This window comes from Lupinus angustifolius, chromosome LG08, assembly GCF_001865875.1.
Source record: "Lupinus angustifolius cultivar Tanjil chromosome LG08, LupAngTanjil_v1.0, whole genome shotgun sequence".
NCBI lineage: Eukaryota > Viridiplantae > Streptophyta > Magnoliopsida > Fabales > Fabaceae > Lupinus > Lupinus angustifolius.
The window spans coordinates 7,869,406-7,985,509 of NC_032016.1; the positions used below are offsets into that span (position 1 = coordinate 7,869,406).

General features: G+C 33.2%; 17 protein-coding genes, 1 long non-coding RNA gene and 1 other non-coding gene across 32 annotated transcripts in view; 9 read left to right on the forward strand and 10 right to left on the reverse strand.

Annotated features, from left to right (window-relative positions):
* Positions 1 to 2,431, forward strand: part of LOC109354462 (extensin-2-like) — a 5,709-nt gene extending 3,278 nt beyond the window's left edge. Inside the window, exons 2-4 of one of the 4 annotated variants that reach the window (XM_019596975.1) lie at positions 233 to 1,745; positions 1,794 to 1,935; positions 2,024 to 2,431. In XM_019596975.1, the coding sequence (XP_019452520.1) occupies positions 233 to 1,745; positions 1,794 to 1,899 (1,619 nt within the window). In that variant the 3' untranslated portion in view covers positions 1,900 to 1,935; positions 2,024 to 2,431. Of the gene's footprint in view, positions 1 to 232; positions 1,936 to 2,023 lie in introns of all 4 variants that reach the window. The other 3 variants (XM_019596974.1, XM_019596976.1, XM_019596973.1) reach the window with 3 other exon arrangements.
* LOC109354464 (clathrin interactor EPSIN 3-like) lies at positions 5,711 to 12,716 on the forward strand. 5 transcript variants are annotated; one of them, XM_019596980.1, is made up of 15 exons: positions 5,711 to 5,953; positions 6,653 to 6,748; positions 6,880 to 6,931; positions 7,139 to 7,218; positions 7,298 to 7,376; positions 7,656 to 7,739; positions 7,835 to 7,980; positions 8,238 to 8,561; positions 9,212 to 9,253; positions 9,354 to 9,446; positions 9,517 to 9,719; positions 10,086 to 10,268; positions 10,595 to 11,518; positions 11,561 to 11,860; positions 11,965 to 12,716. In XM_019596980.1, the coding sequence occupies exons 2-15, from the start codon at positions 6,714 to 6,716 to the stop codon at positions 12,330 to 12,332; spliced, it is 2,913 nt and encodes a 970-aa protein (XP_019452525.1). In that variant the 5' UTR covers positions 5,711 to 5,953; positions 6,653 to 6,713; the 3' UTR covers positions 12,333 to 12,716. The 5 variants fall into 5 exon arrangements, with proteins under 5 accessions (XP_019452525.1, XP_019452526.1, XP_019452524.1 ...); XM_019596981.1 differs by having other exon boundaries at positions 9,517 to 9,568; positions 9,620 to 9,719; positions 10,595 to 11,860; XM_019596979.1 differs by having other exon boundaries at positions 8,238 to 8,335; positions 8,372 to 8,561; positions 10,595 to 11,860.
* On the forward strand, positions 14,464 to 18,296 carry LOC109354466 (zinc finger CCCH domain-containing protein 14-like). Its single transcript, XM_019596982.1, has 3 exons — positions 14,464 to 14,677; positions 15,183 to 15,243; positions 17,378 to 18,296. The coding sequence occupies exons 1-3, from the start codon at positions 14,602 to 14,604 to the stop codon at positions 18,144 to 18,146; spliced, it is 906 nt and encodes a 301-aa protein (XP_019452527.1). The 5' UTR covers positions 14,464 to 14,601; the 3' UTR covers positions 18,147 to 18,296.
* Positions 22,461 to 23,505, forward strand: LOC109353869 (AP2/ERF and B3 domain-containing transcription factor At1g51120-like). Its single transcript, XM_019596229.1, has 2 exons — positions 22,461 to 22,481; positions 22,528 to 23,505. Exons 1-2 carry the CDS (start codon positions 22,461 to 22,463, stop codon positions 23,488 to 23,490), a joined length of 984 nt encoding a protein of 327 aa, XP_019451774.1. The 3' UTR covers positions 23,491 to 23,505.
* Positions 23,858 to 28,253, reverse strand: LOC109353297 (protein EMSY-LIKE 3-like). Of its 3 annotated transcripts, none has more exons than XM_019595518.1 (10): positions 28,094 to 28,253; positions 26,857 to 27,062; positions 26,655 to 26,764; positions 26,316 to 26,556; positions 25,983 to 26,168; positions 25,835 to 25,903; positions 24,768 to 25,019; positions 24,580 to 24,648; positions 24,417 to 24,480; positions 23,858 to 24,159 (listed from the first exon to the last, which is right to left on the reverse strand). In XM_019595518.1, exons 1-10 carry the CDS (start codon positions 28,119 to 28,121, stop codon positions 24,011 to 24,013), a joined length of 1,374 nt encoding a protein of 457 aa, XP_019451063.1. In that variant the 5' UTR covers positions 28,122 to 28,253; the 3' UTR covers positions 23,858 to 24,010. The 3 variants fall into 3 exon arrangements, with proteins under 3 accessions (XP_019451063.1, XP_019451062.1, XP_019451064.1); XM_019595517.1 differs by having other exon boundaries at positions 25,983 to 26,177; XM_019595519.1 differs by lacking the exon at positions 28,094 to 28,253 and adding an exon at positions 27,251 to 27,966 and having other exon boundaries at positions 25,983 to 26,177.
* On the forward strand, positions 32,931 to 37,080 carry LOC109354467 (UPF0061 protein azo1574-like). Its single transcript, XM_019596983.1, has 8 exons — positions 32,931 to 33,335; positions 33,507 to 33,616; positions 34,525 to 34,581; positions 34,665 to 34,964; positions 35,485 to 35,732; positions 35,885 to 36,191; positions 36,283 to 36,556; positions 36,777 to 37,080. Exons 1-8 carry the CDS (start codon positions 33,030 to 33,032, stop codon positions 37,029 to 37,031), a joined length of 1,857 nt encoding a protein of 618 aa, XP_019452528.1. The 5' UTR covers positions 32,931 to 33,029; the 3' UTR covers positions 37,032 to 37,080.
* LOC109353870 lies at positions 37,405 to 40,078 on the reverse strand. Its single transcript, XM_019596230.1, has 2 exons — positions 39,615 to 40,078; positions 37,405 to 38,242 (listed from the first exon to the last, which is right to left on the reverse strand). Exons 1-2 carry the CDS (start codon positions 40,076 to 40,078, stop codon positions 38,008 to 38,010), a joined length of 699 nt encoding a protein of 232 aa, XP_019451775.1. The 3' UTR covers positions 37,405 to 38,007.
* LOC109354468 (CMP-sialic acid transporter 2-like) lies at positions 42,368 to 49,940 on the reverse strand. Its single transcript, XM_019596984.1, has 16 exons — positions 49,675 to 49,940; positions 49,267 to 49,474; positions 48,749 to 48,865; positions 47,926 to 47,982; positions 46,957 to 47,034; positions 46,317 to 46,361; positions 45,920 to 45,979; positions 45,606 to 45,728; positions 45,381 to 45,458; positions 44,868 to 44,937; positions 43,970 to 44,077; positions 43,695 to 43,828; positions 43,495 to 43,571; positions 43,142 to 43,187; positions 42,988 to 43,049; positions 42,368 to 42,662 (listed from the first exon to the last, which is right to left on the reverse strand). The coding sequence occupies exons 2-15, from the start codon at positions 49,432 to 49,434 to the stop codon at positions 42,999 to 43,001; spliced, it is 1,212 nt and encodes a 403-aa protein (XP_019452529.1). The 5' UTR covers positions 49,435 to 49,474; positions 49,675 to 49,940; the 3' UTR covers positions 42,368 to 42,662; positions 42,988 to 42,998.
* Positions 52,099 to 57,131, reverse strand: LOC109354469 (gem-associated protein 2-like). 2 transcript variants are annotated; one of them, XM_019596986.1, is made up of 4 exons: positions 56,884 to 57,131; positions 54,041 to 54,295; positions 53,198 to 53,375; positions 52,099 to 52,862 (listed from the first exon to the last, which is right to left on the reverse strand). In XM_019596986.1, exons 1-4 carry the CDS (start codon positions 57,114 to 57,116, stop codon positions 52,326 to 52,328), a joined length of 1,203 nt encoding a protein of 400 aa, XP_019452531.1. In that variant the 5' UTR covers positions 57,117 to 57,131; the 3' UTR covers positions 52,099 to 52,325. The 2 variants fall into 2 exon arrangements, with proteins under 2 accessions (XP_019452531.1, XP_019452532.1); XM_019596987.1 differs by having other exon boundaries at positions 54,041 to 54,287; positions 56,882 to 57,131.
* TRNAA-UGC lies at positions 57,247 to 57,319 on the forward strand. The gene has a single exon. It is a non-coding gene; the product is annotated as a tRNA-Ala (tRNA).
* LOC109354470 (PTI1-like tyrosine-protein kinase 1) lies at positions 58,148 to 63,991 on the reverse strand. 3 transcript variants are annotated; one of them, XM_019596990.1, is made up of 9 exons: positions 63,888 to 63,991; positions 61,796 to 61,976; positions 61,206 to 61,459; positions 60,964 to 61,090; positions 60,616 to 60,889; positions 58,973 to 59,105; positions 58,784 to 58,870; positions 58,577 to 58,643; positions 58,148 to 58,501 (listed from the first exon to the last, which is right to left on the reverse strand). In XM_019596990.1, exons 2-9 carry the CDS (start codon positions 61,887 to 61,889, stop codon positions 58,401 to 58,403), a joined length of 1,137 nt encoding a protein of 378 aa, XP_019452535.1. In that variant the 5' UTR covers positions 61,890 to 61,976; positions 63,888 to 63,991; the 3' UTR covers positions 58,148 to 58,400. The 3 variants fall into 3 exon arrangements, with proteins under 3 accessions (XP_019452535.1, XP_019452533.1, XP_019452534.1); XM_019596988.1 differs by lacking the exon at positions 63,888 to 63,991 and adding an exon at positions 63,620 to 63,754; XM_019596989.1 differs by lacking the exon at positions 63,888 to 63,991 and adding an exon at positions 63,620 to 63,752 and having other exon boundaries at positions 58,160 to 58,643.
* LOC109354471 (transmembrane protein 120 homolog) lies at positions 65,829 to 70,561 on the reverse strand. The gene is made up of 10 exons (XM_019596991.1): positions 70,242 to 70,561; positions 70,090 to 70,168; positions 69,679 to 69,773; positions 69,046 to 69,150; positions 68,884 to 68,963; positions 67,334 to 67,424; positions 67,128 to 67,235; positions 66,806 to 66,892; positions 66,548 to 66,616; positions 65,829 to 66,244 (listed from the first exon to the last, which is right to left on the reverse strand). The coding sequence occupies exons 1-10, from the start codon at positions 70,455 to 70,457 to the stop codon at positions 66,113 to 66,115; spliced, it is 1,062 nt and encodes a 353-aa protein (XP_019452536.1). The 5' UTR covers positions 70,458 to 70,561; the 3' UTR covers positions 65,829 to 66,112.
* LOC109354526 lies at positions 78,833 to 81,716 on the forward strand. The gene is made up of 2 exons (XM_019597106.1): positions 78,833 to 80,545; positions 81,564 to 81,716. The coding sequence occupies exon 1, from the start codon at positions 79,024 to 79,026 to the stop codon at positions 80,521 to 80,523; it is 1,500 nt and encodes a 499-aa protein (XP_019452651.1). The 5' UTR covers positions 78,833 to 79,023; the 3' UTR covers positions 80,524 to 80,545; positions 81,564 to 81,716.
* LOC109354527 lies at positions 81,807 to 81,968 on the reverse strand. The gene is made up of 2 exons (XR_002108559.1): positions 81,927 to 81,968; positions 81,807 to 81,891 (listed from the first exon to the last, which is right to left on the reverse strand). It is a non-coding gene; the product is annotated as an uncharacterized LOC109354527 (long non-coding RNA).
* LOC109354474 (TBC1 domain family member 9B-like) lies at positions 82,747 to 90,572 on the reverse strand. The gene is made up of 18 exons (XM_019596996.1): positions 90,313 to 90,572; positions 89,745 to 89,814; positions 88,817 to 89,431; positions 88,538 to 88,723; positions 88,293 to 88,406; positions 87,863 to 87,921; positions 87,599 to 87,665; positions 87,464 to 87,515; positions 87,264 to 87,356; positions 87,050 to 87,133; positions 86,551 to 86,935; positions 85,632 to 85,691; positions 84,975 to 85,044; positions 84,246 to 84,326; positions 84,063 to 84,164; positions 83,498 to 83,622; positions 83,157 to 83,247; positions 82,747 to 83,052 (listed from the first exon to the last, which is right to left on the reverse strand). Exons 1-18 carry the CDS (start codon positions 90,351 to 90,353, stop codon positions 82,924 to 82,926), a joined length of 2,424 nt encoding a protein of 807 aa, XP_019452541.1. The 5' UTR covers positions 90,354 to 90,572; the 3' UTR covers positions 82,747 to 82,923.
* On the forward strand, positions 92,089 to 94,965 carry LOC109354885 (CDP-diacylglycerol--glycerol-3-phosphate 3-phosphatidyltransferase 2-like). 2 transcript variants are annotated; one of them, XM_019597680.1, is made up of 8 exons: positions 92,089 to 92,502; positions 92,646 to 92,743; positions 92,847 to 92,897; positions 93,122 to 93,235; positions 93,916 to 93,972; positions 94,059 to 94,144; positions 94,361 to 94,505; positions 94,724 to 94,965. In XM_019597680.1, exons 1-7 carry the CDS (start codon positions 92,157 to 92,159, stop codon positions 94,479 to 94,481), a joined length of 873 nt encoding a protein of 290 aa, XP_019453225.1. In that variant the 5' UTR covers positions 92,089 to 92,156; the 3' UTR covers positions 94,482 to 94,505; positions 94,724 to 94,965. The 2 variants fall into 2 exon arrangements, with proteins under 2 accessions (XP_019453225.1, XP_019453223.1); XM_019597678.1 differs by lacking the exon at positions 94,724 to 94,965 and having other exon boundaries at positions 94,361 to 94,606.
* On the reverse strand, positions 95,167 to 98,412 carry LOC109354884 (protein IN2-1 homolog B-like). The gene is made up of 10 exons (XM_019597677.1): positions 98,109 to 98,412; positions 97,970 to 98,041; positions 97,670 to 97,730; positions 97,076 to 97,162; positions 96,859 to 96,957; positions 96,682 to 96,778; positions 96,518 to 96,594; positions 96,302 to 96,409; positions 95,527 to 95,607; positions 95,167 to 95,425 (listed from the first exon to the last, which is right to left on the reverse strand). Exons 1-10 carry the CDS (start codon positions 98,315 to 98,317, stop codon positions 95,414 to 95,416), a joined length of 903 nt encoding a protein of 300 aa, XP_019453222.1. The 5' UTR covers positions 98,318 to 98,412; the 3' UTR covers positions 95,167 to 95,413.
* LOC109353324 (protein TONNEAU 1b-like) lies at positions 99,909 to 102,542 on the reverse strand. The gene is made up of 8 exons (XM_019595550.1): positions 102,373 to 102,542; positions 102,131 to 102,263; positions 101,605 to 101,693; positions 101,378 to 101,497; positions 100,601 to 100,734; positions 100,469 to 100,494; positions 100,233 to 100,389; positions 99,909 to 100,109 (listed from the first exon to the last, which is right to left on the reverse strand). Exons 1-8 carry the CDS (start codon positions 102,457 to 102,459, stop codon positions 100,058 to 100,060), a joined length of 798 nt encoding a protein of 265 aa, XP_019451095.1. The 5' UTR covers positions 102,460 to 102,542; the 3' UTR covers positions 99,909 to 100,057.
* On the forward strand, positions 105,146 to 109,262 carry LOC109354475 (leukotriene A-4 hydrolase homolog). Its single transcript, XM_019596997.1, has 5 exons — positions 105,146 to 105,872; positions 106,258 to 106,578; positions 107,320 to 107,553; positions 107,822 to 108,148; positions 108,824 to 109,262. Exons 1-5 carry the CDS (start codon positions 105,207 to 105,209, stop codon positions 109,118 to 109,120), a joined length of 1,845 nt encoding a protein of 614 aa, XP_019452542.1. The 5' UTR covers positions 105,146 to 105,206; the 3' UTR covers positions 109,121 to 109,262.

Sequence of the window (116,104 nt, forward strand, 5' to 3'; positions counted from 1 at the left end):
TATATATATATATATATTAATTCGGTTAGAACTACCTACAGTAATTAATAAGGCAAACAATCAATATGACAAGGATAGTTTAACGGGCTATTCTTCTAATAAAGCTGGCTAATATAATTATCATATGATACTCAGCTTTTATAGTAGTAATTAGTATTTAGTAATGCTGCCCAATATAACATAAATTGTCAATGTATGATTTATGAATTGCAATTATCTTTATATGGAGCAGGTGCTGTTGTGGAGGTGAAATGCAAAGCTGGAAGGAACATTATTAAGGCTTATGGTGAAACCAAGAGCAATGGAAAGTACAGCATTACAGTTAAGGACTTCAACTACGTTAAATATGGACCATTGGTATGCAAGGCCAAGCTTTATGCACCACCTAAGGGATCACCCTTCACCGTACCCACTAAGCTGAACGAGGGAACCGATTTGAATGTGAAATCTAAGGACAAGTATGAAGTTGTGCTCAAAGCTAAGCCATTTGCTTATGCTTCAAAGAAGCATTTTGAAGAATGTGAAAAACCAAAACCTTCACCAACTCCTTATTACTACAAATCACCTCCTCCTCCATCACCAGTTTACATATACAAATCCCCACCTCCACCATCACCAACTTATTCTCCTCCATACTATTATAAGTCTCCTCCTCCACCATCACCCGTGGTTAAGCCTCCATATTATTACACATCCCCACCTCCACCATCACCTTCTCCTCCACCTCCTTACTACTACAAGAGTCCCCCTCCACCCTCACATGTGGTTAAGCCTCCATACTACTACAACTCTCCACCTCCACCATCACCTTCTCCTCCACCTCCATACTACTACAAAAGTCCTCCTCCACCATCACCCTCTCCTCCACCGTACTATTACAAATCTCCTCCACCACCATCACCTGTAGTTAAGCCTCCATACTATTACAAATCTCCACCTCCACCATCACCTTCTCCTCCACCTCCTTACTATTACAAGAGTCCCCCTCCACCATCATCCTCTCCTCCTCCTCCATACTATTATAAATCTCCCCCACCACCGTCACCTGTGGTTAAGCCTCCATACTATTACAAATCACCACCTCCACCATCCCCTTCTCCACCACATCCTTACTACTACAAGAGTCCCCCTCCACCATCACCCTCTCCTCCTCCTCCATACTATTATAAATCTCCCCCACCACCGTCACCTGTGGTTAAGCCTCCATACTATTACAAATCACCACCTCCACCATCCCCTTCTCCACCACCTCCTTACTACTACAAGAGTCCCCCTCCACCATCACCCTCTCCTCCTCCTCCATACTATTATAAATCTCCCCCACCACCGTCACCTGTGGTTAAGCCTCCATACTATTACAAATCACCACCTCCACCATCCCCTTCTCCACCACCTCCTTACTATTACAAGAGTCCCCCACCACCATCACCTGTGGTTAAACCTCCATACTACTACAAATCTCCCCCACCACCATCACCATCTCCACCACCTCCCTACTATTACAAATCACCCCCACCACCATCCCCATCACCTCCACCTCCTTACTATTACAAATCTCCCCCACCTCCATCTCCATCTCCACCACCTCCTTATCACTATCAAAGTCCTCCTCCCCCATCTCCCGTTTCTCATCCTCCCTACTACTACAAATCCCCTCCACCACCAACGGCATCTCCTCCACCTCCGTACCACTATGTGAGTCCTCCCCCACCTTCACCATCTCCTCCACCACCATACCATTATACATCACCACCTCCTCCCTCTCCATCTCCTCCTCCACCATACCAGTACACATCACCACCTCCTCCATCCCCATCTCCCTCTCCCGCATACATTTACAAATCACCTCCCCCACCAGCTTACATATATGCCTCTCCACCACCACCTGTACACAAGTAACCTTGGAACGCCTAAGCTACAATAGTGATCAATCATGTAAGTTACTCATCTTTACCATGAAAAAAAATATATTATCATTAGATTTGTATGATTTTTAGTAATGAAAATTCTTATTTGTATCTAGGTTATAGTTTTCGTCAAGTAATAAAGGCAGGCTCCATTTGGAGCAAAGTGAGACATCTAACTTCCAGTCCATGTTCTTTGAATAACAGTCTGAAAGTATCATCTCTGAACTACAATCTTTATGAATCAGACGAGACTGCTTCTATTTCTTCGGTGGCCATCTTAGGAATCCTGATCTTATTGCAGTCAAGTGATGGACATAAAAAAACAAGGAAGCGAGATGCCAAGGGAAAGTGAAAAGTACAATCCACTTGTAGTGATTTCTTTAATTTATTTCTTGGTAGGTTAATATGTCTGTGTATGATTGTTTTTCTATTTATTGTGGAATTTTTGTATTGTGCCCTGTTGCTGTGTTTGCAATGAGAGTATTAATAATAAATAAGTACATTCAATTTCTGCTCCCTAACTAGTTCACGTTTCTTTACTAAAACAAGTATACATGTGATATTACTAAAACAATTTCAAATAGCTCAAATAAAGCATTAAAAGGCTTCCCAAAAATACAAATAAGAGAGAATGACTAAGTCTTCGATCATTGGCCTTGGAAGAATGACTGGCCGAGCCTACGTTTTTGTTGCTTTCTGTATTGTCTAAAATCTAAATCCTAAACCAGATCTACGTTTCATTCCAATCATATCAGTAATCCAATAAGGTTTGCCATTTCAAATTCCTACACTGGTGAATTAATTTTCTCTGCCAATTATGTTCGGAATTTTCAGCACAAATGTTTTGGTGATAAACTAACAAAAATGATATGATAAACAACAAAAGGGAAAAACTTTGACGATAACTTACTTAGAAGAAATAGCAAATAAGGTCTCTTTCTTTGGATTCCTAAAAAGCTTTTATTAGTTGCTTCTGTCTTCTCCTATGAGGGAATGACAAAGTCTTTGGTCATTGGCCTTGGAAGCATTATTGGTTGAGCGTTTGGTGCCTATTTTGGTTTTCGGTGTTGACTAAAAATCCTTAACCAGTTCTATTTTTTACTCCTATCAAATTGAAAACTCTTGGCATATGTTTTGGTTGAGTATGGTAAGAGCCAGCTACATTATAGACTAATCCAATAAGGTTTAACATTTCACTTTGCTACATTGATAAATTATATTTCTCCATCAAGTGTGTTTGGAATTGTCAGCACAAAATTTTCAGTAAATTGTCTTGTCACTGCATATCATATTAGACATGCTTCTCCTGTAAATTGTCATGTTACTACATGGCCGAGATGTTTTAGGATTTAAACAAATATTCATAACAGAAATGGTGAAATTGATTAAAACGAAAACCAGATTAATAATATTGGTAGACTAACCTTCACAATTTCCTCCAACTAAAAATCCGCCAAAGCCTCTTTCTCTGTCACTCATCACTTTGCTAGCTCTGAAAATCAAGGTCATAAAAAACAAGTCATAAATCATATTAAAACAATAAAATGCATAGCGCAGGGATATGAGATTTAATTGCCTTGTTAGCAACATTCACCATCATATCATATTAGAGTTTGTGTCAAGCTTTTTGATGTTCAATATATCATCTACCATTTAAATGTATTACTTATATTTAAGAATTAATTATATGATTAACACATGAAAAGGTAGGTGGATCATACACTTACGCTATAAAAGCACGGGCTACATAGATATTAAACTCATCATATTATTGCCACTAAGAGTAGTTAACTGAATGAGAAAAAAATGTATACATTAACGTGTAAAAGTTTTATATATTGACGGTACATCACTTACCATTCATTTTCAACCATCATCCACTATTCAAGAAAAAAGTAAGATCAATGATATGTGTATAAATCTACAACAACGCATAAAATCTAATCTTAAAAGGGAAAAAAACACATGTTCACAATAACATGTTATAATTGAAGAAATCATCATATACACATAGAGAGCGTAGCCTAATATGAAAGCAATGCAATTGAATCGGGATATAACGATTCACTCGCTCATTCCTAACATATAATCTCTAAAAAAAACTCCTCTCTATGTGCAGATTCAATAATCAAAGCGAAAGAGGCATAAAATCGTGCTAAATGAAAAATCGATGACTGAAACCGAATTCATACTCGAGAAAAGGTTGTTACCAAAAACGCCTCATTCCATCGCGCTTACGATACTCCATTCACGTAGATGGAGTGAGATTGAGACGGAAATGGAGTCAGAAGTCGAGAGAGATTGAACCCGCGAAACACAATCCATGTTCCAAGTTCCAACCAAACTTAGCTAACAATTTTCGTTTGATTATTTGCATTATGCAATTTTCAAAAAATATATGAAGGGGATGATTGTGGAACTTATAAATACAAATAATAATAAATTAATAATATCATTTTTTGGAAGTCACTTAAAAAATAAAATTAAAATTGGAAGTAGAAAATTAAAATTTATATTTTATAAATAAATTTAAAAATAATATTTTCTTTTGTTTAATAAACTAATGAGAAATAGTCGGTTAGTGTCATTGTTGAAGTGAATAGAATGAATTTGATTAGTGTGCATATATATTATTTATTATTTATATATTATTATTTTTACTTTATAGTGACCAATTATTACAATGATATGATTAGTGGGAATATATTATTTATTAATACATATATTATTTTCTCTAAAATAATATGGTGATATTTTTAGTTGGTCTTTCATGGAAAATTTAAGAAATCTAAACTTAGTTTGGAGAGGCAACTTATGATAGTATGATGAATTTAAGTTATGGGGTAAAAATTGTATACACTAAATAATAATGTGAAAGTTTTTTATATAATTATTGTATTATTTACAATTTATTTTGAATTATTATTGACTTTTAAAAATAATAATACAAAATGAGAATGACATACTTAATTTTCTAGTAAAAAACTGAAATATTCTTTTAATCCCAACACCATTGACTCTAGAGTAATGGATAACAAAATTATACCAAGATTTAAACACAGAAGAATGATTAACCAAGGAAGAACACAATTTTTTATTTATCCGAATGAAATCATGACATCCCAAAAAAGACTACCAAGTAGGGTCCAGATTCATTTCTAAAAAAGAAAAGTTTAAAACAAACAATGAACAATTTTTTATCTCTTGAAATATTTGATGCATCATAAAACATACAATAAAGCATGGTTATTCTAATGGATACATGAGATGATTTTTTTAACCCATAATATTTCGGTGCTTTATTTACACAATGTGTCAAAACAATGGTAAACCAAGTATTACAGGACAATGCTATCAATTCCAATCTTCAAAAAGTAATTGCAGTTCCTGTGTCTTATTCAAATATTTGTCACTTTCTTTCAATGAGTCTATGCAAGTGAATTATTCAACCTTGGTGATCTTTTACCGAGTCGACTTTTGAAAAATATCTGGTTCTAATGTACAAATCTAATTGTAGTTGACTCATCATTAATAATAATAAAACCATATATTAATAAAGAAAAATGCCAATGTTAAAGCTAATTCTCTTAATAAATAAAAGGGAGCCATATCATATAGTAACCATTTATCTCATCTTCAACCATCTAGATTTTCTATATATACTTTAAAAGTATCATCTTTAATAAAAGGACCATCTAAACTTAACAAAAGTTTTATAATAAAAACATCCCATATAAAATAAAAATATTAAATATTAGTTATTTAGGCTAAACTTTTCAAAAATGTGATTAAAATAAGAAAAAGCTATTGGCCCTTCAAATTATTTTGGTACTTTAACTCCATGCATGTATGTAAGTTGCACTGTCTTTTTCTTTGTTGTTTTTTTCTTCCAACTTTTAACTCTGAACTTTTTTGCAGATAGATGCAGGAGAAAATAAGAGTCTCTTATTTTTATATTATTTTTCTGAATAATTAAGATATTGATCTCTTTTCATTCACCTTCTATTCTCTATTTCCTTGCACCTTCAGTTTCTTATTTGGATCAGGTTTGATATTATTTGCACATACCCAGATCTGGCTTTGCTTCAATTTCTTAACTTTTTATCTCAATTCTTAATATTTCATGTCAAACTTTTTCTGGGTTTGGTTTCTCATATCATTTTTTGGGTTAGCAAAATTTTATGTTCCTTGGTTGGTCAACATTATTTATAATCATTTATTTGAATTATTAGCTTTGGATTTAGATTTAGCTATGATGCCCCTCTTAGTTTTTATTTGTTCTTTCCAATTCAACCTTGCTTGAATGAGTTATTGATGTCATGATTTTTTTGTCTATGATTTCCAATTCACTTTTTTATGCCTTTCAATTTGTTCTTGTAGAATCTCTTATTGTTTGAACTTTGATTGCTATGACAGTGGTGTCTGGCTTATTTGTATATTCGGATTTATCTTTAGAAATTCATCCCTTCTCTGTTATTTCAAGCATTCAGTTGTGGTTTTTTTGTGTTGCGCCGAAGAAGAAGTGAAGGCATAAAATTTTGCTTACTACTTCTTCAATGAAAAAAACCATATTTCTAATTAATTGGTTTTTCGTAACTATAAACTTATATCAGCACAAAGAAAGAACTTGCTTGAAAAAATCGTTTAGTATTCAAGTAACCGCTACGTTGTTATTGAGAAAGTCTACGCGTTTCTTGAACCAGCACATGATAAAAAATTGAAGTGGTTGCTATTGGTATTTGTAGTTTGTACGTAGCAGTTCAGTTTGTGGTGCGGGCACGTTGTTTCTACTGAAAACCAGCTACAATGAAGAAGGCCCTTGGCCAAACTGTTAGGGAACTGTAAGTTTAACTGTTTATTATCGTGTGGTTGAATATGTCATGGCTATAACTTCTATTTTAGGTGTTCATTACTATCTCAGAATCCTACCCTATTTCGTAAATGCTTTAATCTCTCCATTGTATTCCCGCAGTAAAAGAGGAGTAAATAAGAAAGTGTTGAAAGTTCCTGGGATAGAACAGAAGGTAAATATGTTATTTGAATATTCGCTGTAAAACTGCGATTGCACAACTCATAGCGTGATAATTGGTGTGAGGATTTGTCTGTAGTATGAATTTAATTTTCTATCATACTTGCCTGTGAAATTGCTTGTCGACTATCATGAAATTTACATGGTATAATCTTATTGTGCGATTTTTAATCAGATCAATTGTTTGTCTCCCCTCCTGTAGGTTCTTGATGCTACCAGCAATGAAGCATGGGGTCCTCATGGATTACTTCTTGCAGATATTGCTCGGGCATCCAGAAACTAGTAAGTTTTGAACACTTCATTTTCTGGTTGATATTGTATGTTTTCTTAAGAAGTGCCTCATTTTTTAGCTCCCTTGCAGTCATGAATACCAAATGATCATGGCAGTAATCTGGAAGCGGATTAATGACACTGGCAAGAATTGGCGCCATGTCTACAAGGTTTTCCTAAAGCCATTTTATGTTTTAGTTGCTGTTATTCCTAAGTTCTGTTAATCTTATTTCCTTTTTTTACTGCCATATTCCTCTTTAGTCCCCTTCAGCACTTCAATGCGCTCAATAGATGAAGTAAACCATTTATGAAATTTGTCATAATACACCGTTAAAATCATGATGGGTTCTTGCCATTTGAGAATGCTTCTACATCATTTGCATCTACTGCTGATCATACTCATAGAATTGAATAGTGGTTTTGTTTATATATTGGCTGTTCATTAACAGGCTTTGACGGTACTAGAGTATTTGGTGGGCCATGGGTCAGAGCGAGTCATAGAGGAGATTAAAGAACATGCCTATCAAATATCGGTAATTTCCATTTTGTCATACAGGTCTCTAGTACTGTTGAAATGATCTAAAAGTTAGAATGCAACTTTATAATATTGCAAATTCTATGTGAGCAGACATTGTCCAATTTTCAATATGTGGATTCCAGTGGAAGAGACCAGGGAAACAATGTCAGGAAGAAATCGCAGAGTCTTGTTATCCTTGTGAATGATAAAGAAAGAATCATAGAGGTTAGGCAGAAGGCTGCTGCTAACAGGGACAAGTAATTCTCATCTGAATAACCGTGTTTTTTTTAATATTTGAACTTTGTTACTTACCCCCTTATTTAGGAAGCATTGGGCACTGTTAAGTACATATTTTCTCTCTCCCGAGTCCTATGATATTCATAATCAGTGTTTGAATTTCTTGTGTTTCTAGACTATATACCTAACATAACAGTGTAGAATGCTACATATGTAAGTGTGCATGCTAGTTTCTCAATTTGGAGGAGATATGTAATTGCCCTATATGATTCACCAGGTTCCGCAACAACTCAGCAGGTGGAATGCCCAGACCTGGTGATAGATTTGATGATGATCGATACGGAAGCAGAGAAGAAGATAGAAGTGGTTCTGGTTATGGCAGAGAAAGAGAATGGGGCTCTAGAGATGGTGATCAGTATAGTCGTGAGGGAGACCGTTATGGCAGAGATTATGAAGAACGCTCTAGCAGAGATGGCTACAGGGATGATGAGTACAGCGGAAGAAATCAAAGTGTTGATGATTACCAATATGGCTCAAGAGGCAGAAGTTCTGATGGTGATCATGATCGTGGTTATGATGATGATGTTCAACGTTCATCTCGGTATAAGTTTATATCCGAATAAGACAATTTTTGATAAATTATTTTTTCTCATAACCTGAAGTAGCTTAACAATGAAATTATAAATAGTAATTTAGTTTTGGATTATAGCTTTCTTGTTACTGTATGCATTTTATGTTAGTGCTTCAACCTGCTGGCTTTTGTAGGTTTTTCAATCTTCACCAGTTAACTTTGGGTAGCTTCATTTTGAAGGGGAAATAAAAGCCTATATCTTTAACCATTCAAAACCAGTCTTGTTTAATCTGTATATGATGGAATAAATTGTACGATTGTTAATGTTCTCATGTCATTACTTTGCCCTTGCTTAAATTGTTCGTGTTGACTCTAAAATATAGAGGTCCAATGTGAGTTGGGTCTGTGAGCCAACCTATCTCACCATGGGTTCGAGCCAGTTTGGATTGATTTTTTTTCCAGGGCGGCATCTAGCCGACTCACTTGCCTGATGTAAAGGACACGGGTATTCTTGTTTGAGGCCATTCTGTGGCGTTACTGATTAATGAAGTTCACTTGAGGATATGATACCATATTTTTTAATTTGCCATCTCATTATCATTAAAACATGTGATTTACATGATCTTATGGTTGTTATGTACCTTATTCATGCTACTATCTATTGCTATGAAATGTGTCAGAGGTAGCAGTGCTAAAGCTGAAGACCGTTCGCTGGAAGGAAGGTAAACTATCCATTTAGATGCTCTGTCTCTCACTCGCTTGCTATCATATCATGTGCTTCCAATCATTATTTAGATTGACCTTATGCTATACAATAAACAGGCTAGAACAGAAACTTCAAGAGCAAAATGTGGACGCTCCTCCTAGTTATGAAGAAGTTGTTGGTGAATCTCGAAGCCCTATACACAATGAGAGGTATGAACTTTATGATGTGGACATCACTATTCAGAAAAGGAATCTGATACTAATATTATATTGATCTCAGGGATGGAGAAACTTCAGCAGCATCTGCTCCAAAAGGCTCTTCTCCTGTAAGTGATAATACACATCAACCGCGTGCTCCTACAGGATCTTCTCCTCATATGAAGGATGATCCAACCAAAGCAACAGCTGCTGCCACAACCACTACATCTGAAAACCAGAAAGTTGAGGCTTTTGATGAATTTGATCCCCGTGGTCCTCCATCAGGTGTGAAAAGTTCTTTACAGAATGCAGTTATGTTGATCCTCGATATGCATGCAACAGTTCCTGATTGTTTCTTGTTTTGAGAGAGTTGGAATATTCTTTTATATTTGCTATTATGAACATATTATATTCTTATTCAGCATATAGTCGATACCAGACATAACCCTTAATCTGACTCTGGTTTGATGAATATCAATGACATGACACTAATTGAGATTTTGATTAAGTTTTAAACGGTATCCTTTTGGGGTTTTAGTTTATTATTATTGATGATCTCAAAGAGCTGATATCAATGCTTTAATGCTATTTTCTTTGCAATTAACATTTGTTAGGCTAATATGCTGACAATATCTTGATGTTTCTTCTTAGCTGCCCCAGCCACTGCTAATAATGCTGAAATAGACTTATTCGGCTCCCTATCAGAGCCATTTGCTTTAAATTCGTTGGCTTTAGTGCCTTCTTCACAAGCAACAACAACACCTGAAGGCAATGTAAACCTGGACTCAACAGCTTCCTTTGCAGCAGCACCATCCACATCCAACAATTTCAATAAGGTAGGAATTTGTTTGATTGTTTCTACCTTCTAGTGTAACAAATTATTTGAGTCCACACACACACACAGTAATATTAAGAATGGATTTGTTTGATACTTGGATTGCTTTTCATTTTTACCTTGTTTCCTTGTCCTGTAATTTCTGATTTTGCATGTTTAACTGTAAAACAAGTAGGTGGATCAGTTCTTGCTAAGAAATGTAAGCATAATCATTACCGTCACTTTTGTTTGTGGACCACAACGAATATGTGGAATTCTGAAAATTGGGAAGTGCTGTGTTTCTCTTTTTGTTCATGCTTGCTGAAATAATGTTAATTTGTTTTTTGGCAGTCTTTCGAAGATCCATTTGGTGACACACCATTTAAGGCCAGTCCTTCCGCCGAAACTGCTCCATCTCAACCCCAGACACATCAGAGTCTTGAACCATCCCAGTCAAGTGGTCCTAATGTAGAAGCAGTCTCTAACTTTGGATTTGGAGAGTCATTTTCTATTGTACCATACTCTACATCTGGTGCCAATGGCACCCAGCCTTTCTCAACAAACTCGGTGTTTTTACCTCAAGATTTTTCTACTCCACCACAGGAAACTGATATTCTTGCAGACATTCTCCCTCTTGCACCATTACCTTCACAGCAGAGTTCAGCTCCTCCTGATTCACACTCTTCACCTTCCTTTTCAGATCCATTTGGGCAAACGGCATCACATTCTTCTTTTGTACAGTCTGGCCAACTTACACAGCAAGGTTTCTCAGCCCCAGCCAGTCAACCTGCACCACACGCCTTTTCAGTTCCCAGCAGCCAATATGCTCAGCAGGTCTTTTCAGCTCCTAGTGGCCAACCGGTACAACCATCTTTTTTGTCTCCCACCGGTCAACATGCACAGCAACCCTTTTCAGCTCATGCCGGTCAACCTGGACAGCAATCCTTTTCAGCTCATGCCGGTCAACCTGGACAGCAATCCTTTTCAGCTCATGCCGGTCAACCTGGACAGCAATCCTTTTCAGCACCTCCAAGTGGCCAACCAGTGCAACCACCTTTTGTATCTCCCACCAGCCGACATGTACAGCAACCCTTTTCAGCTCATGGTGGTCAACCTGGACTGCAACCCTTCTCAGCTCATGCCGGTCAACCTGGACAGCTGCCATTTTCAGCTCATGCTGGTCAACCTGGACAGCAGCCCTTTTCAGCTTATGCTGGTCAGCCTGCACAGTCAAGTGGACATATGTATGGTGGATTCCACTCTCGGGCTGGATCTCTGACTCCAGGAGCTTCAGGCATGTTTCTGCCACAAGGATCTACGTCTATTTCTTCACACACGGCTCCCCGAGCTCCAACGGGGCATCCGTCACAGAATGCAAACTATTTTCCACAGCAAGGAGGATTTACTGGTCATGGTACTTCCCCTTTGGCTTCCCAGTCTGCAACTGGTCAAGCATCACAAGGGAATGCACCTCCCTCTACCCATCAACTATCACCATTTGGTGGATCAAGTTCTATGGTTTCTCAATCTTCCAATAACAAGTTTGAGACAAAATCAACAGTTTGGAATGATACACTAAGCAGGGGACTAGTTAATTTGAATATATCTGGCGGTGGGTGCTTATACCTTCTCAAACCCACCCTACTGTTTTTAACATTTCAGTTTCCATAGCGAAGCTTTAGTTAGATTGTTGATCTTATATTTCCATATGTGCAGCTAAAATAAACCCATTAGCAGATATTGGAATTGATTTTGATGCCATCAATAGGAAGGAAAAGAGGATGGAGAAGCCGACCACGACAGCTGTAACATCAACTGTAACCATGGGTAAAGCCATGGGATCTGGCTCAGGTATAGGCCGGGCTGGTGCTGGTGCTCTCAGACCTTCACCAAACCCAATGGGTATGCAAAGCTATGGAGGTATGAATGTACCAATGGGTATGGGGCAAGGACTCCAGATGCAACCACCTCGTGGGCCCAACATTAACCTACCAGGTAATTATAATAACTCCATGATGGGAACAGGACCAGGTGGTTATCCTCAACAACAGCAGCCTTATGGTGGTGGCGGCGGCCACCGATGAGATTGATCCTTATACGTAGATAGCAATTTGAAGCGTATCAGATTGTGCATTGTACTTAGATAGCAAGGTAAGTTGAGTTATATGAGTGATGGCATGTGCTACCACTCCAAGTAAATACACGAATTTTCGACCTGCTAGTGTGATGTATGCTTATTCTTGTGTTTCATAAATAATTTCCATTTTTAGGTCACGTTTCTATAGGTGCTTTGTGGCATAAGTGAGTGTGGTGCACCAGTGACTGCATAGAATAACCATGGATTGGGTTATTGCCTTTTTAGTGTATTTTTCATCTATATTTTCAACACCAACCAGGGATGTAATTTGATTTATTCCTTTTCCATTGTGTTTTTCTTTTCATCTATCAATGTTTAGGAGTTTTATGTAGTTGATTTCCTGCTTAAGATATGTGATAAGTAGGTACATAATATCACTCGAATACAAGTCATCAATCTTACCGACGCTCGTACCCATATCCATGCTACGAAGGAAGATTGATTTATTTCAAAACTCGTCAAATAAAAGAGTCCCTCAAATTTCTAACTACAACTATTTTCAATCTTCAAATAATAGGGCATGAACAAAAACACCATCTACATGAATTGGAGGAAATCAAATTAAAAGGTGTGCTGGTTTTTTAGCCTTGGAGAAGCTGTGAAAAAAGTAGAATTTGGAGTAACATATGCATTTTTTGAGGAGGATTCTTCCTCCTGATTACTTCACTTCTTCTATGCACCTATACTCTAGGCCCACTTTCTTAAGCTACCTAAGTTTTTGAGCTTCTAGCCCCAATTCCTTTACTATTAATTTGTGAGTTGGTTTCTCTTGTCATCTTTAGTTAAAGCAAGTGGTTGCTCTTAACGGAATAAGAACATTCGTATTCTGTTTTTCACTGTGTCATTCTTATTTTCTAATTTTTGTTTTTAAATAAGAACAAGTTTTGGTTGTTTTTAGCCGATGGAAGGTGACGAGAGAGGTAAATGTTGCAGGGAAAAAGTAAATGTCGTAGGACCCAAATAAGAATAAGAATAATGTTTATTATTATGAGAAAAAAAATATATGTTGTTCTTATTTTATAGGGAGTTGTAATAAATTATAAAATAATATATGAGCCCAAATAAGAATGAAATTGTTGTTCTCCATTGTAAATGCTATTAGAAGGGTAATATCAAATAAGATCAGCTAACACTCTTGCTCTACTTAAGCATGCAAAGGAAGCATCGTTCGGCCCTTGGAACATGTAGATAAGTCTATTCAAAAGCAGTTTTATAACCCTTTTGGGCCATGTTATATATATTATATTTTAGTATTCTCTTTTTCCAAGCTTTTCAATTTTTTTTTTTAAAGTTTTTCGTAAAAATAAATTATAAAAAATGAGACAAATGTCTAGAAAGTCAATTTAGGATGTGGGCTAGTCAACTAAATATCGAAACCAATAAAAAATAATTTTAAGTTGGATATCTTGGATAAAATATTAGATAAGTGTTGGACTAGATTTTTGGTCTCAAATTGATATAATTTTCTTAATACATGGTGGGGTAAGATTTGAATAATGTCATCATGTTTGAAGTTGGATTTTAGAATATTTTTTATATAACTAAGAGTATCTTTTATCCTATATAAGGAATAAAATTAATCTATTTCAAGTTACATGAATGCCTATTCTAATAAGAGTCACTCCCATGAATTGATCTTTTAACTTATTTATGATAGTGAATTTAACGAATGTAGCGTAAGAGGTTGTGGGTTTGAGTCCCAAAATGGGAGTTATAAGGTGGTTATGGTGAAGGAGATCGAAGGTAAAGTATCATCCACGACAAAATACTAACGTGCTAACAACTAATATACTCACAATTTGCTGATTTTAAAAATGGACACATTCATAAATTAACTCCTTGTTACTTTTTTGGTAGTTAGATTTTAGTTTTTTGTGGGGAACGAGTAAGTGAGAAAATTTAACAAGAGGTAGATATAAAATTGAGTGAATTTTTGTTTAACAAGTACATATTTTTTGATTTTCCACATATATTTTAACTACCAGAGGTAATCTTGTCCGAGTCGGAAATAATAAAACAGGAAAAAAGAAAAAAAGATGTGAATTGAGAGTGGCATGAATATACACATGTGTCACCACCTCACATTCCAATTCCAATCTATTACCATATATCATAGGATACGCGTACAAACCTTATTCTCTTTGCAAAATTGTAAGTAACCCTAGATTAGGGTTTGTTCATCCCCTTTCATTCTCAATTTCGCCGTCACCGTAACTATGGATCGAAAGAGGGGAATACATGCTCCTTCTTCTGCTTTCAATGCTAATGGCTCCGCCAAGAAACCTCGCCAAGGTTCATCTTTTCTTCAATTTCTTTTAAAGTTTTTTTCCTCTGTTTTCTGCTATGATATTTGCTTTTGTACTATTTATACTCATATTAACTCTTATAATTAATGGCCGAGCCACAAGGTTAACGAGATCTTGTTTAAAACGCTAAAATCACACATCAAACTCTTTCGATTTTTCCCCTTCTCTTTTATCAATATTTCACATCTTTATCACGATGATGTGTATTTGGTTTAGATACGAAAACAATTTAAATCTTAATGTCAAAATTTCCAGATTTAAAATTTCAGTGTTTTTCCACTCAAATATAGGTGTAGAAAACAACTTATGTGTCGTGAAACATATTCCTCCTCTTAAGAGTATCGATTTGGAGGAATGTGAACCAAACACACTCTTAATTGAAATACCGCTTAAACAGTAAGAAGAAATGGTTATTGGATGCTATTTAAGTTGAAGCATAAAAAGTCAATGGAATTTTAACTAAGCGGACTTAAATTAATGTTCTGTAACAGAAATGGAGTCCTTTACAACTGGTATAGGAAGCAAATCGAAGCCATGCACAAAGTTTTTCAGGTTCAAATCTTTAACTTGTCTAAAATTAAATCCAAATGCAATTCAGTATATGTATAAATTTTCGAATGTTCCAGTAAAATTTTGGTACACAATCTATGCAACCACAATCCCTATGATTTCACTAATGAATTATTGGGTAGTTAAAGCTGTGATACAGGTTCTACTTCTAATCATGATAACAAGACTATGAACAGAATTTGTTGATTCTCAAGATCACTTTGCTTAAGTGCTTTTTGGGCTATATATAAATTGAAAGCAGTTCTACGGAACACAAAACTTGACCTGCATATAATGGTTGTATACAATTTTTGCAACTAAAGAAGTCTGGTGCAGATCACTGAAATGGATAGAGCTGTACATGGCCTATCTATACAACAAAAAATAACTGGATTGATGCTTGGAAGCATACATTACATACTTCATTATGGGTTTTGGTTTCAAATCTTTAAATTATTTGACGTTCAAAACATATCCATGATATAATGATGATAATTTGATGCCTGTGACTGTACTACTTATCTCTTATGTGTTGCTAATATGTTTGTTATTTTATATTGTGAGTATTTTTTGTTCCTTTACTTGAGGATTGCTATTTACTGCTAAATGTCTTCAGTTGAGGATAAACTCTAGCTTGGAGAGTAACATGACATCTATTAAAAGAGATCAAACACCAAAGAAAACTACAAGTGAAATACAAAGCATTAATCTTAGGAAGAGTATACTGAAAATAATCAACTATCTGTATGAGAAATCGAATTTTTTGTGTGTAACTAATTATTGCTGATTGAAAGCATGTTGCACAGATTTGTGTAACCTTTTGGATTGTTTTTCTTACATGTATATTTCTATGATCCTTCTATTGACTTTTAGAAATTTATTTTGTTAAAAAGATGGTAGGATCTTGGGAGCTTCGTTCAGATCATATGATTTGATTGTTGGGTCATCTTGATTGGTTCCAACTAGTTAGTAGAATATAGAGTTTGACATCCTTCCCCTGCTTGTCAAAAGAATTTAAAACTGAGCAAACCTTTGCTATGTTCATGCTGACACTTATGTTGATCATTTGCAAAATTTTCACCCTTCTATGTATGTATGACCTCTGATTGATGAAGGCTGCTTACTATATATTTTTAGTTTAACCATGGAAGTACTTCTTTATCCATACATATTCTGTTTTTTATTTTCTTTAATGTTGTCACTTTTTTATTACTTTGTTTGTGTTTGTATACTTGTACACTATGTGAATGCTTGTTTATGTTACGTCTCTTGCTACCGGAGGTCCTAGATGCTATGAAAATTCTGAATACTCCATTGCCTTTCTTTCTAAGTTAGAAAAAGAAGACATATTAAAACTCTAGAAATAAGGAACATGACTATGACTTGGGAAAATGGGATAAGAAGATACTTGTGCTATATGGATTCTCTGTATATTATATTTTGTTAATGTGTATCTTTAATGTTCACTTATTTAATAGTTAAGCTGTGGGAATCAGGAACTGTAGTGTTAACATTTGTAGGCTGTCATGTTTTCTTTTAGTTTTTTGAAAAACCATATGGTTTCTATATTATTTGATTAGAGGTTGCTTGGTGCATCTTGTGAATTCGATGTTCCATGCTAGAATCTGTTGCATATGATCATCACTGTAGTTGCTGGTTAATGCTATTAAGGGACTTACATCATTGCTTTTTCTGGGTTTTAAAATTTGGTTCATAAATAGTTCTTTTAGATTTACTTCTATGGTCGTGACAGGCTTTGATATTTGTCATGCCCCTTGTTGTACTTGGAGTCACTTGTATTTATCCATTTAATCTATGTTGTATCTACCTGATTATCATGCAACCATGCTGTATTCTTTCACTTTGTAATAAGGATGCTTTAAACTTTCAAGACTGTTATCTTATTTGTGATGCATTATCTGGGTGTGGCTTTCTTTCCTTCTATATTATGCTATGCTAAATTTAATGCAACCATGCAGTACTTATTTATTTATTTTGGAGGGCCGGAGGGGGTTCAAGTTTCCGTTCATACTTGAAAAACTAGACTGTCATTTTACTGAGGTCCATTATAATTTTGCTAATGTTATTAGATGTTCATATGTTAGTTTGATGTCATCTGTTTTCATATATTATGCAGTACCTCTGGCTGTCCATTTGGTGAGGGATGTCATTTCCTGCATTATGTTCCCGGTGGCTTCAAAGCTGTCTCTCAGGTGATGAACGTTGGTAGCAGTCCTGCTATTCAACAAGGTGGCAGAAATCAAACGGCTCCACCTTCCTTCCCCGATGGGTCTTCTCCTCCAGCTGTTAAAAACCGGTTGTGCAGCAAGTATAATTCTGCTGGAGGTTGCAAATTTGGTGACAAATGTCACTTTGCCCATGGTGAGTGGGAGCTTGGCAAACCTACAGCCCCATCATATGAAGATCCTCGTGGCTTTGGACAAATGCAAAGCAATAGGATTGGTGGCCGATCTGATCCCCCACATCCATCTCATGGAGCTGCCGCCGGCTTTGGAGCATCGGCCACTGCTAAGATTAGTATCAATGCATCTCTAGCTGGAGCTGTCATTGGAAAAAATGGTGTCAACTCTAAGCAAATTTGCCGCATAACTGGAGCAAAACTTTCTATTAGGGACCATGACTCAGATCCTAACCTTAGGAACATTGAGCTTGAAGGCAGTTTCGATCAGATCAAACAAGCCAGTGGCATGGTTCATGAACTTATTCTAAATGTCAGTTCTAGTGCCGCTGGACCTCCAATGAAAAACTTCACTTCACAGAGTCATTCCCCTGCAAACAACTTCAAGACTAAGATGTGTGAAAACTTTGCTAAGGGAAATTGCACATTTGGGGACAGGTGCCACTTTGCACATGGACCAAATGAATTACGTAAGTCTGGAATATGATGCATGTTTCTTCATTCTTGTTCCTTTTAACATTTGAGGACAAACAATTATAATTTAGCTTGATTTTAGTGAGGATTGAATTGTGCAGGATTTTCTAGTTTTTTGAAATTTGTCACATGGTAACTAATGGTAATTCTTACCTTAGCTTCTAAAATTCAAGCGCCCCTTTCAAAGGTGCAGTCTGCAATGTTACAATAGTCATTTTAATTTTTTTTGGTACTACCAAGGGTATCATGTGACCTTTTTGGGTAATGAATTAATCTATTTCAGGGTGTGTGGCTGACCCTCGCAATAAGTATCGCTCACAAGAAACGAATTATTGATGTTGATAATTCTAGGGATCTAGTTGTGAACATTTATGGTGAACATTTATTGGATGTTTCTTCATAAAACAACTTATTCAATAGGTAATTAAAAAATAAAGATAAGAAGAAAGATATGTATATATATCTTTTACTTATATGATATAAATTCAAAAAAAAATTGTTATAAAATATTTTTTATTTATTTTGTTCAGTAGAACACATTACTTCACACATGATATTAATAACTTATAACATTAAATATGCATAGATTCTAATATGTCTATCAAAGTTCCAACCATTGCATCCTTCATTTAATATTTCGTGGGCTTCTTTCATGCCACAACTTGTATTAATTTGTGATGTTGGTAATGATGTGATAGCACGTAATAACAATAGCTTGCCGAGAAGTCTTAATTAGTGGAGACAAACAAACAATGCATAAGATCTTAAATTAATGCATGTGGTTACTAAACATAATGTGATCTCTCTTGGCTTTCTGGACTTCTGAAATAGCGAAATAATATTCTCACATCAATTTTTTTTAACTAATTTCATATTGATAATAAGCATACAAATAATAAATTATGGACCAAATATATTATTCTATGTGGGCAGAATGATTTATATTCTAATTAGTTAAGAGCTTTTAATATTTTTCTCAGAGATGTGTTTTATAGGACATAACGTATGCCTCCCACTTAGAATTTAATGGGATAATAAATCAGATAAGCAGATAATAGGAATTTGTTAAATGGATGGTACACAATGAGTGAACCATTGTATTGCAACCTAAATATTGGCCAAACAAAATATATGGAGCTGAAGGTTGTGAATGCTATTTGGGTATTAAGCTTAGTTTTGTGACCTGTTGCTAGTGGATTTACAATGAATAACGATCATCTCCATTAATGAAGAGGTAAGTAGTTGTTTTTACACATATTTGTAATAGTAAAAATGTGATTTCATAGTAAGTAAATGGATAAAAATATTATTACATGTTGTATTTTTGTGTGTTATTATGTAACAGTTATCTCTCTATGGAGAAGATCACCCATTTACAATAGTGCAGTATTAGGCTGTTGGGACCCTATCTTATTTATTAGGCTATGTTTTTCTTAATGTGATGTAATGTTATAGATGAAAATGACATACACATACAAAGTCAAGGACAAAAGTGACACTTTAGTCTTTATAAACCCCACATATACATATGGAAATGGAATGATTTAACTATAGTATAAATAGATAATTTACTAGGTATTCATAAATCATTGCAGTGGACTATATGATTAGAGATATTTTGTTATTCAACACACTTAAATTGGCGAACAAATTAAAACCTCACATTTTACCAGACTAAGAACATAAAAAATGTGATAAATATGGTTGTAGCTTATATGAATAATAAAATCCAGAGTTTTTAATATGACACATTACACATGTAAGGGTGCTGATCAATCTACCTTTTAGAAAATCTGTATAAAATAAGAGAACTTGTATGGCTACTGTTTCAGAAGATAGAATTTATCATCTTAGAACAAGTGCAACATTTTCAGATTAGTGGATCCCACAATATAGCTGCATGGCATTTATATAAGATTAATCCATTAATCTAAAATCAACTACAAAGATACCTCTTGTACCATGCATCTATTAATTTCTCTAGAGTGAACAGTGTAAGAGGTGATGTAACATTTTGATGTGCAAATAACATCACTCCTACCTTAGTTTCTGCTATATTGGGTGAGTTGAGAGAGAATGAAGTCACCATTCTTGGTTCCATTTGCAGCATGCAAGTGAACTACTAAGCCAGCCAAGCAAAAAAGCTGATTAACAAAAAAGTGATTATTCCATAAAAATGAGTAGCATGCACATAAAATAGGATGGTGTAGGAAAGATATACATAGGGAACAACAACTTATAAAGAACTAAGAAAGGTGGTACAGAAGAAAAAGCACTTACAAGTTAAAATGCAAAGAATATTATGTATGAAGATGAAGAAAAGGGTTGATGAAAGTTGAATTATAGCATGCAATATATAAGGGAACATTGGGGAGAAAGGCATAAGGGATGTCACTTTCTAATTAAGGTTTATTATTGATATGGCTTGGCCAAAAGATAAATGTTACATCCATGTCTCTCATACTTATTTATCATATAATTAGAGTATAAAAAATGTTTTGGACTCGACTCATTTATAGTAAAATGGTGATTATTGTGAAATTGTCATGTAATATGTAAGTAAGGGGTTTGAATATTTATCAACTAAATCTATGATTGGGGAGAATGAGTTGGTGTTATCCTTAAGGGACTAAGCGAAAATCTATATAAATGAATTTTTTTATTTTAAAATCTTAAAATAATAGATTTATAAATCCATCTACTTTTATGTTTTTGGTATTAACAAGAGTATTTCATCATCTATGAGCACAAAACTAATTTATTTTAGAGTTATGACTGTCTCTTTCAACAAATCTTGAGATCATCCTGAGATCTAGAGATGAATTCATGCCTGTCACTTGGGATTTCTCTTTCCACTTGACAATAAATGTTTTTGGTACTATCAAAAGTATCTTATAAGTAAAGAACTAATCTCTTTTGGAGTTCTTGATTGTCCCTTCCAATAAATGTCGTTGACAATAAAAATCGTAAAAACTCATGAGTGGGGTGGAGACTTGGGAGTTGGGATTTCTCTTTCAACTTGACAATGAATTTGATATCTTCTGGTCCTTTTCAAATTTCAATTTTCTTCAAATATTTGATAGCCACACTTCAATCTCACTATTGTAAGTGTAGTAAATAATTTCCTATTTCATCAATTATGCATTAGAACTTTCATTCACCTTATTATTCACAACCATGAAGTTATGTCTAATCACATGTATGAAGACATGTATTTTCTTAATGAATATCTATCTAGCTTTACAATCAAATATGTTGTTTACTTATATAAACATAGGAGATTCTGTTTAATAATGTTGTTTTTTTGAATAATGTAAGCAAAAACATGCACTCAATACCCAACTTTAACTAGTACCTATCTAGGATATATATTTTTTGAAAAATGATATATTTTCCTACTAGATGCACATATTCACGAGAGAGTAACATATATCAAAAAATGATATTTTATTTATTAATGATTGATTTACAAGTAATATATATATATATAATTTTTTCGTAGGTAGAAGAATTTATAGGAAAATATATCATTACTCATAATTTTTTTACAATTTCGTAAAGTCATTTCCACATACAAATAATGCAAACTTTAAAGTTGACATCTCTTTCTTGGATTAATACACAAACCCTTTGCTGAAAAAATCTAAGAAAAATAATTATACAAGTCATATTCATATATAGATACTATCAATTTGGTTGTCACAAAAATAGTGAGACTCGAGGGATATTATGTCAATCAACAATAATTACGATTGTTTAAGTGAAAAGACTTTAAAAGTTGGTTTTAATTTTTATGTCAATCAACAATAACTAAGTTGGTTCTAACAAATATTTAATGCAGTAAAAAGCATTAGAATTATAATTCTAGGAGAATGAATCTCAACAAATTTAAATGACACATTTTCAATCACAATGTGCAAAACAACATTGTGAGCTAAATAGATTAATTAGTTTGGAGAAAAATAGATTATTTGACATTTGTTATGCTAAATTAAGCCAAAGCCACTTCAGATTTGTTTTCTTCATAACATAATAGAAACCATTTGAACTTAACTATGTTGTTAGTTGTTAGTTGTTACTACTACCAAATTTAGTTAGTAAAATTATTACCATTTTCTACAACAGATTATCATAATTGCAGGGTTAATTTCAATCATAAATCAATAACCAAAGTAAACAACAATGTATCTATCTTATTCTCTATCCTTCTCCATCCATATACTGAATTTTTCAATTTGAAAGGTAGCAAAAAACATAGAAAAGTTCTGAAAAAGAGTTATATGTTCATATGTATATGATTTAAGCATGATTTCAAACTCTAGGATAAATGGCAGCTATGAAACTTCAGGTTCTAATGCTATCAATCTTGCATTTGATGCGCCGAAACGCGTAAGGCACGAAGAGAAGAGAATGCAGGGTTTCTAAAGTTCAAAGGTGTTGTGCCTCAGCAAAATGGGCATTGGGGTGCACAAATATATGCAAATCACCACAGAATCTGGCTAGGGACATTCAAGTCAGAAAGAGAGGCTGCAATGGCTTATGATAGCGCGACGATTAAGCTTCGAAGCGGAGAAAGCCACAGAAACTTTCCATGGAATGATCAATCAGTTCTAGAGCCTCAGTTTCAAAGTCCTTATAGCACAGAAGCAGTGCTTACCATGATAAAAGATGGAACCTACCCATCAAAATTTGCTACTTTTCTTAGGACCCAAACACAAGTTGATGAAGAATTTGGTGTTGTTAGTAACAAAAGTAAACATATAAGAATGAAGGGTCATGAGGAAAACTTGTCCTGCACCTTACTTTTTCAAAAAGAATTGACACCAAGTGATGTAGGGAAACTCAATAGGCTTGTGATACCAAAAATACATGCAGTTACATATTTCCCTAATGTTTTTGGCATTGCAGAAGCTAAGAATAATGAAATGGATGTTGATATTGAGGTTGTCTTTTATGACAAGCTCATGAGATCATGGAACTTTAGATATTGTTATTGGAATAGCAGCCAAAGTTATGTGTTCACAAGAGGGTGGAACAGGTTTGTGAAGGATAAGAAATTAAGGGCTAAAGACATCATTGCTTTTTATGTGTGTGAACCTATAAACTTGAGAAGAGGGGAAGAAAGTTTTTCATTGATAGATGTAATATATTATAATGAAGATCATGAGAAAAAGCAATGTTTTGAAGAGAAGGAAGATGCAAAAAAAGCTTTAGGGAACATGTTAAGTTCAAGTGATGAAGTAGAAGAAAAAGATGAAGGACAAGAGACCAAGGATATAAAGGATTTTGATGCACTGCATTCACCAAATAATAGTGCACAGAAAGGTTTGAGGCTCTTTGGTGTTTGTATCAGCTGAAAAAATAGTTTATTATTCAATGGTATATAAATCTTTACACCGTCAGTGCATAGATATTACACCCATGAACAAATTTCTTTGACACATGATAGACCATGCTTACATTTTCCTTAACTTTTATAATTATAAAAGCTGTGGCTAATAAACTATCTTGAATCTTAATTCAGTTTTCATTTGATCCATGGCATCATTGTAAAGGAAAAATTAACTCATTATTGAATGCTTATAGTTTGTGTTATATTATTTGACTTGTTGATCATGTATATTAGACTGTTATTTGTGTAGTATAGTATACCCCTTTCTAATTTCTAAATGTAAAAAATTGCAAGCATTTGTGCTGATTGAATGATATAATATTGTACATAGGTTTAAAAACATAAATAACCATGTCTTGCATGCTTAATTTACAAGTTAATATCTCATGTTCCACAAAATTGGACCAAGGCCTAGCAGCTACACTACTTATTTATAAAATAGCAATAGAAAACATAGCTATCACAATGGTTCAAACTCACTAAGGTCATGAATGTTGATATGAAGGAGCAAAACTCTTTCTTGGTAAATTTGAACCTTCAAGTACTCTAACACCACCCACATAATCATTCTGCCATTTCTTCCTGCCGATTTCTTGATCCATTGATTGCCCTTGTGAAAAGGGAGGATCTCCATCTGGTTTAAAGGAAGAGAGTTGAAGGAACAAAGTAAAATATGTTATCGAATATGTTTTCCGGTTACTAGATAGACAGTGAGATACTATTGTATTTCATCATCATATGCTTGAATACTATAGGGAGAATATTAAATAAGAAAACTTGACTCTGGTTGTTGCTGGTTTACTTGCAATGTCAGAAAATTAAGATACAAGATAATGTGGTGAAATTTCATTTAATTCCACATGAACAAATTTCTAGCAACTTAGTTATTACCACTTTCACCATCTGAAACATCACCAAGCTTGGCAATTGCATCGACAAGGGCCTGTTCGTGTTCCTGCATTTCAAAGGGAGCGGAAGCTCATCATGATTGTAGAAAATAAAACGAAAAGTAAATAGTGCAGATGGGAATTCAGAGAAAATGGTTGATCCTCACTTTCAGCACTTTCTTTGCTTTCTCCATTTCCACGGGATCGGGATGACTGGCGCTAAAAACCCGTTCAACCTGATTTGGTTCCATTTCATTAGATTATATCAAGTAACCAAATATGTGTATCCTTTAGAGAAGTAGCCAAATCTAACAGTAATAGAAATATTATAAAATTCTGTTGCATATGCTCATACCTTCTGGATAAGGGTATCTGTGTGGAGTATCTCTATATAACCTGTAGGCTTCTTCCGGCTCCCATTCTGCGGCAAAATGAAATCTTTCTTAGGCTGAGACTTTGTAATTCCCCGACCCCTTCCAGCATCTGTAACTGCACCACCACTGGACATGGACTTCTTCATCCCTCTACCTGAACCAGACCGACCACCTTTATGGGGTATTCTAGGATCCAGATCTTCACCTTCCCAACGAATATCTTCTGGCGATATCTACAATGACAAACAAATAGTTACTAACTGAGATTTTGCCATTGAGCGAGTGATAGTTAGTGAGAAGAACACGTACTCTTAGTTGACTCGTACAAGCAAATTGATAGAGAAAAATGAAAAGAAAAGCAAAGAGACACGAAGCCGACAGATCGGAAAACACTTCAATAGGATAAGAAAATTGATATACAATTTGCACTAAAAAAGAACAAACATCTGTGATAAATAACTGACAGGAGAAACCGGGATATTGGTATTCCAGCATTGCAAGAAGTGATGTAATTTTGCAAGGTAGTGTATTTTCTTGACTTTAGTGCATGATTAAAATTAAGACACCGTCTAACTGACGGTAACCAATAAATGTGAAGAACAGGCTTATTAACGTTTTGATATTACTATGTTACTGCAATGTAGCCTGATCTATACTTTAGGACGAATTATCCTATATATGATTGAAGTTTATTTGTTTGCATCAATTATAGATACTTATACAAGGGAAATCACCCACAGTGATGGCCCAAACCAGCCAAGGATATTGACTATATGGCAATACCTTCATCTACAAAAACAAACTACATTTAAGACAGACATATAATGTTTATCTTATTAAATTTACAAGATCTCTCATGTCCATTTCAAGGGTTGAGATTCAACATATAAGACATAGACATCATGTTATAAGTTAGGGATGTGAAAAAATAAAGCTCCGGATATATTTGTCAGGCAGAAAATAATCCTTACAAAAAAGAGTCACGCTAAAACTAGATGGCACATAATTACCATTTACCACAGACCGAAGAATATTGCAAGAATTTTACCTCTTTAAGATTGACCCACTCCCATGTTTCATCTACTGAATTCATATCATAGACCAAAGCATGTCGTCCCTGCCAAATATTTAATTAGATTAACTAAGGCCCATGTTTTATGAAGTTTCTTGTAGTTGACAATAACAGTATAACACACCTCAGCAGGATTATAATCAGTAATAACAGCTTCATAGAAGTGATTGTCATCAGGCCACCTTGTCCAAACTTTTTTTCCAATCAACAGATCATACGAGGAAGGAGCAGGTCCATTTGTTGCAATGGCACCCGAAGAACCCCCTCGATTAGCAACCTGGCTTCTGCTAGCGACTCCTGCGGAAGGTAACTGTATGGACTTCATTGAGGATGCACTAGTCAATGTCTTTTTTTTTATATATATGTTATTTAAGAATGGAAAACAATGAACAGTTGAACACAGAGGAATCAGTATCTAGCATTCATTTTCATGATCTTTCAATACTGAAACACTTACTGGTTTTGGCTTCTTGGTCTTTGCTCCGGATGGGAGCCCATTCCTCAACGCGGAAGATGTTGGTTGCATAGGTGGATGAACTACTGGCGATGGTGCACCCAAGGATAATGAAGCCGCAGATTGTGATGTTTTTTGTTTCTTATGAGACGCTGAAATGATCGGGCTGGGTACGTGGTCATGAACTGTTTGAGCATTATTTACGGTGCCAGGATGGACTCCTCCACCCGCCTTTCTCCACTCCCTAACAATACATTTGGTTACACCCAAATAAAAAATAAACCATTTTTCTCAATAGTACACACAAACTGCTGAACAGAAAATGACAAGACATAATATGACCTTATCCTGCGGATTTTGTCTTCAGAATTTACTCTGGATAGAAGTTCTCTGTGTTCTTCATCCGATACTCTCAGCTCACTCCTTAGCTCTGTAATTAAACTTTGTTTTTCCTGAAGTACGTAGGCACAAAATAAAACTCAATTGTTGATCCTATCCAACATATTTTATCGAAATTGGAACCAATGGATCAAGACAACGGTACCCAAGTAATTGCATCAGACTGAGCTTTAAACGCCCTCAACATAGAGGTGTATGCTTCTTTCTCAAGGCTGTGGATCTGGGTTTCCATCTCATTCTGCATTGTAGGAAGTGCACCAGAGCCTACAACTGCTGATCTTCCATTTCCAGCAATACAATCCGGTCGTTGAAATCGATTTTTATGGGAAGGAGGAAGATCATCATCTGTTCCTGCATGTGTTTCAGATAATGGAAATTAATATGTGTGCATGACACCTTACACTTTTCTAATAAGCAATCACTCAAAGAAAAAACAAAAAAGAAAAGGAAAAAAGGAGAGTGGAGAAATTAAAAGATGATTGAGCCATGTTAGTAGAAAAGTAAGAAACAAAAGAATAAAAAGAACAAAAAGCATGTACTATCTATGTTTTGTTTCAAGTCCTGTCCTATTGTGTCCAAAAGCAGATCATATTAGATAATGAACCCTTGCTTTAAAATCAGATTGACTATAATAGAATTTATGTCCTAGAAAGTAATAAGATAAATACTATATCAGCATCAATCAGGTTCATTCTAAGATTTAGGACACATTCACACATCATATGTGACACTATACTTCAAATCTTTTAAGTCAAGACTCAACTATAATCAGTGTGTAACAACAAGAAGAAAAAACAGGATTATCAAAAAGGAAGGGTAGAAATAGAATGAAGTTTTTCAAGTCAGTTGTATAGTACCTGCATTACACTGTAAACAAAACTAAAAGAACACATTTTTTATCAAGCAAAACAACATAGGTTAAGAACCAGTCAAGAGTCAACAACATATATTCAAAACAATTCCTAATTAGACATTAACTTATCAACTTGATAAAAAAGACCATGATCATAATCCTAATCCCCAAAATTAAACAAACCCATTCTAGCAATTATCTATTCAAACACAATGCAAAATAACAATTTCCGGAGAGAGAGAAAAAAATTAAACTTTTAACAAAACAGCAGCAGCCAAAAACAGTTTCTTCAGGAATAAAGTTGCAAAAGTGCTATTCTAGTTCAATGTCACTATATAGAGTGACCCTAGTTCAATTAATGTAAAAGTATAAACTATAAAGTATACCCAATTAGAGTAAAAACCCAATTCACTATGACCAAATCACAAACCACAGAGGCAATGCTCATATAGACATAGAACAACACAACATAGAAAATAAAATAGACAATAAAAGGAAGAAGAAAAAACAAATTTTTGGAATGACCCACCACTGGTATCAGAGTGATCAAAATCCATTGAGGTCCCCAAGCGTCAAAATCACAAAATCAAAGTATCAATTTGTTCAAGTCCACGAACTCTTCACCGCATTTAGGGATGGGAACAATTGGAGCCTAATTTGGACCCAGAGGCTGAAGGAATATTTTTTCAAAATATGTGTTTGACGTTGGTAGTTTGTTATTTCTGATTTATTTTGAAATATTGTTGACATTCCTTTTAAGATTGTGACTAAGTTGTTGTTAATTATACTAGATATACAGAAAAGATATGTAATTTTATTGCTAAACTCTAATTAAGATTTTGATAAAAGTGTTCTTCTAGTAATATAATGTTATTCTAAATTTTCAAAATGACCCAAAAGGTGAAGGGTTATCTAAGCCACAATTGAAAGAGATTTATTTCTTATCCAAAAGATTGAAGGAATATTTTTTTTCAAAATATGTGATTGATGTTAGTAGTTTGTTATATCTGATTTATCTTTAAATATTGTTGACATTTTTTTTAAAATTGTGATTAAGTTGTTAATTATACTAGATATACGGAAAACACATCTAATCTTATTGGTAAACTCTAATTAGGATTGTGATTAAAGTGTTGCTATAGTAGTATAATGTTATTCTAAATTTTCAAGATAACCCAAAAGGTGGAGGGTTATGTAAGCCACATCTCTAAGATATTAGTTTCTTATCAAAAGATTGAAGGAATATTTTTTCAAAATATGTGCTTGATGTTAATAGTTTGTTATTTCTGATTTATCTTGAAATATTGTTGCTATTTTTTTTAAGATTGTGATTAAGTTGTTGTTAATTATACTAGATATACAGAAAAGATATGTAATTTTATTGCTAAACTCTAATTAAGATTTTGATTAAAGTGTTCTTCTAGTAATATAATGTTATTCTAGATTTTCAAAATGACCCAAAAGGTGAAGGGTTACATAAGCCACAATTGAAAGAGATTTTTTTCTTATCCAAAAGGTTGAAGGAATATTCTTTTCAAAATATGTGCTTGACATTAGTAGTTTGTTATATCTGATTTATCTTGAAATATTGTTAACATTTTTTTTAAGATTGTGATTAAGTTGTTGTTAATTATACTAGATATATGGAAAACACATCTAATCTTATTGGTAAACTCTAATTAAAATTTTGATTAAAGTGTTGATCTAGTAGTATAATGTTATTCTAAATTTTCAAGATGACCCAAAAGGTGAAGGGTTATGTAAGTCACGTCTGAAAGAGATTATTTTCTTATCCAAAAGGCTAAAGGAAATTTTTTTTCAACATATATGTTTGATGTTAGTAGTTTATTATTTTTTATTTATCTTGAAATATTGTTGACATTTTTTTTAAGATTGTGATTAATTTGTTGTTAATAATACTAGATATATGGAAAACACATCTAATTTTATTGGTAAACTATAATTAAGACTGTGGTTAAAGTGTTGATCTAATAGTATAATGTTATTCTAAATTTTCAAGATGACCCAAAAGGTGAAGGGTTATGTAAGTCACATCTGAAAGAGATTATTTTCTTATCTAAAAGCTGAAGGAATATTTTTTTTTCAAAATATGTGCTTGATGTTAGTAGTTTGTTATTTCTAATTTATCTTGAAATATTGTTGACATTTTTTTTAAGATTGTGATTAAGTTGTTGTTAATTATACTGGATATACGGAAAACACATCTAATCTTATTGGTAAACTCTAATTAAGATTGTGATTAAAGTATTGATCTAGTAGTATAATGTTATTCTAAATTTTCAAGATGACCCAAAAGGTAAAGGGTTATGTAAGCCACATTTAAAAGATATTATTTTCTTATCCAAAAGGCTGAAGGAATATTTTTCAATATATGTGCTTGATGTCAGTAGTTTGTTATTTTTTATTTATCTTGAAATATTGTTGACATTTTTTTAAGATTGTGATTAAGTTGTTAATTATACTAGATATACGAAAAAACACATCTAATGTTATTGGTAAACTCTAATTAAGATTGTGATTAAAATATTGATCCAGTGGTATAACTATTCTAAATTTTTAAGATGACCCAAAATGTGAAGGGTTATGTAAGCCACATTTGAAAGAGAGTAGTTTCTTATCCAAAAGGCTGAAGGAATATTTTTTCAAAACATGTAGTTGATGTTAATAGTTTGTTATATCTGATTTATCTTGAAATATTGTTGACATTTTTTTTTAAGATTGTGATTAAGTTATTGTTAATTATACTAGATATACGGAAAACACATATAATCTTATTGGTAAACTCTAATTAAGATTGTGATTAAAGTGTTGATCTAGTAGTATAATGTTATTTTAAATTTTTAAGATGACCCAAAAGGTGAAGAGTTATGTAAGTCACGTCTGAAAGAGATTATTTTCTCATCCAAAAGGCTAGGAATATTTTTTTCAACATATGTGTTTGATGTTAGTAGTTTGTTATTTTTGTTTTATCTTGAAATATTGTTGACATTTTTTTAAGATTGTGATTAATTTGTTGTTAATTATACTAGATATACGGAAAACACATCTAATTTTATTGGTAAACTCTAATTAAGATTGTGGTTAAAGTGTTGATCTAGTAGTGTAATGTTATTCTAAATTTTCAAGATGACCCAAAAGGTGAAGGGTTATGTAAGCCACGTTTAAATGATATTATTTTCTTATCCAAAAGGCTGAAGGAATATTTTTTCAATATATGTGCTTGATGTCAGTGGTTTGTTATTTTTTATTTATCTTGAAATATTGTTGACATTTTTTTTTAAGATTGTGATTAAGTTGTTGTTAATTATACTAGATATACGAAAAACACATCTAATGTTATTGGTAAACTCTAATTAAGATTGTGATTAAAATATTGATATAGTGATATAATGTTATTCTAAATTTTTAAGATGACCCAAAAGGTGAAGGGATATGTAAGCCACATCTGAAAGAGATTAGTTTTTTATTCAAAAGGTTGAAGGAATATTTTTTCAAAATACGTGCTTGATGTTAATAGTTTGTTATTTCTGATTTATCTTGAAATATTGTTATCATGTTTTTTAAGATTGTGATTAAGTTAATTATACTAGATATACGGAAAATACATCTAATCTTATTGGTAAACCTTAATTAAGATTGTGATTAAAGTGTCGATCTAGTGATATAATGTTATTCTAAATTTTCAAGAGGGCCCAAAAGGTAAAGGGTTATGTAAGTCACATCTGAAAGATATTAGTTTCTTATTTAAAAGGTAGATAAAATACTTTGAGTAGTATCAAAAAAAACTCTAACCATATTTTAAGAGTTATTCAATATGGATATGATGTTTTTTTTGTTATCATTATCAATATCATATTGATACTCTCCTTAATAATCACTTTGAAATATCATGCACTAATTAACAATGTATATTGTTTGGAGTGTTACATAGATATGGAATATGAGTATATTAAAAATAATTGTGAACTACTCATTATGTTTCCTATAATCTTCTCTATTATTTCATGTAATCAAATGGGGGTAATGTAATAAAAATTTATAAAACATAACTTAAATTATAGATTCAATACAATTAGTTTTACTTAACAAAAAAATATTATTACTCCAACATTATGACAAAAAAATTGTTTAGTAAAAAAAATTTAATCATTTTAAAATTTGCGAGTACAAATATCTCATTGATTGAACTGGACCCGTTCAACAACAAATTTTAAAAATTATGGCTCCAACTACTTGTGAGTTCAAAAATACAAAATTTGACACAACCCAATGTAAGTATTATCAGCAAGCACTAGTGATTTCGAGTACTCATTATAATCTTTATGCCTAAACCAATTTTGATCATTAATATATGATACAATTTAATTGTTTTGATCGGTATTTTCCCATCTTAACCAATTTAATTGGTTGTCCAATATAATTGGCATACTATATTAATATACGATTGATTTATCGATTAAAGTGATTGAAACAATATTCTTTATCATGTTGTACCTCAATGTTAAATGTTACTATAAGTAAACTCTAGACACAAAGATTACTAGTTATAGACACAAAAGTTAATCATCGATGGGTTAATGATTCATGTTATACTACTTTCTAAGTAAAGATTTCAATTGATTCTATATGGGAAGAACTAATTTAACCATATTATAAATGTGCTAAACTTGAATAAATTACATAATTTTACTACCCAAAAACATACAAAGTTTATTATTCATTATCTAAAATGTCAGGCCCGTGAAAACATTTAGGAAAATGTACATTGTGTCATAATCAAATGGGCAAGATTTGAAATGTTTGAACCAAATGCATTTTTGTCTGGATTATTTTAGTTTTCCATTGTTAATTGTAATTCTATATTTTTATTACTTTTTTTGGGTGTAAAGTGTAAACCATTCAATTGGACACCAGAAGAACTAGGTGATAAAGTTCTTCAATTTTTTAATTAAGATATTACTCCATCTTATTACCAATATATTTAGGATTTAATATGTGTACATTAACGGTGTAAGTGATTTTTACACCGTCAGTAAATTTCCACCATTCATTTGTTTGCTAGTATTGACTTTCAAGCAAAAGTATTATAAATCAATTGTAGATGATGTGCTGAAAATGTAAAAACCTTTACACTATCAGTACATAGATTTTAAACTCATATATTTATAACTCATTCATATAGTCACTAGAATTACTGACCAAAAATTAATTTAATTATATAAAGTCTTTATTAAATTTGATTTCTATGAATGACATTTCTTAAAAGTAAAACAATACTTATTAAAAGAGACAATGTATATAACTCGTAGATATATTATTATTCATAAGGGAGTGTTATTATCTTCCAAGGATATGGGGTATGAATATTATTGATACGTGTAGAATAGTGGGGGAGGTTCAACATAACTCCCAACCCAAACCGAAACAGAGAGAAAGAGAAAAAAATGGTAAGGCTGACGCCGAGCCTCAGCCTCGGTCACACTCATTTCTCTCCCATAACCGTCTCTTCCTTCTTCTTCTCATCTCTCCGTACGAAATTCCATTTCTACCCTCCGATTCATCACAGAGCCATGTCCATGGATTCTCAAAGCTTCTCTTCTTCCATTGACTCCGTAACTCAGCACCTTCAGAATCACACTCTTCAAACTCATAGTCATGCTTCTCGCTCGAAGCTTGAAGATCTCAATTGGGACAATTCCTTCGTTAGAACTTTGCCAGCTGATCCTAGAACCGATTCATTGCCGAGACAGGTCTCTCACTAGTTATTGCTTTGGATCTTGTAATTTTTTTGTTGAATTTGAGTTTGTCATGTGTTTTTCAGAGTGTGGTGGTGAATGGAAATGAAATTAGGGTTTGGATTTGTTGTTTTGATAGTTTGAGGATGCGAAATTAAATTTCTATTGTAATTTCCATCATTTCAGGTGTTGCATGCTTGTTATACCAAAGTATCTCCATCAGTTGAAGTAGATAATCCTCAACTTGTAGCGTGGTCGGAATCCGTTGCTGACTTGTTTGATTTGGATCATAAAGAGTGAGTGTGTTATTTGTCATGTTCAATGATGGATGTACATTAGTGTTAACATAAGTGGTTTCTATTTTCCAAATGCTTATAGTTCATTGGTTCTTAGCAACAATTGCATACCATATTTGGTCTAAAATTCTGTTGCAAACAAAATTAATTCAATGAGTATATTTCTAAGTTTATATATTGTTGCATGGAGTGAAAATAGATACACTATAATTTCTTCATAGAAGTGTGGCTAAGAATATTGAAAATTGAAGTACTAACTACAAAATTGGAATTTGAGTGTGATGAACTAATATATGAGAGGGGTTGGGACTTAAGGGGGATATCTGATAATTAGAATTGGAGTGGGATGGCCTTGGCAACTATGGACTACTAGGTAGAAATTCTGGAAGACAAGCGAAATGCGTGGAATAATATCCCCGAGTGAAAAATATGTGGTGCGTCTCATTTTACACACAACTGACCCATTTATGGGCATATTAGTAAATAGCAAGCAACTTTGTTCTGTATCACTTCATCTCTCTCACTTTCCCTCATATTGATAAAGTGTATCAGTTTCTCTCTAGTTAAAAGGGAAACTCATTGATGAGTTTTTAGGTTGATCTTGAAAATCTCAAATCTATTTGAAATGATGCCTGGAATCTAAAATTACATGAAATCTTTGTGCTCTTTGGTGATGTAGGGGCCATATTGCTAGGGCTTAACTGCTATTTTCTGATAGTCATGTGCATTATTAGAACAGCTATTTTTTTATGATTTTTAGTACTTGTGTTTAAACTTTTAAGTTTATACTTCGGATGACCTGATCAGTAATTTTTGTTTCCATCTCTCTGTTAACATAAAACCTCACGCGCAGGTCTGTGTCTGGCAAGGTTCACTTCATTACTAACCATTTTTGCGTTGAGTTTCAGATTTGAAAGGCCAGATTTTCCCCTTATCTTCTCAGGTGCATCACCTCCGGTTGGAGCGTAAGTGTTGTACATATATGTCAACAGATTTTTAGGCTGGTTAATAATGCTAAATTAGACATGATTGAGATTCTGCTATACAGGTTGCCATATGCTCAGTGCTATGGTGGACATCAATTTGGCACGTGGGCTGGGCAGCTAGGTGATGGTAGGGCAATTACGCTAGGGGAGATACTGAATTCAAAGTCTGAAAGGTGGGAACTGCAACTTAAAGGTGCAGGGAAGACTCCTTATAGTCGGTTTGCTGATGGCCTTGCTGTGCTACGAAGCAGCATCAGGGAGTTCCTTTGTAGTGAAGCAATGCACCACCTGGGAATACCAACAACCCGTGCCCTTTGTCTTGTGACCACTGGGAAGCTGGTTTATCGTGACATGTTCTATGAGTATGATAAATGAACTTTCAATATTGATAAATTTTACTCAAGACATCTCAGTTTACACTAGCATTAATCCCTCTTGCATTTTGTGGTTGGCTTAAAATTCCAGTTTCTTCAGAATAAGATGATGATCAAGTTTTTATTATAAAAACTGAGGTTCAAAGAACGAGTGATAAAGTCGATCCTTTTTCTCCTATATACCATGTACTATATGAAGAAAATTTTCTGTCTCAGCATTTTCAGTATCAGTCTTTCTTGAAATTCAGGTGCCATATTCTACACATTGTAATAGTTGAATTTTTGGCTTTGTTAATCAAAAAAAGAGGAAAAAACTTACGTCTGTATTTTAATTTTGTATGATGAAATCTGGATGGGTTTAGATTTTAGAAAAATTGTATTCTGCATATGTAAAAATTTAATAATATGAATATGATGTTATAGTGTCGTTCGATCCATGTAGCTGACCTCACCTAGTGGGATTAAGGCTTGGTTGTTGTTGTTCTTGATGTTAATATCACACATGCAGTGGCAATGCAAAGGAAGAACCTGGTGCAATTGTTTGCAGAGTTGCTCAATCTTTTCTGCGCTTTGGATCATACCAAATACATGCCTCCAGAGGTGATGAGGATCTAGGTATTGTTCGTAGTTTGGCTGACTATGCTATTAGGCACCACTTTCCTCAAATTGAGAGCATTAGTAAGAGTGAAAGCTTATCTTTCAGCACCAGTGATGAAGATCATTCTGTTGTAGATCTTACTTCAAACAAGTACGCAGGTAAAAATACTTTCCTTGGGAGAATTTATGGTGCTAGCATTTTTTTGTAATCTTTATTTTAAGGATTGATATTTGGTTGCTTATTCTGAGTTTTTATAATAACAAATAAGTTAAAACTGTAACTACTGTTTTTTTCGCAATGGTATTCTCAGCATGGGCAGTGGAGGTTGCTGAGCGTACTGCTTCTTTGATTGCTAGATGGCAGGGGGTTGGTTTCACTCATGGTGTCATGAATACTGATAACATGAGCATTTTGGGTCTTACCATTGATTATGGTCCATTTGGCTTTCTGGATGCTTTCGATCCTCATTTTACCCCAAATACTACAGATCTTCCAGGTAGAAGATACTGTTTTTCGAACCAGCCTGACATTGGTTTATGGAATCTTGCCCAGTTCGTGACAACTCTATTAGCTGCTCAGTTAATAAACGAAAAAGAGGCTAATTATGTTTTGGAAAGGTAGTAGTAACACTTCTGATATCTTTACCTTAGAGAATAAATAGGTCTGAATTGCTTTTAAATGTATCACTTTATGGTTGGTTTGTTTCAGATATGGAATGAGATTTATGGATGATTATCAAGCTATAATGACCAAAAAGCTTGGGCTCCCAAAGTATAATAAGCAGCTCATCAGCAAACTACTTAGTAATATGGCTGTTGATAAAGTTGATTACACAAACTTCTTTCGTACACTTTCAAATGTCAAAGCAGACACAAGCATTCCAGATGATGAGTTGTTGGTTCCACTGAAGTCAGTACTGTTAGATATGGGTGAGGAGCGTAGGGAAGCATGGACCAGTTGGTTGAAAGCCTATATCCATGAGGTGAATTTGTTGTTTTGCTTTTGACTTTCTTTAATTAAGGCACTTGTAGAATAGAGCGTTATGGTGTCGATGGTCATGATTTATAATAGAGCGTTATGGTTCGTTCGATTCATATTTTTGACCCCAACTAGTGGGACTAAGGTTTGGTTGTTGGAAAATTAACTTGGCAGAGATGTCTTGTGCTTCTGTAATCTCACATCATTGCTTTGGTGCTATGCAGCTCTCCACCAGTGACATTTCTGACGATCAGAGGAAGACCTCAATGAATTTGGTGAATCCAAAATATGTTCTCAGGAACTATCTCTGCCAAACTGCAATTGATGCTGCAGAAATAGGCGATTTTGGAGAAGTCCGTAGGTTGCTCAAATTAGTGGAGCATCCTTTTGACGAGCAGCCAGGAATGGAAAATTACGCTCGCTTGCCCCCAGCTTGGGCATACAGACCAGGTGTATGCATGCTTTCTTGTTCTTCCTGAGTTGCCTGCTTAGGTACTCAATATACCAGAAATAGCAGAAAAGGATTTTAAAAAAATTACAAGACACAGAAACTAGGAATAAAAAAGAGTATAGCGTATGTTTTATTGTATATGGTAGTCATGTATTTGTTTGTACTAGTAATGGGTTATTGTAGCTGCTGCGCAGTTTAATAACATGGCTTTCTTTTATATTATTTGTAATACCATACATTGTCCCCAGTGATATTTAACATGAAAATGAAGTGTGGTACACTTTCAACTTTGCTAGTGGTAGAAAGGTCTCTTTGTAGGTTTCAGCAAGTCTAAGGATATTTTGCCCCGATTTAAGTTCATGTGGGTGTAAGTTTAATGCATGTGAATGTTGCATGATATAGTGATCATCTAAATAAACTTTACCCTGGGATATTTAAACTTATATTTGCCTACAATGTTTGAAAACTTGTGTCATTATTTCAGGACTTTATTTAACCATGATATTGAGTGAGCAATTGTTTGAACTTTAAAGACAAAAAAATAAACAGTAGATAGATATAAGATGAATTTGAAAACTTTTTTAAGAGGAAAACATTATATTGGTCATCTAAAAATGATCTTAGGTATTTGAATGTCTAAATGTTCAACCTTTAGTCTTTAAAAAGATTCACATGATTATCAAATAAGTAGGTTGATAAATTTGGTGGCTATATTAGCTTTAGGCCTACAATTTCAACTCTATTTGGTGGCTATATTAGGCTATTCTGAAATGTTAATTCAGTGGGGATTATCGTTAACCTATTAATAACTTCAACGCCAAAGGAAGAGAATGAAAAACTATCTGAAATTAATGAACTGAGTTGATAATGCCTCTTTTATTATAAGAAAAAATTATTTGATCTCCTATATTTGTCCCAAAATGGACTTGTATATCATTGATTATCTTTGCATCATGATCAACTTCCATAATGCTCAGCTATCATTTTCTTGCTTTGCTACAATCTCACTTTTTCCTTCTGCTTAGTTCCTTTCTTCTTTTCATTTGAATATGACGAATATATTCAGTCACTATAATATGAAGTTTAGGGACCATTTTACTTGTGGATGAAACATTCATTCTTGTTTTCTTCAATGTGCTAGAAATATGCTTCTGAGCCTTTTGAAAGTGTGCACTGCAGAGAGATGGAACACTGGATCTCAATATAGGTTTCCCACATCTTATTGGTCCAGATTCTGCACTGAAAACAAAAAAACCATATCAGAACATGTGTTTAAATTAATAAATTGATTGAAGAATCTATATAAAGCAAGGAAGATCAGGAATAAAATTTATTTAATAATATATAAAACTAAAAGAATGCAGAAAGAAAAAGATTCCAACTGAAAATATTCTATGATTAAATACGAAGTGATGTTTACGAGTTGGTTTTTGAAGAAGAAAAAATGATTGACTTTACCCAATTTACTTGGAAGAGGCCAAAGATGTAACCAGTTTCTTTGTGAAAATCAGCATGCAATAATATAACACTAGAACTTGTAAAATGTGCACATTAATAAGAGTCTTCTCTGCCTGTTTCTCTCTCCAAAAATTTCCCATCAGAAACTTGAATTTTACAGAAAGACAGTGATGATAAGAATTGAAAACTGAATGCCTTTCCCTGCCCTCACTTCTGTCCCACAAAGAGGAGAATAAAAAAAGACTAAGGAGGAAGAAAATAATTTTGAGAACAAAAACAAAAGCACAATTTTTATGGTCTTTTGATTATCCAAAAAAAATTCTGTTTGCTCATTTGTAAAGTAAATTTGTATCTTACTCTTAATTTATTTGATTAATTATATAAATAGAATCATTAAATGATTAATGACGGATATTCGGGAGGAACAAGATGTAATGAATGCGTTCTAGGCGAATATAAATATTATACTAATTAAACAAATGTCTTATTCTAGTATATTTTGACACATCTATCAAACATTACTTACCCGAAATAATACATGACGCTTAACATAGCTATGATTAGGTTTAGATGCAATTAAATGATTAATGACGGATATTCGGGAGGAACAAAATGTAATGAATGCATTCTAAGCGGATATAAATATTATACTAATTAAACAAATGTTTTATCCTAGTATGTTTTGACACATCTATCAAATATTACTTACCCGAAATAATACATGACACTTAATATAGCCATGATTAGGTTTAGATGCAATCATAGAACAACATAATATCCAATGCAACCAGGTGGAAACATAAATCAGTATTTTGTAAATCAAGCCCCAAAGGCAACATCATTAACTGGTAGGGAAACATTTAATTTGATTACAAATTAATGTATTACAAAAATATACACAACATTCTAAATTATGATGTGGCAATTCTCGCTACAACATTAATAGTCTTCACAACAACATCACAATTACAATTACATCGATCATATTTAAATGCACCCCACGAATTATAACATGAAACCATGAATATATACATGTTGGTATCAAGTATCAACAAACATTTGACATAGCAAGATGCAATAAAAGTACAATATCTACATAAAAGAAAGAAATAAAAAAGGTAGAATCAGAATTAGAATTAGAATTAGAGAATACCATTTGATAACATAATTGCAAGGCTTGTAAAGTTTCTGGTTAGGATCAGAGAGAATATGCAAATAACAAAAACTTGTCAAAGGCATAGCCTTTGAATCACACCCAACAAAATCACATAAAGGACTCTCATTCTGACCCAATTCACTACTTTTGTTCTTGTTTTCAGAAACATCATTATCCTCCTTATAAGGGGTAACACCATATTCCAAGAGATAATCTCTGTAATGGGTCTTAATTTTCTCCAAAAGAGCCCAATAAAGGTCTCTGTAACACTTGGAAAGTAGTTTGAGGTTATCATAACGACGCTTCAGAAGCTCAGAGTGGCTAAGATGGGATAATGAAAGTGCTGGTGATACTGAACTTTGTTTCATGGAAATGGGTTTTGAGTAATCATCATTCATAACTTCTATGGAGGTAGAAGATGAAGAAGGATTAAGGTTATTCAAAGTAGAAGAATAAATCATTGCATTTGCAGAGCGCCGCTGAGATTGAAAAAACCAATCTTTCTTTTGTAGCTGTGTGTTACATATGAATATAATATACCTAGTGTCTTGTTTTTTTTGGACCACATTGGACATTCCAAACAAAACTTGTCAAAAATTTAATAATTAAGTATTTCTTGATCAATTATAATAAATGATAGATACATTAATATAATTTGTGACACAAAAAAATGTTTTGGAAAGTATATTTTTAAATTTATACCCTAACTTTTTTGGAAAGTATATTGCTGATGTAAAAAAATACATTACAACAACATATATGTAAGTAAAAAAATACATTACAACAATATATATGTAAGGATAACATTTTGGACAGATAGATAATGTAAACAAGAATATTCCCTTAAACATATTGTTCAACTTTGATGCTTTTGTTTTGAGATTTTGATAATAAAATTGTAATAATGCAACTGAATCTGAAACGTAACACTGCTACTATATAAAAAGTAGTTATGAAATACTATAATCATGTAATTACCTTTCTGCATGTATATGATGTTTCAAGATTGAAATTGGAGACTCCAGAGTTTCTGGTTTATAATAACAATAATCTCCTTTCATGCGTATTTTTTTCATGGGGCGGAAGAGTTTAAAATCTTTGTACTCAGTGTATAGATATTAAATCCTCTCATTGATAAATAAATAATGAGGATTTATAAGTGGATACATGATTTCCAAAAACTGTAATACTTTATTCAGTTTCCATAACCAAAAAATAAAATAAGTTATGTGTGTGCATGGATTGGATCAACCTGCAAATTTACCAGTTTCTGACTTGTCTCTGATTTGGGTTAGTGGGCTGGCTTATATTATTTTAATTTTAGATTAAAAAAGAAAAAAATGTATATAATAATAGTGTAAGATATTTTTATACTAGTTGTGCATCATTAATCATTTATATTTAATTATCATTTACTATTAAATAAAAAAAATAAAAAATGAATAGTAAATAATATATTAACTGTATATAAATCTCTCTACACAGTCAGTATATAAATATTACACTCCTAAAAAAAATCAATCTGCACAGAATAATTGAGTGCCATCCGCAGGTAGCCCTTAAAACATAGGTATGTTGGGATCTATAGTTTTTTTGTCCCTTCCAAATTTCTGAGGGTATCAACCTTCTAAATTAGTTTTTACGCTAACCCATGCACTATATAAGTTTTATTTTAAAAATATATGTTTAATGAAGTAGATAACAATAATTTCAATTAGCATGAGACAACAATGAATAACTTTTGATATTTTTTTGAGGTTGGAAATTTGTTGAAGTCAATAGATGAAAATATTCTCTCAAAATAAACTTTAGTGATCTAGTCAAGTCTAAAAACATTCCACATGCAAGTAACCAAATCCACAAAATCACAAAAGTGTTTTTGTTTTAGCTTTTATCCAAAGAATAAGAAAAAAATGTAAATTACGAGGCACTTTTAGAAAATAATAATAAAATGGTTCTTTTAGAAGGCTATTGCATCATGCAATTGGTAAAGCAAATAACAATCCCACTTATGTTGAATTTTCTAAAACAGTTTTTGTTTCGGTATTAGCATCTTAACTTGAAAAAATATCCTCACCACCACCTAGCAAGGTTTGAACAGTGTAAACATACACAACCTTCTCCCTAAAGGGAAAAGCTGTTTCTAGGATCCACTTCATCATTTATTAAATATAAATCTATTTCTTTAATAATGTAGTAAAATACATTTTGTTGCCTAGCCAATTAATTGTAACAAGTAATCTTATTTATCCATATATATCGAGAAAAAAGTATACACTAACAAAGAAGAATTTTTATATTATTACTGTATCATTTTATTATTGACTGTTAAATTTAAGTAATACAAATGAATAATGAATAATATAATGACTATGTTTAAAATTTATACTGACAAATTTGAAATACAAGTTACCCACCTAATGTTCAATTTAATGGACTTCGGGTAAAAGTTTACAATCATCATTACCACCACAACATGATAAAAGAAGTGAAACTAAATTGGATTAGCTTAGGACAGTTTATAGTTTACCGACAATTTGAAATTACCATTTTTTGTTTCTCATACTTCCAGGGAATAAAATAAAATGAATTAACAAGAGTTGATACAACAAGATCGAGTGCTTAATATGCATACAGATATAATGTACCATTTCGTTTGTTCCTTACTAGTAATCTCATAATTAAAATGAAATACCTAAGTCATGTAATAAATGCAAATAATAACACAATGGAGATATAACGGGTTGAAGTAAATACAACAGAGAACAAAAATAATAATAATGGGGAAAAGGAGAAACCAAATGTCAAAACAAAGAATTAATGTAACACAAGCAAATCCACATTGATATGCCATTTACTATTGTCTATCAAAATTTTCAGTAGCTGAAAATCCTGGCTTTCTCAACAGCTCCTGTAGTCCATGCCCCTTTTGTATATAGATAAATATAAATCCCTTTTGTAGAAAGCTAGCTATCCCAGAAATGCAGAAATAACATTTTATGTTTGTTGTGACCTTAAAACGTGTGCAATATTCTTTGAAAATTCCTGCAATTATATGAACAAGATTGATTCACTAGATACTAATGGGACTGTTCAAAGCACTAAAAAACGGGGGATAAAACAGTTCTAAACCTAAAGAAAGTGGGATATTTTGAATTGACAGAAGTTAAAATTGTATTTCTTTTTGCACTAAATACAAAGGCATCAGCTTAGGCCAAAAATATTATGAAGTGTAAAGTATAAACAGATCCAGGACAGAAGCAAAAATCATCCAACAGATCAAGAAATTATGTTATCCTTAGAATTAAAAGGATGATTAATTAGGATTATGAAGAGGCCAAGAACAATAAAAAACGGAAGGGAAACGTACTGTAGGTCAATCTATTTGGGAAGAAGTGGCAGTCTCTCATCAAGCCCTATATGATGAGTAGCCTGGAAAAATGCATGTAAACAACAAAACAGTAATTAGTCCAATGTATATAAAAAGCTCTCAATAATAAATCAAGGTGATGGCAAATCGGCACCTCTTCATTTGCTCCAGCCGCCATGTTTATAAAGGAGTCCTTTGACCTGGAATGAACATAAGGCACTCATCATTGCAAAGGAAGAAGGAAATGATTTTTCTTATAAATATTTTCGGGTTACGTGGCCATCTAAAAATAAGAAATATCTAATGAACCTTTTCAGAAACTGTAAATTATGGAAAAGGGACTCTTTTTCCGTCCTTTTTAGAATAAGCAGGTAGTTGGTAAGCCTTTCATATAGTAATTCAATAAAATATACAATGGAAAGCAAAAAGAGAAAGCTTATAAAGTATAAACTGTAAGGATTTCTGGAGCCCAAAACTAATCATATCAGTAAATAGATTAGCAAGTACCTTTGTTTGTCATGAATATCATGCATTTCCAGCACACCATTCTGCTCATCTTTGACTTTTGAAAGTGGTGAAAAGAACTGAAGAGAGAATGAGCACGGTGATGTAAAAAGAAAATGTCATTGGCTGAATTTGTTTATAAAATTAGCGATTTATTTCTAATATTCTTAATTACCAATCAGAATCTTCAAAATTCAATTTACCTGGTGCATTGAGATGAATACAATAGAAATGCCTAAAACGAAGTTCATTGTTAAAGTATGTCCAAACATTACAGCAGATGCTATGCCCGTAAAGATTGTTGCAACTGTTGATGAGTACTTTTTCAAAATTGTATCTGCAACACATTACATGGGTTATTGAGAGAAGGTAAGCGACATCAGACCACATTAGGGCAATTTAAAATAATTATACTAGACCTGTATTTTTTTTAAAAATAAATTCAACAAAAGAATAAAAACACATCTGAATTATTAACCTGCATATTTGAAGAAGAAAGAGGATAAAATTCCTTGGGCAGCATTGTTAGCTATCAATAGCATAGTGGCTCTTGAATGACCTTCAAGGATATCAAAACTACTAGGACCTGGAACATTTATGGCAGCATCACAGAAATCAGTCAACAGTTTGAGCATCAGAAAAAGCAACACAGTATAAGCCACACAAGGTTTAAACAAGTTTTATTATAAATAGATGCCACAAGTATATACTATTGATTGAATCAACTAACAGAGTTAAACCATAATTTATTAAACTATTTAACAATGTAGGAAACTGTTTATATGAAGCGCTTTACGCATCATGGCAAATTGTATTAAAATGACTACTTGTTGCCACATTTACAATTACACCCAATGATGTATGAAGAAACACATGAAAAACACATCCCAATAAGTACAGTCTGTTCACTGCTTGCCAATTCCATCCTATGTGCTCTAATTTAAAATATGAATTTGTTGATATTAACAATATTTAGTTCTTGACTTTGTTAATCTAAAATCCAGAGGGTGAGCCTTAGTATAATGATAAGGCTGATAATTTGGTGGTCACAGGTTGCAATCAACCAGAAATAACTGCTCCACTCAGCAAGCTAAATTTGTGGCATCTAAGTGTCTAACAATCTTCAGGCAGACTCGTCCTGTTTTTTTAGTTTGGGAAAAGAATGCCATGTGTCATGCATGACTAAACCACTATAATTATCATATTGATCGATTCGAAAGAGATCACCATTGAAATTCACTGTTTCAGCTTGTGGTGATGGGTGGGTGGGGGCAGTCTCTTGTTTTATGAAAATTTTCTTTGGATTTGTTTTTAAATGCTTCACACCATATTTGAAATGCCAACGATTATATAGAAATTAGAGATTCATTTCTCACCTTTGATGATAACAGTCACAAGTATTCCAAGAAAATTGAATATAGCTCCATACCCATATAAGAATAAGTTCTGTAAATCAAGAGATAGAGAATCAATATCTAGATGAATTAAAACTAAATTAGTGAAAGATTGTAAGTATTCTGGCACCACTAAACTTGAAAATATTTATTAATTTCATTTTTCTTCTTTGTTGTATTCCAAGATGCTGACATGATTCTTCAATCTACTTCCGACAGTTACAACCAACAACAACCAAGTCTTAGTCTCACTAAGTGGGGTCGACAATTGAGCAATACATAGTAATAAAATCAGATAATAATTCAATTTGTTGGTTAAAAAAAATGAAAAGAAGAACTCAAACTAATTTTTTTTGCATACTGTCAAGTTAGAGAATGAAAAGATAATCCATGTTCCACGCAGAGACAACTTTGAAGTCAAAACATCGTTTTCTTTTTTGACTTAATAAAACTGCATTCCAATTATGAAAAAAAATCCAGTGCTCCCTACATCACCTGGAGATAAATGCTTGTATCATATTGGCTCTTCAAGGCATACTCATTATAAACAGAAGCCAATGATGGAACAGTGACCTGCAAAATAACTCCTAGGTCAAAAATTTGACAAAGAAAGGAATCTCAATAAATAAGTATAGAATAGCCAAAATTACTATGAAATGAACTAATTGCACAATAATATTCAATATATGGTCAAAAGAGCAAATGGCAAACATCACTTACGAAGATCGTAGTATAGATATATGCAGCCATTGTGACCGGAAGGCCCAAAGCTGTAGTTCCTTCAGGTAAAGATCGTAGTTGATTAACACTTATACCAATGAGCAACAAACCAAGAGCTTCCCACTGTAGCAAAATAATAAATCAAACATCCAATTAAATAAGTAGGCGCAATTGGGATTTACATAAGGATTATGGCTTACTAAAGTTCAATAGTAAATTATTGCATGCTAAAGTTCAATAATAAAAATCCAAATAATGGCCACAGAGAGCCCCTTCCCTATGCCTACAGGCAAGTAAGAGCTTAATGCACTAACCTGAATAATAGAAAACCGACGCTTCATAATCACCTTTAATAAAACTGCTATTACTAAAACCTGCAACATGCACAATCAAGAGTCAACAACTACATCTAATTCAGCTTAAGCGAACTATGAAGAAAATGATATTTCAAATTGTTTCAGAGAATATTCTTCAGGAAAAAAGAATAAAAAGGAGGGAAGAAAAGAAGAGAATTTCTAGAAATAAAGTGAAAAGAAAAATCCAGTCTTGAACAGTTAACGGGAACTATTAAAGTTTAATATGGCCACAAGTAACAGGAGGTTTGTTTGAGAGGCATCAGCAGCCATCACAAGAGAAATACCATATACAGTGCATAGGCAAACAATTATTTGGCTGGTAATATACTATATAACACAGTGAATGAGAAATTACCTTCAAGTTGCTTAACATCTTCACAGTAGCAGGATTAAAATAAAGCTGCATGGAATGTGATATCAACTAGTAAGTTACGTCAGATCCCATGATTTCTTCAAATTTGTAAAATGTGACTGAACAATCATAGGTAAGTTATATGAAGTCACTTGATTCATTTCTCTCCTTTTCCATTTAAAAAATTAAAATTATTTTAGACTTTGAATGAGATAGCAAACATGAGATACAAACAAGTGCACAACTTAAGCAATGGTCACTCACTATGGCATAGACTAGTAAAGACATAAGACACATCATGTGAAATGCATGACCGACACAAGAATTCAAAGCTGATTATAATATAAGCACTACTGAAATTACAGGAATTAGATGCAAAAGGAGGAAAAGAGGGAAGACCTCCTGAATAATACTTTATCCAAGTAGATGATATATGCATGCCATGATACAAAGCACTAACACCTATATATAATAATAATCAAGATCAAATACTAGAGTAGTAGTACTAGCAGAGGCTCATCACAAAAAGACAATTAACATAACAAGACTCTAAAAGAAGTAATTAACATAACAAGCATTAATGACTAGCATTCTAGCCTGGATCCTTTTATATATGCATTTTTTATCGGCTAACTCTACATACCTGCATGATAAACTTCAGATAGTTGTTTATAGCATACAAAAATGCTGGAATGGCAAGAAGGACATTGTTGCGAGCTGCCTGCAAAGGATAAAATTACCCCATAAAAGATAAATATAAGGAGAAGATGTGAAGGAACATAAGAAGAAAGTGTTCTCCCATGTTCCAAACTTCCATATTCACTGAGATGTTAATTAAAGAGCACAACTGATCACACCAATATGCAAAATGTGGTATCTAAGATGAAAAGTATCAACACTGCGCTGTACATATGCAGTCTAAAGTAAATACCATAGCTGCAGATTCTTTTATTAACTTAACATAAAATGTACTTATTCAACTTGAACTGAGTAATCCAGATCAAACCCAAGAAGCAAAGAACCCAGCAAAAGACAGACATTGATGGAAATTGAGGAATATCATATATCCTATGAAACATGGATACGGATACGTGTGTCGGATATGATACGTATTCGATATGTCGACACACATTTTTTCTAAAATATAGGATACGATACGTTCAGGGATACGCGTATAAAATAATAAAAAACACATAAAATATGATAAAATTATAAGTATAAATCAAAATATTCATAGTAAAAAATATAATGGAAATTGAAAATCATTGCCCTCCATAACAAATCTAACTTATCTTATTTTATTGAAAACGAATCTTTATATCCTATATTTTACTGAAAACGAATCTATGTATCCTATATTTTATTGAAAACGAATCTGATACGTATCTTGATATTTATTTATTTTATTTTATTTTTTAATTTTTGGATACTCTACGGATACGTATCCTTCGCGAATCCGAGCGTATCCGTGTCGGACACCGACACGTGAGGGTGTTTGACGAATCCGTGCTTCGGAGGATATGTGAAGAACTAAGTGATATTGCAAATAATATAGAGTCTTCACAAATCTGTCCCTTTATACAAAACCAATATTTAAAAATCACAGTAGTACCTGCATAAACGTAGAAATTGAGAGAAGGGGCTTCTCCCCAACTTTTTGATTCCTAGCCTGCACAATCAACCAAACCTTACTAAGATTGATAGTAAGAGCACACAAATAGCTTAAAGATCAAAAGATCTTGATGTACTACTTTAGATATTGGAGTTAGTTGTAACATTCTATAAACTTCAGGAGATCAGCATTCTTCAGGATTATCATGTATAATAGGCTGCTAAGGTCAAGCATATCCTAAGCATGAGATCTTGGGTTCCATCCATAGAATCATGTCTATAAAAAAACGCTATTTGGGAGGGGTTCCTGCTTCGGCGCCTGACCGTACCCTGGAAGATTAGTCTCTCACCCATCCAGTGGGTGGATAGACTAGGAAGATGACAAAATAAAAAAATTGATACACCTGTTTTCTACCATTAATAATCGTATAAAACTCAAATCGTAGACTATCAGATTTTGATTATGTCGCTGTTTACTTGCAAAGATAAATGGCAGCCCCATGCCATTCACTATAGACCAACTCTGACCTATTATGGAGTATCCACTAAAGTAACTCAGGAAATGATAATTCCAAACCAAAAAAATCTCTTTTATAACTTCTAATGTCACTGACATCCACACAAAAATAAGGTAATGTCCGGCTATAATAAGAAAGATGCAACATCAAGCAAGATTGCATTTTGCTAATGATTTGCTTCAATATATGTGCTGAATTGTTGATTCTGCGCTCATAATCCACTTCTCACTTAACACATGCTTTAATTATAAGTAATTGAAAAGACAGTATATATTTGAATAAAGATAAAGAAAAGGTGATATGTACCTGGATTAAAAGCATAACCATAGCAAAGAAAACCTTTGTGATCTCTGTCAAAAAGTTAACACTAATTGGGCTAAACTTGAATTTTCCATCAACCTTGGACATATAGACAAGAATAGGCTGCAAAATTCAAGGGAACGATATATGTCAGCCAGTAACAAGCACAAAACTTTAGCGTGAAATAACAATGTTAACAACAATGAACTCTAAAATCCTACATTAGACTACTACAATCTACACTAGCTCATCTCCAAATATAAAAGTTTAAATATGCAAGTCAAAGAAATGACAAATGGAAACGAAGTAATTGCTTCACTGTTTTACTTTATAGAAACAAACATGCTATGTCATAATCATCATTAAATCCCTTTTTTTAATCCAAAGAAAAGTATACTATGTTCCATCTTCTAACACGTCTACCAAACGCTACCTAGTTACTCTTCGTAAATCGAAATGCCAATTTGTTTCAGCTGAATCCTCTATTACATTAGTATTTGAAGTAAGAGAGGGTACATATTCACCTGAAAACCAACTAGAATACAGTCACCTACAACCAAGAAGACGTTAAGTGCACGTTGCTTGGATGATATCCTATTTTTGTGGCGATCATAAGCCCTTGATATAGATTTGGTTGTTGGCGAAACCAATTTTGAATGACAAACACTGCATTCTACCATTCCGTCCTTCATCTATATGTCCCTCCCACACTATTACCAACTCGATCTGCAACTGAATAACCAAAAAACACGTTAATAACTTCTATAGATCTCGCTCTTTAGGAACACACAATCAAGATTTAATAATTCCAAAGCGAAATAGAGATCCAATGAAATACGAAGATGCGGAGCTGAGATCTTAAAAAAAATCACCGACAAAATACGTAAATTCGTGAAGAATCAGAATTCGGAATTGAAGAAACGATTAGTAACCTAAATCGAGTCGTCACAGAGCATTTACGAATAAACTTGATTTGATCTGCAGTTAGAGTAACAGAATTGAAAGTGATTCAAATGTGAGTGTGATTTTGAAATCGAAAACGATTTGAATTTCACTCTCTCTGCTTCTTCTTCTTCTTCTTACATGAATTGAAATTTGGAGAAAATTTGAATTAGAATTATGAGATATGCGAAGAATATGCAGAGCGAGAAATGTGAGAGAAAGTGGGAAATGCGAATTGTATTGTAGATTGAAGAAAAAAATGAGAGTTACATTTATGCATTTATTTGATTGCTTTCATTATACACAAAATAAAAGCTTCGTGACGTGTTGGGTACGGGACGATGTGACAGACCAATCAGATATCAGGGTTGTGAGGAAACTAGGTGGAGTCAAACAGTTTGGTGAGTCACTGTTACGGGCTAGAAATGAATCATCAAGCATGAGTTATTATTACATTGCATACGACAAAAGTTTAACTATTATTTTTTTAGTTTAATATCATTTATTAGTGTGTTAATTTTTTAAAAACTTTTATGCTCAAAATGCAATATTTTGGGTGGCTAGATGTTTCTTTGGCTTCAATTTGCAGGGTTGTGTTATGTGTCTTTGCAGCAGAATATATAGAGCAGGCTTTGGTGTGGAAATAATTATATATTTTTTTAGTATTACTAATGATATATTTTCACCTTGGTAAAGAATTATCAATTTTATAGTGTGTGATTGATCCTCTAACTAACAAGTGTGGTTCTCAATATTCCATCTCTTGACATTTTGATCATTATAGGACCTAGTGGTACTTATACCATTGGACGAACACCTTGATGGTAAATAATTATATATAGATAGAATTAGGGATAACAAATAAATCTGACTCATGTTAACTGTGGAAATACTCAAAACAAATACCCACAATAATAACTTACTAGTGAAAATTGGCTTTAATTAAATTTCTATATACATTATAGTTTTTTATTACTATTTGAAGATTATATATTATATATTTTATTATTATTCATAATAAATTACATTTATTTGACTAGAATTATAAGTTTATGATATAAGTATCTTATTATTCATGTAATAATTATTTTTATATATTGATTATTAAAAAATATATAAATATAATTAAAATTAAAATTTATTGGGTATCCACTATCCTCCTATACCACATATATTGGAAATGAGAAACTGAGTTACCATCCCTGGATAGAATTACCTATAACATGTTCCAATATTCTTCTTGTTGCCGTAAATGGTTATGAATTAGATAACAATATGAGATTATTTATTGCTTTAACACATTCTACTGTTTAAAGAATTACTTATCATATAATATATATGTATATACTGTTAATATGAAAATTTATATACAATTAGTATAATTTCTATTATTTTTTAAAGAGTCAATAATAAATGAATACTAATAATAGATAAGACAATAATAATATATAAAATTCATACAGTATTAATACATACATTTCTTTTACCCCTACATTTACTAATTAACATATGTTTAAAACATTCTCTATGCACATAAGATCCCACAACCCTCATAACAAGAGAATAATCCCATTTAGAGTGTATATTTCTTACAAGGGAAATATCATTGTACAACTAAAGAAGAATTATATATTATTAAAAGACATTTATTTATTTTGCACATACTTTCATGTTGTTTGTAACACATAGTTTGTACGTTATATATGACAAATATAGTATTTTGTGTTAAATATTTATAATTTGAAGTTGAATTTATTTGATTAGTATAATGTTCAACTTTTTTAAATATGCTTTCAAAATAAGAAGATAATGAATATAAAATAAAGAATCACAAATTACATCAAAGTGAATGATTATTTTATGTTTTCTTTTTATTAAGTAGTATAGACATATTATGGATATATATTAATGAATGTTTGATACTGATAAGGATGTATGTCTTTTAAATTTGTAAAACAAAGTTGCAATAATATGCACCCAATGATCATCTTAACAGACTCAATTGAAGTATTTTGTTGTTAGATAAGCATTTTGCCAATTGATTAACGCATTTAGAGCTTACCACTAAATCTTATAGTAGTGTTCATGTTGTCTCATTAGATGGGTATGTGGGTTAACCCAACTCACATGGGCTTGATCTGCATTGGTCAGAACCTATCATGGTGGTCCGCACCATCATGCATGAGCCAACATTATAAAAAAAAAGTATTTTTTCATTAATAACTTATCTCTTAACTCTATTGATTGCTTGACACATCTTATATTTTTCTTTTATAATATATTTTAAATGAAAACTTTTAGAGAGAATCAAAATAAAACATGTGCCAAACAATCAATGAAGCTAAAGAGATAAATTATTTCCTGGTATGGAGATATACTTTATTATCTAAAAAGCCATGAAACAATCTTTAAAATAGGTAATTTTAATACCACTAATCAACCAAATTAACATCCAATTTAATACTAAAAAACCAAAAATGCCCTCTCCATCATTCATACTCGACCACTTCCCTTTCTTGCATCATCAATAAAAGAACCATTCTTCGCATAATTTCATCACTTTTCATGCATTCATTTTACATCCCTAAACCATAATGTTCTTGGCTCCATCTTAGCCATAACAAAGTTACAGAGTAGGAATTCAATTTTCAGATTGTCCAAAATATCTACCAGAAATAGTAGCCAGTATATTCAGCATTACAACCTCTTCATCCAGTTCAGCCTTTGTAGCTCGTATGCTAGCACACTTTCGCAGCAGACCCCTGAGAGCAGCGGAAGTGTCGGCATGTAATGGAGCATCAACTGCTGCACAGAGAGCAAAAAGCCACATGCAATCATTTCTTGCGATGGCATCTTCAGATTCTAGCAACCTAACCCGTTTATGCAACATAGATACCCGGGCTACAGAATCCAATCCTAAGATTGCAGAAAGTAAAGGAAGAGCGGGAGAGCCACTGCTAATTTGATCAACAGAAGTTTTTGATGCAGGATTCTCCGGAGGCAGTGCGGCGGTATCCTTGTCTTCAGTTGTCAGGTCAGTGGGTTGATCCATTGCCTTATCGACGCTCATGTGATGAAGTAGGACATCCATGTTCATTACGCTAGCTAATTGTTGCCCAAGTAGGTTAGGGGAATGAATAGGTTGAAGATTATTTGAATCTTCAAGAGATGAGAGATTCTGGAATAAGAAGTTGACAAATAAAGGAAAATGGGGTCAGTAATTATAGCATTAAAGCACAACCAGAAGACTCCTAATCCAAAGCTTTATTATCTCAGACATCAATTAGGATCTTATATGAACAAACATAAATGATTATATTATGTGTCAAGTTACATTTAAGAACTTTAGATGGGTCCAAAATGCATTTGTGAGATCATGTGAGCAAGTGGCATGCATTAAGTGGTGCAGGAGTAGCATAACTCTTGGATAAAGAGTCACGGGTCATCCCCATGAAAATGAAGGAAAAAGAAAAGGGACACATATATATACAAATAGGTTCTTGAAGAACATACTGCTCTCAATGCCGAAAACTCAGCAAGAAATACATCCTCCCACTGTTTCAATGGTAACAAATGCTCAGGACATTCGGGAATATCAGGAATCTTGGGCATGTAAGCACTTTGTTCCTTGTTAAGTTTACTTCTATCAAATTTGGCTACTTTAACTTTAGGAATTTGTTTCGCCTCCCACCTAAGCAAGAAAAAGAAAAGTTAAGATTAGAGGGAAAGTTACAGTACAATGTCTCCAGTTCACCCCCATTTAACAGATCCAAAAGTTTCTACCATATATATCCTACAATAAATGCTATAGTTTCCTACCATACTGCAATAGTACCCCAAACATATTCTAGGAAACCATTGAATATCAGCTTTCAATACCACCCCTTCAACATACTTGCCCCAAAATTTATTCCACAAAGCTCACAGAATGGATCATGCTTTTAACTTGGCTAGGAATCTATTCAAATACTCATTGACATTTATAAATAGAACCCCCAACTGTAATACGATTGATAATAGAATGTGTAAGACTGAACAAAACAAACACTCTTTCACCATAAAAATTTCTTAGCATATGCTTAATATAATGCCTATTGCAGGCTTCCCCAGCTCCTCTATCCCCAACTTTTTTACGAAATTTATAGTTTTAAGTCTGCCCACTACAATTGTACTATTAGACTGCATTTTTCATCTCGAGATTGACTAGAAGTCTACTTACAACACTGTAAGTGCAAAAAAGTCTACATGGAGAATCACTACGCAAGAGAAAGCAGAAGTGCAGAACATCAAAAGGAAATTATAAGGAATTAGAAAATTTCAAAGCATACAATCAGCTTCCAGCAATTAAAATAATACCTGACACGCCTAAGGTATTCCCATCCATCTTCTGGTGCCCCAGCATCGAAATTTGGTTCTCCCTTGACAAAAAAGGCAGGCCTCTGGATGCTAGCATAATCATCATCGCTGTCATCATTTTCACTGCTCTCTTCTAAATTTGAGCATCCATCCCCATCCATAAGACTATGAGTACAAGAAGGGTCATCAAGACTCACATTTTCACTACTTTTCATGAGTAGTTCACTATCCATATTTTCATTACACACTGCACCATAAAACAAATGCAAAACTTTCAGCACCATAATAACTATCAATTCAGTAAAAATATATAATTTAATCTCAGTAAATGCAACAATCAGGTAACGCGTATCCTTCTCATCCAAGTACAACACAACAGAAATTGAACTTTTATTGAAAAACAATGACACAGCTTTCAACATACAATGTGAGTTTTTCTACTATGCATGTCAAAAATGAAGTATCACCTATTTCAGTATGGCCGAATTAGTCACACAAATTTACAATCAATCCAAATGCACAAGATTTTCATATACAATAACTTTATACAAGTAGTCATGCAAACTGAAGTCGGTGCTTAAATACACAAATCAGAATAAAATCAACTAATGTGGCAGATTAGATCTTTTTCAGGTTCCTCTTGCTTATTCTTTAATGGACTAAGACATTCACAACTCTCCATCTTCCATTAGCAGCACCCAGACCTAATAGAATTTGAAAACAAAAAATTGACACAATATGAGCTAACAACTGGACAGTTGGATGATAATAAAAAGTACACATCTGAGCAATAAATATTAATGCAGTTTCACTCACACAAAAAATCCTAGTTCAGTTTGCATAGAAATAAACTTAAGACAGAGAGACAGAGGAAGATTATAAGTAAAAAATATTCCGGCAAACTATTGCAACCACTATGAAAAATAACATGAAGTCAGTATAATGAAAAAGCAATGGCACCATGAAGATGAAATATTTTCCGAACATTGCATTTTGCAACTATCCATAGAAACTACAACAGTAAAACTGGGGGGAAAAGTGAAAATGGAAGAGTGGAGTTTTATAATGATGGTCACAAGTACAATCTGAAGAACAAGGAAACATGATGCATTCATGTTCAATGGAAAAAAAAAGTCAAATTACTGCAAAGTTACTAAAGTAATTGAGCAATAGCGAGGGGAGGCAATTTTAAACAAGGTATCTCTAAATAGAAGCAAAAAATAATCAATATTCACAACTCTAGAAGGAAGAGATACAGACACAATGATCTATAATCCATCTTAGTTTGAAATCACGTCCGAACTCGAAGAATTTCAAACAGCACAACATCTTTCGATCTTAATCCAAATTTGAGCAATTGAGGACTAATGTGGTTGATAAAGGCTTATTGTTCAACATGTTATTATACATCTATGACAAAAGATTATGAGTTACAAATTAGGATGTTGGAAAACCCTTGACTTCATGAAAACATAGTTTTAAAGTTACAAAAAATACTTCAATCTTTATAACCTTTTCTGCATGTATTTAAGCAACTTGCATTAATAATAAATATTCACCAATATAGTCTCATCATTGAAGAGCATTCACGAACGAACACGTGACAAACTATGGTATAATCTTCCAACTAAGAAACAATGATAAATGGAAGGGATATCAAAGTAACCACTCATACTGGAAATCAAATGAGAACTCATAAAACACTTGGATACTATGATCACATGCAATACCCTCTTGTTTCTTGAATTCTCATGCAATTGTAGTATCTTCTTATTAATTGAATTCTCACTAGATTTAACAATTATTGTAGATGGAGACACAGAAACAGTGATAAATGGAAGGGATATCAAAGTAATTACTCATATTAGAAATCTAATGAGAACCCATAAAACACTACCCTCTTGTATCTTGAATTCTCATGCAATCATAGTATCTTCTTATTAATTGAATTCTCATTAGATTTTTAGTATGAGTACTTACTTTCCATTTATCACTGTTTCTATGTCTCCATCTACAATAATATTGTTGCGCCTTATGAATTAGTTGAAAGACTATATTGTGCATTGTTGGTTGGACATGCTTTAATGATAAGACTACATTGTTGACTATATCTTCGCAATGCAAATAACTTAAATACATGCACAAAGAGGTGAAGGGGATATAAAGATAAAATATTTGGTGCAACTTCAAAACTAGTTTCATGAAGTTCAGGGTTTTCTAGCATTCTATTTCGTAACTCACGCTATATGTCATAGAATGTATAATTGCATGAAACATGGTCTACCTCCCTGATTAGGATGAAGTCCCTCAATTTTGTGATAAATTGAACGAGAGCACGGAAGGTAGGGATACCACATCCAGTTGCAGTTGATCTGTTATCAAGATAAACCACCCAATAAATTGAATGCAAATATATGATGGTAACCTCTAATATGTTGCCTAAAATGTCTTCCTTCATTTGGAGAGTCAACAACAATGTCAAGCAACTGTTGAGGCGCATTTACTTGACGTAACCAAGATGCACTCAAGTTGAATGGAAAGAAGTCAAATTAGTGCAAAGTTACTCAAGTAGGCAACATTAAACAATGTATCTCTAAAGAGAAGCAAAAAATAATCAACATTCACAACTCTAGATGTAAGAAATACCGACACAACACAATTTCAAAATTTTAATTTCTTTAAAAAATGTAGCACAACACAGACAAATATAAAAGATGACTAAAAAACACAAACAGAGAGTTCCATATCTTTCACAACAAGATTTCCTTAACAATACTAATTATAAATATACATAATCCGATGCAATAACCAATAGAGAAAAGCGAAAGGAAAAGTGATTACCAAGAATTGAGGGTGGTGATTTCTTGTTTGGAAGAGAGTGAGGAGGGTTACGCTTAACGTTGCTATGATGAGTTGCAGCCAAAGCTTGATAAGGTTTAGCAATATCACGAGATTGAAGGGTTTTGAAGATTGAATTCCATAACTTGCGTTGGTGATCGATATTAACGAACCTGAGTGCCTCCAACTCATGAATTGAATACTTGGCTTTCACAACAGAAATTGAAGACTCAGCCATCTCACTCGGTTATGATCGGAACCTTGAGGGTTTTATGAATTGGGATGGGGAAGGGTTTATATAGGATTCATATTCATCTATTTTGTATCAAATTCGACAAAACTGAATAATTATATGATTTAAATGTCATGGGGATGTAGCTCAAATGGTAGAGCGCCCGCTTTGCATGCGGGAGGTACAGGGTTCGATCCCCTGCATCTCCATTTTTATTCATTGTAACAATTTGTTTCTCTGTTATATTATAACTCATTGTAACAAACCCACAAGGGTGTGGGTGTATCAGTACAGAATATAAACAAAATGTGCGCTGCAAGTGTGTGCTTAAAAGGAGTTAAGACTTAAGAGGCACTGAAGTTTTCTGGTCCATATTCGCAAACAAAACAATTATCTCCTAATGCTAATTCTCTTCCTACCAGTATGCTTAAGAAGAGTGTTTTAGTTTAAGAGTGTTTAGTTCATGCTACAATAAGAGTGTTTTAAGAGTGTTTAGTTCATGCTACAATAAGAGTGCTTTAAGAGTATTTAGTTTTACAATAAGGTATTTAGTTCATTCTACAATTATTTAGTTCATGCTATAATAATAATGGTATTTAGTTCATGCTATAATAAGGGTCCACATCTACTGCCCCACAATGAAATTATTAATTAAAGTTTAATTATTAATTATTTTTTTGACCAATCATAGTTTATGTTGGAGTGACATAAATTATGGGGTGTTTAGTTCATACTATTAGATGATATGAATGCTCAAAAGTGAAGCTTCAAAGGTATGCTTATTCTTTACACAAATATGTAAGATTATGATTATATTTTTATCAAACACCTACAGCAGCAAAATTATGCTTTATTTGTACCCCCAACAACTATTTTTGGACAAAAATAATTTCAACCAAGCAAACTGTAGAACTTCAAAATCTGTGAAAATTTAAGCATAAGACTCAAATGAGAGACTAGCATGCCACCAATACCAATTGACGATTATGTAATATCCTATTCCTCAAGGACATTGACATTCATCAAAAAGAAGAAAATTATAAACATGCTGCTCCAAAATGAAATATAGTTTCCACACATAAAGGTTTTTCAAGCCAAGTGTCAGCTTAATCTGTCTGCTCACAAGAAACAAACAACAAATATGGGAGGATCAACCTTGACAAATAACATTTACCAACACATATCTCCACCACACTACCCAAACACATTGTTGCATTATGGCTCTATACATGTGAGCACTAAAGTATATACTTGGAATTTAACAATAACATGATCAGAGCCATTCCAATCCTACACATCCAATCTCAAAAGAAATACATATGTATATATAGGAAGTATATGACCAAATATGGAGATAACTGAATCAAACTGTGAAGAACTCAAGAAGTTAAAAACTCAAGTTTGTTTGCTTCAACTCTCAGGGGCAGCAGGAGCAGCAGTCTTCAGAAGTGGTTGGAGTGCTTTAACAACTATGCTCATATTTGGTCTAAACTCTCCTTCATATTGCACACACAGTGCTGCAACAGCTGCAAGCTGCATAGTCAATGATGATTAAGCACTCTGTATCCATTTAGAAATGGAAGATCCAAGCAACATGATTTATGTGTTTAGGTGTCATTGAATGTGGTGTGTGCTCATGTGTAGGTAGAGAGAGAGAGAGAGAGGAGGGATACCTTGGCAACTCCTTTAGGGGGATATTCTCCCTTCAATTTTGGGTCAACACATTGTTTAACTTTATCCTCACTTAATCTTGGGGTAGCCTGTAAAATCATTTGTCAACTAAATATCTATGGGAGACCACCATATACAAATAACTGAAATGGGTATAGAAATGAGGTAAGATTTTAAGCAGGAGCACTGACCCATGTGACTAGGCTTTGCTGTCCGCGAGGCATAGTATGATCAACAGGTTTTCTTCCAGTAAGAAGCTCAAGAAGAACAACACCAAAACTGTAGACATCGCTCTTCTGAGTCAACTGGCCAGTCATTGCATATCTGTCAAAATTGGCAATAATTAGAAGCTAAGAACAAATAAAGCAACACCATGTCCAGAATGACGGAAAAGATTGATTAAAGCCAAACTAGGTGGAGCCAACTATATAGACCTAGCAAAGTCATATGTTCTACCATAAATTTAGTTTGTTGACAAAAATTGATCTCGAAAAATTTCATAATCATTTTACTATGCTTTTTCTTGACCTCCTTCTGCCTCTGGAAATTGAACTAACATTCATTTGATCTTCTATCTTTATTGAGCCTTCTAACGGTCATCTCCACACATGACCAAACAATCTAAGGATTTTACTATCTTCTTTGCAATATGAACTAAATAGGCTTTCTCCCTCATGCATTCATCTTTAATCTTATCTTGTCTAACTTGTTCACTCATCTACTACAACATTTTCATCTTTGTTACATGGAGCTTATACTCTTGTTGACATTTTACCACCCTACATTCAGTCTCTATAACATTGTGGGTCTTATATCTATGTTGTAAGGCACCTTAGAATCACATATAACACTTGAACACTTTGTCATTTCATCCATCTTGTTTGAGTCATATGGTTTATATCTCTATCAATTTCCTCATTGTATTGTATGATTAAGTCAAGATACTTAAATCTAGCGACTTGTGTTATGCTATGACCTGCAACTTACATTGCATATACTTTGTCTTACTTCGACTTATATGAAAGTCATATGCTTCTAAAGTTTGTCTCTACCTTTCTAGTTTCTCGTTTAATTCTTGTCTCGAATCTCCAACTAGGACAATGTTATACGCAAAAAGCGTGATCGTGACACCGGTTTTTGGATATACTCACTGACCACATCTTAGACTAATGTAAACAAGTAAGGGCTCAATATTGTCCCTTGTTGTAGTCCTATAGTAATAAGAAAATTTGTCGAGACATCATCTTCTGTTTTCACAATGGTCTTCACCACATCATACATACCTCTGATTGCTCAAATGTAGGCAATTCGATTACCTTTCTTCTCTAGATCATTCCACAATACGTCTCTAAGCACTTTATCATAATTTTTCTCCAAATCAATGAAAACCATGAGCAAGTCCCTCTAGTTCCTTCAGTATCTCTCCATCAACCATAGTAGCAAGTATATAGGCACCATGGTTGACATTCACGGCGTAAAACCAAATTGATTTTCAGTAATACACGTCTCTTGTCTCAACCCCAGCTCAATTATCCTCTCTCATGGCTTCATAGTTTAGCTAATGAGCTTCACCCCATATAGTTTGTACAGTTTTGTATGTTGCTCTTATTCTTATAAATGAGGATTAAAATCAAATCTAATGGTCCTCCAACAGTAAATCATGAATTCAAGCTGTATGTAAAAACTAAAAAGATATGACACATACAACATACAAGCAGCAACTGTGCCTTTATAAAAGGGTATTTTTTTAAGTACAAAATATGAATTCAAAGGGGAAAATAAGAGAGATAATATAGATGTATAAATATAAAGCTAATAGATTCTGGACGCTTACTCTGGAGCGTGATACCCAAAAGTTCCCAGCACTCGAGTGGAATGAAGGCGTGCAGCCATGTCAGGAGACTGATTTGAAAGGTTAAAATCCGCTATCTTAGCCTTGAAATCTTCAAAGATAAGCACATTACTTGATCTGATATCTCTGTGAATAACAGCTGGCTGAACTTTCTCATGTAAATATTCTAGCCCCCTTGCTGCATCAACTGCAATTCTAACTCGTTGTATCCAATCAAGGGTTGGACCTGGTTGTGCCCCTTGAACTCCCTTTCTACCTGCAATGGAAAGCAGATCAATCAAAATCATCAAAGGAACTTCTAAGCTTCGAAAAGGACATGACATTACATACCATGCAATATGTCATGAAGAGAGCCCATAGTAGCAAACTCATATGCTAGTACACGAAGATTCCCTTCAACACAATAACCAAGCAACTCAACAAAATTGTCATTTTTCAATCTTGAGACCATGGAAACCTGAAATAGGGAACATTGGATCACGAAGCTAACAAACTCAGAATAACTGAACAAAACCAACATACTTTCAATGGAAAATCTATAATAATTTGTTTGTTGATAGAAAAAGATATGCCTGAGTCAAAAACTCATTATTTGATTCAGGCTCAGATGAAACATCAAGCTTTTTCACAGCCACAGCTTTTCCATTGTTCAAGGTTGCATAATATGCCCTTCCATATGATCCTTCACCAATCAATGCCTTTGATCCGAAGTTGTCAGTCTTTTCCTTCAGCTCATCTAAAGATAAGGCTGGAACTTCAATAGGTGGTGGTGCCTTTTGTGTTTCAGGTTTCGTAGGAGCCGATGCCTTTGAGCCTCTGTGGTTGCCTGAAACAAAAAAACATGACAATTGAAGAATCTTTACTAGGAAAGAAACCATCCATACTATGAGTAATACTTAGAATTCGCTTTTGTTAAAGTATCTAGGCTCCTAAAAATAAATACAACAATCAAACCTTGAACCACAGTGTGGCATCAACTACAATTGGAAGCTAAATGACCAGTTTCAAGAAAGAAGCAAACTGCATTCCTGGAAAGGAATTAAAAATACCTTATAATTAACTATTCTATGAATACCCTTCATTGTTAATATATTTACTTCTTCCTCAAATAGTAAAGAAAAGCTGGAAGAAAAAATAATGTGGATTAAATTAAGAAAATCACCATCTCCATAATGCCTCGGGCTTTTCTGGTGCTCATTTTCATTCGATGAGTAAGACTCTTCCACCTGACAATTACAGCAAAGCCACCTACGCATCCTTGTCGTCTTAGTCAAATGTAAATCGTCTTTGCTATAAGTTCGATTCTCCAGGCGGACAAAGTTGCCAGGAGGAGAAGCATGTGCCTACATAATGGCATAAGAAGCATGAACATCCCATCAATGACGTAATAATTAGGATCATAATTACTTCATAAAATCCAACAATTAATTCACCTTGAATAATAAGTCGGGGGTGCTAAAGGCACAAATGTTAGAATATTAGGTAATAATGGTCTCGACAACAACTATGACTTAGTTTCACAAGGTGGAGTTGCTACTTTGAGCAAACGACTTACATTCATGGACAAAGTATTGATCTCTAAATCTATCATAATCAGTTCTTGCTTATGATTTTTCTTGGCGTCTATTTGCCTCTAACGGTCTCTTCTACACATGCTAAAACCACTTAAAGGTGATGATGCCATATTTTCTACAATATGAGCTCCCCAAATTTCTCTCTTCATTCCTAATCATATTTTGTCCACTCATCCAACAAGACATTATTATCTCTATTATATTGAGTTTATTCTCTTATTGATATTTATCATCCAACATTTACTCTCATGTTACATTGCATATCTTATAGTTGTGCGGTAAAACTTCCACTTGAGTTTGAATGACACATATCTATCATATTTGACAATTGAAACACTTAGTTATTTCATTTCATCCATTCTGCTTGAGTCCTCTAGTTTACATCTCCCTCCATTTCCCTATCGTGTTGTATGATTGATCATAAATACTTAAATCTAGTGACTTGTGGTATGATAAAATCTCCGACTTTTACCTCCAGTAGAGTTTTTCAGTCTCTTGCAAAATTTACACTCCATATACTTCATCTTATTTCAACTTATATAAAAGTCATGTGCTTCTAAAACTTTCCTTCACAGTTCTAGCTTCCCATTTAATTCCTCTCTCCAATCTCCAAGGAGGACAATATCGTCCACAAAAAATACATTGTGCCATCGATTATTGGATATACTCATTAAGCCCACCCATCACCAACATATACAAATAGATGCTCACATCGATATTGACACATCATACATAACCTTGATTGCTCAAAACTAGGTAATCTGAACTTCTTTCTTCTCTAATGTTTTCCAATGTACCTCTCTAGGCACATTATCACACGCTTTCTCTGAATCAATGAAACTATGTGTAAATCCTTTTGGTCCTTTCGGTATCTCTTTGTCAATCATCGTGGCAAGCATATTGCTTCCATCGATCTCCCCGACATAAAACTAAATATATCAACTCAATGCTAAAAAAACTTGATACTTATGTGCTCATACAAATAAAATGCAATCTCCACACCCTCCACTTTTGCTATCACCTTGATCTAATAAACATTACATTGCCTAACAACATAACACATTCTTTTTTAATGTCATGCATTACAGATTCACAATACTTGTTTAAATTGAATCCTTAGAAAATTATGTAGGGAATTTCGTCAAACAATCATTCAACAACAAATCACCAACGGAGGGACCTTAAATAATTTATCAACTTAAAAATAAAACAGGATCAAAACCATTCATTGCCGCAATTCATTCAACAATCACAAAAATTCAATTTGGAACATTACAAACTGTAAAATTAGATACAACAACAATTAACAATCAACAATCATCATAAGAATCACGGAATAATGCAAAAATTGAACAACTATTTTGAGCTCCTGAAATGAATTGAGTAAAAAATATACGAAAATTGATTAATACCAAAGCAGAAGGTCGATGGTGAAAGTCTCTGCGGTCCATTCAAAAGGGAAGAAAATTATAGAAATGAATCAAAATCGAAATGAACTAAAATGGAAAACAGCTAGAGCCCAGAAAATGAGGAGATGGAAAAAACAGAGATTGGAAACAAAAACAAAAACTGAAAATACGATAAAATAAAATAAAAAAGGGTGAGAGATAAATTAACCAAAAATAGGACTAAAATAAAGGGAAGAAGAGAAGAGAAGAGGAGAGAGAAATAGAATAATACCAATTTGGGTTGTTAGGGTTTATTTGGAAATGAATGTTTAAGTATTTGAGGGGATGCAAATTAATGTATAGAGAGACATGTCGATTTGTTTTATTGTTTTTTGGTTACTGAAACTTTGCTTAGTAGTTTGGAATGTCGTTTCTACCAGGTAAGCAACGCGGCTCAACACCTCTTTAGATTATAATAATAATAGTATTCATTCAGGTACAAACAAGTTTCCCAACCAATAGTATTGGTTCAGCCAGTTTAATTCTCTTTAAGTAAAGTATTGGATTCAAGTTTTATGGATAAAAAAATATATGTTATGAGAGTTAATTTCATATACTTGTAGATGTTTCAGACTCCGACATAATTGCCTCCAGTGTGAGGATACTCGTAGGAAACAAAAAAAACAAACTTCTCATTACCATAAATAATATAATAGTGTAAGAATTGATTTGATTCGGAGATAAATTAAAATATTAAGAATTCGATTCATAGTAATCACATTTGTTAAAAGGAATAGTCACGTGTCTCTATAAATTTAGCTCTACAGATACTTTTGATTATATCAAACTCTTCGTTAAGATAATATACTTTACAATATTATTAATGAGTTGATAAGAACATTTGGCTAAATGGGATTTTTAGAAGGAAAAAAAAGTCAGGTTAATTAGTAAACCAATTGAAGTGGTGTATGTCTTTCAAGTCAATAAGTTATAATATTCTTGCATCATTTTACATTTATAATTCAATTGATCCACTAGTTATATCGTAAGGTTACATATAATAATAAGAAAACAACAATTCTATATTTTAATTTAATAATAACTATGTGTTTTTATATTTATAATTAAATTAAATAAAAATATATCTGTTTGGATAGTTTTTCATTTCTTTGTAGGAAAGATGAGTTGGCAGTGTGATGATGAGAGAAGGTATCTGACCCAATTGTTTAGGACTCCTTTTATGCCTTGGCTGGTTTTGTTCTGAAGATTACTTCCATCTTTTTAGGGCCATAATAGGTCCTTGTGCTTCCTACTCATTATTACTTTTTTGAAAGTAGTCATGTTATAATACTATTCTCAATATTAATAATTTGAAGCATCGTGTCTTTGCTTTTCTACATCCAAAAGAATTGGTTGAAGCAAAGCACTGCAAAATAAACTATCAGTAATCTACAAAAATAGGATGTAACCAAAGCTAATCATAAGATGGAATTAAAATTCATATTATACCCCCTTCACATACTATGCCAAACTTATAAACTTCAAAATCCTATTTCCTCTTTTGAAGTTAAATTGAAACAATTAAAGTTTGTAAGTCTTAGAGATGGAATGGTTATTTTGGCATGTTGTACAATGTTGTAGCGCCATGTTTGGCTTCATATCACTCTACCCCTCAAATGTGATTCTAGCCAAAAACTACAACTAATAGAATGGGTAAACAAGATTTTGAGCCTTAGCCACAGTAGAATTGAAATTAGAGTATCCTTTTAATCAAATGGCAGATTCTACCAAGTTGTTGATCTAATAGTATACGATCTCGTTAAATCCTCAAGATGACCAAAATATCAAGAGTTCAATTCATCAAAGCAACACTTGTTGGAAGGGGCAACCCCACATCCCAAAATGGATTAATTTTTTACTCAAAGTAAAGAAAACTCTTGGTAGTACCAGATTCTGGCACAAAGTGATCTTAACTTCTTAATTTAACATAACAAAGATAACCATATCTATCTTATTTATCTATATATTTGACTTTATACATTTATTTTAAATGTAGGTAAAACAAACGAAACATGGCCATTCCAAACATTTTGCGTAAGCGTTCTAAACCACAAAATAGTAAGTCCAGGGCAATGACCAAATCATAAAAAATATTATATTATAAGTTCTGTACTTGGTTAAGCAAAAAAACACCCACTGAAGGCACCAAGCTTGCCTTCTCAATCTTGCAAAGTACTTAAAATAATCTATAAATAGATTATCAAGGTGGCCAGAAAATTCCTGAGACATCAAGGGAGAACAAGTATGCTGATTGCTGACCCAAAAAAGTGGATAACAGAAATTACAAGACATAAATTAACATTTGGGTCCAAATTTATGCTTATGCTTAAGCATATTAATGATTAATGCTACACAAACAAAGTCAAAATGATCACTACCTTGAATTGTGGTCAAAACTGAAACAAGTGCAAAAAAATCCTGATCCTATTAAAGATGAAGGCACAAGTCACCACTGTGCTAATCCAGTCTCTGCTTGCTCTTGCTTTTTATCATCTTTGCCTTAAATCTTGACTTTACCATCAGAGTTTGTACTGTATTTGTGAAGTTCCCAACAGCCATCAAGACCAACAGGACGCCACAAAATATTACCTGCTCCAAGAGTATACCAATCATTATATGGCTAATATGGAGGAGAGCCCAGTGCATGAGGTTCTCATATAGTGAGATCTGAGGAGAGTAGATGTAAGTAGCCTTATCCCCACAAACGGAGAGACTATTTCCAGAATATGAATCTGTGACCTTTTGGTCAATACGCAACAACCTTACAATTGTGCCGAGACTCACCCTCTAATTATACAGCTAATATATGCTACAAGGATTCATTCTTTCAGGTTTTGCCAGTTGATGCACAAAATGAAGAACTAAAATAGAAAAGCACAAGCAAGGTAGTACCTGCCATTCAGAAACAACCCCAACAAATGCGGTATTGAGCAACAATACTCCAACATATGCCTCAAATCCCTAAACCAAGATAGGAACACAAATATTTACTTCACGAATGTCAAACCAAAATCCATGTGACACTCAGGTCAAAAAAAATTAAAAATGTGACTAAAGCAGAAAATTTCAGTTTTAAAGCAAATTAACAGTGGAACATATAAGGCAGAACAATAAGCTTAAGGCGTGTTTTGGGTCAAGCTGCGAAGTTACCTGCAATATGAAAAGTATGGGACACAGTAGCCACAGTTGGCCATCCACACCAGCTGTTTCCCCCCACACAACATCCATCCGCTTAGCCTAAAATTCAGAGAAAAGCAAGGATAAAAACTATGTATTTTCCAGTCCATTTGCTTAGAGAAATTTCACAATAAAATTATTGCTTTAGGGGAAAAGGAAATTATAACACGACATAGTGGGTCCAAGAGGTGAAAGGAAGTAACTACTAACTAGGCAAGATGATAGAATGACTGTGACGTATAACTAAACTAGAAATGAAAAAGCATGTACAAAAAATATTATTTAGCAGTCCCACCTTTCCTAATGCAATACGAGTATACAGTCTCTGGCGTTGATATCTATTTTGCAAAAGCATTGCAACTCCTTGCATCATAGCCCACTGTAGGAAAAGTTCTACACCTCTCTGCATGTGTTGTTGAGACATAAATGATAGGCACATAACAGAATTAATAGGAATTAAAAGGAAGCAAAAAACTATATACATTAGGGAAGGAAACTAGCCTGCTTTTTTGCACAATCTGGTTGTCCTTTAATTTCCCATGTAAGGCTCACAAGGGCCATTATCATAGCACAATAGTGATGATATATCCACCTGTAACCATATAGCAAGTTTATTTGCCAAAAGATTTAGTCCCATGTAAACCAATCTCTGCCCTTCCCAAAATCACAACGGTATGCAAAGATGACAGCGTTAGCAGGTCAAGTAAATAAAATTCCTGTCCTCCCCTTCCATGTTCTCAATCTAATGCAGGACAAGGAGGGATATGAAAGGAAGTTACTAAGAGGGGGAAGATATCCTCTTGTAAAAGGATAGAAACATCAAATAAAGAACATAAGCTCAAAAAAATGAACCAATCACTTGGCAAAGTAAAGGAAACCCCTTTAAAACTAGTGAACTGAAACCCACAAATAGACAAGGAAACAGGCATGTCCTGCACGATATCAGAAAGAATAAACCATGGCGGATCTGTAACGTTGCCCACCTAGTGGGATCAAGGCTTCATTGTTGTTGACGGATCTGTAACGGCAATCCATCCAAATGAACCGAATATCGTCACCAAACAAAAGACAGGTTACAAGATACCATATTCTCCCTCACAGCAAAACCTCAAAACAGTGAGAGAAAGACCATAAAGTTAAACATAGATGGACGCATCCAATGCCATACAAATAGTCCAAACAACTTACTTTGCTATTGATGGCTACTCATATGAATGCTTTTATGACTCAATACAAACTTCAATGGAAAGAGCCCTCTGATGCCCAAACACATGAATCAAACAATTAGTGTTAATCAAAGAAAGTATCACAATCCAAATGAAAGTCACAACTTAGTGTTAGTTTCAGCCATGACATTTCAGGAAGAAGATTCACAATAAGATGATTAAAAAACGATTCTGAAGGGTTTAATCTCCAAATGAGGGGCATAAGAATTAAGAAGTATATAAATAACAAAAGTAACTGATAATGGCCAATAAATATACCAAAATCATAGGCATCTTTTGGTCATTGAGGATCCAAAAAAAATGGACACTTCAAGAAATGGCAACTGAGTAGGAAAAAAAACTAAAAAGCATGTACAACATGCAAGGTAAGCAAATGATAAAAACAGGGAGAAAGAATGCCAAAGAAAAGTTATCCCAGAACGGAAAATGGACCATATCCACTTCCAGAGCAAGCAAAGATGAGAAAGAAGGTGATGTGATAAACTTCCTGGGATTTGAGTTGAGTTAGTAGCAGAAACCCCAAACTTGACATCCACTACCATGTCAATGAAAACATTATTTGCTCACTTTGCCACTAGGACAGTGTTCATAGACACAATAATCTCACTAAGTATCCCTTACTGGATACATAACTTGTAGGGTTTCGAAGGTTGATGAATCAATATCTGAGTTATCCAAGTTTCAATACTTTAATTTGACAACAAATCACAGAACCAAGAACCTCATGTCCCTTTATTAGCCATTATCTATTCTTTTTTCATGAGATCATTATAAAAAAATCCCGTCAACAAAGCCTACATATAGCGAAGAGTGTAGTGTATTTACCATGGCCGAATATCACTTCCATTGACTCTCAATATGTTCTCTCGCAATGCCAAACCAGTGTAAAGGAATAGCAGCCACGCCTGACAAATAATAATACCCAGTGACATATTTAGCATGAATGTTTTACCATGTAATCAAAGAAGAGAGGCTGATATCAAATACCTGGTACATCTGAACAGGGAAAGCTGGCAAGCATCCATCCCAAACCCAAGATCGTAGAATTAGTAGTATTGCTGGGAAAAGGAGGAACAGCAAGGCAGTTTTATCCTGAACATAGGAAGTGCCATTTTCATTATAAAAAAAAGTTAGACAAACTTCTTTTTCTGTGTGAAGTTTCACAAACTATCAATTTTGAGTCAACTATGTTATTTGCATGCATGTCTTTGTTCTTTTTCTAGTAAACATGCTTGAAAAAGAGGGATCAAACCAAACATACAAATCTCACAAAATCAAACAATGAAAAGTATAATCTCAAAAAACAATGATGCTATAAAGAGAATCAACAACTATGTTAGATTTGCAGCACCAAACCTCTGGCTACAAATAACATGAATGTAGAAGTACCATCACATTCTTTCATCCTATCTACTTAATTGATTTATATTACAGAGCATATCTATTAAAAAGTGCATTAGTAATCAATAATATGTGGATTAAGCATTGCATAGTTCTAAGCTCTCCTTTTCTAACACAACTAATGTCCTAGTTTCAAAAACTTATCCAATTTAAAAATATAACAGACGTAATGCTCTATATACAAAAGTTAAGTAGATAGAGAGAGCAAAGAGAATATACTCTGTAACTATTGTATTCCTCTTTAACCTTGAGTTGGACATCCTTTTTGGAGGCACGCACATTAATAGGTCCTATAAACATCCTCAAAAATTTTCCTGAAGTAGATTCACATGTAACATGTTATTATACTATCATAATATCAAACAGTAATCAACAAAGTACTGGTCCAGTAGTGTAAGATTCTGCTAGATCACAGAAAGACCAAAAGGTCGAGGGTTCGATTACACGGAGCACAGTAATAATAAATACTAAAACATATTAGAATATAAATCTTCTACACCACTATCTTGTAACACCTATTAGAAACTGAAACTAACGTCATTAAAAATTCCGATAACTTAATTTTTTAACAAGTGGCGTTAAACGAGTGTTACATTTTGAATGAATTAAAATAAACCGAATCCACAAAACCTTGGGCGTGACCAGGAAGGAGAGTAGCAGCGTCACCATCAACAACGATGCATCTTGCTCTGTGTAAATCTTCATTCAACTGAAACAATACATTAGGATCGAATTACATATCCAATAATAACCAAATTGTGTGAAAGTAATTGATTACGAACCTTATCGGCTAAGGCATGGTTATTGGAGAGAATTGAATAAAGAGAAGAACGAAGGGAACGAATTTTGGAATCAAGATGAAGAGCACGTTGACGAAGTGGTTGTTCATCGTTAATGGTTTTTGAGATGTGAGCTGAAACTGAATCCTGAAGATCCTTTGCTTCTTCAATCACCGTTGATACCTCTTCTTCTATCTTCTCCGCCGTTGATTCCTCCATCTCTCTCTCTCTCTCTATTTTCAGTCTTAGTTTTCAGCGAACCTCACCCACCAATTCTCATGCGCAACAACAAAGAACAAACACTACCGATCTAATCTTGGATTTTGTATCTTTATTTTACTTCAACTTTATTATATTTTATTTTTAAGATAGTCATCGACATAAAAAAATTTCAAAGGTTTAAACCTACTTATTAATTTAAATTATTGGATTTTCTTAAAATTGATCACTGAGATATTTTTAACTTAGGATTCTTTCGTTATTTTCTTTTGTTTTTTGTTGTAACCAATATTATAAGAGGAGGATTCACATACTCAGACTTACTTTTTATCTTAACCATCAATTATATAAAATAGTTTTTATCTACTCACTAATTGAAATTGAAATTATTGGATTCCACTAAAATTGATGGCAAGGATAAGCAGTAAGTTTAAAAAACTTACTCTTTGAGTAAGTGAATCCACATGTTATAATTATCAGTGTTATAAAAACTAGTTCGTGTCAGTCGGTTCAATCGGTAAACCGGTGAACCGGTCTCAATACCTGTATGGTACAGTAGTTATACCGTTCATGCAATCATACTGGTTAAAACTGGTCAAAGTCGGACATACTGACCGGTTTTCAATTGAACCGTACCGGTCATACCGGCCGTTTTTATTTAAAATTAATTTTTAATAAAATTAAAAAAAATATTGATTTTTCAACATTAATAATAATACATTATATTTTTATATTTAATTCGCCGTTATGTGGTTTAATTAGTGAACCATCGGTTGAGCCGCTATACCACTATATCAGCACCCTAACCGGTTTGAACTGGTCGGCACGAAACAGTTTTTATAACACTGTTATATACAATTAGTATATCATTTATTATTTATTTGGATTACTTTTTAAAAAAATCGATGATTGAAAATAAATAGTGGGTGATACAGTGATGGTATAAAAAAATCTTAAACTGAGTCAATGTATACATCTTTTTATCTTCAAAGTTTACTTAAGTGGCTCACAAAGGTGAAAAAGGGAACTTTCCTCTATGAAACTTAATGTGTTTTCCTTTTTACCATATCCCCCCTTTTGTGTTTCCCTTTACCATATTCTATTTTCACTTTTTCCATTTTTTTTAATACAAAAGCATAACAACATCATTTGGAATTACCATTTTTTTAAGAAAAAAAAGATGTATATACGAATAGTGTATGAATTTTATATATTATCAATATGTCATTTACTACTCATATTTGATTATCATTGACACTTCAAACAAATAATACAAATAAATGATAAATAATGTACTAATTGTATATAAATATATATATTTATAGTGCATAGATATTACACTTTTTTTTAAAACAATAATCTAAATAACTTTTAGTTTTGATAGTATAAGGTAGAAAAAGATAACTTAAACTAAGTCATTAACCAAACCAACATTTTGATTAAAAAATCTATAAAAAAGAGGTTATTGAAGTTACTTGTGGATATTGCCGATAGGAACATAACACGTGCAGTTATATCACCACTTAATGCTATATTTATGCAAGTTTGTTAACATTAATAGATAAGTAAGAATGGAATGATTAGTGTGGTTGGACGTGGAAAACATTTAAGACAAAAATAGTAATTTAAAATTATTATAAACTAAGTTGATAACATCAAAAAATAAGATAGACCAAAATGAGTATTTGGTTTACAATTATTATTATTTTTTTTGTATAAATTGAACATTGATTTTTAACTTTATACAATAAATGTATTTAACTTCCCTCAATTAATATAACAAATTCTCTATTGCTGAAGGCTAAGGAATTTAAACATTTTTATTGAAAGCACAATGTTTGAAGGTTTAATATATTTTTTTCTACCATTATAAAATTTTAAGATTAGGCGATGTATAAAATTATTAAAGTGTAATATATATATATATATATATACATTTATCAATATAAATATTTATACACAATAAATACATTATTCATTACTTATTTATATTATATTTTTTTTAAATAATAATTTAAAATAAATGATAAATAATAAAATAATAATATATGAAATCCTTACCCTTTACGTGTGTATATATATATTTTATAGGAAGTAATGATTCTCATTAATACTACTATATTAAATATTATTTAAAAAACTTCCACAAGTAAAATTTATGGAGCTCTGCAAACCGAAGACAATTATTAGAAAGTGGTTGATATTTCAAATCCATACATTTTATTCACCAATTCATAATTTTATTTTATTTCCAAAAGGGATGCGTTATCTTCAATGAATAAGACATCACCAACCAAACATTAAGGACCACTTCACCAATTAATTCATGATTGAGTTTACAAAAAGTGATTTTTTTTCCGGATTAAAAACAAAACTCCAACTTTCACAAAGTAAACATATCCATACCACAATTATTTAGAGATAGAACATGTATATCATAATGAATAAAGTATTTTAGAATATTTTAAATTATTCTATAGAGAATATATATAAAAATATTTGGATATTGAGACTATATTATTAGTATATCTTAATTTTGTTAAAGTACAGATAATTTTTGTAGGATTTAAATTATTTTATTCTATCTTTATAATTTGTTTTATTATTTAATTAAAAATCTAATATTCATTTAAATATGAGTTAATGTCATTTCTTTTGTATCACACCATCATCAAATCATCATTTATAATATTATTAATTCAATTTATTATTTTGAGAATTTCTTTTCCTCCTTTTATATCTCAATCCTATAATTTCGAGATATATATTACCAAATATTTTTATCCCTTCACTTCCAAGGTTTCAAATTGCAAGTTTAGAAAAGAAAATAACCAAAGATCGTTTTGGTTTTGGAAATACGAAAAGAAATGGCCTAAAGTTAAATTTGGAGAAAAAAACAAGAAGGTTAGTTTGATATTCTCTCTTACAAAATTTGCAATCCCATATATCACTAACAAATAACATATATCATATCTAAAACAAAATATTATTTCACAACACATTACTTTTTATTAAATATAATTTATTTGTAATTTTTATTTGATACACTTTATATTATATTTCTTTATTTTTATTTTAATTGTCAAAGTAAGGTGATGTGATGATTAATATGTCAGTGATAGTTCCATGTTGTAATATATATTTTTATAGAAATTGAAAGGGGTTAAATGTAAAATAGGAAAGAGAAAAATCATACCATGGTGATAGAAGAATATAAAAACACTGAAATATGATTATATGGTTTTTGTTGTGAAAATAAAAATATGTGAAAGGTAAGTTACACTATTATAGATAATTATTTTGTGTTTTTCTTTTATTAAATAGAATATACATGATGGGTTAAAAGGCATAGAGCGGGGATACAACATGCAAGAGATACATGGTAACCCTAGTTTCTCTCACTTTCTTTCCGCAATCACATCTTCATTTTACAATAAATAACATGTCATAATTTGAGACACGCGTGAAGCTCTATTTAGATCTTGCTATTAAGTTAAGGAGAAACAGCCCTAGCCTGACTTTGTAATGTGCAATGTAGTGTCGACCAAAATGTTTGATTATTCTTTGCCAATAAAAAAATAAATCCTTTATTCAGAGCAAAAAGATGTATATATAAACAATTAATAGTATAAGAAATTTTTATATTATTATTATATTATATATTATTCATTTTAATTATCATTCATTTTAAAATAAAAGTATTACAAACGAATGGCAAATAATGCATCAACTATGTATAATTTTTACGATGTCAATACATAGATATTACATGTTTATATTGTGTTTTTATATTATACATGAAAATTCTTGGTTGTCCTTTTATTGATAAAGTGTTACTACAAAATTTAAATTTTAGTTTTTATTGTGTTGTATGCTAGCTTGTAGCAGATTTATTACTAGATGTTACTACCCACACTATATTGAATTCTTTGATGATGGAAAATGCTACAATTGAAATCGTAGGGTGTTGGTGCAGTGGAAACGGTTGTTGCGCAGCGTTGGCCACAAACAATCAAATAATGTGCATAGAATAAATATAAGAGAAGAAACAAGAGAATTTGTTAACGCGGTTCGGCCAATTGTGCCTACGTCCCCGGGAACGCTGAGCGGCTACCAAGATATTATTAGAGAATAAGGATTACAAACTCTGGCACACCCATGAGCTACCTGCCCATGAGGTGTTCCTATTTGGTGCTTATATCTGGTGCACATTATAACAAGGGACTTGAGTCCAATATATAGCATTAATATTCTACTATATTCTAATTATAGGCAATGTGAGACTTCATATAATAACATATTTCAAATATCCCCAACAATCTCCACATTGATTGAAATAGACGAATATCTCGCTCCTTAGGAAATCTACACAATAATCTCCACCTTAGCGAATATATAACTCCACCTTGTTCAATGTCTGGTTCTCTTTAATTGCTCCCCTACAGCATAGATCTTCCGAGTATCCTTGACGATGTTACCAAGAGCCTAGCTCTCTAAACTTGTAGTGCAGCTTCCCGTACCGCCATAAAATGGAACACGCCGCCTAACCACTTATTGCTAGGAAGTCTTTCGATATATTGGAACTTTTACACAAAAGCTCACCAACAATCGTCCTCTTCAATCTCAGTCAAACTGAACATTGGAGCTTCCTTGGAAAACCTCAATCGCTACCACCATTGTCTACTCCGACAATCCTAGTTCAAAAGAACTATCATACTCCACCATAAGGAGTATACCCACAGCGCACACCCTACGTCAATGCTAACTAATGGTTGTGTCACATCCTTGCATCTAAGCCAATGTCCATGTTACACCCTTGCATCTCTACCAATGCTCGTGTTACAACTTGCATCAAAGCCAATGCCCATGTTACACCCTACATCAAAGTCAGTCAGCGCCTCTGTGCATCTACTAACAATTAACATCCTTCATTATGACATCTCTGACATGTCATTAGGATATTCCACTTCTCATCTTAAATGAGAACATTCTCTCAACATCTAAAGATATATTGTCAGCACATGTCTCTGGGTCAAACTCAACACATGAGTCCTTATCTTCACCATCCTAATCCAGTACATGAATTTTTGGGATTCTGGATCAACATATACGACGCCCACACCACAGTTCCACCATGTTTCATTCTCCTTCAACTCATCTATCCTATCTTTGCGCCATTATCTTTGATGCACATTGTCTAACCATCATGCAAGAAACAAGAGAATTTGTTAACGAAGTTCGGCCAATTGTGCCTACGTCCACGGGAGCGCTGAGCGGCTACCAAGATATTATTAGAGAATAATGATTACAAACCTAGCACACCCATGGGCCTACCTGCCCATGAGTGTTCCTATTTGGTGCTTATATCTGGTACACATTATAACAAGGGACTTGAGTCCAATATATAACATTAATATTCTACTATATTCTAATTCTAGTCAATGTGTGTCTTCATATGATAACATATTTTAAACATCCCCAACAGTAACACACCATACGATAAATCACATCCTTCCAAACCATGCAGTCATAAAATGCTGATGGGATAGCAAAAAAATATTGTATTTGCTTAGATGCTGATTTCAACCCAACTAAATGTGTAAACTTCATTTTAACAAGATAAATTCTTTAAAATATATTTGAAAAGTTACAACTTCAAACTATAAAATCTTTAAAAAAATAAGCACATGAACCTTTTATGACCTAATTTATTTCCCATTACTCACAATTACACATATTCCTTAACTCTGGTGCATCCCACGGATAAATACACCAGTCAGAAAGGAAATTGTCTATATTTCCTTGAATCTAGAATTGCAAGATACATGTTGAAGGAGTTTGTGATATATGTTAAAAAAAGATGTTGTAAATTATATTATTTTCTACACTACATAATTATTAATATCTTGAATTTCAAAATGTAGAATTATGAAATCTTAACACGTGGCATCATCTCTTGTGTTATTATTGGTAGAGATAATAACTAAATCTAATAAAACTAAATTCATCTATTAAAATTTATAAATTTAAGCATTTGTTTGATAGGGTAAAGTTAGAGAAATGAGAAGTAGTTAAAGAGAAGTCGAGAGTTTCTCTAATTTGGTTGAGAGGAGAAAAAAAAGAGAGAGTAAAAATGTGTAGGTCTTGCAGATTTTTTTCTTCCTACTTATGATGTGAGAAGGAAATAAGAGGAGAATGAGTAAATTTGTATAAAATGTCAATAATACCCTTAAATAATTGATCTCCTAATTTTATATATTATTTTTTACTTAATTCATAATAATATTGTTTTAATTATTGATTAGTAATTAAAAGAAAGTTACATATTTCACAAAGTGATACTTTAGTGAGAAAGTGGAGAGAAATTAAAATTTTGTATGAAAGGTGAAAAAACATCCTTCAATTTTGTATTTATTTTATATATTTTTTGTTTTAAATACTACTAATATAAATAACTATCTTTTGGATATAAAAATATCGATTAAAAGTGTTAAGTAATTTTAACATTTATTTTTAATTAATAATAAAACAACATATTTCTCTCTATTTTCTTAATTTTAGAGACATTTTTGTCATTTGAGCCATAATATCAACCCTCTCTTCTCATTTTCTATTTAACAAGCAAGAGAGAAAGAGAACAAAATATTTATTTCTATCCACTTTCTATCATTCTTTTCTAATTTTAAACATTACAAAAATTTACTCTATTTCTCTTCTTTCTTTTTCTCTCTTATTATATATTATTTTATTTCTCTTGTGCAACCAAATAAAACCTAAATGAATTTAATGTAATAGATAATTTTAATAATGTATAGATTTAAATTTATCTATTATATTCACTAAATAACCATTATTATATTCATTTGGATAAATAAATCATTCATCCAAAAATTCAAAAGAAATAATATGTTTACTAGTTAATACGAGTTGGGCTCATCTCCATTAATGGAGAGACAAGTAGTGAGAAAATACACTAAAAACTCAAAAGACAATGACATTTATAACATTTATTTTTTATTAAAATTATAATTTTGGCCTTAAAAATACACTACAAAATATAACTTGCCTCTCCATTAATGTAGAGGAATCTAACTCGGTTAATACATGGTTATGCAAATATTATATATGGCCATTATTTCATTACATGTGCCTCTATCACCAGAATTTGGTAGTAGTTTTGATAGGTCATTGGGGGAATCAAACACTGAAGAATGGAGTTTTTTATGCATATTCAAAAGATGATAACAAAAACATGAGTTTACAATATTTTCTATGTGATATAATCTACTCATGATAATAAGGCAAAGGGGTGTGACAAGAAAGAAAGGTTATGAAGGGAAAAGGGGCATTGTACAAGTATTGTACCTAGAAACCAGCAACAATAATAGTAAGGCAAAAACTTAATACTTAAAGGTTTGAGTAATGTAATCATTTATAAAAGATAAAAAAGAGGAGTGTTAGAGTGCTAATAATTTATAATACTAATATAAATATTAGTATTTGTTATTTATAATATTACATACTACCAACATTCTCATTGATCAATTTGATAAAAGAATGTATATTAAAATATATAATAAATATTTATAAGAATAATTACATGTAGAACTTTAAAGACGGCTTACTTGTAACATTTTACAAATTTTTTTTTTAAACAATTGGAAAAATAAATTTTTAAAAAGTGTTTTTATAAAAAATAAAAAATAAAAAACTTTTAAAAAAAATAAATTTTAAAAGTGTTTTTTATTTTTAAAACTGAATTTTAAAAATAATTTTTATTGAAATAGTGATTTTGATTTTATTTAAAATGTGTTTAATTCAAATTAAAAAAGTAAAATGGATTATATATTAACTATCCAATCCATTCAAATAAATTCATAGATAAATCAAAATTCATTCATTAAATTTATATATGGGTACACGAGATAATTTAAAACATAAAACTTAATAAATTTATATAAATGACTTACTATCCATTCATTTATACAAAAATTATGTTTTAACTTTATTAATAGTATAAAATATAAAACTATAAATATAGATATAAATTTTATTATATTTCTTATATTTAAATTATTTTTTCTTAAATAATTTAACATAAAAATAATATATATATCAAGATAAAATAAGAATGTGAGTTAATCGGTACGGAATGCAGGTCGACACAATTGTGATAATGTAAAAACTCATTATATACATATTTTTCAAAATAAAGAGTATGTGGAAATTTTTTGTCAGGATAAAAATAAAAGTATCAAATAAATCAACAGCATGTGTGATAACGGCAATCGAAACCGTCCATCTATCAAATGAAAATCCACCCGTCCAATTTATTCCCCTTCCACTATATAATGATTATAATCCCTTTTCGGTTCTCACGAGTATCTCACATAAGCAAAATCTTCAAGCCAAGATTAGCAGAATTCTCGAAAGAAGAAAAATAATTAGGAGTTTTAGAAAAGAGGGATTTAGGGTTTCGATCTCTCCCTCGCCAACGATTTTCGTGATCGGCAATTGTATGAAAAACCGTGAAGAATTTTTTTCAGCGTAGGGTTTTTGTTCGAAGATGAACGATCAATCTCAGATGATGATGAATTTGAATAAGATGAATCAACAGCCTCAGATGATGAATCAGGTGCAGCAAATGATGAACCAGCAGCATCAGATTATGAATCAGCAATCTCAGATTATGATGAATCAGACTCAGCCTCAGATTATGAATCGTGGTGGTTACAACAAGTTCTGGTCTCAGCAGCAGCAACAACAACCTCATATGGACCCTAACATGAAGTTTAAGAATCCTATGCAATCGAATTTTGCGAAATCGGGGCGAGGTAACAACTGGAAGGGTAAGAATGTAAGTGACAAACGCAAAGACACTAGGAGGATAATGGAAAAACCGAATCCGAGTGGTTCCATTACTCTTCCAATTCCAAACAACAACACTGTTGTTGGTATTGGTGGTTCTTACCAACCACCTACTCTTCATGAGTTGCAATCTCAAAACCGTTTGAAAGCGCGTAAGTTCTATCCTAAGAAGAAGTTTAACAATAGGTTTGCTCCTTATGCGCCTAGGAATACGACTTCGTTTATTATTCGAGCTAAGAAATCGGGTGGTATTGCTTCACTTGTGTCGCCTTGTCCTGTGACTCCGGCTGTGCTTCCAACGCCTATATTGTCTCCCTCGAGGGAGATGTTAGGTGATATGGCCAAAGAGGAGTGGGGTGTTGATGGTTATGGCTCGATGAAGGGTTTGATACGGCTTCGTTCACCAGGGCATGAGGCAGATGTTCATGATGAGGAGGATGAAGAGGATGGTGGTGGTGGGTCGAGTGAGAGTGATGTGGAGGAGCATGTTGAGGTGGAGAGGAGGCTGGATCATGATTTGAGCCGGTTTGAGATGATATACCCGAATTATGGAGGTGACTATAACAATGGGTTGGAGAATAGGGTAGATGATCAGGATTCTCATATTGCACAGCTGGAGGAGGAGAATTTGACATTGAAGGAGCGACTTTTCTTGATGGAGAGGGAGTTGGGTGATCTTCGAAGGAGGATGCTGTTTCTCGAGAGGCAGAATCACGCTGTGGAAGATGTTAATGAGGAAGTGGTGGAGAATGGCTCTGATAATGAAAGTGAGGGTGGATTGGATGTTCCAGTTATGGGTATTGAGAACAATGTGGAAATGGTTCATTCGATGCTGGAGAGTGTGAGAAATGAGAACTTTGAGGTCCAGGCTAGGGTGGATAATGATGGAGTATCAGTGGCTGGAGGTGCAGGCGATGTTTGTATGGTAGAGTCTGTTCCGGATGAGGTGATTGCAAAAAAGAATGAGATCAAAAGTAATGAAATGGAGGATGAGTTTGTGATTAATGAAGTGGAGAAGGCTAAGGTTGAGCAGAAGGATGAAGAAGCCACACAGCGGTTTTTACCAGATGAAGTTCTTGCAAAAGAAAATGATGTATTGAATAAAAATGTGAGTGGTGAATTTGATATGCAGGACAGAAATGATGAATCAAACTTTCGTGAAGCAGCAAATGATTGTGGAAATGACAGTCTTTACTAAGAAGGATGAATGCAAGGATCAGGTAGATGGGACAACCTTGCACACTCACTGTTGAAGATGATGATGATTCACATGTACTGCATTAGCTTAAGTTGTTTCTCTGAATAGGCTTTTGAGTTGGAGACTAGGGTGAAACTAATTCTACAACCTCTTAACACATAAAATGATGGTATAGTTAGTCTCGTAGTTCAGTAGTTTACTTTTATGTCTTTTTTGGGTATGATTTGGTAGAATGAAGGGTTGGGGAGGACTTGTGGTTTTCAACTTCATAGTCATATCTCATGGACCTTAATGAGGACAGTAAAGGGTAGGAGCTGAGTTTCCTTCCTTTTCTTACCTTCTTCGATGTGGTTTGGTTGTCTAGATGTATAGGAAATAGTAGAAGTTGCTAAGTTTGCAGGTTTGTTTATGTTTAGGAGATTTACTTGTGTCTTATAAGTCAAAATGTTCCTCCGATTAGGATGTGAAGAACCTGTGAATTTGTAAGAAGAACTGATAAATACTTAGTACTTCTGCTTGTAGTTAATTTCATGGATTTAATTTTCTCTATTTTCTTGGTTGGGTTTATGTTTTCTATTTTGTTCATTTTGCTTATGAGGATTCTTTATACTCCTCCTTGTAATTAGTTCTCTTTAACATAATGAATTTCTCCTTTCATTGATAAAAATAAAATTATGAGATATTCACTGTGTAGTGTGTACCGTGAAAATTCAAGATACTTGTTTAGTGAATGAATTGTTAGAAAACACGGCTAGTCAGTGAACTTTGTGAGTGAATGCAGAATGAAGTCCTTATACTGAGGAAATTTCTATAATGGATTAATGGTAGCTTGCTGTTACCCCGTAACTTATTAATACTATGTTCCTGAAGTACTCTGAAGTGCTCCTTTAACTAGCATACATTTTTAAGAGAGGTTTGGTTATATCATAATTTTGTGTTGCGCATTCAAGTGAATGATTGCGTTAGCATAACTATGGAGCAAGTATGAGAACTCTCATATAGAGTTCGATCTGAAACTGGGTCTTTCTCTTAATTGTAAGGTGGCTTTGAACTCGAAGTTTGATAGAGCGGTATTTCTGCCCAGATTTTACAAAGGGGTACCGAAGTTTGATATGCCAATTGCTACCGAGTTGGAATGGAAATTCTCATATATTGTGGATGATGCAGCAGGTATGGGTTTACAATGGTTCACAAAGAAAGGATTCAGCAAAGCTGTTAATAAAGGAGAAAATGGAAATTTTGTTGCTGGTAACGTCTTTAACCATAACCTTTTTGTTTTTTCCCTAATTGAATTTCAAATGCTTAAAACAATCTTCTATAGCTAATGATGGTGTTTGTGTATTTGAGTGGCTGATATGCATTTGGTGCCTCAACCAAAAGAGTTGCCCCACTCCCACTCCCACTCAAATGTATAGGGTGGTTTGCTTAATTTTGTTTTTCTCTAAATTTATAACAGAAAACAACTCCAGGCTCGTTCACTCACTCACTCACTCACTCTATTTGCTTCTCAATAATTGGAGAATCGCTCTGAGAGTGTGTCAACAAATGTGGGATTTCAATTCTCATTGACACCTCCATTGAGCACTGCGTTTCAGACTGCTGAAGCTGAACAAATTTCATTTACACAGTCTGAGAACTCACTCATCAAACCCTTTTCAGCATTCAAGGACGCATATGTTCTTCAATTTGTTTCACAGAAACATTCACTAATTTTTCTGTTTGTTCTATTTTATATTGTTTGTATTTGCAGGAACGTTTAGGTGTGCCTGAACCGGTTAGTTTCTCTTCCATTTCCATTTACCCTTTCTTTTACTTCTATTTTGTTTAACAATATTTGTCTTACATTTTTTATTTTGAATTCCGATAATCAATTTAAATTTCTATTACCATCTGGTTAGACAAATTCAAGTTTACTCGAGGGTCGCTGACAGCTAATTTTCACTACAAGAAACGGAACAGCATCACCAATTCAGGTGTGTGCGGGATGGCCTATTAATTCTTATTTTTTCAAACTCATCCTTTTTTCAAGTCATTGCCTTGATTATACACGGGGTCTTTGAAAATTGCTACTAAAAGAGGGATTTAAGGTTTAGATCGCCTCCGATTTTTGTGATTGGAGTTTGTATAAAAAATCATTAAGAACTTGTATAAAAATCGGGAAGAAATTTTTTAAGCAATCTCAGATGATGATGAATTTGAACAAGATGTACCAGCAGCCTTAGATGATGAACCGGACTATTATTCTATTATTAGATCGTAAAGAACAAAAATTAATGAATATGAAATATATGTTCCCCCTGAACAAAAATCACAGACAAGGAAAATGAACTAACTATATGCTCCTCATACCGTCTTTGCCAAGGACAGAGAATCTTGGTACAACCACCTTTCCTATTCATCCTATACTTGAAGGCCATTGCTGTCTTGTAGGTTGTTTGTAATTTGTGCCGCTGCGATGGGCTTGTTGATTGTACTTTGCGCCTCAACGATGGGCTTTTCTTCTGCTGGCTCTTCCACAATGGGTTTTCCCTATTGCAGTCAACAAATTCAGGTTATCAACCACAACAGAGTAATAATTCAGCAAGTGACTTTAGCAAGTCAAATATTCATACAATGTAGCTGCTGAAACTAACCTTGTTTCGATCACGCCATCCGAGTCCAAACAAGCCTATCCTCTTTGGCTCTTGATTGTTTTTTGATGCTGGAGACAGTGGTTGTGAGGATCTATAAACAAACAAGGTATGAAGTCAAGTTCGTCCACAGAGCTCAAATGCATAAAAACGATAAAACAAAGATTCTCATGCACCTTTTAGAATTATCATAAATACAAGAGGAAGATGTTTATATTGGATGTCAAAATCACGGAAGAAGTATCTTGCAAAGTTTTAAAAAAGACTAAATCCAAAACCATACAAAGAAATAATGTGGACGACATACAGTGAAGAATTGAATATTTCAAAAACTTAAAACCCACCCTGGAGACGTTTGCAGTTTAACTTGGCCAGACTGATACTGCAATGTTGCCTCTAGCATAGACTCTGCCATAACTGCTCTTTTCTCCATTTCACCAAGTGCAGCAGTTGCTTCTTCATACTTTTCCTGCCAAATGATAGAGATATATAAGATTTTAAGATTTTGTAGCCTGAAAATTCAGCGTTAAGGCACAAAATATAATTTAGCAATATATGGATACATTAACATGGATCTGACAAAACATATAAAGCCGGAAGTTAAACTACGACATGTCTTAACAGCTTTCTGAAACTTGGCAAAAAGCAGTTATGCAGGAACATAGCAACAACTTAAACTTTAAAACCACTCCTAAAGAGTACCACAAGTAATAGAATTTGATGGTAAAAATAAATCACAAAAAAATGTAATCAAATAATACGACTATTGGTATGGGTTGCTTTGCTAATAACCCAAGAAGCACCAGGTTGTCAATAATAAATTTCCAGAGTTTGAATATGATTAGATTAGCTTGCATTTGTAGTAGACATTGATGGAATATAAGGATATAGAAGAAGAAAAAAGGTAACCTGAAGCACTTGGGCGGCATATCTTTGTGCTGATGCATCTTGCTCCGCAGACCTGCGAGCGTCCTCTGTCACCTTTTGCTCTTGCTCCACCCGCATCAAGACCTAACCAGCAATAAACCTTGCATGTCAAAGAGAGCCTATTTCCCAAAGGGAAAAAAGTAAAACACCAAGTAAAAATGAGACCTGGATCATAGCAGTTTCCTGTTCTTGCTTATCAGCAAGTGCCTGTCGAAGCTCAGCAACCTCTTGCTCTAGTTGCTCAACCTGGCAGTGATGAGAATCACACACATTAACTTCTTAAAACACAAATTAGAACTCAAACAACAAGACGTCTAACCAGCTACATTCACATAAATACTAACTTAATCATATGAATCACGGCCAAATTTGAAACTTCTTGTTCCTGAGTTTGTAATTTGCAGGCAATATTATATATAAGGAATGACTCAAATAAGAACGATTCTCATATAAAAACAAGAGAATAAAATATCTCCTAGTATGAGGAAATAACTTACTCCCTCCCGCCATTACAATCATGACATTTATCTCATTTAATCATTTTCTACATAAATATTTCTAAATACTAAAAAATATCATGATAGTACTGGAAGAGGAGATAACTTATCTCCTTGTACGAAAAAATATTTTATTCTCTAAAAACAATGACAACAATAAATATGAGTCATACAACCATATATGAATTGTTAGGATTAAAATTGTGTATATGATATACTCTCAGGTTATCAATTTGGCTCAAATTGTGTATAAACAACCCATTTCTTTATAACATCACAAGTGCAATGTTTACCTTTTAGGAATCACAGCATAATGAGAAAACCAAGCACAGATATAGAAGAAAAACAGCATATCATAATGTAAGAAACAAGAAACCCTTGAGGACTCATGACTTACCTTGGCACTCAGTTGCCGCCTATTATCCTGCTTGACCATCTCCATTAATGCCGTTTCAAGTTCCTCCGCTCTGATAAAAAAAGGAAGAAATTGAAAGGCATAAATGCTAAATGCAAAAGGAGAATCTCCCAAATTTGAAGAGAAGTTCAAAAAACTTGCAAAAGGGGATAATTAGAATCAAGGACTAGCGGATGGTTTTATTCATAAAGAAGAATCCATTCACCACTTGAGTTGTTAATCATTTCAGCAAGTATTTAACCACTAACCACTTTATAAGTGGGGTTATAACTCACGGTGTTAATGGGTAGGATGATCCCTATCCAATAAAAAAATGTTTAAAAACGTCCAACCATAGTAGCCACGCCCATGCTTCAACTTGGAATATAAATTAAAAGCAATGCACAATAATTTGCTATACTCTAAAATTACAGATTGTAACTTCTCCACAACCTAGTAAATCACCATTTCTGTCCAACCGAACAAGAGTACAGGACTCTAATAAGATTTGCTCACATTGTTTTGTCCAGACAACAAACTAAGGTATATAGCATAAAGTGATGGAAGTATTCAATTCAAGTCTGCATCATCATTCAGGCGAAGAAAATCACAGTAGTACAAGACTGCAAGAAAATGCAGAGCCAAAATCATTTGAAGTACCTGAGAATAGCTGATCTTTTCTCCTCTAGTAATCTGCAAAGTTCAACCTTCAGCCAGACAGACTGCATGAAGTTCACAACATAATATCAACAACTTGTTTTCTTTTTTGGGAGGGATAGATGAAAACTCATAAAAGTTGAATTCAATAATATATTTATTGACAGAAAAGCCAAAAAGATAAAGAAATCTATCAAACAAATCTCCTTGTTCATTAGGTTTCCAGCATATATTTATTGTACTGTTCTTTAAATTAGACTTTAAAAGAAGTGAGATACGACCATATTAAAAAAGTCATTTGGGTGTTCATAATTTCCCTTAAGAAAAACAAAGCCAACATCAAATTCAGATTGGAACAGAGATATTGCATAAGGAGTAGTTTTAGGGATAATGTACCAAATCACTGCCCAATTCTGATTAGATGTATAGGCGTTGAATTAATAATAGATACCAAAACATAATTGATGTGAAAATTTGAGGTTCATAAAGGTAAAAAACTTGAACATAATGGTCAGTTGAAGGCAGTAATTACACTTGACAACCTACTAACCACACTTGAACTAAATTAACCATAATCGTCGTTAATGGATCATCGAAGAAAAGTAAAAGCATTAATGGGTCCCCAAACTAACTACCACTTTTTAACTTCTGTCGAAGTTTTAGAATGTTGTATATGCTTGCAATAACAATAATAATGCATTGTTCAACTATCCAAAAAATATAATAATGAATGATTCAACTTTATTATTATTATTAGACTTGTGCAGGCTAGACCTAACTCAACCCCAAAAGGTAGCTTACACATTGAGGGATGCCTAAACCTTATAAGGACTTGCTAGGCCATATTCCCATCCGATGCAGGACTATCTTAACAATTATAATCTAATATAAAGGGGGGAGGATAACAGGAAAGATAAAAACGACCTGCTCTTGAAGATCTGGAACAGAATCTATCTCACCCTCCCCAGTCAGACTAATCAGAATTTCCTCTGCATTAGTGGAACCGGATTCTGAACGAGATAAGCTTCCCGATTGCTCCATTTTAGGATCATGTTGAAAACCAAATAGCTTTGACGCCAGGCCCTTAGAATCCCTCCAAGCTTTAAGCCCTTTTGATCTTTCTTCAACTGCAGCTATTACAGCTGGCCGATGTTTATTCCTCAGCTCTTGCAATCTAACTTCATTTATATTTTGGAAACCCATGCAAGCTGTCAATACAAGCTGACTGCTATCAAATGTGGAGCCAGCCAATGACTGGAGTAAAGTAACTGCATCTCCAGCATCCTTAGTTGTTACCAATGCTGGACCTATAAGAATCAGTGAAATTGTCTCATGAATATAATAATGCCTTAAGCATTACTAGTTTATTTTTTCAAGAACACAACATATAGTTTGAAACAACAAACATTTTCACCCAGTACCATATAGCTCCATTAAAGCAACTGCAGTTCTAAATAGCATCACTCGGGTTCCTTCAAAAAGAAGCACATCCCAAACTCGAAGAACTGAAGTCCAAATAATTACTTTAGTCATGAGGAGGCTCAAAGTAAAGAGAGTATATTCTCATTTCACATTGGATACTTTATGGACTAAAACTATGATACACTACTCAATAGATAAAACATAAAGCCTGACCACTTTCCCAAGGAAGCATATTCACAAAAATGGAAAGGAACCACGGTCCAGTAACCCATGCTACTTGCACTCCCAGGTAATCTAGATGATTGGCTGCACAAGAAGTACACAGAAGAAATTAAAAACTGAGAATGGAAATAGAAACAAAATTCACTTGGTAAATTCATAGATATACAAATGTTTGAAAACAATTTACAAACCCAATTTGGGAAACCTCTCCCGCACCAACTCCTCAAAAACAAGTTGATCCACCTGTTAAAATGAGAACAGATTTGAATATACCTCAAAAAGTCTTAACGACGGTTATTAGCATAAATGTAGTATAGGAAAAATACCTGAGACTCTAACATTTCCTCTGAATAATAGCCATCAAAATAATCATCTATAATTCCCATCAAGGTCCTGAAGAAAACCATAAGTGATAAAATATGTAATGTTAGATAAAACTCGAAATATAAGATGTAAAAAATGCTACATAAGCATGAAGCAATCAATCGGGCGTTCCTTCAGGGTAAATTATTCGCAGTATGTTCTTTGAAAAGTGAATATTTTGACAATGCACTCTAGAAATCTAGTAAAGCAGTTATCCAAGGACCTACCAAAAGGCATTTTCTTCAGGCATCAAAAGCAGCAATAAGCCAGCAAAAAAGTTCATGGCCTGCAGTGTAAATGATCCGAACATGTTCAGTCAGTGAATTATAGTTGTCAAGAACAAATATGACATGTCTGTGTAAGTAGACATATAATAACTGTTAATTTTTGGCTAAAATCGTTTCATTGTTCATGTTATAGTTATCAGATAGATAATTAATGTTCATGAAGCATACACAGCACAAATATGAAAGAGGGCCCCTCAATGCCGGGTCCATTAGCACCTTGGAGCATGGTACCTCTAAAGATACTTGCCTGCTTCATTAGATATCTTCACTGGTTGTTTGACAGTGAGGTTTTTGAAATGCAACCCATCACAATCATACTGAAAAATTAATAGGATAAAATGAAGAATGTAACATTTTCAGAAGCAAAGACCTGGCAGTAACCAACTGAGGGATTATGTCGAGCATACGCAGTAAGTAATCGCCGCAGGGCATTTCTACCATCCTCATCCAGAGCAGGATGACCAGGAAATGTTCGAGGCAGATCCTTCAGAATTGAAACAGATAACAGTTATGGACTTCTAAATTTATAATTAAGAAAGTTATTTTTTAGAGTAAAAAAGGTAAATAATATCACAAATTTAAGAACAATGAAAGTCAAATATCACAGGCAAACACCTTTTCAATCTGTCCTTTCCATTTTTCTGGCACAAGTATGGGATCTGCCATGGGTATCCCGTTATCATCCTTTGACTGCATACTTTGCTGATCCATTTTTCTTTCAGATTCATTCTCCGAAGCTAGTAGATCCTGATAATAATTCTCCACACGTCTTGCTTTGACACCCACAAAAGCTTGCCAAAGCTGAAACACACAATAACAAACAAGAGGGTAACTAACCAAAAATAGATAGTCACAATAAATCTATATCTCAGTTCTCAAGTATATAATGACCACCTCTCCCCTCAGTGCCATTGGCACTCCCCCATGAACAAGAACTTCCAACTCTTCTTTCCAAGGACATGGAGCTTCTGATGGTGCAGCATCGGTAGCAATACCATTTGCAGACACACTCGTACTATCAGCTAGAGGCGTATCTGGACTAGGATCTGACCTCTCAACATCATAGAACTCATCATCAGAGTCTTCCTCGGATGCTCCTTTTTGTGATTTTGCACCATCAGTATGAGACAGTGATTTACCATCTCCAACATCGTTTATTGATGCAGTTTTCTTCTTTACACGAGTGCTCATCATATCTTCAATAGTACGAAGAGATGATCTTATGTCGGTCCATAATTGGGATCTATGAACTTTAGTCTCATCAGATGCCGGTACCTCCTCTTTCTGACCACCATTTTCAGCTGTACCATCAAAACCAGGCTTCCCACTGCTTAATTCATCTCCATCAACACCCTTTTCCAAGGTACCATCAGTTTCTTGTTCTGAGGCTTGAGCCCTCAAAACTGTCTCATCTTCCTCCGCACCTAATCTTTCTGTTGCCAATTCAGAAGACTTAGCCTGCCGTTCTAGAAATGAGTTCCATCGATCTGACCTTTCCTCTTCTTCTTCCTGTAATAGCAATTGAGAAGTGCTACAATTATAACAGCATTCTCTTCAAACTATTATTTCCAACTAATGCATCAGAATTCTTACAAAATTACATGGTTTTAGCTTAAAGAATAATAATTTGCACAAACATGTAATAAAGCTGATATCTAAATCTGTCCCTGTAATAAGATTTAAAAATTTCAACCTAAGATAAAGTGAAATTCCCTTAACATCATTCTCCTAATCCTTGTTAAAAATCCATTGCCAGCAACAACACTTAAAAGTAGCAAATCGCAACACTGCAATTATAAATCCAAAGCAGAAAGAATCATACCTTATATATGTTAGCATATTCACGGTATCTTTGCAGGTGCTGAGGTCGCACAGTAAATCCATATGCATCCCTGTGTAAATAACATTTTTTTTTTTTAATAATAACCATTAATTTCCACACAAAAAAACAATTATAAACAGAATAAATCATTAACCTAAAAGTAAACATAGAAAATCACAAACAAAACCAAAACCCAAAAGAGAATTAAAGACATAACAGACATAATTAAGCCATTAAACAACAATTTTGACTAAAACCGAACTCAATTAACCATTCATCACTCCATAACACTCGGCATTGTCATTACCAGAGCGCAACCCGCAAAACTGAAGAAATAACCGACACATTTGGTACTGTTCATCGAAAAACCCAATCTCAATGAAGCTAGATCGGTCTTCCAACCTCAGTAATAATTTAATTAAACTAAAAACGAAGTGATCCAAGTAAACTTCGAAGTAAAATAAATAAAAACAAAAAAACAAAAAACGAAACCGAAGACAGATTTTGAAATTGACGGATCTAGCAAATAACGAGAGTGAAGGAGCGTGAGACGCGTGGAGTTCGTTACCTCTTGTGTTCGAAGGTTATGTGAGGGTTAATAGCCTTCATTTGTGGATTTGGATCGGAAATGATCGAAAGAGATTTCGTTCTTCTTCAGTTTCTTTCGCCTTTGTTTTCTCTCTTAACTGAATCTATGTGTAGTTTAGTTTTGTTGTGCGTTTTTTGAAAAAAAAGATAGTAGTAGTAAGTAGCTTCTAGCTTCAGATTTTTAAGAGAAAAATGATGCACATGCACACTACGCGCGATGAGAGCGAAAATGGCGTCACGTTGTTATTACAGTAGTGCTATATCGTATTTCCACTATCCCAATATGTGTATAGATTCATTTTCATGATCTATCAAATAAATCATGAATTTAATATATATTGTTTTTTATATTGAATTTAATATTTATAGGTTGACAATATAAGAGTTTTTTATACTGTCAGTCTATCATTTAACCATTGATTTGTTAATTATCATTAACACTTCATATACTGATAATAGCGTAAAAAACTTTACATTATTAGTGCACAGATTTTAAACTCTTTTATATTTATCAATCAATAAAAATGTATAGATTCAAAGAATGATATATATATATATATATATATATATATTTTGAGACAAAATATATGATTACAATATTTCATGTGCCTGAGTCACTACTTCCGCTGATTGCTTTACAGAGACTCCGAAAAGCTTAAAAGGTTTTTTTGGCCCTTAATTTTGTTTCCTACTTTTCCATTTCTCTATGTTTTCACTCAATCATAGTGTATTTTCACCTTATTTAATTGTCAAGTTGGAGTTCTTTTAAAATAAGTTACGCAAGCTTTTTGGGATAACTAGAAGTGTACAAAATATTATTTGTTAATGGAAAGTACATAGGCTTATTATAGATTTGGTATCATGTTCATTAATAGAGAGACAAACACACCTAAAATAAAAGAAATTATGTCATATGATTTGACAATTTTATTCTTAAAATATATTAATATGACATTTTTACTCATACATATAAGTGTAAAAATGATGACTTGTAACTCCTTATTATTGATACATTGTTTATGAAACAAATGATAATTCATCTTAATTAATGAGTTAATCCAATTTAAATTAATGAGTGGAATCCAATGATTTGTAAATTTTAATTGATTCAAACTAAAAACTAATTTATATTAAATTTAAATAGATGGTTAAGCTAAACAAATCATATTAAGGCAAATGAATATGGTTGGATTTAACTTGTTTGCAACTTACTTGTAAATCTAAATTTACTATTCGCTTTACTACTAGTTAGGTAAATATATTTCTCAAGAAAAATACATATTTTCTATTTATTTAACAAAGGCCTTATGATTTTCCATGTTAGTTACTGAATTTATGACAAATTTTACATTAAAAATGAGATAGTCAATTTCAGGATTTAAAAATCATGATTTATAAGAGGAGATTTTCTATTTTTATGTGATTCGTTAATTAATGCTTTAAATAGGTTATTTAAGTTGTTTTTTTAATGTAAATTGGTAAATTATTTTTCTCCTTTTGTCACCCGAAGATTATGGTGCCCGCCACTTGCTTAATTTCTTCGCCGACACCCAATTTATTCATTGTTAAATAGGAAATTCAGTCGACAAAATACCACTTACTTTCATAATTTTTCTTCATCTTTATATTATTTTCTTTGCTTATAAAAAAATCCTTTTGAAATAAAGAGACAATAATTGAATAAAAAATCCTTTTAAAATAAAAAGACACTCTAATCCAATAAAAAAAATCCTTTAAAATAAAAATGGCCCCTTGTGTTTTATTTTTTGGACCAGCCTGCTCAATCCCGTGATCGGAGCTAAGAAACAAAGGGCGGTGATTGTTATGATGTCAGCCCTTAAACTAACCGCAACCGCCTCTATCTACGTCCGCGCCGCCACAACCACAACCACACACCTTCACCACCAAATTGGGCGCAGGATAACACCGTGCGCCTACACTCTTCCCCAATCTTCAATTAATAACAACAGCAATAACAATATTCTACGCTTCCCAATTCCTAAACCCCTTTCTTTCTCATCCAACAATAAACCAAATTCAAATGCTACAAATAACCCCTCTCCCTCTCTTACTGAGGAAGATGAGAATGAGAATGACCCTTCCAATTTGCTTACCTTACCCACCATATTGACCCTAACTCGTGTTGCTGCTGTCCCTCTCCTCGTTACAAGTACGCTCCGAACTTTTTTAATTTCCTTGTTTTCTATGCATTTTTTATTATCTTACTCGGCGCGGACCAGTGCACGAGGCTCCCACATCGGAAAAACAGTTATTAGCCTCTTCTATCTATTTATCTTTTTTTTTTATGTGTAGCTTTCTATGTTGATGGTTGGCGTGGAACAGCTGCTACTACAACGATTTTCATTGCGGCTGCAGTTACTGATTGGCTTGATGGTTATATTGCTCGCAAGGTACTCAATTTCGCATACTCCTTCGAAAATTAAGCCTGAAATTTCAAAGGATTTTAAAATTTTAGTTGTTTAACTTATGTCGTTTTATATGTTGGCAATGCAGATGAAGTTAAAATCGTCATTTGGTGCTTTTTTAGATCCAGTAGCTGACAAGGTATTTCGTGATAACCTCTATATTTGAACAATTGCTTGATGCATATGATTCTCTCAATAGAATATTATGACTTGTTTGATTCGAGTCGACCCACCTAGTGGGAAAATGCTTAGTTGGTTGTCGTTGTAGTTGATGCATAATTGCATATAAGCTTCTCTTAACAACAAGTGACAATCACCTTGTTGTTTTTTGTGTGAATGTAAACTAATTTTTACCGAATGCAGCTTATGGTGGCTGCTACATTGATTTTGTTATGTACTAGACCTTTGGATGTTGCTGTGTTTGGACAAGCTCCATGGCTACTAACCGTACCTGCAATTACCATAATTGGTAGAGAGGTAATGCTCACTTAATGATTTGCATCCACAATTTGTAAGCCATGCATTACTTAAAATGCTTTTGTTTACAGCAAACCTAGCAAAGGAGTCGGTTTTAGGTTTCACAATTTAATCTTAGTATACCAAAACAGTTGCTGAAATTTGTTGCAATTGTTGTGGAATAGGAACTGTTAAGGTAGGCGGTAGCATTTGCTAGTTGTCGGAACAGGAAAAAACATAAGGAGTTATCTCGAATATTTAGTGTATTTTATAAATAGTGCTACACAAGACATAAGATTACAATAACAACCAAGCCTTAAAGGTTATGTTAGATAATCATTTTTCCCCAGAAAACCATGCAATTCCAATGTACTATTATAGATGATTATTGTGATCATGTTTGTCGGATAAGGGAATTGAAGTTGTTGATCTCCTGTAGTGGTTTCGCACACATTTTACGACTCGCTATAACTTACCTATAGCTACCCAGGATGGAACCAGTAATGTCTAATTATGTCCATCATTTTCTTGCCATGGTAGGTTAAGGATTGTAAGAACTTTAAGCTTCTTGATGATGCATCATTAACCAAAACCACCAATGCTTATTTATTTAACTGAGATTCAAATTTATGTTTCACCTGTCTTTCGTTTTTCAGATGTCTTACAGTTTTAAACTTTTAATCTCGTAACTTGTAAAACAGATAACAATGTCTGCGGTCAGGGAATGGGCTGCTTCCCAGGATAGTAAGCTTTTAGAGGTTTGTTTGACCTCCTTTACACTTGAATCAGTTGCTTGGTATTTCTAAATAGTTTTGAGCTTATATTGTGGAACTTTAAATAATAGGCTGTTGCTGTAAATAACTTGGGGAAGTGGAAAACCGCCACACAGATGGCAGCATTAACACTCCTCCTTGCTACTCGGGACTGGAGGTATTTGTTTTTTTCCCATTTTGGAGATGCTCTAATATGAAAGATCCATTTCTCAATAAGTTTATTTAGATATGTAACACCTAATCTTATACTTTACTAGAAAAAAAGTTTGTATATTAATCATTGATCTTGTTCACTTCAAAATAATTTCAGCCATCCAATATGAAAATAGTAACACGTAATCTTATGGGTTTTGTCTGTCTGATTTTTATTCAGTCATGGAGGAGCTGCCATTGTTGTAGGCTCCGGTGTTGGTTTGCTTTATACTTCAGCCGGGCTTGCGATATGGTCGTTGGTTGTATATATGAGGAACATATGGAAGGTGATGCGGAGGTAGTCTTGATGCTTCTTTTGTGGGTTCGATTCTCGCGAACATTGCTTAAACAGTTTTGTTACCGATGTCACGCAAAAGGGAGGTGCATTTTTGTGGCATATAAATGTAATTTTTATTCATTGCAATGTTAACTCCACACATTGCCATTGCTATTTTCTCATGCCCCTTAATTACCTGCACCCTTTTTTTGTCGTTGTGGTGAGGGCAAAAGATGATAGGCCAATCCATGGTTTAAAATTGTCATTTGGAGTCTCTAAAGAATTCACAAGAGTATTTATTGTAACAGAGAAGTTAAATTTCGCAATTACTTTTGTTATGGTCATAACCTAGTAATATATTTAACAAAAGGAAAATGTTAAGGGTTGGAGATAAGAATCCTAATGAAGTATACTTGCCATAGGGAAGTTGCGAGTACATTATTTGAGAACTATGGACTTAGCTTCCCAATGTATACTTTATTAATCTCAATGTATTCACTTTTATTTAAGTTCCTATCTTTGGGTTAAGGTTAACATAACCCTTATTCTAAATCTCATTCCTTGCACAAGATTAAAGTGCATTGCCTTTTTACCTGGCTTGTATCTATGGTGAGCAAAAAGGAGTTGATTGAGCATGATTTAGGATCCCATATTTTTTCGTAAACCGGTTTTGGATGATTTTAACTACTAGAAATACTCAAGCAATTTTCTTGGCGCTGCCTTGGTAACCCAGTTATAAAAATGATGGTTAAAGATATTACAGTTCACCACAGTCATCTTCACATGTTCCCATCATTGATTCACCATGTTACATTAAGCCATAACCGTTGGAGTGGGTTTGGTCATATTTATTGAAAGAAACAACTTTATGATGATAGTGCATGCTGAATTTCTTATCAATCTCGAGGCTCTTGACTTGTGTGGGGAGTTGTTGAACACTGACTCCAAAGATTGGATTCATGGCTTGGCCTATAGACATGAATGGTTCAAGGAAAACACAGCAATTTAGTGGCCTTGGAATTGGAAGTTCAGAGAATTTAGGAGTTAAGTAGAATTGAGTCTTAGGATACCAAGAAGCGTTTCTTGCAGCTTTCAACAAGCTCCTTGGGATCTGAGCGGGTTATTCTGTAGCCATCAATGTTGTTTATTCCCTGCATCAGCAGCGCAACATTAATTCTTGAAATTAATGGTCAGAATGCAAGTTTATGCAATACTTAGAAGATGTGTTCAAGCACAGTGATCCCTGGTGCAGATCAAGAGGTACTTGATATATCACAGCATGGATGTCTAGAACTATAGGTTAAAATCTGTAACCATAAAATGACCCAGATGCAACTGGCAGAGTCTAGTGAGCATAAAATCATCTCTTCATGTGTTTTCATGAATGAGCATAAAATCACTCTACATATTTTCAATAATGAGCATAAAATGACAAGATTTTGCAGGGTCAAATTATTTTTTCTTGTGGAATACTCTGGCTGGAAGTCTAGAAGTCAAATTGGATCAAGAGGAATCAGAGTTGAGCTAGAAAGACCCATTTAAGGCTGTTATTTTCATTTAGAGGATTTTTGGGTACTACCAAGAGTATCCCCTCACCCTATGGGTACGAATTAATCTCTTTTGAGGGGTGACTGCCCCTCCCAACAAGTATCATTCTCAAAAATCAAACATTTGATATTTTGATCATTTTGAGAATCTAATGGGACCTTACACCACTAGACAAAACAAATGATTTCATTTCCCATAGAATGAAAAGGATACCCTAAATAATGATGACAAGCATAACACAAGTAGACATTCATGCTTAATTAAATAAACAGAGAGGAATTTGATTGTAAGATCTACCTCAATCCATGCTGCCAGTTTAGGTCTGCCCAATTTTATATCATAATTTTTCACATCCATCAGAAATGGTTGAAACCTTTCAATGAATGGTGCATATGCTATATCCACCTGAAGTTTACATAAAATATATTGATAAATTAGTTCAAATCAGTGTGAAGATGGGCAAGAACACACCAAGTATTTTAATTACTGCAAATAGAAGGTAAGTATACTTACTAGACTGAATTGGCCAAGGAAGAAAGGTCCATCATCATATTTAGAGAGAGCAGTTTCTATGTAATCAAATGCAGTGCCTAATATATAGGGACCATATCATGTTTGAACAGTTTGTATTTTAAGAATGCAAAAATACTAAATTAAGAAAGCAAATGTCATGTTACCAGCTTCAGTTTCCTCTCCTTTAAATGAAGAAACAACAGTCTTGTAAAAGGTATCAGTGTAAGATAGCAACTCTTCTGCAAACTCTTTAGCCAGACCCTGTTTCCAACACAGTAACCTTTTTGGACTAGAAAATAAATATCAAAAGCAAAAACAAATTAAAAAAGATTCTATCTTACACTAGGGAAAAGGGAGGGTCCTTCAAAATGAGTGTCTATATATTTAATCAGATCAAGACTTTCTCCTCTAACTTCATTATTGTGTTCCAAAGATGGAACCTGGACTAAGAGAGACATCAAAACAACACTATGAGGTATAGTAAAGTGAATTTTACACAGCACATATATAAGATCATGACTGTTTTGTTTTTGGCACAAAGGGTAAGTATCAAATGACCTTGTTGGATGGGTAAACTTTCTCCTTATACCATGAAGGCCTATCTTGTAGATCAATAGGAACCAATTGTATCTTGTCCTGCACTCCCTGCTTCCAACAAATACCAGAGGATAAAGATGCTGTTACTATCCCAAGATAAACAACCATCTCATGTCATTTTTCATACTACTTTTTGAATCAGTTAACAATATACAAATTCATGATATGATAATCAACCAATACCCATTAACTACTCCACTACTCCAGTATATTCTTCCACATAAATTTGTATATTCTATTTCGGTTTAAAAGGTGGAATTATATAAAAAGTGAAAAACTTTGAACTAAACCCTTTTTTAGCATCAAGGGCTAGACATCATACAATGGCTAGGAGAGATACAAAAAGAAAAGGTAAATACACTAATGTGTTAAGTTTAAATATAATGTGTGTTCCATTTTGATGTACAAATAATGATACTCATAACCCTTAAACTAATCCAAGTGTTTCTAAGTTAACCAAGTAACCCATTGTGCCAAACAATTAAGACTCAAGACACACAGAAAAGAAAGCAAGAACCATTTGAACCAAGATAAGGGCAGGATCTTCTTAACAACCTTACAGTTACGAGCGATCCATACACGCTGCGCATACGGGCATTTGTAGGAGATATACAACCTGAAGCAGCCACATGCCAAACATACAAATGAACTTAAGGCATCGTATTCATACAAGCAATAGTAGAGCATTATGACGTTGTTCAATCCATATAGCCGACCTTAGTAAAAGATTGGTTGTTGTTGTATTGTATTTGTTTAAGCAATGAAACAAACATATAGAGTGAATACACAATAACCCCTTTGAAACACATCACAATTAATAAAAAACATATTTTTTTCCTGGGAAAAGGGACTAACCTTGTGGTTCCATCAAACAATGAAGGTGGGGGTGAAGTGGAAGTAAGTGGTGGTGGAAGAACTTCTTGCACACTTCACAACACATAGAGACATCAAAACAAAGTTAAAAACCCAAAATAACAAAAAGAAAGATACATACCTAGTTACTTTAGCTCTTGTTACATTGAAAGACACCCCACAGAATCTGGTTTTTCTGTTAATTATTGGAAGCTGAAGGTTAAGTGAGTGGTGGGCCAATTTTGAGAATTTGATGGCACTGTGTTTAAAGACATTTGCAGGAAGAGAATGCACACAAAGCTCTCTCCTTGTACTCAATCCTGAAAACACATGATTGTTGGGTATAGCCATACTCTTGGGTCTTCTTCTTTGTTAATTAATGGAGATGAAGCTCGCTTATTTTCAGATTCAAAGGTTTCAATGTTTTGTTGATGTTCGTGTAAGTGCTATATGATTATGTGGCATTATCTCAATCACCCGTTGGGCATGTCTATGATTCAATATTTGTTTGTATCTTTTTTGTTTTTGTTAAGGAACTAATTATAATTACTTTCGAGCATGTCGTTCCAAGAGTAAAATTTAGTGGGTCTTAAACTAGTAAACTAACATCTTTGAAAAGTAAAGAATTATACACCACCCACCAGTGCATTATTCACCATTCATTTGGATTACTTTTTTTTGAAAAGTCAAACATAATTGAAAATGAAGGTAGATAATATAGTGACAGTGTAAAAAACTCTTACACTATCAGTGTATACATCTTTTTCTCTTTGCCATATAAAATTTTTATAATTGAATAATATTGGGTAAGAAAGAATAGTGACAAAAACATGAAATAAGAAAAGGAGAAAATTTAGTTAAAATTATGCCGTTACATTTAAACATATTACAACTCTGTATTAGCAAAATTACATACATATAATTCATGAATGTTGACAAAAAAATTTATTGCATTAAATTCCTCCATACCTCATGTTGTTGTCTAGTAAATTAAGCATTAGAACAATAAAATGATTGTAATCCTCAATATAAGTTTACTAAATGGGATGGTTTTCTATTTATGCATCAAATTTTTAAAAAACAAGATATTGATGTGAAAAATTTAATCCTTCATTTTTTTCTCAGAAAAGTTGTTTTTTTGTAAGTTCCCCTCTTCTGTTACCAGGCTTCACAAGCAAAGGGGTAACATTATTGGAATACTTTCCAACTCATTGAAATTTGATGTTTGATTTGGAGTGGAAATGAGATCCTATCGGAGGGGAATAAAAGAAAATGAAAGATTTGAGAGTCAAAATACATTTGTGAGATGACTCTGAAGCCTTCCATTTCCATTGTTTCCCATCCAAAACTTAACTCACAAACATACACTAAAAGTCGAAAAGACCCATAGACCACCCCTTAAAAAAGATATCATCTATGATGTATAAATAAAAAAGTTCCCAATATACATCATCCACGTGTGAGATCATAGCTTCATCAACTATGGAAGAGGATCCAAATTCATTGTATTTGCTTTGAAGATTGGAATAAAACAATGAGAAACAACACCATTCATGAACTTGTTCACAGCCACCTAATTTCCCTGCCCTTATGCCCTAACCTTCATAAGAATTATCTTAGCCATGGACCCAAGAAAAGGTAGCAGTATATGAATTCCTACTCACTAGCCACAGTGGAAAGATCCAAAGTCCACATGATCTTCAATCTTCAATTGTCCCCTAGCACCATCAAATCAGTATAGTAGAACAAATGAGCCTAAAAAGGAATGTTGCCTAAGGACCAAGTAAAATGGGAAGGAAACCTTGAAAGCTTTCACTAACATTTTTCAGCAGATGCAGAAAAAAAATATTTGGCACTCATTCGTCGCTTATTTTTGCAATCATGGACTAAAATTATCAACACACTAAATAGATAAATTCTCAAAGATAAGCCAGAAGGAAAGTTTGGACAGAAAAAGCTCGGAAAGCCTAAATCACATCGCAATTAAATGATCTTACATAAAATTAGGCCCTTTCAATCATCACTAGAGGCAGAAATTTCAGAATGCACATTAAAACACATGGGCATACTACAGTATTACGAACAATGTCCCTACACGTGATCAGCCCTGCCATCATCCTCACTGCTTCCGTCACCAGCATGTCTGCAGTAACAAACCCGATCAGAAAATATTGGTGCTTTGAATTGTGTAAGCCAGTCATTGAGATGGTGATAAAATCTAAAATCCAAATGCTATAAGTAAAAAGAGAAAAGCATCAGAACAAACCGCCAAGAAGATGTTAGATTTCGAGCTTTTCTGTCCAGTTGAAGATTTTCCATAGCATTTGAAGCATGAATTACTTCGTCAGGAAGTTCATCACTGTCATATCGCCAATTGTACTCATCCTTCCTATAAGCAGAAGTGGAGGATCCTCCTCTTCTATCTGAATACCAGAGTTCAAATTAGGATATTTCAAGCATACAAATAAAGTACGTTAAAAACCAATGACATGGAATACCCACCAGATCCCTGAGATGAAGGAACAGCCCTGCAACAAATGTGCATCATACAAAACACATGAGAATGATAATATGGCATAAAGAAGAGGTAGGCACGAGAAAAAGTAAAATAACGGAAAAGTGTTAGTTATGCACCTTCCTAGTGGAGGTAAGCCACCAACAACAGATGATGAAGAAGGCCTTCGCATGTTCCGGGACTCTGAGTTTGGCAAAGGCTCAGTTCCTGAAGTGGTAAATCTCCTGCCGCTGGCCCTTGCTTGTGATAAGTTCTGCAAAGCATGAATCAAATGCAATATATCAAATGTTGGTACAAACTTGCAACAGTTCTGATATTTATGCTTCACACAAGTAATGATCAACCAGGTTTGAACTCTTCAATTAAGTTCTAGACAACAAATGGTATTTTCCCCAATATATCAATAGAAAGTAGCAACTACTGGTACTATTAAAGCAAAGACCAGGTTTCTTAATTTTCTTTCTACACATTATCTTGCAGCCACATGGGTGCACGAGCCACATACACACTACAACTCAATGGTTTCTTTGAATCACCAAAAGATCATATTACTTAATAGTACAGGCAGCCTTTATTCTTCTATACAAATTATGCACAGAAGTTTCATGGTCACTATAGTATGATTTTAGGGAATATATTATTAACGCCTAACCTAGAAACAGCCTCTCTGCCTATGGAGGTAAGGCTGCATATATCTAACCTCCTCAAACCCACTCGGTAAGAGCCCGTACAATGGGCCGCCCTTTATATCATTACCTCCTAGCTACATTAGCTACCCATCCGAAATCTCCGAATATGAAGTTTTGTGAGTCTCAAATTTATCTCTACCATTAAAGTTATGATTAACACAATAAAGTGTGGAAGTATGATATCAAGAAAGCAAGTAACTAAAAAACCTCAAACTTCAAGAATCCTTCAAGTACATCCAAAAGTAGGGGGCTATCTCCATTCCTGTTGAGATCATATCCATTTTTGTTACTAAATTCCTTCAACTCAGCCTTCCAAGAATCTTTTTCCTGAAAGAGAACAAAGCTAATCAAAAGGATCATAACGAGAATTAAACAGAACGACACAATATCATCGGAAAGACTATAGCAAAGTAAATAAATAAATGACCGATTACCAAATTGCATTCTGGAAGATACACTTTGAGTGTATGGCTGAGTTGCGCCCAGTCTAGGTATTCACAAATCAGCGCAGTAAGTAGTCTTCCTGCACAGCAAATGCCAAAACTTAATGAAATACAGGTTGAAATAAGGCGCATAATAGATTCAACTAAAATAATGAGTCAACAACAGAATCCTAAAACATAAAGAGTAGAGTATTGAGACAATTTTCGATAACACCCCGCAATTTGATGAGATGAATAAGAAATTGGGGCAAGGGTTCCACAAAATTCCAATTGAACCCATTTGTTAAAGTTTTTTCTTTTAAAAAATGGATTTTTCATTCAAAATCATATGAAACGTTTATAACCTTCCTTAGTGGGGCTTTATCATTCAGAATAAGAACACGAAAACTGAAACTGAAAAGCTGGTTTTTTTTAAGCTTCTCACACCAACATTTCTACCAAAAAACATTTAAGAACAAAAAATCAAATTTTTAGATAATCAAAATAAAGGGTCCTAATAATAAAAACAGGTAATAACCTGAAGGAGAAGCATGAAGATGTTTAGCACGATCATTACAGCTAGCAAGCAATGCAGGAGGCAAACCTTCATCTTTCTCAATTACTCGATCTTCCTCTTCAATGGCTTCGAATACACTCGCTCTAAGTTCAGCCTGAGACACACAATAACCCTAATTGAAACAAATTGATGGACCCACATAGAATAGTTTTCCAATTAAAACAAAACAAAACAAAGGGTGTTGAGAGAGAAAGAGAACAAACACGAATCTTGGCGAGAACACCTTTCTTCTCGAGAGTGCGAGTAACGAGGGTCTTAAGGTCCATCATTTCTCGAGTATAATCATCCATTTCAAAAACTCAAACTTTTTCTTTCTCTTTGTTCCAATTACAACAATGGGTGTGTTGTAGCTTCTAATGGAAACAAGAAATGAAGGAATGGAATGTGAGAATGGGGCACATAGAAGCTTAATTCTGGATTTAGATTAGACCAAACATCTATATAACTCTTTTTCGACTAAAACATTTCTTTTCATATGTTTTTCCCCTCATTAATGTAGTTTTTTTAATGAGTTGGGTTAATAACTAATAAGTACCCTCATTAATGTAGTTTTTTTCCCCGATTTTTTTTTTCCTTCGTATTATCAAGGTATTCTCTCATCTTATGACTAACTCTCCTAATAAATGTAGTTCGAATGATTAATATTGTAGTCTTCCTGAGATCTAATAAGATTTTACACTACTATATTAACGTTTTCTTAACACATACCCTAATTTTATTAATGTTTTCTTAGAAAATTGCATACATAAATCATTTTAAAAAAAAAAACAACTGTTCTCTTACTCTATTGTTGATACATTTAAATATAATTTATGATAGAATATTAAGACACAATTCGGTCTATATAGCAAATTAAAAAAGATCTTTTGGTTGTTGTTGTAATGTTTGTTATAATGATAAATATGTCAAATATATAAATAATTGTTATACAATAAAGTATTTAACTTTCAATGGCATTTACTCATCCACAAAATTTACAAATATGTCATGTACTGAATACTTAAAGGAGGTGATAATCGTGACTAGGGGTGTTCAAATCCAGACCGGTCCAAAACAAAAACCGCAAACCGAACCAAAGTAGACCGAAACCACAAAAACCGAATGTATTTGGATCGTATTGGATTTATTTTTTAAGGACCGATCGGTCCGGTCCGGTCTTCAGTTTCACGTCTGGGATCCAGACCGACCCAGACCAGACCGATATTATTAAGTTAACTAAAATATATCACATAAGCATTAAGCAATAAGTTAAACACAGCAAAAATGAATATAAACTGTCGTAACAATATGAATATTGATGTTTCTAATCTTGCTATTAAAAGAATCAAATTTTTCTTCATTGTTCTGGTTACTACCTTGTTGGTGTTGTAGGCTAAAATTGAAGGAATTTATATGTTTATATCTAAAAAATAGACCGATCCAAACCGGACCGAAACCGCATATAATATTTGGACCGGATTGGATCGGACATCTTAATATAAATGGACCGGACCAGACCGGACCGCATACTAATTACACGTTTGGATCGGATGATTTTTTGCTTAAAAACCGATCCAAATGGACCGCGAACACCCCTAATCGTGACATTAATTTGTAAGTTGTTGAGAAGATTATGGAAGAATAAATATATATTTTATTGCTGGTTAAAGAAACTGTTATATGGAATTTGAATTATATATTCTCTCATAAAATAAATGAATTGAATAAATTGTTATGGACTACTATCACATTTAATATAAAAAGAAATGGTTCTAGTAATATTGAGGAATGACTAGAAGTAGACCAATAGAATAGCACATATGACATAATTAAGATACAAGTAAAAGAATGAGAACCCATGTAATTCAATGTCTTATTCAAAGTTTCAAACTATAAATAAGTTTTTTGATCAGTAAACTATAATAAATAAGTTTCATAAAATAGTTCCCACATCAATAATAATAATTATAAATAGATTTAGTGAAGGAGTTCTCATCCATAATAAACATTATAATTAGGTATAGTGAAATAGTTCTCGCATGAATAATAAACCATAGTTTCCTATGTACCCAAAAAAATAAACATGGTTTTAAGCTTATCAATGGTTAACTTATATCTACTACTACTGATTTTCACACGTACACAATTTCCTTTGATATCACCAAAGAGTAAACACTAACAGTTAGTTTAGAAGTTTGATTTTAGAGGGAAAAAAGAGAAAGAGAAGGTTTGAAAATCATTTTACAAATGTATTTTATAGCCTAAAAGTTTGTTTGAGAGTTAAATTTGTTGGGGAAAAACATAAAGTGAAGGTTTGAGAATCATCTCATAACTATATTTCACGACTCACAAACTTTATATTTTCTTTCTTTCCCATCCAAAATTCCACTCCCAAAGAGAATCTAAAGAATTCCACTACCAATATATAATAATCACAAGCAATTGTTCCAAAATGCCAGTTTATAGTTTTTTGGCAAACTAAATAAGAAAGTTGTTATTATTAAACAAAAATTAAAGGAGCTTGTAGTTTTTTTTTCTTAGTACTAAGTATATTCTTTTGTTCCATAGATAAAATATTAATCCTTTGGAAGTATGTGAGTCTTTTTGGAGATAAAAAGTTTTACCCACCATAGAAATGAATTACTAGTTTTAACAATAAGACCCGACTTCTTCACTAATTAACACTGAATCCTCACCCAATCAGCATAAGCATATCTGTTAAAGTAGAACCAAATCGTGGTTGACGTTTTATTCCCCCATAAAATACAATCAAAGCATCATAGTTTTTTTTGTTTCCCACGGAAATCCTGCCGGAAGCATTCATAAGTACGTGAGATTAACTATCTCAGCAAATATTTTTTTCCATCCACAAGACTCAAACTCAAAATATTACTTAAGAGGAATAAAAAATGTATTACTTAAGACAACCTTAACCATAAGTTTCAAAAAATGATAATAAGAAAACATAATAAAAGGACCCTCCTTCGGTGTCACTTTCTCACCCATTCCCATAACAAAGAAACAAAACATTGTTGTGTTCTTCTCCATCACTTCATCAATGGCACCCATTGATCCACACTCATTCACCGATTCAACTGACCCACCCACCACCCACATCTCTCTCACCCTCTTCTTCGATTTCACCACCTCCACCATCCATGGCTCCGCACTTTTCACTCTTCAAGACCCTCATTCTGGTCCCTTTTCCCTCGACACACGCTCACTCACCATCCACTCCATTCTCCACCCTCAAACCCAAACCCAAATCCCATTCACACTCTCCCCCAACACTGACCCAATAAAGGGTACCCAACTCTCCATAACCCTCTCAAACCAATCCACATTCGTTGTCTCTTTCACAACCTCACCTTCTTCCTCTGCACTTCAATGGCTTCTCCCACCTCAGACTTTCAATAAAGCACACCCTTTTGTGTATACTCAGTGTCAGGCTATTCATGCTAGGTCTGTGTTCCCGTGTCAGGATTCGCCAGCTGTTAGGATATGTTACTCTGCTCGGTTGAATATTCCGGAACAGTTGTCAGCTGTTATGGCTGCGCGCCACGTGGAGCGTCGCGCCCCGGATCGTGATGAGGTTTTCGGGTTGTTGCCTGTTTGGAAAGAGTCTTGGTGTGGAGAAGGGAGGGTGGTAGAGGAGTTTGTGATGGAGCAACCAGTGCCACCTTATTTGTTTGCTTTTGCAGTTGGAGAGCTTGGGAATAGAGAGGTATGTTAATCATTTCTTTTACTATTATGTTTGATTCTTATGTTTTTGGGACAGAGTTTATGTCATGGACTAATTTAGCCAGCAATTGATATTGTTGGGAATAAATTTGGGGCTTTTCATTTTGTAGGGACCAAATTGTCTTCATGTTTTTTACTTCTGGACCATTTTGGGGTTTTTATTTGTTAGGACCAAATGTGCTTTTGTGTGTTTTTTATAACTATTTATTTATTTACTAGTTTAGGTATTTATACTAGTTTTTGTAGTTCTGATTTCACCTATTTTGAGGACAATTATGCAAAATTTATAGAAATAAGATGTTTTTTTTAAGTATATTTAAGAGTTGTGAAAATTTATGCTTAACTAGTTGTGATTTATGTGTCAAAAGGTGGGGCCAAGGACAAGGGTTTATGCTGAAGCTGTGCCAGCAGTGTTGGATTCAGCTGCTAGAGAGTTTGCTGGGACAGAGGATATGATAAGGGAAGGGGAGAAGTTGTTTGGGAATTATGAGTGGGAGAGATTTGATTTATTGGTGCTGCCACCGAGTTTTCCTTACGGGGGTATGGAGAATCCTAGGATGGTGTTCTTGACACCAACTGTGATTAAGGGGGATGCTACTGGTGCTCAGGTGGTGGCTCATGAGCTTGCTCATAGTTGGACTGGGAATTTGATCACTAACAAGAACAATAATCATTTTTGGTTGAATGAGGTATAATGCATTTCATTTCTTTCATTATATTAAAATTTAATGTTTGTATCAAACATGGCATGTTTATTATCTATATAATGGTGGTTTGACAAAGTTTTATATTAGTTGTTCATTGCCTTTTATCTGTCATTAGCATCGGTTATGTATAGCCTTGCTACATAGCACACCATAGACAATTTCACATTGTGTTTTATTTTTCATAATTACATAGTTCTCTCATTTACTCTACGTATTGCTTTACAATACTGAATTCACCATACCACACACCGGGTTCGTCATGAAGAATGTCTCATAAAATTAATGTAAAAAGTTACGAACTGCTTACGCAAGAGAGAACCATGTACCAAATAACTATGGTTTTTTATCAATATACCTGGTAAGGTTGCGTACATCTCCTCAATCTCTACTAGTAGGAGCCTCATGCATAGGGTTGCCCTTTGTAGCTAACCGCCTAACCCCAGCTAGTGTGAAAAGGCTTGGTTGTTGTTTCCAAGGGCAGAAACCTTCACATTTTGTTTTTGTTTATGCCTTCAGTTTACATGCAGATCAAGCTTGACATTATTACTTGATGGCTTTGGTTGTTTAAAAACATATGTAGTTTGGTTTTCTTAAGAAGTTAACCCAGAGAGTAAGGTTCTCGTGCATAGTATCAAAATTTTGCTTGGTAAATTAAATTGGTTTGCAGTTTTTACATGCAAAACTATGCATGTGATCATGAATTATTCTTGATTGTTGTTGTAGGGTTTCACTACATATGCAGAACGGAGGATTGTTGAAGCTGTACAAGGAGAGAAAAGAGCCGCATTGAATATTGGAATTGGTTGGAGGGGTTTAAATGAGGATATTGAGAGGTTCAAGGACAACTTGGAGTTTACAAAGCTAAAAACTAACCAGGAAGGGATTGACCCAGATGATGTGTATTCTCAAGTTCCATATGAAAAAGGTTTTCAGTTCTTATGGCGCATTGAACGACAGGTATATGGAGTTGCTTACTTGTTTTATATGCAATAAACTCTCTCTGTGCCGTTTTCCTGATACCTTGTTATGTTTTAATGAGACTCTGCATTTAGTCAATGTAATGGTTGTTAAACTATGCTCATACTTTTGCATACTTGTTTCTTTTGGTCGTCTTGTTTTGGGTTGAAAATCATATGCATGTTTTTGTCATTTACGAATTAAAGTTGAACTTCGTCCATTCGGATTGTATACATTTTTTCTGTTTGTTTTCTAATGGAGTATACAGGTTGGGAGACCTGCATTTGATGAATTTCTGAAGAAATATATTGCTACATTCAAGTTTAAATCGATTGACACTGAAACATTCATTGACTTCCTCAAAGCAAACATCTCTGGAATAGAGAATCAGATTGATCTAGTACTATGGACAGAAGGTACTGGCATCCCCCCTGATGCTTATGAACCCGAGTCCAGTATTTATAAAACGATTGTATCGCTGGCAAATGAGTCAGTAAATGGGAGGACGCCAAAGGAGGATGAAGTTGCTGATTGGCAAGGTCAGGAGTGGGAGCTCTACTTGGACAACTTGCCGAAATCGATTGAAGTTTCTCAGGTTATACTCTTTTAGTGGTCTTTCTGTTCACTCCTTCTTTGCATTGACAAAGTCATAAACTTTTAACAGCTAGGGCAAGTTATAGACACAATTTTATTTAACAAAATATTTATCTTTATACATTAAAATAATTGAAGATCGGTTGATATTTTTTTTATATTCATGCTTTGAGAAACAAAATCAATTTATCTTTATGACTATTATGATACAATCAAAAAGTACTTTCTACTTGGACAAATGTTATCAACTATGCGTCTCTCTTTGTAATATACACATAATTGAACGAAATTACCAAATCAACTGTTTGTTGTAAAAACCGTCGCCTATACGTGTATTAAAAACTTAATACCCCGTACTTGGCCCTTTTGCCCCTCGGTTATGAATTTAACTTGCCAATTCCCATTTTAAGTTCTTATATAGTCCATGCTCTCTGTTCTGGTGGGATAAAGACAATTTGCTAATATTAATCATCCATTACAATAGATGAAGATAGTGCACCTTATTTCACACAGTACTGTTATTTATCTTTCTCGAAAAATCTTTTCCATAAGTGCTCAATGTGCACCAAGCTGTAAAAATCAGCACTTTGAAAAGGATGAAAAAAAACAAATGAGAAGTATTAACACTAGTGCTTAGGACAGTTATTTTTAAAGTTGTCTAATACATGTCATGCAGATCAAAGCCTTGGATTCACGCTACAAGCTGTCCGAATCAAAAGACTACGAGGTAAAAGTGTCATTTCTCCAACAGGCTCTATCAAGCGGATGCAAAGATTACTATAGCGAAGTGGAGAAAACCTTGAAAGAAGTTGGAAGGATGAAGTATCTTCGTCCACTTTACACTGCTCTTGTGAAAGGCAGTGGAAAGGAAGAAGATAAGGTATTTGCAAAAACACTCTTTTCGGAAGCTCGCGAGAGTTACCATCCAATTGCTCAAGGTGTTGTTGAGTCCATATTAGCCAAGTATCTATAGATGGAAGGTTTTCCATAACGTTTTCTGTCTTTGTATTTGAACATCTGCAAGTGAAACTCTTTTCTATCTTTGCATTTGAACATGTGCTAGTAAAACTGTTTTCTGCTTTCTGAGTTTGTTCCTTTCTAATGTTTGTTACTCTCTGTTTTACTAGTTTTCTTGTCACACCTGCAGCATAAACATGTTTGGTTTATACTACTTTCTTACATTGCATGGGTAAATTATTAAGATTTAATTGTTATTTGTCTAGCATCTATCAAAATTATAAACCAAGTACTTGAATATAGGTGAACAAACTTTTTAAAAGCAAACAAAATGCAAATCAAGCAAAATAGCAATTGCCCATGGTAAAATTATTGTTTTTCAAACATCATATGCTGAAGTGCACATTTTATCATATCTCAGAAATTACTATACAATTATTATATGATCTCGATTATTTTTTTCAATAAGAAAAATTTGTATTAAATTGAGCATCAAAGCACCCATCAAATACAAAGAGGGTTTGAACTACTAACCTTTCTAAGTATAACATAAATTACTTACATGGCCTCCCTCTCCCTAAGTATCCAAGACATGTTTTGTAACTCTCTATTGATTAGTGTTGTAAAAATCGGTCTGTGTCGTTGGTTCAATTGGTGAATGAGTCGGTTCAACCGGTGAACCGGTCCTAATACTGGTACGGTATAATAATTATAATAGTCATGCAATTATAATGGTCAAAATCGGTCATATTGGTTGATTTTCAATTGAATCGTACTGGTCATATCATCCGGTTTTTATTTAAAATTAATTTGTTAATAAAAATGAAAAAAAATTATTGGTTTTTTATGTTAATATATTATATATGTATATCTAAATTTGTTGGTACGCGGTTTAATTAGTAAACCACCGGTTGAATTCCTATACCACTATACTAGTAGCCTAACCAGTTTGATGACCGGTACATTATTAATAATACACAATAGTTACTTAAAGAATTGTGTTTATTTTGGCTTATTAGAAATGGTATTGAATTTGTCTTTAATTTGACCCATATGTTATCTATCATCTATGTTAATGTCAAAACATGCACCTTAACTGAAAGAGTTTCCAAATAGATATAGGTATGGGAACTTTGGGTAAATTTTCATGTTGAAACAAAAAAAAAATCTACCTTCCCTTAATGTCTTATTACTGAGGAGTTCACACATTTATTATATTGAATCTAAATGTAAATCGTATCAACAACTCAATTAATAGTTAGATAATGTGTTCAAAGAATTTATTTCTCAAAATGGACGCCTACAGTAACAACTATATTTGTTATTAATGAGCATATACCATGCCTAACTTTTCAACTTATTATTGGGCCAATTGTGACATTGAATTACACACATTGAATATCCAATCAAGAAATTTGTTGTTAAGGATATTATTAAGAAAGCCTCCCTAGTATAATATGTACAAAAATTACATGTATTTAACAATTCTTCTTTTCTATCACACACTAACAAATAAATAAAAGAAATTTAAAAAAAAATAAGAGTAACATTCTAATTAACTAGGGATAGGAAATGAGATGTCAATTTCAAAATTTTGTTTCTAATGTTGTAGATACAAGTTTGAAAAATTCTATTATGGTTCAACTACTAATGATTTTTAATAATGAAGACAAACAAACCAAATTATGTAGTTAGATAAATGATGAATTTCTTATGAATTGCTTAGTGATTTATAATGAAAATGAAATAGCTGAAATTTTTATCATGTGTGATTCTTTATATTTTTATTTACCCTTATAAATTATAATTATATATTTTGCCCCCCTAAAATTTAGACTTATTTATGAGTATAAAATTTATCCACTATCAGTGTAAAATTTATACGCAATTGTTATATTATCTACCATTTATTTATATTTAATTTTTTTGAAAAGTCAATAATGATTAAAAATGAATAGTGGATGATACATTGCAAATGTATAAAACTCATACACTGTTAGTGTACACATCTTTTTCTCTTAATATACGTTTATATATTTAATCTAAATGTAAATTGTATGTACAACTCAATTTTTTGAGTATACCAAGAATATTTGTTTATATTTTTTTTGATAAGGAACTAATTTCTTGTCTTTCAAGGTTCGTGTCTATCGTTCTCAATAAGTGTCGCTCTCAAGAATTGAATCAACGACCTTCAGGAAAATTTCATCACTAGACCAACAAGTGTATGAACAACTCAATTGATAATTGGATGATGTGTTCAATTGCATGAGTTACTGCGATTTATTGTGATTTTACCCATATGTTTTTTTAAAGACATGTTAAGAATGCCTCCAACCTTGGGAGAGAAATGCCATATTAAATTATTATTTTTATTAAAATAAATTTGCAGTTTTTCAAAACATACCATTTATGGTTTTTTCAAAACATATCATTTATGGTTTTTCAAAACATACCATCTATGCAGCTATTAATCCTAACAAACTTCCTGCAATACCAAATTTTCAAAACACACCAATTATTGTTTTTTCAATGGGTATTTAATTAAAATTTAAAACTAATGCATTCAATGATTCCCTGATTTAATTCATTTTCAATGATGGTTTTTGAAAAAGAAATTGTTTTTATTTATTTAGCATTTGAAAATTTCAAATTAATTATAATTATTATTATTCTCATTCATTACTTTTATATTTTATTTTGGTCTTAGATGTTCTCGTCCAACCTATTCAATAACAATTGTCACAATTGCATGTTTTTGCATATGATCATATATATACCTAACACCACTAGATCAACATATTATTGGTTTAATGAATTTAATAGTGAAAACTTAAAATTTGATGAATCATTTAGTGGTGGTCTAGAGTTAAATTCATTTCACATTTAATAAAGACATTTAGAGAGAAATTACAAGGATTTAATCTGTAATACTGAGTGTAAGGTTTTTTATATTGTGAGCAAATTATCTATTATTGATTTACTAATCACTATTGAGATTCGAACAATAAAAATAATATAAATCAATAATGAGTGATACACTCAAATTACAAACTAATTATAATATCTCTACTGATAGTGTATAAGTTCTATGCAATATTAATACATTATCGACTATTCATATTTAATTATTATTATCTCTTAAAAAAAAAGTAATTCAAATAAGTGTAATTATATAAATATTTAGTAATAATGGATAGACATTCCAGTCATTAATTAATTACACATATAGTACTTGGCTCAACTATAAAAGCTGACTTATATATATATATATATATATATATATATATTTATACTCATATAATATTATTATATTTAAGGTTTGGAGGGAGATTCAAAGGTAGAACCAGAACGTTACGGTGATCCATGCAAAACAGACAAAGATTGTGATGCTTGTTATTGCCCATACCCAGGGGTTTGTAGATGTTGTTGGTGCAGAAATTTTAAATGTCTATGCTTTAGGCCAGCAGGAAAGCTTCCAGAATCCTATGCAGCTATTAATCCTAACAAACTTCCTAAAATACCAATTTTTTGTTGTTGATATTCAATCTATTATAAGTGTAAAACATTAGGCATCATATATGCCCATTAATAAAATCTTAGCTTTTTATTATTAAAGATCTTAATAAGACAAGACTTAAAAAGATTTTTGAGAAAATCAGTTTTTGATCACCAACGTTATGAGAGATTTTTGTTTGTCTTCATTATTGAAAATCATTAGTAGCTGAACCACATTAGCTAAGAAGCCTAAGATAAGAAGAATAATTTCATAAAACATATCACTAATCACATATGATTGAGAAATTTTTAAACTTAAATGAGTACGACACCAAAAATAAATTATCATTTCTACCCAATATATTGACAGTGCAATTCTTGTTAATTTTTAGATGGCTTTCTAGGAATATGATTTTCAATTTTCTTGTTGGTGATATCACATGTAATTGTTTATGTGTGAAAATCAATAATGGTAGATATAAGTTTAACAATAGATATAATTTTTTTATTTTTAGTACTACAACTATATATATATATATAGTTTTTTTTGCAGTGAATTCAATCAAATCACATAAAAGTAAAAACGGTTATAGGAAGGAGTATATAATATTGTCACATAATAGAAATCATATTATTTGATTAGGACAATAAAAATAATCATATTATACCTATTAGACGTTGGTCTTGTAGTGTAAGACTTTATTGGATCTTCAAGTTCGAGGATTTGATTCCTGGAATCGACGCTTGTTGAGAGAAGCAGTCACAAACCCCAATAAAGATTAATTCATTATCCAAAAAGGTAAAAAGATACCATTAATAGTGGGTAGCACAAAAAAATCATATTACTTCATCAATTTAATTATAACACATATTAAAAGCAATTGTACATACAAACCATCAAATTGATCTTGAAATGTATGATTGTATATATGAATTATTTGACTAGTACAATAAAATCAATCATATCTATAACTATATAAGAAAATAAAGTTTATTCATGCCCACGTGTCAAGCTCTCAACAAAATAATTCCCTCCTAAAAGATTTCATTCCCTCACATACACTCTACCATTTATTTGACCTTTCATATCCTCTACTTAAATAATGAATTAATGAATAATGATAACATCACTCTAACTTTTCCGTAAATTGATATAATCAATAATAACCTATCATCATTTTAAAATGTGCACAATTACCTAGGATGTATGAAACCAACAATTGTTTAGGAAATATGTGTTTTTATCCCATCGAATACATGAGAAATATGTGTTCTTAATTATACAGCAAAAAATATTGTCTCGTCCGAATGCACGGGTAACTTGCTAGTTATTTTAAGCAATTTCATTCCAACACATTAATATACCCGGGCATTTATGCTAAATCATAAAGCAATATTAATAATTAAAGATATTAATAAATCAATAAATGGTAAATTAATTAAAGAAAAAAGGTAAATAATAACTTAAACAATAATAACAAATGGAAATATTACTGTAAAAGGAATAGTAATACTAGGAAACATGACATAAAAGAATGTTAATAATTTTCTATTATTAAAATGGCATGTGTAAATATTGATTTGTTAATTAAAATTAATTCTAAACATGCACATTTATAATTCATTATCCACAAAGTAGGTCACTCTATAGTAGGAATGGTAACAGAGCGGGTCGGTAGCGTGTTTGCACATACACAAACTCGAACCCGAAATTCAAAACCCGAACTTGAACCCGAATCAAAACTCAACGGGGTTGAAAATAAAAATACCATCCCCATACCCGTCGGGTTTCGGGTAACCCAAACAAAAAAACCCAAAAATAATAAAGTATTAAGGAAAATATGATATTCTTTTCGTGTAATTTTTCTCTAACATTTCTATTTTCTCTTGTATTATTTCATTTCTTTTATGTTTGAGGATCCAATAGTATATAAAGTGAAATTAGAAATTAAAAACAATTGGCAAATGATAGAAATTTCAATTTTAAATTGAATTACCTTACTTCAGGGTGAGTTCAGGTTAGGGTCTTTGCTATACCAAACCCGAACCCGAAATTTAAACTCGGGTAAAACCCGAACCAAATCACACCGGGTTTTCTCCATCAAATTCGGGTTCGATTCGGGCAGGTACCCACGAGTTTGGTTTTTATTGCCATCCTTACTCTATAGGCCACTTAATATGATTAATAAGAAGAAAAAAAATTAATTATTAAACTTTTAACTTAACTTTTATATATAAATATATATATATATATATATATATATATATATATATATATATTTCAACCAATCACATCAAATCACACATAAAATACAATTCATTTGATATAGGTTTCTAGTGGAATGCTTCATATATATGATCATATCATCTTGCAACAACAATTTTGCTAATTTACTATCACTTTATTTGTAGATGAAGTACATTAGCAAGCTACATGGATATTTTCTTATAAAAAAACTAGTTTTTTGTTGAGTGAAAAGTAGTCCAGGGATATTTTAGATTTCTTTGTTTATTTTAAAAAGAAAAAAACAAATTTATTATGGTCATAACACATTAATACCAAATCTCTTTGAAGTCCCACAACCCAAACCAACATAGTCTTCCCATCTCTTTAAAGTAAAGTATATGATTCATTTAAAAATTTAAAAATGGACCACTACTCTTATCTTTTGTTTTATTCAGGTCTAAAAACGATAATGAGATGTTAATTCAATGTAATTATACATGATTATTAATTATATAAAAAAAATTCATTTATATATAATTATATATTTAATGATAAAAATTATTAATTATGTATAAAATCACCTGGTCAGACTAAACGATTTAACCGTTTAAACCAACTAAACCTAATATATGACTTCTTTCACTTTAATTTTTGACTCAGTTTTCATAATATTGCTAATAAGTACCTATATGTTTTTATTGTATTTTTCTCCAAAAAGAAATGGTACTATAAAGGATATCCCCTCACCTTATGACTAAGGACCTAATCATCGTTATTTCTCCCAACATGTGTGCTCTCAAGAATCAAACCATTGACATTTGGTCATCTTGAAAATCTAACATAGTCATATACTACTAGATCAACGTCTTTTTTACACCTACCCTAAGTTTATTAACGTCATCTTAGAAAATTGCTTACATAAATCATTTTAACCAACGATGTGTTGGTATAGTGGTGTAAGACTCTGTTAGATCCTCTTGATGACCAAAAGGTCAATGATTTGATTCATATGAGTGACGCTTATTGGTAAGTTTGAAATTATAGTATATTTGCATTGCATTTTAGGACATAATTATGACTTTAGGATTGTTTTTAGCTTTTATTTCTCTTTGTTCAGGTTGAGCGGGTGTTTTTAGCTATGTTGTGCAGTTTGGATGGATTAAAGCAAAATAGAGTAGGGATTGGGTGCAAGAAGATTGAATTCAGTGTTGAGACTATGCAAATAACAATTGAAGGATCAAAAGAAGTCATAGATGTTATATTATATTCCTATTT

Coding starts and splice junctions, on each gene's coding strand:
- LOC109354464 (XM_019596977.1), top strand. CDS start 6,714: ATGAAGAAGGCCCTTGGCCAAACTGTTAGGGAACT. Junction 7,377..7,655: donor ATTGGCGCCATGTCTACAAG/GTTTTCCTAAAG, acceptor GTTCATTAACAG/GCTTTGACGGTACTAGAGTA. Junction 7,740..7,834: donor AACATGCCTATCAAATATCG/GTAATTTCCATT, acceptor CTATGTGAGCAG/ACATTGTCCAATTTTCAATA.
- LOC109354466 (XM_019596982.1), top strand. CDS start 14,602: ATGGATCGAAAGAGGGGAATACATGCTCCTTCTTCTGCTTTCAATGCT. Junction 14,678..15,182: donor CGCCAAGAAACCTCGCCAAG/GTTCATCTTTTC, acceptor GTTCTGTAACAG/AAATGGAGTCCTTTACAACT. Junction 15,244..17,377: donor CCATGCACAAAGTTTTTCAG/GTTCAAATCTTT, acceptor TATATTATGCAG/TACCTCTGGCTGTCCATTTG.
- LOC109353869 (XM_019596229.1), top strand. CDS start 22,461: ATGGCAGCTATGAAACTTCAG. Junction 22,482..22,527: donor TGGCAGCTATGAAACTTCAG/GTTCTAATGCTA, acceptor GAAACGCGTAAG/GCACGAAGAGAAGAGAATGC.
- LOC109353297 (XM_019595517.1), bottom strand. CDS start 28,121: ATGGATTTTGATCACTCTGATACCAGTG. Junction 26,178..26,315: donor AGACCAAGAAGCCAAAACCA/GTAAGTGTTTCA, acceptor TCCTCAATGAAG/TCCATACAGTTACCTTCCGC. Junction 24,649..24,767: donor CAGATACCCTTATCCAGAAG/GTATGAGCATAT, acceptor GAACCAAATCAG/GTTGAACGGGTTTTTAGCGC.
- LOC109354467 (XM_019596983.1), top strand. CDS start 33,030: ATGGTAAGGCTGACGCCGAGCCTCAGCCTCGGTCACACTCATTTCTCT. Junction 33,617..34,524: donor TTTGATTTGGATCATAAAGA/GTGAGTGTGTTA, acceptor GTTGAGTTTCAG/ATTTGAAAGGCCAGATTTTC. Junction 35,733..35,884: donor TACTTCAAACAAGTACGCAG/GTAAAAATACTT, acceptor TGGTATTCTCAG/CATGGGCAGTGGAGGTTGCT.
- LOC109353870 (XM_019596230.1), bottom strand. CDS start 40,078: ATGATTTATTCTTCTACTTTGAATAACCTTAATCCTTCTTCATCTTCT. Junction 38,243..39,614: donor TGCAATTATGTTATCAAATG/GTATTCTCTAAT, acceptor TTTTGTTTTCAG/TGCAGAATCTGGACCAATAA.
- LOC109354468 (XM_019596984.1), bottom strand. CDS start 49,434: ATGAAGGACGGAATGGTAGAATGCAGTGTTTGTCATTCAAAATTGGTT. Junction 45,729..45,919: donor GTCGGTTTTCTATTATTCAG/GTTAGTGCATTA, acceptor ATTTTGCTACAG/TGGGAAGCTCTTGGTTTGTT. Junction 43,188..43,494: donor GATATTCATGACAAACAAAG/GTACTTGCTAAT, acceptor TGTTCATTCCAG/GTCAAAGGACTCCTTTATAA.
- LOC109354469 (XM_019596986.1), bottom strand. CDS start 57,116: ATGGCTGAGTCTTCAATTTCTGTTGTGAAAGCCAAGTATTCAATTCAT. Junction 54,296..56,883: donor AAATCACCACCCTCAATTCT/TGGTAATCACTT, acceptor GCATTTGTTTTA/TGGTGCAGTGTGTAATGAAA. Junction 53,376..54,040: donor GAATACCTTAGGCGTGTCAG/GTATTATTTTAA, acceptor TTTCTTGCTTAG/GTGGGAGGCGAAACAAATTC.
- LOC109354470 (XM_019596988.1), bottom strand. CDS start 63,658: ATGGACCGCAGAGACTTTCACCATCGACCTTCTGCTTTG. Junction 59,106..60,615: donor TTTGGGTATCACGCTCCAGA/GTAAGCGTCCAG, acceptor CAATTTTGACAG/ATATGCAATGACTGGCCAGT. Junction 58,502..58,576: donor ACCAAATATGAGCATAGTTG/TTAAAGCACTCC, acceptor AAACTTGAGTTT/TTAACTTCTTGAGTTCTTCA.
- LOC109354471 (XM_019596991.1), bottom strand. CDS start 70,457: ATGGAGGAATCAACGGCGGAGAAGATAGAAGAAGAGGTATCAACGGTG. Junction 70,169..70,241: donor ACCATGCCTTAGCCGATAAG/GTTCGTAATCAA, acceptor GTATTGTTTCAG/TTGAATGAAGATTTACACAG. Junction 69,151..69,678: donor AGGAATACAATAGTTACAGA/GTATATTCTCTT, acceptor TCCTATGTTCAG/GATAAAACTGCCTTGCTGTT.
- LOC109354526 (XM_019597106.1), top strand. CDS start 79,024: ATGAACGATCAATCTCAGATGATGATGAATTTGAATAAGATGAATCAA.
- LOC109354474 (XM_019596996.1), bottom strand. CDS start 90,353: ATGAAGGCTATTAACCCTCACATAACCTTCGAACACAAGAG. Junction 87,922..88,292: donor CCTCAGTTGGTTACTGCCAG/GTCTTTGCTTCT, acceptor TTTACACTGCAG/GCCATGAACTTTTTTGCTGG. Junction 87,357..87,463: donor GGAGAGGTTTCCCAAATTGG/GTTTGTAAATTG, acceptor CTTCTTGTGCAG/CCAATCATCTAGATTACCTG.
- LOC109354885 (XM_019597680.1), top strand. CDS start 92,157: ATGATGTCAGCCCTTAAACTAACCGCAACCGCCTCTATCTACGTCCGC. Junction 93,973..94,058: donor AGGATAGTAAGCTTTTAGAG/GTTTGTTTGACC, acceptor TTTAAATAATAG/GCTGTTGCTGTAAATAACTT. Junction 94,145..94,360: donor CTTGCTACTCGGGACTGGAG/GTATTTGTTTTT, acceptor ATTTTTATTCAG/TCATGGAGGAGCTGCCATTG.
- LOC109354884 (XM_019597677.1), bottom strand. CDS start 98,317: ATGGCTATACCCAACAATCATGTGTTTTCAGGATTGAGTACAAGGAGA. Junction 98,042..98,108: donor ACAAGAGCTAAAGTAACTAG/GTATGTATCTTT, acceptor TGTGTTGTGAAG/TGTGCAAGAAGTTCTTCCAC. Junction 97,731..97,969: donor TTGTTTGATGGAACCACAAG/GTTAGTCCCTTT, acceptor TGGCTGCTTCAG/GTTGTATATCTCCTACAAAT.
- LOC109353324 (XM_019595550.1), bottom strand. CDS start 102,459: ATGGATGATTATACTCGAGAAATGATGGACCTTAAGACCCTCGTTACT. Junction 101,498..101,604: donor ATCTTCCAGAATGCAATTTG/GTAATCGGTCAT, acceptor GTTCTCTTTCAG/GAAAAAGATTCTTGGAAGGC. Junction 100,495..100,600: donor GGCTTACCTCCACTAGGAAG/GTGCATAACTAA, acceptor CATTTGTTGCAG/GGCTGTTCCTTCATCTCAGG.
- LOC109354475 (XM_019596997.1), top strand. CDS start 105,207: ATGGCACCCATTGATCCACACTCATTCACCGATTCAACTGACCCACCC. Junction 105,873..106,257: donor GAGAGCTTGGGAATAGAGAG/GTATGTTAATCA, acceptor ATGTGTCAAAAG/GTGGGGCCAAGGACAAGGGT. Junction 108,149..108,823: donor AATCGATTGAAGTTTCTCAG/GTTATACTCTTT, acceptor CATGTCATGCAG/ATCAAAGCCTTGGATTCACG.